This window comes from Drosophila virilis, chromosome 5 (assembly GCF_030788295.1).
Source record: "Drosophila virilis strain 15010-1051.87 chromosome 5, Dvir_AGI_RSII-ME, whole genome shotgun sequence".
Lineage (NCBI taxonomy): Eukaryota > Metazoa > Arthropoda > Insecta > Diptera > Drosophilidae > Drosophila > Drosophila virilis.
The window spans coordinates 7,251,260-7,373,155 of NC_091547.1; the positions used below are offsets into that span (position 1 = coordinate 7,251,260).

Below are 121,896 nucleotides of genomic sequence, written 5' to 3' on the forward strand. Positions count from 1 at the left end.
AATATGTCAATTGCTTGCTTTGGATAAATTTGGCAATATTCGTTCAAAAGATAAGCAATTAAAATTCTCAATTTAATTCCACAATTAAGATGTAATTAAATGATTTGAAATAACAACAAAAAAAACGTTGTTCGTAGTATCCCAAATAAAGCATTAAGTGCAAAGAAATTTGTTCACTTAAGGTAAATAAATTATAATAAAGTTCATTCTGCCCAGACTTTCAAGCACTTAAAATATATTTTTGGTTATATTAATAATATATGTGAAAATATGCACTTACCCAAAAATTCACATTATTGACATCTATTAGATGTAGAATGTTCGATTTGTATAAATACTGATAGCTAAAAGAAGAAAGTACAAACAAATTAGAATAGGGGATAAAAGAGGTGTAATACAAGATTGACAGATGGTAAATAAAAAAGATCAGGGCAGAGGGAAAAAGGGACATATAGTGCAAGATAAAATAGAAGAGTCAGAAGACCAGAGAAGATTTGATTAGATTCTTTGATACGATCAAATCATGAGAACATGTGGTCCCTACATAAACTCATGAGAATCGCATAGTAAGGTATACAGAAAAATATTTTCTTTTCAATTTGTGCCTCGCTCTCACAGTCTTCAAGACCGACGTGTTCATCCCGACAGACAGGTCTGTAGCGAATACTGGCTAGTTCGACTCTGCTCGTAATGATAATCAAGGTTTTCTACTATTTCTGTATAAGACTTTAAAACCATATTGAGAACTCTGATTGAACACGCCAAGTGTCTTAAGATTGTTGAGGCGTCAGGAAATTGGAATAAACTTGCCCAGAAAGTTGATTGGCAGCCTAAGGAAGCGATGGGGCTGGCAAATGTACTACAATTGTTTGTCACAGTGATGAAAATCAAATTAAATATGCACTGATTAGATTGTAAAGATAAGAAGCAGAGAGCATAAATGGCATAGCCAAAGAACTGGGCCGGCGGAAGGGGATAAGGGCGCGACAGAGACACGCGACGGAGCTAACGTCAAATCTAAATGAGGTTATAATTAAAAAAGTTTTCTTATTTGCTGCCGCTGAGCCAGCAGCAGTGGAAGCAGCATCCAGCTGCAAATGAAGAAACAAGTAATTCGCCTAATAACGAGCTTATGTAATTAGCTCATAAACAAAAACAAGAACAACAACAACCACAGCAAGAAGCCAACAGCACGGCAATTGCAGCCAAATAACAACAACGGCAACCAGAAAATTTGTACAAGTCGAAATGTAATGAAAAAGTTACGGATACGAAAAAGTTCATAAAATTCGAAGGTAAAAGCACCAAGGCTAACGTCGCTGTCAGTGCAAGCTGCCTGGCGACTGCTCTTCCAAAACTTGTCTATAATATAAACAGGACTTAAAATACATATATAACTATAAATATATTTATAAAAGAGAGCGTAAGGAATAGGTAGTAAACTCTTACTCTGTGATTAGACGAAAGACAGGCAATTTCACTAGCATATTTGAAAAATTCATGGAAATCGGCTGCATGAATCTTTTTTTGTTGTCCATTCGATCAAAATAGCTTTTAAGAGCCTTCTGAAAATTTACTTAAGAGCACAGGGAAATGTTGATCAAGGGCTGTGCAAGTTTAATGTTTGCCTTCAAGCACGTAAGCTTCATTATTATCAATTTGGTGGAACGCGTTGCAAGCGGTCGATTTAAGCTGGGAGAGTGACGCACCAAATTTAAAGAAAGAGAACTTCGACCGAGCAAAGCCGGATAATAGCCGCTAATATTGTGTGCACATATGTCTCGATAGTTGCTGTAACTTTAAATTCAAAATTAACCATAGAGCTGCAATTGTTGTTAATTAGCCACCAAGAAGCTGGAACAGGGGCAGCGTGGTGCCATATATGTATTTTTGCAGCACGTTCCTTTTAATGTTGCACGTTTGCAATTTTAATTAGAAAATTGCGCAAATACTCGTAATTGACCGTTAGAGTCACATTAGCAGCCACAAACATTGCTGTCAGCGATCGACCATATCAAATGGACAGAAGTCCTTGCCCAACACGATGTGCCAGCGCCCGTGACGGGACCATGACGCGTGGTCGAGGCCGTGGTTTAGTGCGTCGGCCCAACGCTGCACCGGAGACAGTGCGCGGCCAGCAACACTTCCGGTGACATTTCAATTACCTCCACCACCTCAAATGGAGCACTGAACAATGGCACTGCCGCTGCTGGCAGCTGCTGCACCACCATTTGCCAGGACCCGCTCGGACTCGAACTCGAACTCGAGCTCAGACTCGGACTCACATGTGCCGGCGACCAGAGCCATGGGTAGTAACAATTTTTTGATTAATGTGTCTGCTGCAAATTACAAAGGGCAGACAATAACCAAATGCACACGCACTGAAGGGGTCCGTGTCCAGTTTTAAATGGCTGCCCGCTGTGCGCGTCCAAATGAAATAAACATGGCTACTAATGTAATGTATATCCACAACTCTTATTAACGGCTGTAAACTCGACTCACACCCAATATTATTTATATTGGCACTGAATTTGCAATTTACTTTATTAATTTCGGTGCCAGACCGCAAAAACACTCGTCTCGGGGCTGAGTGCTGAGTGCTCGGCAGTCGGCGGTGTGTCGTTCGTTTGGATGTTGCATTGCAAGTGGCAAAGCCGCAGTCAAAATCATTTTCTAATTAAATTCAAGCCAAAGTTTTTGGCAAGCGAGTGAAAACAAAAATTTTCTTGGCTTGCCGAAACTTTAAAATTCAATTAAAAATTATGCAATCCCAGCCGCGACAGCAGACAGACAGAGCCAACGAGTCTTAAATAGTGAGTGACAGAGACTGAGATAGAGAGTGATATTTGCTCCCCTCCAGCCAGAGGGAGGATGTGTGGGTGTCTGGGTGGTGTGTAGCACATGAAAATGAAATACAAGCGGTGCGAAGTAGACACCCAGATGATGACGAACAAAATGAAAACGAGGCTCTGTCGCCAGTCTTTCTACTGCCACTGCTGCAGCAGTAATTTTGTGTAAAATTTTTACTTAAAATTACTGCTAAAGAAAATTTGCACATAATTTGATTAAAAAGTTACACGCATTTGCAGCAGCGTAAGCGGCTGCAACAACTTTGTAGCACTTTCTGTGAAAAATTCTGCAGAAAAAAATTAAAAAATAAAAATATGAAATATTGCGGCACAACTTGCCACGCCCACACTTTGAGCTGGTTTGGCTGGTTCCAGGGATTTTCGCCTGGCGAATCTCAGTTGGCTGCAGTTTGTAGTAGTTCTGGTGTCTTCAACTTCAACTGCGGTTTTGCATTTTGCTTGAAAATGCGGTGGGAAAACTTTCGAGCGGTCGCGAGTTGCTTTTTGTTTGTCGAGAATTGCTTGGGTTCGCCAAGGTGTCCCGAACTTCTAAGAGATCACAAATTGTTTATATACTCGAGTGGGATAGAAAACGTTAAGACAATTATAATAATTCATGGTAGGTGCTTGCTAAACGTACACTTAGCTCGTTGCATGTGAGCTCATATACCCTTTATAGTGGGGAATTGGGTATGCGAGCTTGTGTATTTTTTGCAAATTAGTTTGCCTGACCAGAGATATTCAAAAAAGAATGTGAGATTCAGATTCCGACTCCTCCCACTTATTTACCAAAACCGAGCTGAGTCGAGGGTATCTTCTAGTCGGGCACAGTTGACTTAAGTACTCCTGCCTGTTTTTGTACTCTTTATGCTAAAATTAAAAAGTTGCAAACTTTTGCTGGCTAATCAAATATTTGCAGCAAGAGCAACGATGATGACGAGGGACGCGTTCGTGCGGAGCGTACAGAACGAAGGACTTAAATCCTTTTAGACACGTGTGTGCAGAGTACCGTTAATATGACAGAAACACCAAGCTCAAACGTGCGTATGTGTGTGGATGTGTCTCAGTATGAGTGACATGCAAATCTTATTTGTCAGTTGAAAAACACACACACACAAATATAGAGGAAACAACAACAAAATTGTAAAATACTCGGCTACTCGTAACGCTGCCAGGGTCTGGAGTGCGTTTTTTAATTGAAAATTATTATAAAAAGTTGTAAATCCCACGCATTTGGCCCCTGCCTGCACGGGGTGGGGGGAGCGGTGGGGCGGCGCACTTGACGTGGCTTGGCTTATTAAAGTAAGCTTTTTGGGGCCGAAAGGTGGCCACATACAACGGATTCATGTTGTTTAATTAAATTAAACCGCCTGGCGCCGTGTCTGCCCTTTGTTGTGGAATAAAGGCGTTATTAATATTATTACCATTATTATCATTATCATTATGATTATTACCATGCGGGGTTGCCGCCAACAAAAAGGGTCAACAAAGTTGCAGCATTTCAGGTGCTTTGCATAATGCGACATGTGAAGTTTTAAGTGTCAATGGGCGTCGATGCTTTTGTCTTCATTACGAGACCTCTGATGAGAGCGCTCATAAATGTGAAATGTTACATTTTCAAATGGAAAAATATAAGTCTATATGCCAGGGGATGTGCACAACTGACGCTGTTCACAAGGCACAAACCCTCTTCAGCCGTTCAACCAAACTGGGCAATAGACAGTTCTGCGAAATTTTCCCTTTTCATGGAATGACCCTGAAAATACGTATCTATTCTTGGTATATTACGTTCAGTTCAATTTGTTTCAGGGTTTACCCCAAGGTTTCGCTATTTCTCCATTTGTCTGTCTGTTTATTTGTTTGTTTGTTGGTTTGTTTGTTTGTGTGCTTTGATTTATTTCATTTGAAAATGATGCAGTTTGTTGCCATCAACGACTCGCTGTCTGCGTCAACCACTTGGGGCAACTTAACAGCGTATAATGGGGCAAAAGCAATGCGATTTCCCTGCCTGAACACCCTATACACACACTCGCAGTTGCTGATTTCTGCTTGTTTGTGTGTGTGGCTTGCAGCTATTTTTATATCATTTTTGTCTTTTACATTATGCAGTCCCAGCACCCAGCACCCAATACCCAGTTTCGGTTTAAAGCCATATTCCCTGCACTTGATGTCGCTCTGATATTTACTTCATACAATTTCTGTATATTTACTTATTGTGTACTTAAGGCCACTTCACAATATTTTCAATTTCGCTTAGGTTTTTCCTATTTATTTATTATTTTTACAATGCTTGAAAACTTTACTCTTGGTTTCTTTGGCCAAGACTTTGAGCTGGAGCTCAGATTTTAAGCCATATAGAAAACAACTTACTAATAAGTTGAAAATACCGCACTAAGTACACTTTTTATTCTTCCTTTGACCAAAACTTTTAATTAGCTTGACATTGTGACTAGACGAAAAAAAAAACAGCTTTCAAGGCGTGTAATTTTTAATTAATGTCATGCAAAGTTTTTGTGAGAGTCTTAAAGAAAACGTTTTGTCTTAGAAACTTGACGTGAAAAAGAACTTTGCCACAAAGTTATTGAAAAAGAAATTTTGCTCCCAAAGTTGTCCAGCTGCATATTGAAGTACATCCACAAAAGAACTTTGTATAAAAAACTATTATTTTTTATAAATTTTTAAATAATATTCAGTTTGCCTATTCAATTTATGTTAAATTAATAATAATGCGTTCCCAAATGAGTGCAACAGCAGCAGAGACCGTTCCCAAAGCGTAAACGACAACAATTTGCAATTTTCACACGTTCATAAATTACGCTCATCAAATTGCAAATTTAAATTTAATTAGTTATTTATGCAATTTGATATTTTTCATACGTTTGCACACGGCAAAATGTTATTTGTTTTTATTTGTGCAAATTGCATGTAAATTTCATGACGATTTGCCATGCAGTTGTTGTTGTTCTTGTTACCATTTTGTTAGATGCCTTTTTAAGCTGTGCTTCCGTTTTCTATACCCTGTAAAATTATATAATCAGGTGAAATCAGGTCACAAGGAAAGCTGATGATGAGTTGGAATAAAATTCTATTTTATCCAATAAATGTCTCACTTTTTCAGCTTCCATCAGAAAAAGAACTAATTTTTAAAAAGCAGCTCCAGACTTACTTTCTTGCGAAGGATTTAGAAAAACCTGAAGATTCAGGTAATTATATAAAAAAATGTATTTAGTAAAGAAGTTAGCAAGGGTATCTAGTAGATTTCATCGCTTATCAAGTCAACTCGCTTTTTGTTTTTATATTTTTTTTTTGTACTTTCGTATAAATATTCAAAAGCCATTAAATGCAGTTATGCATATTAAATTTAGCTTTTTGTGTGGCATATAAAAATTGTATATTGTGGTTATCACGTTCTATACCATGTCACTGGGAAATGTTTGTTAATAATTCTTAATGCCTTCATTCACAATCGTAGGCAATAAAAACTAGGACAGATTAAAAATACTTGCGCTAAGTATTAAAAAAACAAATTGCACTTTACGATATTTATTTTTGAAACCAAGTAAAAAACGTGTAAAAAAAAAAGAATGTAAAGTGAAAATTTGTTTGCGAATTTGTAAATAAATCCACAAGCATTCATTCATTCATTCATTCGCTTTTTCGTTTATTCGTTTATGCGTCCGTTCGCTCATTCACTTATTTTTAGATACGCATCGAGTTGATTTATTTAGATTAAACTTTTGCCGCTTTTTCACTCGCAGCGGTCTGTGTGTAGTCGCCGTCAAATGATTTACATAAGAAGGACAGAAAAGAATAAATTGATTTTAAATCATTTTCGCAGACGACTCTATCGGGGGTGGGTTGGTGATGTTGACACTGGGAGGATCGGGCCGGGGCGCGGATGGGTGCGGGGCGGGCGTTCGTATGCAAATAAGCATGAAAATAAGAATAACAAAAGCCAAGTTAACGAGTATTCAAAAACAAGATTAAAATAGGAGTGTTCCAGCAGACACACACACATACACATGAGCTGAGCACCGCATGTTGTGATTTACCGCCGGAGCACCCCTCACACCCGCACAGCACCCTGATGTGACAGTTGCAGTCATCTGCGCTGAATTCAATGGGATTCTGCTAGCCCGCTTTCAGGCATGTGTGTGTATGCGAGAAATACCATGTTACGATGTATCTGCGAGTGTGAATTTGAGCAGGCAAATTCTGAATTTTGATACAAGGGCAATGTTGAAGGCATGGGTGTGGGCGTCGGCTGGCACAGGACCAGGGGCAGGGACATGAGCAGGGCAGGTACAAGGTCTAAGCTTAAGCAGAGTTTGCTCTTTGTGCAAAGATTTGATGTGAATTTGATTTGTATTTAGCGTTGATTGAAGCAACGCTCAGCACATTGGACATGGTCTTAAATTTGGTTAGTTCAACTCGCAGCTATTTGCATATTCACTCAACTTACTTTCACTGCCAGTTGAGAACTTTACTTATAATTCACTAGGATGACTCTCACCCTGCGACAAAATATGGAAATTGCACTTGCCTCGGCCTCTGTCGTTGTTGCTGTTGCTGCTGCTGCTGCTATTGTTGTTGCCTCTGCTGCGGTTTTGTGACATGCCGCATCAATCTATCACCATTTTCTCACTACAAGTACACTGGCACAGCTATTCGATCCCCGTCTCATTCACATGCCCGTCTCTATACACATTCCCAGTCGCAGCCCCTGGCCAGCAGCATGAACGGTGTTTGGTGCTCGATGCTCGATGCTCTCTGGTCGGTGTTCGGCTGTGGCCCCAAATTGAATAGATTGGTAGATGGGCTAGTCGCTTGCCAGTTGGCTGCCAGCATTTTACCCAAAAATTTTGCATATATAAATATTTATGAATTTATTAAAAGCGAACCACACGGGCATGCTAGCGGCTGCCTAGTTGGATGGATGAATGCATAAGTCAGCGAGGCAGGTTAGCAGGCTCGGTCTCAGCACCGGCCGTATAACTGGCATGTGTGCGCTGCTCGATGCCTGCACACATGCCGCTTGCCTCATGCTGCATGCCTCACTCTGCCTTCAGCCTACCGCTTGCCGCCTGCCACATGCACAGACACTGGCTCATGTTTAACGAAATGTTTGGTACATTTTTGGAAAATTTGCACTGCACAGCGACAAGAGGCCAGTGGCAGCAGCAGCAGCAGCACCACCACCACCACCACAACACAAAACGAACGCCCGCTGTCCAATTTCCAAAAAAATGTCAAAAAAAAAAAAAAAAAACTGTGCACAAAATGGCGCGCTCGTCAGCCCGACTGGGACATGGCCTGGGATGGCGCTGGAGCCATTCATTTGCACGAGAACAAGGCAATCGCATATTTGCGGCCGGCAAACGAGATTGTCAAGTTTTTGAGTGCCAGCCCCACAGTTGCCCCGCAGCCAGTCGCCCCCTCGCCAACACGCTTGCTGCGGCCAATGCGCTGCCATTGCATGTCGCTCAAAATATGGCGCACAGGGGTACGCATAATGCATGAAGTTGTCATTATCAGGGCCAATTGAATTGAGAATTTTGTGCCTAATGCTCGGTTTGCTGGGCACAGTGCAACGTAATACCAGGAAAGGAAAAGGCGCAAATGAATTTGGCAAAAATTGAAATTTAGCCGCCTGAGTGAACCGCTCAGCTGTGTCCCATGCCACGCGCCCCTCGCCCCTCGTTTCAGCACACAGTTGGCCTCAAGTGTTGTGTCCGTTGGTGATTGCAAATTTTGTGTGCTCTGTGTTTTGTGTTAACCATTGCCCGTTGACCCTTGCTGCCAGTGTTGCCACTTGATTATACGCTGTTGTCTGCTGTGCGCGTGTATGTGTGCCAATATATGTGCGTGTGCTTGTCAAAGTAATTTAAACTTCATGTCAAATTCAGCAGAGTCATTCAATTTCATCGATGCATAATTTTACAACATTGTGCCTGGCCACTTGAGGCTGCCAGGGCCACGGCCACGGCCACATAATTACCTGAAGCACTGTAATTGCGAAATTTCCTCGACAGCAACCAGCCCAGCCCAGCCCCGTGGCAATAACAGGCTGCAGAGTCGATCCCAAGCCCAAGCCGAAAAGTGAAACCCAAGCCCAGGACACAGGCACAATGACGCTTAGTTTTGGAGATGACGCCCCCCGGCCCCATCCGTTTCCCCAGCTGCTTCATATGAGCTGTTGATGCTGCATGGCATGTGTGGGCGGGGGGCTTTGAGCGGTTGCTTTAAACGCAATTTATGCAAATTTGGGTTGTCTAGCAACGCCGAAGACAGTACAGGCACATGGCAATCAGCGAAATGTGTTGACAGGCGGTGCTCACAACCATCCCCCCACCGTCCAGTCCTGGCACATTTAACACGCTGGCCGCATTAAAACCCACGCGATTAGCATAAACGCATTAAAAATATGCCTGCCTATGCGTGAGGGTCTGCGTGGGTGCGAGGTATATGGGACTTTGCATATAATGCTGTTTGTTTTGACATGCTCGATGACAGTGTCAACCGAAAACTGCCGTGGTCCCAAGCATCGAGGCATCGTAAAGGCAATTTCAGTTTGGGTTCGTCACGAGCACAAGCTAATCTCACAATATTTCAATTGCCAAAACATGTTGCTCTTTTATAGCATTTGCATATGTGCGTTTAGTCTAATAAAACCTAAAGCCCCAACGATGATGGTCATATACATAAGGGCATTAGAACACAAAGACATCGAGCGATAAAGGCAAAACGCGCGTGCGAAATGACTTTTATTAAATTTAGTAAGGTACTGAAATTTAAGAACAAGTCGTAAAGCTGAAACTTATAGCGATTAAATTGGTGCTCAAAATCATTATTCTTCAAGTATCCCATAACTCAGAGAAGAAGCAAATATATTATTATCCTTTTAGTCCCCTTTAAATATATATATTCTCTAAAATACATTTTTGCCGAATAACATGATTATATAAATCTTTTGCATTGTCAATCTTAAAACAAAAATGATCAGTGAAATAAATCCTCGCATTAATTAACCAATTTTGATGAATATCAGAACTTATATTTGCTAAAATCGAAGCATTCGAAATCATTCGATCTGGAACTCCAGCCATCTCTTGTAAGCATAAATAATAGAATATTTAAAGAAGTAAGAGGTCAAAGTCTAGATGAATATTTTAAAAGAATTTTCCACAATATAATAAATCAATCATCAATCTAACTACTGCTAAAACAACACTAGATACATACACTCGACTGTATCTCGAACCCCAATAACTTCGACAGCTCATCCACCAAGGACGGCGCATATTTATTTATTATTATTCGATTTTAGAAATAAATTCTGGGAAACCTAGTCAAGATGAGCATTGTATATTTGATTCGATTGTGCCATTATTTTGTCTAAGCATTATACACTTTCTTATTGCTGCAATGGTTTGATGGAGAAACTTAGAGTCAGATTTATGCCATCGAGCGTAGACCTTTAAGCTGCGCATATATACTTATATGTGCGGGAGCATAGGAATATAATAAATATTAATATTTTTTACAAGTAATAAACATGCGAATGCACATATTTACTCCATAAAGAAGTGGCTGCCATTGAATAAACGAGCACCCACACAAACAAACACACATGCACGGCCGCACACACTCACATTTAATATGCAAATTTTTATATTGATTTATATTTAATCGCTTTTAAGTGCAGCAAAAGCAACAGCAACAACGCTTTTGAACTGCCTGCGTTGTACCCACATAAATATTGCCGCCAGGAGCAGATGATGCCATCAAAATGTGAATTGCTCGCGTTCCGCGTACCCCATTCTTGCTGCTCCGGACTGTAGAGTGTCGAGCGGCGAGCGTGTAGGGGGGAGTGAGCAGCACGGAGTGCCGGGCTGTTAGCCTTCGGCTGAGTGCAATGAGTGAGTTGTCCGTTGTGCAATCATAAATAAAATGCACGCATATAGAATATTTATATGTAAACAAGGCCAGCAACAATAACAACAATGCTGGCCGCAACAAGCCCGAAACAAGAAAAGAAAAGAGCGCGCTTTAAACAAATAATGTGGCCTAGTGTGAGACAAGATCTGCTCAGTGCGCCCAACCAACGCTTTCTGCCAGAGTCTGGCAACAATTTAAGCTCCGCGCATAATGCAATACTCTATGCCACACACACATACACGCACATGCTGTCGCTGGCATCGTCATTTAACATTTTGCCTTCAAGTCTCGTTGTCTGGCGAATCACTCACTCACTTAGTGGCGGCTATGTATGGGTGCGTGTGTGTGCCTTGTGTGTGTATGTGTGTGTGTAATACGCACTATGCCACAAATTACATTGCTGCAGCTGACGACAACGTCATACTCGTACCCTAGATGAGCCCGGAGCCTTCGCGTCGCGCACTGAATTTGTATTGCATACTTTGCGGCGCGCTGGAGTTTTTAACCTGTCGTCGCCGCATTTGCGTTCCCGTTCCCGTTACCCCTCGCCTACAGGTTCGCGCTTGCCATTGCCTGGCAATGTGCATTTCGTGTTCGGCTGATGCCTACGCGTAGTATGAGTGGGGAACGAGTACTCGCACTAGTATCCACTTTTATGTGCCATCACTCATTTGTCTGCGGCTTGCATTGTTTATCTTCTGCAGCTGCATGTTGCTCGTGTGGCAGAGCACAAGTTCATGCCACTAGCTTCGACTTTTCAGCAGTGTCTGCTCTTTTCTGTTGTTGCAGTTTTGTTGTTTTAACGTGCTGTCAAATGTGACAAAATTAAGTTAACTGCCAACATTATCGCGCATGAAGCAAAACTTTGTAGCTGCTTTGCCCAACTTTTTTGCCTTATAAACTGATTTGGATTAATATAACCATTCTCTTTTTCTATTTTTTTTTTTTTTTTTGTTGCAAACAGTACTTATGTAAATTGCAATCAAATTAAATTCTTTGGAATTATGTAAATTGGCTTTCAAATCGTTTTGATTTATCGCAATTTGAACATGTCTAATTTATTGTAATCAAATGCAATAATTTCTCTATTTGTTGCATATATTCATGTTTTGCATCTGTTCCCTTCCCTGTTCCCGCTGAGCTTGAGCTAAATGGAAAAATATTTTATTAATACAGCAAAATTTGCCCCACAATCGAAATGTGACAACATAAGCGTTCCAAATATCGACTTTCAGCGCATTGCATAATTTACGCTCTATATGCATTTGGCCTGGCCTTCTGCAGAGCCAAATCAACAGTTGCAAATGCCATGCGGACACGCACGCACACATACAAAAATCAACAAGTCAGCACCGCTAATGCGGGCCACGACATCGGTGGTTGTACTCTTTGCCATCGCGCTTATGCGCCACTGCATCGATAATAACAATTGAATATGTGCATATTGTGCAAAATGCGTATTAAACGACTGGGACATACACATCAACACATCAGAAACATTGTCATGAGGGTAAGTTACGGATTTTCTAATCTCATTTAATCGCAGAATTTCATGAATTTATTTGGTATAACCACATCGACTGTGGGTTTGGCCACAAACTTTTTTGGGAATAAGTCGATATTGTTTGCTAAATTTTAAACGATTATTGAAATTATCAAGTATCCAAAAATATTCTATAGTCACAGTTGAGTAGTTAGTTTAATGCCTGGTAGATAAAAAAAACCCGTTTTAATTCTGATATTTTTATAATTGGATAGTTTATGAATATTAAAAAATCCAAATCTATATATCACATTACTTGAAGTCCTCACGATAGTTCAAATAATATTAATGCCCATAATCCCAGAGAAAACAAATTCATACATTCTATTTCCCTTTAAGTACCGGAGCTCTAGTTATTCAACTCAATTTTTCTGACGATTGATATTAAAATTTGTTATACTATTAAAAAACTTTTCAGGTATGTGGCCAACTTGGCGTATGCGCAAGTTTTCAACAGTGCAATTAATATTTAATTATCACACTACTTTCTATATTGAAAGCATTTTCAAGCAGTGCTTTCAGCTCGGGAAATCGAACTGAATTGAATATTGGAGCACCGACTGGCCATTGGATGCAAACGCTTGCTGACCCTTTGTGGCATTAGCCTTTGTGCTCACTTAAGCGAGTCAAAGGGGGCACTTTGATCTGCTCAACACATGCGGCTGACATTAAGTTGCCACAGCAACAGATATTGGACTTACCCGCACTCCACTCCTGTCTCCCGCTCACTCTCGATTCTCCGAACTGTGTGTGTGCGTATGGGTGTGTGTGGTCACTAAGCCATAGCCTGCCGAGTGCCTCGCCACTTAAAGCATGCACATTACCGCTTTGACAGTCGCAGTTGATGCACTGATTGGTTGCTTACTCACACACACACGCACTCAGAAACACGCATACACAGCCACACAAATTTTAGCTGTTCCTTTGAGCTCGTTTGCTGTTCGTATTTCCAATAATTAAACAATCAGTTAGTCATTCGGGCTGGAGGCCCTTGTGTCACTCGATTCAAAATCCTCAACAGTTTTAAACGCTGCAGCATTTCTAAAAACGATTAAATAGAAAATTAAGTTAGCGATTGAAGAACGTTTAGTTCCCTTTGGAATATTTAAGTGTTCAATGACTAGGTTGGTCAAACCTAGACATTATTTTATAATGTTATTAATCTTTTCCATTTCGACCTTAATAATAATTTATTGTAGCTTTCAATTATTTCACATTTTTAAAAATAAAAAAAATACATTTTCTTAAGCTTCGCTTAGCTTTTCCCGGATTTACTTATAACAGACACATGAATGTCATTAGAATATCTAGAAAATGCAGAAAATACAGAAGTAACATTTTTGCTGATACACCAGGCAAATTATAGCCCAGGGCACGTTGTAGTTGTGGCTAAGTTTGGATTCAATTAAATTTTGAAGCATATCGCCAGCTGTTAAGCTTGTTGATTCCTACACAAAGAGAACTAAGTACTATGATGTTCGTGTTGCACTTCCCTAACTTTTTCATTTTGAACCCAGCACACGGCTGCGGCTGTGGCTGCTGCCAATTTCAAAGCAATCGCCGGCAGCAGCTCCGTTTCTATACCCCTCATCCATTGGAAATGGCTAGAAAGGGTATAATGGTTGTGGGACAATGTAACAGGCAGCAGAAGGCAAATTTTACCCCAAAAAGGATATAGATCAGAAAGCCGAACTGAGTCGATCTAGCTATGCCTGCCTGTGTGATCGAGTCGATCTTGAAAGCTAGAGTTTCGTAATATTTATAGCGTTAGCTTGGAGCTGGTTTCAGGGTATCTGCTGGTCGGGCAAGAGCACTTTTACTTTTTTGCCAAATGCTTTTGGGTTACTTTTTTGTGCTACAGTGCCCGAAGTGAGCGCAAGGAGAGAGAGAAGCGAACCATTTCTGTGATGACTACGGATCGTTCGTTTGCCGTACAAATCAATTTATGGCTGACCAACGTTTAAACAATTTTTGTGCCGCTTTGTGCAATTGACGTGCCGATAATTACGCCTGGCCAGCATGTACGAGTGCGTTTGGTAACAACAACAAAAAATGGCAAATAGAAAGAATAATCGCCCCTCAGCCCTCAGTACTCAGCTAAAAGTGCCAGTCCAAAAAGCGGACACACAAATTGAGCATAGTCCTAGTATAAGTTAGTTGGCAGAAGAAAATCCATGCCGCAAAGTCAATTTTCTTGTTTATTTAAATTTCAAAGCGACAACACAAACTACAAAGCAAATGTCGCTGCTTGCCTCAGATTTGTGAGGGGCACATAAACTGGATTAAATTTCGTTTAAAATGTAAATGGAAAACGCTGGAAAAAAATGAAGAGAAGGTGATAGAGAGCCGGAGCTGAATTATATACAAAATGTCGCCTTATGCGCAACATCAAAAACTAAACAAACACCTCATCAAAAACATCAAAGGCAGCACACTTTTGGCCTAAACAGCCTGTGAAAAAGGGAACGAACAAAAAAAAGGCAAGAAATTGGCAAGAAAAAGCATTTTCTTGTGCAGCACGCAGAAAATAAAATCAAGCATTTCACACCTTATCAATTTTGTTAGATTATCAAACCGAAGAATGGCGCCAGCCAGCCTCGTGCTTGAAGGGGATGCCAAAAAGATCTTAAATTGCATCATCATCAACTTGCGGCGCGGTGTCCTGTGTGGCCCGATACTCGAGCTGATGCCATTGATGACGTCGTGCTACTTGCCGTCGTCGTCGTCGTTGTCGTTGTCGTCTTCGTGGTCGTCGTGATTGTTGTCATCATCATCGTTGCCACACTGTCATTAAGGAAGTCAAAAACTTAGACCCCAAAATGCGGAGCTGGCAAGCAAGGCAAGGGGCTGGGTGGGGGCTGTTTCTTGCTTTGTGTGACAGAAGCGTTGACATTTATTTTGATTTCAGGTCGAGTGCAACGTGGCAGGGCGCCCGAGCAGGGACTGCCATCCGAGCTGGGACCCGGTCGTAAGTGCGTGCCCCAGCCACCGGCACCCCAACCCACGGAGATCCCTGTCTGCCTTTAACCTGTAGTCGTGCTCATGCTAATGTGCATTCAGCTTAGCTGCGTAAAAACCTGACAATGAGGGTTGCTGCCCTTTTTGTGACTTAGCCCAGTTCCGTTTTTGTTGTTGTTGCTGTTGCTGTTGCTCTAGCATAAAAGCCACTAAATTGAATTTTATGTGACAGTGCCAAGTTTGATGTGTGCGTTTATTAATGGCTGCTGGAGCCCGGTCCACAGGCGTAGGGGTAATGATAGTAGCTGCGAACTCAAACTCAAACTCAAATAATTGATAGCTTTTGCACAGTCCCCAGCGCATTTAGTGGGGGTAATTGCAAGCCTTACACTTAAATGCTATGAAATATGGTTAACAAAAGTATTTCGCGAATGCCTTTTGTCAGCGCAAGTTACGTTTTCCAAATGCCAGCCATTTGCCAGGCCATGTCTGGCGAAGGGGCAGCGCATTCTCTGCATAACTTGTAGCAGCAACTAGACGAGCATATGTAAAAAATGCCATAACACACACAGACACACACAGACACACACACACAGACAGCTGTGGTCGCCATACAAGAATATAAAAATAAAAAAACGCTCCCAGCCAAGCTGCTAAATTGTGTGACCCTAAAAGTGTCCGGCAACACATAATGCCAAGTTTCAGTATGCTCCAGTATTCGCTATTGGGGAAATGGCATAAGACCATAGACTGCCTGCACTCGGTTTATGTGCCCACACATGCTTGCACACACACACACACGCGCGAACACAAATCTGACCATGTCCTTTTTATGCAGCCTCCGCGACCGAGCCAGCTCCAGCTGCTGAGAGTCGCCCGAATGGCCGCAAGGAATTTCACACAATTGCTAGAAAAATTGCAGAAAATTGAAAATGTGCGAGAGCGTATAAATTTTTACTGCGTCACTTGTAATGCTAAATTGTTGTTATTTATAGCTAGTTGCGTGTGACTCATGCCAACATTTGCCCACACTCCAGCCCTTAACTCCCTCGCTAGACTTCAGCACTTTCTGTGTTTTAGATTTCCATTTTTATGCCCTTGCAGAGGGTATTCGAAAACTATAACGACATGTGACACGCATAGGAGACATCTCTCAACTCATAATGTATATACATTCCTGATCAGTCGCAACGATATGCAAACAAGTCTCTCAGTTTAAATGCTATCGTTATGAAACATTGCGACTGTCCGCCTCGCTATTGAAGATTGTGAATATTACGGAGTAGACTAGATCGAGTAACTATATTATATAGCTTGTTTTTCAAGAAATCTTGATCAAACTTAATATTTGGGATCCTATCAACATCAACCCACAATATCATATAGCTATATAGAAAAGTTCGTTGGAAAATAATAATTGGGAATTGGAATGGAAAACGCTTCTGTATCGTTAAGATACCTTCACCAAGCAATCTCGATGCTTTCTCATTCAATTCTTTTGCCGTAACCAATATGTCTAGCAGGGCATTTAATATTTGGTATGCCGAATGTAGCTGTTCTTTCTGGTTTTTGTATCCGTTTTAAATTTTGTTTACTTAAAGCTCTTTTGATTGAAGGTTTGCATTTCAGGAAGTCTTGACTTTATTGGCGCATATAAACACTTTATTGCTCTCGGCGAGGAAGGGGCAATAAAGTGATTATATTAGCCAATTAGTCAGTCAGGGGGAAAGAAGAACGCTTAAATTTTCAGAAATCCTTTCCTTAGCACATGCAGGCCCGTGCAAGCGAATCTGTGCAAGATGCCACGTCCGCTGGACGAGGTCAGGGATAAAACCATCAAATATACACCGAGCGAAAGTGCATATTTATTGTCCTCCATCCACTTGACCGTGTCATTCCAATTGACGGCTAACTTGGGCTGACGCATCAGCGGGCTCTCAAACTTGGCAAAATTCTGGCCAAAGAACATTAGATACGAGATCTGCATGCAGCTGGCCTCGCTGATGGTCACAAGTCCATTATCATCATCCACAGAGACATGCGCGGGCACCACGACATATTCCACAACGGCCACGCATCTAAGCAGGGCGCCACAGCGTGAGCCGCCCCAGCCAGGACTTTCTGGACTGAGCTGGAGCGCATCGTCCACATTCCTGGCCAGTACCAAGGGCTTGTCCATGGGTAGGCAGCCTACGGTCAGCATGGCATATAGCTTCTCCAGCTTGGCGCCATAAAATCCTATCCGGACCGGACACTGTTCGCGCAGACTGGTGTATTCCTTAGTGTGTGCACATTTCAGACTCGGTGTGACCTCAAAGATCTGTGTTGGCGCCATGCGTGGCGTCCCAATCTGCAGATGCGTATACAGATCTTCGAACTCACATGGTCGCAGTGTGCTCAATGCCACCCGCTCGCCGTGCCGCACCAGAACAGCGTGCAGAAGATTCATCACTTTCACGTGATAGCGTCTGTAGTTTCCTTTCATTAGCTGGGCGAGAATGCTTTCCAGTCGATCAATGTCGGCAACGGTATCGAAGATCGCATTAATGTCCGGACGCTGATTGCTGTCGAGAAACTCCTTGGGGAAGGGCCGCAGTAGCGACTCGTACATATAACTGTTGGCAGCCGCCACAAAGAGCGAGAAGCGCACGTCGCAGGCTAGCAGATCGGATTGCAGGCGTTCCTGCACCTGATAGAACTGTTGCAAATTTTTCGTGGGTTCAGCGGGACACGGCACACAGAACTCCGAATCATTTGTGTACTTTGGGATGCTTGGCAGGCTGGGTAAGCCGGGTAAGCCGGCGCCATCAGAATTGTCCAGATAAGTAACTAGCTTCATGGCCAAGGGTTGCGGAATATTGATGCGCGAAGGAAACGAACCGATCTGTTTTAAAAACTACAGGGTACAATGCACTTGCTTTTAGTTAAAGCGTAAATTTATTTGACTCCGATAGTTTTCCAAAATCTGCTACAATGACATTTGGGAATGAAAAGCTCCGCTTTTCCCCCAGGTGCCTGCTGCTCGTTGCCAGCTGAGATTGACGATTGTTCTTGGTTATTTTTATTTGGTTGCCGTATTTTTTTTTGTTTTTGTTTTTGGTGCAGATTGAATTTAGACACTTCTGTGACATGTTGTGATTGTCGGCATGGCGTACGCACTGCACAGCGCGCTTTGCCTGCCGTTGGAGGGTGTGTCTGTAATTGATTAATGGAGCCGATGCACGACGCGTAGCTTATGTCAGCTTGCATGTTTACAGCGACGCCAGCGACGGGCCAAAGGGCAATCAATTGGACCGCATTGAGTTATGGTTGGGCATGAAAGCCACCACCATCAGCAGCAACCGTCAGTGCGCCCGTCCATAGCTGGTCAGCAATAGACCAAGGCCTGGCCAGGGGTTGGCCGAGCTTCTTGATCAGCAACAATTTCATTTGCTGCATACACACACATGGATACACACAAGTAAGAGAGTGTGCGTATGTATTCTAAATTTCAGCGACCGGCGTTTTATCTACTTTAAAAAAGTGCTGGCAGCAGGATGCGTAATTTATTGATATACTCTGCTTAAATTATGAGTCTCCTGGGGGGCGCGCGAGCGCACATTTTTTTGGTGCCTAGCTGCAGGTGTCGGTATAGAAATCAGTTAACCGAGAAAGTTTTGCAACTTTGTTGCCGCTTTTGCTGCCACTCTGCCAGCAGCTGCCCTGTGAAATCAGAAGTTTGAGTTTATTCAAATAAACGCCGACATTAAGAGAGTTGCAACTGTTGCGCTGGAGCTGGCCCCAGCTCCGACTCCGGCCCTGGCCATGGAGAGCTGGCTCCGGTACAGCCAAGCGAAGCGGCATAAATCAGAGAGGCTGCTTCAGTTTCCAACTTTTTTCGTGGATAAACTTTTGACGCACCAAAAGCCACCACCTTTGCGTCATTTAACCCTCTTTTTTTGGTGCCTGAAAGCGTTATTAATATGCGCCCTTTTCCTTTTGCACACTCTCTAGATACCACTGCCAATTCCCAGGGGCAGAGCCACTAAATAATTGCCTGGCATATGCTCGAAATCGAAATTCTTTTCGTTTCGCATTCTTAAAAGTCTTAAAAGTCAAAAAAGAAACATTTGCGTATTTAGCAGGTGTCTTTCTTTTCTTATAAGTATTCGACAGTCTATGCAAAGCTATGCTTGGAAATATTAAATTTAACTTTTAATTAGCCGATTCGAAACTAATACATTAACACGGCCTCATCCTTAAAAGCTGGACAAAAAGAAATACGCTTTTAGGGATTCAACTATTCGGGTTATATAGATGCCATTATTGTGCAGCTCAAAGATCAGATTGCGTATTGGAACAGAATTCTGAAAGAAATTAAATAATATAATAAGTCAATTGACTTAACCCATTAAATCATTTCACTTTTGATGTCACGAATATTTACAAATTGAACAAGACTTGGATGAGGTACATAAAAATCAAATGTTTGGAGTGAAACTTGCAAAGAACGAATCGGGTTTTTTTTCTTCATGCATAATCAGTTGTAAATGGAAGAGGAATATAGAAAATTAAGTGTTAAATTTGAATGGAAAAACTATCAAATAATGAAAGCGTAATGTTCTGCGATATATTAATATTGAGTATAAGAATTAATTAAAATGTATACCCTGTAAAATGAAAATGATTTGTTGCAAAAGACGACACATGCAGCTCTATAAAGTATATGAGTTCTCAAACAATCGAGTTGCCCGTCCGCCCGAATCTCTTCCGTCTAAATTAATCGATCCATTGAATTTATCATATATATGAGGTCGGAAAAACCTTCTTCTGCCTCTGCATACCCTTGCAAATTTATATTCTACGCCCCTTGCCAGCTGGGTACAAAATAAATGTTGACTATACAATGAATGTATTATTCCACAATTAGTTATCCGCGTGGCATTCTCACTTGTTAATTGCCATAAAATTAGATTGAAATATATGCTCGAGGCTCGTTGTCAATCAGCACAACGAATCAAGGATATTTTATTGCGATTTGCGACTGCTTTTACCTAAGCCAGAACATGCTCAGGTTTTCTATTTTCAATTATAGGCATTCCATTTGCGCCAAATCAATTGGCATATTTTCACACATAAACATAAATTGGCTTCGATGCCGGGCGCAGCGCATTAGGGAAAACAAACGCGTTCTGCTTTTTGCCATCTCGCCATTTCATAAATAAAGTATGTGCCGCACGTAGGCCAGCTCAATTGCCAATTAGAAGAAGGAAAAAATGCCCGGGCACTTGGCAAGTCTGCTTTAAAATTGGGTCTTCGGGAGAAGTTCAGCGGCAAACTGGCGGAAGTTGATTTGTATACGAGTACATATGCTCGGGCCAGCAGTAAGAGATGGGCCAAACGAAACACGAAACACGAATCACTCGGAACGTAATAAAGCATTAGGCCCAATAAAATGCTACTATAAAATTTTTCTCACGTCTGCTTCGAAAATTATTAGGCATCCGCGGTCTGCCTAGTTCCAAGTGCTGTTTCCTTTGCCAACTCTCACACACCCGCACACACAATTCAATAATTGTTTAAAGAAAATTTCAAATGTGCCTAGATCGAGACTTTTGAAATTCAAGTACGTGCCGGAGGTGAGCGCCATGGGGAATGGCAGCTGCTGTGACTCACCTGCAAATTGCTTAAGATTTTAGAGAACTTTGGCGTGCCAATGCTGTCGATGAGCCTGGAAAACTGTTGATCCGTTTCAATTTTATCGAAAAACGTAGCCAATATTTGATCCTGTGGCAGCACATCCAGCACGCTGTCGACCAGGCCATGCAGTCCATTCAGCTCCTTCAAGCTGGGCTCCCCATTGACGCCACCCAATGCTTCCACGGCTGCAAGCAAAATTTCAAATTCAATCTAATAACAGGCAAAATATTTAATTAAATGCACATGTCCAGCGCATAACTGGGACATCCTAGTACTCTATTCCAATATCTCCCAACCACCCCCCAACCATCGCCAACCCTTTCGTTTGGCCTTGTCTGCATAGCTTGCTGCTATTTGCAAATAATTCAGTCCAGGTGCTGTCGCTGCTCCAGCAGAGGCGAGCATGTGTGAACATTGATAAGGTTGCAGCAGACAGTTGTGTTGGACCATGACATTGAGCATAATGCCATGGTCGCATAGGCACAGACGGACAACGGACAAGGGACACTTGGATGACTTGAGAGTTATGCAGCAAGTTGTTTGTTTGTGCCATGTCATGGCCAGGGCCAGGTCTGCGGCCGGGTCACTCATACGCACCGCTGACCGTTGTGCTGTCCGTCGGCTCCAAGGCCAGTGTCGTGGTTGCTTTAGTAGCCTGCACCACGGTCTGCGTCAGCTTAAGCACATCCAGCCCGCTGGCGTTCAGATAGCGCGTAAATGCCAGCACTTCGGGCAGCTGCAGTATTTGCTGTTTCATCTCCGCAAAGAATTCGCTGCTGAGAAAGGCATACGCACGCTGGACCTCTTTATCGTGGCGATAGTAATTGTCGGCAATGGCCTGCACCTGCCTAGCGGGTATCAGCGCCACAAATGCGCTCATATCAATGGGCGGCACGACTTCGGCAACAGTTGGTGGCGCCTCATCTAGTTCTTCGGAGGAAGAGGCGTCCTCCGTGTGTTTTGCTGCCGGCATTTGTGTCGCAGTTTTGCGAGCTAGAAATATCAAATCGTCCGACACATTGACCTCCCTGCTGCTGCTCGATGCGCTGTCCTCCTCACTGGAGCTGCTCGTGCTTAGCGTGACCAGCGCCATTTTGGTGTCTGAGACTCCAACGTCGCCATCCTTGAGCAGCTCCTCAATTGTGGCCTGCGACTGTGGTGCGCCGCTCACCACGGCACAGATCGCGATCGCCACAAGCAGGCTCCCTTGGAGGCTCAGAGATGCGTCGCGTTGTCGTCTCATTTTGCTACTGGTTAAGTGAACTAAGAGCAGAGCTGCCTCCACAGCTGCCGATTGCGAGTGCGTTGTAGACTTCTGTAGACTTTATTTATTGTGGGCGATTATTTAATTGAGCCATTCAGTGGGTTTTATTTACATGTTTATGTGCAATTTCTGTGCCGTTGCTTGTGTGTGACGCGAGCGATGTGCAATACAATTGACAGCTACCAGTTCCACCCGGAATCATCTACGGGCAAGCAGGCATATTTCATAATTTAATAGAAGCATTGATTTATATGCTGCGTATAAATTATGTTTATCTAGCTTATCAATGTCTGAAAAGACAATTCGATACGGACAATAAAATCTAGCCTCAGGCAACTAATTGAAATTAAAGCAGCGATACATTTCCTGTCCAGTTTGAGCATGGATATGGATATGGATAAATATACATATATATGCTGACTATATCATTAAATACACTTCCGCATATGCAAATCAAAAGCAATTTACAAGAAAAACAAACCAAAGCGGTTGTGTGTGTGTGTGTGTATGTGTGAATCAGTCTGTGTGCCATTCACACTTTGACAGCTGTTGCTCTATCACTCAGTTAGTCACTGGCTGTCATTCATTCTGGCTTCAATTCGCTCGCACGTCAAACTGTGCATAAAATATCTGCTATAGAGTATAAAGCACACACACACACACACACACATACATCGAAAGGGAGAGTGTGCGAGTTGGCGTGAGAGATAGGGAGACATTCAGGCTTGATATATTCATTCGTTCATTCAGCAAGTTAAGTAGGAATAAAATTGTCAATTTTCATGTCATTATTTCAACTTGTCGTTCACGGCGGGCGGCGCGTTCACTTTCGCATGTGACAAGCTGCGACTATGAAATGCACACACTCATACACACTCACTCACACACACACACACTCTCGCACAGTTATGATTTATTCACTTGGTTTGATTTATTACAAGCCTCTGCCTCTAACGATTTTAGCCCCCAACCCAACAACAGTCTCAGTGTGTGTGTGTGGGTGGGTGTGTGTAATGTGAATGTAAATTGTGCGCATACAAACCAATAATTGTATCATCGTCAGCGGGTGACAGCTTCACCCCCTCCCCTCACTCCTCCGGCAAACTGGCTTCAGCTGTAGCAATTTTTTACGTAAATAATTTGACTTGGCTTAACTTTATGCAAAGTGCCGTGTGGCAAATTTCCTAACATATGACACTTTATAAATTTTGAACGGCCGTCCAGAAACTCTTGGCAAGTGTCGTAACTTTGCCACGAAACACGCCAAAAGTTGTCCCAGGTTGCCAATGCCCATCGCCCCTGGTAGCCCCGTCGCCCCGTCTCCTGAACGCCCCGGCCTGCCGCAACTGTCGCGGACCCAACTTATAAATTAATTTTGCCACACAAAATACTTTGGCAAGCGCTTGGCATGCCTCAGCTGCTCCGCTCGGCCTAAGGAATTGCATGGCGCAAGTGTTGCGGTTATGGCCAACTTACTCATAATTAACTGCAGTCCGGCGCGTTGCCAGCAGCAGGGGTTGCGCCCTGATTGGTGTGGGGTGGGGAGGGACGATTTGGCTTTTTTATGCGGCGCGCACCTGTGACAGCCGCTGCCGAGCTGCATGCTTCTTTTAAGGGGGCCCAAACTTAATTTCATGGCGCCTGGCGCTGGCAAAGATGTGTGTCGGTGTGTGTGTGTGTTTGACTGTGTGTGTTCGTGGTTGGTTGTTTTAAAACGTTCGGCGCTTTTGTTTATGTTGCGGCCCAAGAACTCGCTTTTTACCGCAAGTGTCAACATTTATTTCCAACTTAACACTTTGGCGTAACATTGCGCTTAATCCGACGCGCCAGAACTTGACTAATTTTGTGCAAAGTTCAGCATTAACATTACCGCAAATTAGCAAAAGTTTTCGCAAAAAAAAAACACACACACAAAAATAAAATAAAGGAAGTAAGAGTGCTCTAGTCCGCTCTGCCCGACTAGCAGATACCCTGAACACAGCACAATGCTGCCCAGCAATATTTTATATGCACGAGCGTAGGGACTGCTCTTGAACATTCCTCTTCCCCACAATATGCATAGAAAATGCTTCCCTAATTAATTAAGGCTTTAATTAATTGTCTGATCTTTCTGAAAAATGGAGAGCTTAATAGCATAGCCCAACGCTATGATATCAAATATGCGGCATATGGCAAATATGCATAAAAATAAAGTGTTTACTTACGGATTTTACGGATTTAGCTATCGGTCGATGTCTAATGAACTTGATCGGCGCGATCCTGCTTCGCTCTGCCTTCGCATAAAACTATTATACCCTTTAACACATTTTGTTTGGGGTATAATAAAATGCAGCTTCAAGCGCAAAACAAAATCAACGTCGAGCCGCCATTTGACTTGCTGCTGCTACTGCTGTCTGTTGTCTGTTGCCTACTCTGGCGGCTGGATGTTGTCTGTGCTATCTGCCTGGTTCAGTGAGTGCCATAAATTAACTTGTCCTGGCAACGGCAAACTGCTTGCGCGAGCATTTTCCTAGTTGTCGACTGCGACTTGCCAGATTTTTGTTTAATCTGTTACTGTTTGTTGCTTTTGTTATTGTTCCTGTTACTGTTGTTATTATTGTTGTCGTTGCCGCTGCCCGAGTTGAGTTTTGGGTAGAATTTAATTATGTGCCTGTAGAGTCGAAGCGTGCCAAATGAGTTTGTTTGCCAAGTTACTCTGGGCTACATCGGTAAGATACAAAAGTATCTGCAAAATACAAATGTATCTCCATCAGTTATCTGTGAGATACTGGAGATTTTGGAGTAAATTAAAAAAGATTACGAGAGTATCTATGTATAAATTATTTTTAAGAAACAAATGCATCTGGGCAATAAAAACTTTCTATTATATACAAAAGTATCAATAAAATACATAATATCGTTGCGGTCGCAAGGTATCTGTATCCGTCACTGCAAAACTATATAAACAAAATACAAGAGTTTCGGAGTAACTGATAGTCAGACAATTTCAATAGAAAACTTAGGTACCTATGAATCAGAAGAATCTGCGGGATACAAAAGAAGGCAAACGATATTTATATTCAACATTCTTGTTACTTAGGAATCAATTGTTTTGAAAATGTTTTCAAAGAATATTTAAAGCTATCATCTTGTGAAATACGTAAAATGAAAGCCCACTGAATATTGATTAGAAAATTATTTAGTTTTTCGCTATTTTCTCAATATAGGCATCTATCAATGTTGTTTATGATTCAGCCAAGCACCTAGCAAACGTCACACTGACGTTGACATTTCGTTTGTCAGCCAGCCGCAGCTGTCCACAGCACGTCAGCCGTCAGCGATAAGTTGAGCCTTGATTTGTATAAAAAGTGTAACAAATATATCTTCAGTATACTTGTGAATATCTGAGCAGCTTTATTAGATGGCCTCTATCACAAGGTTGTTCGGCATATTGTGCGGGCAAAATAATTTTGATAATTTTAATGAATTTAGTAACAATTGGCGCATGTTGTTTTTGGTGTTCATTGGTCGACTATCTGGTTATCGTTTGCCTGCCTGACCGCACAGCTGCACAGGGAGGCAGGTGTGGGCGCACCTGCCACCCACACGCAGCTGCCTGTGCGAACCCAGTGACATTTGGGACTGCCGGTGCCCATCCCCCTTGCTGCACGGGCACAGCGTTCAATCAATTGTTTTTACTGCTGGCAGCGGGAGCGTGGGTGCGTGGTGGTCGGTGCTTTGAAGCGCAAAGTTTGCAACGCTTTTGACACGTTTCGCAAATATTTGAGCACGTCTAAAAGCGCGTAACGTTCGCGGGGTGCTCATATTTTGATTTTGCAGCCCAGCCTCCCAACTGGCCAGACTCCTGCTCTGTTAGAGTCCACAACAGTGGAGTCATTCCTCACGGCCCCCAGTCGCCGCCTGAGAGCCAGTGAGTTGCGTGCCAGCGCGTACTTTGCCCTTGTCCATGGCTTTAATTAATTTTCGCTTCCGTTAACAATTTTTATGTGCGGATTTGAAAGGCGGACAGAGCTGCTTTGTACAGAGAGTTCGCATGTGCTGATTTCGTGTTTATGCTCTCTTTAATTTGCCACTAATGCCCACACACAAGTATTTTTGGATTTGTGTATTTGTGCCATTTGTGGCCTAGAAATATTTGCCGGATACATGCGATTAGATTGGCCCAGATTGCAATCCAAAAGGAGCGTGCAACAAGTTAATTATGCCATTCTAGCCGCTGCTGTTCTGCTTAATATTAATTGTGATTTTATTTTGATTATTGCCTAAATTATTTGGCATTCCAATTTCGACAATTGGGCCTTGGGATGCTCAAAGAAATATAAGCGTGCCCTGCATGCGGGCCACGAAAAAATAAAATAAAAATATAAGTAAAATAAATAACAAACTGGCAGCAAAGATGTACGATATAAGCTGAAAGTCTTTTGAAGTTCCAAAGTAAAAGCAACGACAACGTCAACGATATAAAGTTGGCGCTTTTTGGCTTAGACGCACGTAGCTGCCGATTTCAAAGTTTTTCCTGTGAGTTCACGCGCGCGCGTGTGTGTGTGTGTGGCAGCAACACGCCAAGCTGAAGCCGCGACTGCCAGCCCGGAAAGCCAAAAGGAATCGACATCAACAACAGGAGTCGAGCGAGCTCTGCACAAGCCCCCATCCTCAATGGCCTGTGCTGCTGCAGCGGTTTTATTTAGCTTATAAATTTTTTATTTAAGACTTTTTACTTTGAACGAGTTGCACGAGGCTCGCGGCCAAAATAAAAAAAACTACGACACTCATGTGACATTTATTTGAGTTTCTCTTCATTGAATGCTGCCAGTAAATCATGCCACCCACCAACCCCACCCACAAAAATTTCTGACAGCATTTCGTCAATTTGCATCGTAAATTATCAAAACCTTTAAAGCCACCAAAAATAGCTGCGAGGTATTTCATTGGACGCCCAGCGGGCTGCAAATCTATTTGAAATTTTCCCAAAAAATAAAAAATAGATAGAAAACTGCAGCACTGGGCTTTGGCTTTGGCCCACTTGAGCTCTCTGCAGCGGACATATCATTTAATAAACGGCTGCAATGTGCTTTTGGCCGCTTTTGCGGCACATCAGAAATACCACTTTTTATGTGACTAACCCATTGACGTCGCTTTACATATCGGCTTTCAATATTTGCCACTAGCAAACGGCAAACTGCGACATAAAAAAATGAACAAATAAATCGGGGCTGTGACATTTTTTGGTTTACAATTGCATAACAAGCCTTCAATATTTCACTAACTGGCTTATTTTTTATGCAATGCCATGTGTCAATATTTATAAAAAGCATCCATATATGCTGTCTAACCATTCGATAGGTATAAATGCATTATTTAGCCCGTCAACTTATCTATTTATATAAAACTGTCAGTCTTGATGGAGTGAACTGATGATCAAGGGTAAAAAGTTTTTGGAAATCGATTGCTTAAATTGGTTATACTATTTTAAAATCGACGTAAAATATATGTTATTTTTATATCCGAAAATTTTTAATAAATATATTTCAATTTTCAGTTTTTCATTCTTAAAGTTGAGATTTTTAATATGAGGCTAGAGGGCCCAGTCTACAAAGGAAATTGACATAAATAATAAGTTAATTTTTTGTTCAGGACAAACTTGTTTGATGATCGATTTATGTGAGGGACACGAATTGAGTTCTTTTAGAACTGATCTCCTAAATCAAAAATGATTGAGGTTCTGTTCAATTTGTACCATATGGCGTATGCGTAATAATGTTGGCGATTGTGCAACACGTTCAGCATATAAATTGCTTAGTTTTAGCATGCTTCAAATTTGCTTTGAAACCGTTTTGTTATCGAAGAGGTGCGAATTACGTTTGTTTTTATGCTCTTGACAACTGTCCAAATAGTCAGCCAGCAAATGGCCAAACTGGACAGACACACCTACACACACACACACACACACACACAAGCATGCATAAGGTATGACACCAAAGGAAATCAATTTCCATATGCAAAAGTTTTTAGTGCACGTGCCGGGCATGGCCGAAATCGAATTTCATCCATAAAATATTCAAATTGCGCTATAGTATAAACGTCGCATAAACATTTTTTGTGCTACGTTGCAGCTGAAAGACACACACACCACACACACAAACCCACACACACCCACTCTCCCAAACCCCATACACCTTTCGATCAATTCAGGGGACTTGTTTCGGGGGCAGCTTGTTGGCTGGCCTTTACCTTTTACTCTGCTTACACCTAGCGCATAAATTTTTATGTTAAAACGCCAAAGCCGTAGGCGCTACGAGTGAGTTCGATCACTTAATATGTCCCGTGGCAGAAATTCAATTTGCAGCACATCCGCAGTCGATGGCAGAAAAAACTGCAAATGGTGTTGCCTTTAATGTCCAAAAAGTGCAAATGTGCCGCCGCCACTGCCGGGCAAAACAAAGCGCACAAAAAAGTGCCGTAAAGCCCTCTTGGCCCTTTCGGAAATAAAACGTGCACACTCACACCCGCACACTCACAAACACACACAGAGACGAACATTTTGGCCACTTTGGTCACTTTGTTGCTGTGTCGCATTTATTGAGCCCCCTTTCGTTCCGTGTTTGGGTTCCAGTTTTGACTGCTTCGATGTCCGAGAACATTTGATTGAAAATTGATTTCATTATGAGAGAATTTGATGCATTCCCGCTCACACCTGCCGGCATTTAATTGGATTTTTGAATTGTTTTTCGAGAACGTGTGTGTGTGTGTGTGTGTGTGTATTATTCACTCCCATTCATCTTCAATTTATGCGTTGCTTTGACTACGGGCGCACTTCGTACATTCACTCGCTGCAAATTAGTTGCGGCATTTTCTTTTCTGTTTGATGCAAATTTATTTGGAATTGTCGGACAACAGTTGGCCAGTTCGGCTGCCCAGAACTCTGTGGAATTTTAAAAAGTAACGCTAACCAAGCGACTCCCTTCTCCTCCAAGTCTTTCCCACTGGAATTAAGCCGCTTATGGCCAGCCGTTTGCTGCTCCAGGCTCTTGTTTTTAAATGCGCTGCGTTCCGTTTCCGTTGCCGTTGCCGTTGCCAGGAGTCGAATCTTTAGTCGAAATATTACGATGTTGCCATTTCACTTAAGGCCGCTTCCCAAGTGCACTTGTGCTCACCACAAATGGCTGTTGTCCGCCCCCTCGCCACCCCCGCCTCCCCTGGCAGAATATTTAGCATAAAAGGTGTGCGAGTTGGGCGCCAGCGTGTCTTGGACTCAAGTTTGGCGCAGTTGATGTTTTGCATCAAATTTCGAGAACATGATGCCACCCGAACTCGTAGATGCGCCCAGGCCAGAAAGGGCACCGACAAGGAATCCACAACGACATTTTGAGGTGTCACTTTGGGTTTGAGGTCGCCACAAAGTGCGCTAGATACATTTACATAATGCCCAGGACCTCCAAAATGCAAATGAGTACAAATTAAATGTGGCCAGAGTGCATTAAGCTACAAGCTACATATTTACACACAGACATTCATATATATATGATTCTAAGATTTAACTCTTGCCCCGGTCTGAATTTTCCCAACATATATTCTTGCATATAAAATATAAATATGTAAGTACGCACTAAGCCAAAGATTCTCATAGAACTTTAATAAATACATATCACCAAATGAACAAAAAAAATCATTTCTTTTAGGGTAGGGTTAGGAGAAGGAAACACGTATACAATAAAATGGAGCGAGTGTAAGAGATCAGAGCTACAGTTTGTTAGACTGCCAACAGCATTGATGACCTTACTTCAATTCATGAGAAGCGCTTAGTAGGGAAAAAATAAATAGTACATACAAACATTTCAAAATACAATATAATACAATAAAAACCCTTCTAACGGACACTCGAAGTAGGTGGACAACCCTGTTGAGCGTATATATTTTTTTTTCAATCAATATAAATCAGCCCACTGGAAGGACGCTCTTCTGGACCGGACAAATATTACCCTGCGTTCGCTTTCAGCTCAATAAAATTTTCACTGTTCAGATACATTCATGAGAATCGAATGGAAGGGCACTGTATAGAAGTACATCATATAAGACAACATGCATGCAAAACTAAATATATACATTTTTGCATAAACACACATACATAACTTAAGATATATAAATCATACTTACTTATATGTATATTTATAGGTATACAGCTATGTTAGTATATATCGTAGCCAGCTTTTCCAACCTGCACATACACTTATATTAATTTCGAATAAAAATGCGTGCCAAAAAGCAACAGCCGGTACATAAGTGCATCGATGAGGATGCGAAGCTCCTCACGTTGGAGGGCATGCCCCGAGAGTTGGACACCTTCTGGCGCACCGATTCGCAGCTGCCACGTTCCCAGTTGAGCGGACACAGGATGTACCGTTTGAGCTCGTTAAACAAGTCATCGGCGTTTTCGCATCGGGAGCGACAACTGCTCAGCATACACGGTTTTATGCCAGCCGCCGTGTTCACTGTAAAGCAGCAACTTGAGGCTTGCACGCAACATTTTGCCACGTTGACCTCGAACTTTCAGAAGTATATATTTTTGACGGAATTGGAGGGATTCAATCGCAAGCTGTTTTTTAATCTATTGATAAGCGATCCAGAAACCTTTATGTCGGTGTTCAAGAGCTCGGAGTTTTACTTTTCGGTTAAGAATTTTAGCATCCTCTACACAAGTACCCGGGGCATGTATTTAACCATCAAGGATCGTGGCCACATCTACGATGTGCTGCGCAATTGGCCGCGACGCCACGATGTGCGCTATTTGGTTGTGACCAATGGCGATTCCGTCTTGAGTATGGGCGACTATGGGGTTAATGCAGCTCCCGTCGTATTTTTCAAATTGTACCAAAACGTTGCTTACGGCGGCGTTAATCCCGATAGCTGCCTGCCCGTAATGTTGGACGTTGGTACTAACAACGAGGAACTGCTGCGGGATCCAATGTATTTGGGCTTACCCCAGCGTCGCGTCACGGGAGCTGAGTACGAGGCCTTTTTCGAGGAGTTCACTGTGGCCGTCTTGCGGCTCTTTGGACCACGTGCAATCATCCAAACGAAGAACTTTGGCGCGTTAGACTCGATCAAACAGCTAGAGCGCTATCGCAAGCGGCAATGCTTCATGGATGTCAGTCTTCAGGCCTTGGGCGCCTGCGGGTTGGCCGGCCTGCTGGCCGCCAACAAAATTACTGAAGGCACTTTTAAGGCAAACAAGTTGCTCTTCTATGGCAACGGAACCTTTAACATTGGCATGGCGCGCATGTGTCTGGCCTATTTAAAGCGTTTGCGCTTGGATGAGAGTGCAGCGAGGGAGCGCATCTGGTTCTGTGACGCTCATGGTCTGATAGTCCACGGTCGCTGCGATCACAAGGTGCCCACGGAACTATTGGAATTCAAGCACAGGCACGAGCCAGTCGGCAGTCTACTCGACGCAATTAATTTGCTCAAGCCTAATGTGCTGGTGGGCTGCAGTTCAGAGCCCAATGTCTTTACCAAAGATATCATCAGGGCAATGGAGCAGAGCGCAGAGCAACCCATCATATACGCCATGTCCACCCCACTGGAGCTAGCGGAATGCTGTGCCGATGACGCCTTTGTGTACACCAAGGGCCACTGCATATTTATCTCGGCCGCACAGCTGCCGTCCTTAAAGTATGCCAATAAAGTGTATCAGCCCGGCTACTGCAATGTCCAGTATATGCTCCCCGGGCTCACGTTGGGCGTCATGCTGTCGGGCATGACGAGCGTGCCGGATGAGACATTCCTGGTGGCCGCCGATCGGCTGGCCAACTTGGTGTGGCCCAACGACATGGCCAAGCGCGATGTTTTTCCGCCCATGCGCAAACTGAAATGCATAAACTTGCAAATAACCGAAGCAGTGTTCGCCTATGCCTATCGCCGCAACTTGGCTACCCTCTGGCCGGAGCCAACCAATCCCAAGCACTACATAGAGAGCATGTTGTACGATCCCGAGTACGTTGAGGTCTGTCAGCCGATATACTGCATTACGGATCAACAAATTGGCACCACCGAATCTATTCAGTATTACAAACAGAAGATATAGCGCACAACTTTCATATTAATCGATTTAATTATAATTCAGAATAATGATTAAAAAAAAAAGCCACACAAATTGCATATCTGGGAATGCTTCTAATAGCGGTGCATGTCGCATCTTGCTGCAGTCCCCCATTCCAGTTAATTGCACAAGTCAAAGCAAGCCCATAATTTCAATGCGGCTGCCACATTTGGCATCGCCTCCTTTGGCAGCCCTCAGCTGAGCTGCCTACAATTGTAGTCTAGTCACAGCCAGTGGCCAATTAGCTGCATGCAATTTTCGCATGTCAACCCCCTCACTCTCTCACTCTCTCTGTATGTGTGTGTGTGTGTGTGTGTTATTGACCTGCGGCTGGTTCGCGAGTTTAAAACTATTAAAAACAATCCCAATTGCAGTTGTATTGTATAATAAATTGAAACAACCACCGTAAAATGGCGCAAAACAAAGCCGCAACAAAAAGGCAGTCAAATTAAATTGCATGCGAATGAGTATGCGACTGTTGTGTGTGCATGTGTTTGCCTGCCATTGACAGGTACTCCACTGGGGAGCGTGTTTTACTGAGCTCCCTCTTTCGCTCTGTAGTGTGGATTTCATTTCATTTATCAATATGCCAAATGAAATACATGCGACCCGGCTACTGCAAGCTCACCGTATTCGATTCTATTTGCGGTTAACAACGGCAAATGACCCGAGGTCAGGCGATCGCATTTGCCCAGCTACACTTAATTGGAAAAAATATAGCTCTGAAATATTTCATAACAGTTAAATGTCTCTATTTGCAGCTCAAGTTGTCCATTGATTAATTGTTAAATATGTCGCCACGTTTTAAGTCACATCAATGTTTGTTATTGGTCTGGAGCTCAGGAGTAACAGCTATGTGCTGTTACCTGCAAATTTCTATTAATTTAAAGCAGCCGCGAGTATACTTATTATAGTTAAGACCCCTCCTATTTATTTAGTACAAAAACAAATAAGTACTTACACAGAAATGTACTTAGCGACCCAGCCACAGCCCCGGCTCCCAAACACAGGCCACACCAGCCGTAAATGTTAAATATTTCTTAGACTTAAGTCCCGGAAACAATTCACAACTGATGCTCCCGGTTAAGGAAAAGTTTTTAAAGTATCTGCGCGACCCGAAGGTAAAACGCAACTGGGGCTAGTTGCTATGAATGGCCCTTTTCTATACCTATTAACTTTTCTGAGCGAAACTTGGGAAAATGTTTCAAGCGAGCGACACCATTTTAGTAAAAAGTAAAATAAATACTTTCAAAAGTAAAAAAGCTTTCAGTTTCAAATAATTTTAGAACGTAAATAGTAAAATAAGCTACTATACAATAAATATAAAATAAGCTACAATACAATAAAAATGAAAACTTGGTAGTTCTCAAGTTTTACATTTAAATATAATTAAAGCTACTTAATTTAAAATATTACTGCAAAAGCAACAAGATAAATATTAAAATTGGTCGTTTATCAATTTTAAACCATATTTATTAAAATTGGCAGAAAAAAATTGTTCATAAACAAACCCGTTTTCGCCAAGTAAAAATTAAGTAAAATGTTTTCTATTAAAGAATCTTATCACATTTATTTACTGCATTTTACTTTAATGTTTACAGCTAAGTTCTTTGTTTAATTGTAAGTTCTCATAATTATTTATGTTATTTCTTCCTTTTTTTTTTTGTTATGAAATTTTAGATAGCTCATGATACGTTCTTCAGGGCAGCTTTGTTGTTTTATTTTATCTTTACTTTTTTTATTTTGCTGTAATAATTCTTTATATATTTAATATAGTTTACCATAGACAGAAAACTGTATACATACATAAGTATATATGCAAATGTACTTCAAGCGCGAATTATTTTCTTTGTATGAATACTTTGTAAAACGGGTGTTGTCTAGAGTACGCTTCGATTATTATTTTATTTTTACAAGGACCTTTTGTTTACTATTTTAACTATATAAGATATATTTATATATATATATATATATATATATATATATATATATATATATATATATATATATATATATATATATATATATATATATATTTGAATATATATATATATATATATATATATATACATATGTATTGTGTTTATATTTAATTTGTAATATAGGTTTTTGTTTTTCATTATTTGAATTCATTTTGTTTACTTCAAATACCGACATTGCAATTAGCTTCATTTACGGGTCATCATATTTTTATTTGCTCAACATCATGTGATTGTCATACAAAACATTTCACATAATCTTTAAATTATTTACAATAAATCAAAAATTAAATCGTCTACAAAAAGCAAAACAAACTTGTGTATCTCAAGTTAGAAGCTCAGAGCATTATTAGCTGAAAAATACATATTTTTTTTGTAGTTTCATTTACAATGGATTAGATTCGAGTAGTAAGCTAAAACGTGTGTGTTTGTGGGTAACTTCTAGATGGAAACATTAAAATTTTGTTGCTTTTGCTGAGAAAACTTTTAGAAAAATATTTTGTTAATTTACGCATATATGTATATACTTATATTGGCAGTTGTAAGTACCTATGGGATTTATGTTAATGCACTTCCTCAATTTGCATGTTTTAATGTTCAGAAAAGCGTTTAGTTTTCCATGTATTTCAAAATGCAGTTCCATACTTAATGGCAGTTATATTGTTGTTGTTTGTGTTAATATTATTAGTTAATTATTTTCTGTTTTATCGCTAGCTCATTAAATATTGATTTATTCAACGGCCATCTATTAGATATACGTATGTATTACTCTACATACAATAGATTTGAATGCATTTTACTTAATTCCGAATTGGGGTACTACGCATACATGTTAATATAATGCAACGACTGCGATTTGAGAATTTAGTTGAACATTACTAAAATGTATTTGCCACACCAACTTACTTATATCTATGGTTAAATATACGTATATATATAAATGTATGTATTTATGGATGTGTGTGTATGTGTATGTATATGAGCATATTGGTCTCAATCTGCAGTAACTATATGTATGTATATATATATTGCTTATAGTAAACATGAGGCTAACGCGCAATCTATACAACGACGGCCAAAATACCGTCAGCGTGTTATTTTTTATTTGCCCAAAAACTCATTTTTTTTTTAACCAAAGTCTATTAAGAATTTAAATTAAATGCCAGCTTACACGAATTTTTCCTTTAATATGCCAATACTAAATACTTGAGTTTTGTGTTAAGTAAACTAAATGCTTATTAACTGTTAAAGGGGTTTGATTATAACTAAAGCGACGTTATGTACAAACTCTTGCCTTAACCTAGAGACCATATCAGAGCCAAGAGTTGGGCTGTTTCTGAATATTTTATGAAATTTTGGTTCCGTAAAATACAATGCACACCCAGAGGTTGTATTCAATTATTTTTTAAATACAATATCTACGACCTATTTATACATAGCTATTCATAAACCTTATACTAGAATTATTAAACAAATATTGCTAGTTAATATACAAATTCGTTTAAGATCTTCCCATGGCCAAGCGACGCTATCTCTTATATTTTGTTTTGCATTTGTTTTTGTACACTCAAATAAATGTTGAACCTAAATTATAAAAAATCGCTATCAACAATTTTGTTAATTTTAGTAAATGTTCGTGTTTTACCAAAAATATTCTCCTATAAGGAACATTTTGTTTAAACAGGAAACATCTCTAAAATTAAGAGACATTTCTATTGATAGCGATTTTCTAAAATGTAGACTTAATATTTTGTTGAGTGTACATGTCAAAGGGTATGCACACAATCCTAGAACCTAAACTCAAATGCATATTAAAATTTATACACAAAACTGAGGCAAAAAACCGTTGAGCTCAAATAGAATGATGTCCTTGTAGCCTATGTCTGTTTGTAGCCTATGTGAGTGTGTTTGTGTCTGTGTTTCATGTAGGTGGTTTGTATTTGCGCTTTTTAAATTACTCGTAATTTATCTTAGCATAATTTAGTGATTTCTTTTTGAAGCAATCGCAATAGAAATAGAATTCGAAATAGAAATAGAGACTCTGTTCTATGTAAAACCGTATTTTCCATTTTTCATTATGGCAGGATCCTTTTGTTAGTAACTTTTAACGTTTACTCACTTTGCTTAGCGCTTTCTGCTGCATTCTGGCTAGTTGTGTGTACCTTAATATTCAAATCAATCAAACATTTTGTTGTTGCTGTTGTTTTCGTTTTTGTTGTTTTTGTTGCTTTTGTTGTAGTAGTGATGGTGGTTTGTTGTTGTTTTTGTTGCACTATTGAGTTTTGCTTTGAAATTGTTATTTGATATTTGTTGTTAATTCGAATGGCAAACGTAGAGCACTAAACAATTGCTGTACATGTAAATGAAGCAAAAGAAAAAATAATAAAACACATATTGAAAACATATTGAAATATTGTCTTTCAAAAGCTTAAAATTTTCAGTCTTTGTAGTTGGTTGCTCGGCTCTTGTCACTGCTTTCTGGGTGCTGATTACTCTCCTCCCTGCTGCTGCGCCTTGACGTTTTTGCTGGCTGTAATCAGATTGAATTGGCAAACAAAACAAAACATTTTTATCCATTTAAATATTGGCCAGAATTAGACGTGGCGTGGTGGTTTTTTTTTTCTTTTTTTTTTTTTGTTCTTTCTACAACTTACTTTAACTAGTTTGACTAGAGACTTTAGTAACTAGTGCACAGGGCTAGCAGAAACACGAAAATGTACAAATGATGGCCGAAATTTGGGCGTACACCCGCCGACAAGAACTCATAGCTGAACAAGTACTCTGAGAGTGGGCAGCATATTTGGTGGGAAGGCACAGAAGAGGAGGGCAAAGGCCATGAGTTAATTTTGTTTTTGTTGTATGGGATTTTTTGTGTAGTGGGTAGGAACTAGGCTAAAAGTTGACTTGGCTCTCAAGTCGGCTACTCACTTCTGGGTCAGACCAGGGCGTCGTTGCTGAACACATCGTTGACATGTTTGCCGTTGCCGCTGATGCTGCTGCCGCTGCTGCTGCCTGTTGCCGTTTTATCCTTGAGGCCACATTGCTGCAAAACACAAGCGAAAAACTTAATTAGATAAAATTCACAAAACCAAGATGAGTGTTTTAGTCGGCAGTGCTCGACTAGGAGATACCCTGAACAAGTCTTCCAGTTGATGTTCCAAATATAGCATATAAAATTGTGTATATACCAAAGTGCACGGATCTAGTTATTATTGTTATTTTCGAGTGGTAGGATAGGAGAAAATTTCAAAGAGATAATATTTAAATTTGATCTACGTGCGGTATGGAAAGATACATATTTCACGTTTAAAGTATTTTGTTTGTTTCCACTCAGACGCAAATGCGGACACGGCAAGAATATTTATAACTATGCATTATGAGAGCCTGTCTGCCTGTTACATACATTTCGACAAAACATTATACCCTTCCTAACTGCATATATTTAATGGGTATTCTGGGCACAAAAATACATATATAATTTCGTTAATTGCATGGCAAGGAAATTAGGCACAGAATCAACGATTTGAATGAAAAATTAATTAAAAACAATTAACGGCAGCTGCGAATAACAGCTGTGCCGTCTGCTGCCGGTTGTTAAATCTATATTTAATTGGCAGATTTCGCTTACCTCCTGTTTGGCCTGCCATTGCTTCATGGCTGATTTGTATTTCTCGAACTCGTTGCACCAATGCGAATAGATCTTCTGGTAGTCCTGCTTCTGCGAAGGCGGCGAGCATCTAATGTAAGTAGAAGAGCACAGCACAATAAGTTATCGGCGTGTCCCGTGCACGGAAATTAAAGTGTGCACCCAACACAAACAACAACAGCACAAGTCGAAAGTTTCAGCTTTCTAATTGCGCAACGGATATTTTGACGCCCGAAGCGGTAAATTTAAATGCCAGCCGGGTGGGTTGCTTATTGCTGGGCAGGTGGAGTCGTTGGAAAATGGAGTGTGGGGTGTGGGATTGGGACAAAGAGTCTCACCTGTGCGCATCCACGGTGACGCCATAGCTGCAGAGCAGGGTGCCATCCAAATAGCTATCATATCGGCCGCCATCGCCCTCGTTTACAGCCAGCAGCACCAGGCCGCCTTCGTTGGTCTCAATGTATTTGGTGGGTGTGTAGCGCACTTCGTAGCTGCATTGAGAGGCCAAAAAGAAAGCAAGTTAAGTCGATTTTCTATTTGCCATATATTCTATTTTCTATTTTCTATTTCCCAGTTTCAGTTTGTTTTGCCAGCAAAGCTCAGCCCAGCGCAGCGCAGTGCGAGTGCGTGAAAAAGTGTCTCATTGGCAACGCACAATAAAAATCAATATAAAGTGTGTGAAACTTTGGCAGCGCCAGCTGAAACTTTTTCCATTACAGACAGTCAGACAGACAGACAGACAGACTACTTATTGCCCCCACAGTGCACAATGGCCGCCGTGGTGCGTACTCAAAAAAGCGTAAATGCCAAAAAGCAGACTTCAACAGCACATTTTAAAGTGTCAATTTACCGCAGCCATCGCTAACTGAGATGAAGCGAAGTTTCGGTTACACTTCCGATTTCATTATTTGCTTTCAATTTTCATTGGCTGGCTTTAAGACAGCCAACGACGGGCACCAGACTGCCTGTCTGAACGTTTAATCTAAGGTTACGTGTATTTAAGACGTAATGTGCAACTTTTAGAAGTAGACAAAAACAGTTTTAAAGTGAAACTTTGCAGGAATAAGATCGGAACGAACCCAGACTACTATCATATGTCCCCTATGGAAGCAATCGGACATAAATAAAGATTTCTTATGGCAGCATTTCTAAGGGTATTTAAGCTTCGAAGCTTGCGCTTCAAATATTAACTTACCGTCCCTTCTCTGTAGAGTGGTGGTACCAGCGTGTCTGCTTCTTGCGCAGCACGTCGGGCATCTTGACGAAACAGGACAGATGCAGCGTCTGGCCGTAGGAGGAAGTAACACGCTTGCGCAGCACGCTCGTATCGCATATGCCGGACGTCTCATTGGCCACGTCCTGCAGCAGGCCCAGCTGATATGGCCGGCAGGCGTTGACCTCCTTGTCCCAGCCGCAATAGGGATCCGCCACACAGCGGAAGCAGCTGTCGTAGCGACGTGCACACATGGCCAGATCAATTTGCTTCACTTGATGGTCAGTGGCCAGATAAAGGGAAGCCGTCTTCTGGCTGAGTGTCAGCTCCCGTATAGGTTCGTTGCGCGGGGACGCCTCGAAGATGTCCACCAGATTCGAGTGTCGCTGTCCGTAGTGCATGAACTGCACTATCTTGTAGATCTGGCCAGTGCTGGTCGCCACAAAGTACACGAGAAACTCTTGGTTCAGTTTGTCTATGCGTATTCTGCCATAAAAAGAGGGAGACAGAAGGATGGAGAGTTAGAGCAAGAGTTGATAAATCGCACAAGTCTCCTGCTCCGACAGTTTTTGTGCAGCAAATCTCAAATGCACGCGACTTGGCCAAGTTGTTTTTTCTTCCATTTCTCTTTTTTTCTGCTCCCAGCAAAACAAAACGTTTAACTAAAAGCATATCCTGCGGCGCAATGTTCATAAGTTCCGGCCAAGTTATTTTACAAGTCGTTATGTTACACAACAACAGTCGGAGCAGAGCCGGAGACGGAGTCGGAGCAGCAAAAACAGTTTTGCTGTCAGTGAGCGAGTGCTCCCAAATGTCAGCGTTGGGCTGCCTGTTGTCCTGGCTGTGGTTGCACTGTATATAAACTTGGCAAATGTCAACAAGCGCAGCACACACACATGCAGGCGAATAGGTGGCTGGTTGCCAAGAGGCAACCGATGGTGAAGCTGGAGCTGGAGCTGCTGCAGCTCGCTAATGAATACATTTACACATTTTACTTACTTGTCGACAACGAGGCGGGTGAGTATAACGTCTCGTTTGTAAAATACAGGATTGCCAAATTCATGATCGACCGCCTTGTCCATTAGCGGATGTTTGCGTATGAAATTCAACACCGAGTCCGGCAGTGTTGCGGTGTCGTTGTGGCATGTGCCCGGACGTGGCTCCGGCACTTTTGAGTTCAGCACTGGCAACCAGGCGCTGTTCGATGACGCCTGCTCCTTGAACTTGCCTACGCAGCGGAGCGAATGGGACAGAGAGAGAAAGAAAGAAAGAGAGATGGAGTCAGTGTTATATTTTATATGGTGCATAAAAGTGCAGCGCAGAAAAGTATGCTATGTTAAATTTATGTGTGTCAGCGCTGTGGTACATGATAAATTACAGAGCTCTGGGCGCTGATTTGTGGCCCAGCCAGACCGAGACTGGACAAAAGTAAAACAGTTCGAGCTACTAATTACACATACACACACACAGACATATATATACTGAGCCAGCACTTGAAGTGTTTGCTGCATAATCATTTGTTTTTCATAATTAATTGCGTTGGCAATAGCTCTGGAACATTTTTTCACACATCGCTATATATATATATGTATATATATAAATATATATATGTTTTTGTATGTGCGTGTGTGTGCAACATGCCCGCAAACTTTTCATAATGAATTTTAAGTGTATGCCAGATTTTTTACTGCCATTTGCCTGCTAGCGTTCTGTCTGCCTCGATGTGCGTCTGTCTGTCTGGCTGTCCCTTGGTCTCGCTGAGAGAGTTGGCACAACTCCATACACACAATTTTATGGTGTTAATGAACTTTTCAGCAAAGTGCTGACGCGCACTCGAACACACACACACACACGCACTTATACACATATAGCGTGCAATTTGCGTATGCGTTTGGCACTACTTGAATTTGGCAGCTGTCACCAAAATAAATTTATGATAAATATATTTATTATAAATTCAATGATTGCTCAATAATTTGAACTATTCAAAATGCAAATTGCCCGCAAATGAGAATATTTTTATGTGGAGCCATTTTAATTAATTAATTTCGCTACTTTTTAAATGAATAACGAAGTCAAGTTGTCTGACTTAAACTGTCACAAATTCACAAAATTCTTTGAATTTGTATTATTTTAATTAGAAATGAAGAGTAGTAGGAGAGAGTTATTAATAAATTACAAATATTTCGCATGTCAAGGCGTTAAAAATTTTGAGCTATCCGCATTTGCACTTGGTTAACTTTCAAACTTTCCACAGACATTTCGTACCACACGACTGATTAATCTTGCTCTATCGTTCGCAAATTGAATTCAACTGAAAACGCAACGGAAATGAATTTCGAGACTTGCTAGAAAATGAGCAGTTGTTGCTGTTGTTGTAGTTCCTTAATGCTGACATATACTAAATTTTCTACACTTGCAGTCCTGCCTTTTGCATGCTCACTGAGAATGGGTAAGTGCATACGACTTTATATATATGCATGCCACATAAGTAGCATGGGTAACTGGGGAGAGTGCCACTGGGATGCAAATATGACATGCATTTCAAGCTGCACGCCAGATTTTGTGCAACCGCCAAATGATTTTTTGTGTGCATGAAACGTTGTTGCATTACAAATTGCATGCGTTTGGTTGCGTGTGGCAGCAGTACGTAAGTTCATGGGGCGTTGTTAGCACCTGTCACGCATATCTTGTTACCGTTAACCAAGCAGCACGCCAGCAGGCAGCAAGTAGAAAACAGCAGGCTGTGCTGCCAGCCGTTTTGTAGCAAATGTTAAAGCATTTAAAGCCGCCAGCAGAACGACCCCTAGTGGCAGCAGGCACATCAATTCAGCTCGCACCATTTAACGCTCAAATGCCAAAGCTGCTGTGCACGACACACACACAAATACCCAGCCGAATGCACACGCAAGCTCCTACACACATGCAGCACCTGTGAGCGTAATTTCTTCCGGCAGCTGCAGCCCTACGTAATGGGAAATGCTGGAAGAAGTCAAACGTAGCCACATGCACGTTCGTAAAAATGGCGCCGCAGAGAATTATTGCCAATGCAATAAATCTCACGCTTACACTTGGCAGACACAGGCACAAGCAACCCCCCTCATACACACCTACACACCTACACAGTCACACATATACACACACACACACACACACCCAGTCACCCACTAACCTTCAAAGGCCGCATTGATATCCCTTATATCGTAGCTGCAGACCGCCGAGCCAATTAATCCGTTTGTATTCGTTGTGAATGTGGCATAGAATTTGCTATCATCGTTGGGCATTTTATAGACGGACTGTATTTCGTTGAAGTAGAAAGGGAACTCGCTCGAGATGCTGCAGTTCATGCGCGCCTTCAGATATGTCGCCCAGTTCTGGCTGATCATGTATTTGCCGCCGCGATCGTTCTTGCAAACGCGAGCCACACGGGAATAGACAGCCTTGCCGCAGTTGATGTACTCCACGGCGTGTTCCCGAAAGAAAAAGTACACAAAATCGCCGATCTCAAAGGAGCCAACAAAGTTCGGTTCTTAAAATAAAGCAAAAAGAAGAAATTAGTTTGAAATATTTAGCCGAAATCGAAAATATGTGAAATATTTCTGCAAACTCTATAACCGATGTAGTATTTATATTTGAAACAATTATATTTTTCATCAGCAAAGTCAGTTGCAGAAACAATTTAATAAAATATAAGATGTTTTACAAAACTTACTGTCCAGTAATTTGGAGTCATATTTGACGGTGCGCTTAAAATTGGCCTCTTTACGTCCATTGGTGAAATTATAGAGATCCGAGCGGAATATAACCGAATCAGCTTTGGTGAATTCAGCATTGGTTCCGGCGTACTGTATACAAAGTAAAGGGAAATGGATTATACAGAAAGTCTGTGCTGGATCGCAAGCAATGCCGGCAAATTAGCGCCAAATATTCGGGAAATTTGATTTTCCAAAGGCAAAGGCAAAATATAGCACACACACATTCACACTGGCACAGAGGCGCACACGCACACACACACACAGAGGCACGCACACAATTACGCGTAAAGTGTAAGCACGTGCCTCCGACCCGATTCTCCGCACAGTCTTTGCAAGTGTTGGGCTGTGCGTGTGTGCATATATGCGTGTGTGTGTGTATGTGCCTCACTCTAATTTAATTTCAGCTGCTTTATTGCGACTCTTTTAAATTTGTTGCCATTTGGCTTCCCATAGCCGCACAGAACTTTGAGCTACCCCCACCTGCTGCTGCTTCCTACTTGCAACTTGTTTCTTTCGTCCTTTGCCTTTACTTTACTTTTGTAATTTTATTACAATTGACATTTTTCCCTTTTTTTTGCGTTCTTTTTCCTCCGGCTTTCTTTTGCTTTTATTTTTCTTTCCGTCGGCATTGCGACTTGGGAACGAGACTTGGACTTACCAGCGCAGGCAAACCAAAGGGATTTCCGTTTTCCACATAGACGGCGGTTGAGTTGTCAGCGGGATCGTAGGGACACTTGCCGATGCCCAACCCTATGCCGGGCACGTACTGGGATCTGGGTAAATGTGTTAAGTTGGCCTGCGAGTGTGAGAGGATAGAGAAAAGCGCATTAGTTGACTTTAATTTTGGAATTTGCTGCTCTTGCTCGCCAAATTAACTTCCAGCTTGACTGACAACCACAATTAGGCGTTGACGAAGCCAGCCCCAGGCCCAGCGACTAATCGTAGCCCCGTGTAACCCTGGGACCTGCCCAATGAATCTTTTATGTAAAATATATATTTGATTCTCTTACTTACGTTTATAACATAATCCTTGGGGTTGTGCGCATTCGTGCCGCAGACGTAGAGCCGATGGCCGTTGAAGTTCATGGGCTGGATGACGCGTATGTGGTTGCGGCATTCCACCTTCTTGATGTGTGCCCAAAATGTGGTTATTGTTTTTTATGCGTAATAGAAACAATTGTTTAAGCAACAAAATAATTGTGTTTGTGTGTGCGTGTTTAATGGATACAATAATGGGACAGACAGAAATGTGAAGGCAATGTATGAGTACCGAATCGAAATGAAGGCCAAAATATTTGCATGCAATTTTGATTAATTTTCTTTGCATGGAAATGGATATGTATGTATGTATACACATTTATCTGTGTTATTTATATCTGTAACAAACCTCTCGCTTGCCCTTGGAGACGCAGTTGAGTATATCGGAGCCAGTGGGTTCCAGTATTAGAACGTCGCGCTGCAATACAAAATAATTTCAAATTAAATTCATAAGCAACACAAATATGCATACATATATATATTTTTTTTCTAAATATTTAAAGCGCTTTCGCTGTCAACTCGCAGTGTTTTTTATGCTTCTGCCAATGAGATACGCTTAACAAATATTCCAAAAGTTTATTGAAAGCGTGATAAAATTTCATGCTTATCAAGAAGGCGACAGCCAAAATAACAACCACAACAAAAGAACGCGCAACAATTGAAGATTTTCTGTATTCGCATGTATGTATGTGGGTGTGTGTGTCTAAGTGAGTGTGTGGGTGTGCGTGGGCATATGCTCCAAACACGTACAATCATGGCGCCCATCTCGTGCGCCAGTATTTGTGTACCTCAAATGGTATATATACATAAATGTGTATGTATGTACACATTTGTGTACCCTAACAGAAAGTGTTTCAATTTTGCCAAGAAATATGGGACGTATTAATGGAGGAGTTTTTCTGTTAAGTATTTTGTTCCCATTCTGCCTATTCGATATGACCATATCCTTCTGACTGTTTCTATTAAATCTAGTCTGCAAGTGTAATGGGAGTGTAGATATATTAGATATATCAGAAAGATGATTGTTCGAAAATTAACTACATGCATGGAGAACTTAATTGTTTTTTTATTCCAACCCTATATCAACCCCATATCAAATCGCTCTACTATGCCAGTTTTCTGAAAGTGTATTTGATATTGGGCGTGGCGATAAATTCCTTTTTTTTCTTATTGTGCATGTGCCTGGCGAGGCGGGACTGCTCTTTATTTTTTAGCCATTGTTGTTGGTATTTCGCTCACGTTGAGCATTTGTTTATTTAATTCGATTTTCGCTTGCACTTGAATTTTAAACGCCAACGCGAATTATTGCTGAAAATAACTTGAAAAAAAAGTTTTGCCGAATGGGAATAGAAAAAGCAACATAACATTCCCGCACGTACCGTCTAAATAACTTTTTTTGTTCAGTTAGGGCAATCGGTACTGTGAATACTTCGTGAATTCAATGCGTCTCATATAGAAATCTACGAATTGACACACTTTGCGCTGCGGTCATGTGGACACAATATCCTGCCCTGTTGACAGTTTACAGTTTGCTCGCCTGGCTGACTGGCTGCACTTTAAGCCACCACTCTACTCTGGGCAACGGGCTAAGTGCAGTGTGATTCAACTTGAAACGCAATTTGTGCAGCCCGGAGCCGAGCAGCACGAATCGGGTCTAGGAGGAGTTTAGGAATCAGCACAAATAATTGCTGCTGAAAGCATTTGCCGCCGCCTGGACAAAGTGGCGCAAGGATGACTCAAAAGATGTGGCAAACGGCTGAAAATGGTTCGTCCAGTTTTCCCAGTTCCATTGCAAATGCGAAATGCAAGTGGGGGAAAAACGAATTCGAATGCGAATGCGAATGCAATGAACTTGAAACGGAAACGGATATTGATAGTTGAAGACGAAATCATTAAAGTGCAATTGTGCGCCTGCCCCTGGACAAGTGAGGGTGGCTGTCTAGATCTTTTGCAACGGATGTGAAGGCGAACAGGCAAAGAAAAAAACTAACTTTTTCGAGTTCGATTTGGCAGCCAGTTCCGAAAATCGTAAATCGCAAATACTTCATGGTTTTAAATCACTTTGCTTACAGTACTTATACTAAATCTTGCAAACAAATATCGATTGACTTGAATTGATTGATCTAAGTCAATTTATTGCAACGTATTTGGTTTGCTAAACAAAAGTATTCTTAATATAAATAATAAAAATAATAAACAATTTATAAATGCAAATTTTCTTTGAAAATGTTTGCATGTAAAAATAGTTGGCTTAAATATGTGGCATTTATTATAAATATTTATTTCTTTTCAGGAATAACTGATTTGTATACCCCGTACCTATAGCAAATTATACGAGAGGTATATTAAAGTAGGTCAATCATTAATTTAAATTTTAAATGCAGGCTATAAGTGCTCCAAAATGGACACATATATCCATACGATAGCTAGAATATCTAAATTTATTGTGAGGGCTTTCATATGCTAGAAATAGAAATGAGTACACATGTGAGGTACGCAATATAGAATCGTAGCTGGGTACAGAATATCTGCTAGTCTGGTATCTTGATTGATATTTCACTATTTTTATTCAATAGTAAGAAGCATCAGTTTACAAATGAATAAGTACACCAAATTCAGAGAAAACACTTTAAAAAAAGTAGAAGCCTCACAGTCAAGCATATCCAAAAACAAACATATGCTGCAGGTTTGTGTATACTTATAGAGAGCATGTCATAAAGTGTGCGAACACAAACAGAAACCAACATACAAACTCAACAAACATCTTTACAGTCTGTCTGGCCAGGTGAAAAGCCTGTAAGTGAACTTAACCTGTTAGTACGTGTGTGTGTGTGTGTGTGTGTGTGTGTGGTAGTATGTCAACAACGGTATGTCTGGCAAGCAACACTCAAGTGGCTAAGAGTGTCTGCATGTGCAGGTGTAAGTGTTTTGTGCATTTACATGCGCACTTATAATACCCGAGTCGATATAGCCAGGACTGTCAGTCTCTTTGCACAGCTTCGTTATTCTGTTGCAGATAGGAAATATGTCGGAACTGACAGAACAAACCACTATATCATATAGCTTCCATAGAAACGATCGGTCAAGAAGTCAACTTTTGTGTGGTAGCATGTAATCATAATAGCCATATACAAGTGTATTAAGATTTCGGCATGCCGAATTATTAGTTTCTTTTTTTAATAATTTTTAATTTTTAAGCTGCAGTCAATTCTGACTTGACTTGAATGTTCACTTTTCTTACCTCGCATATCGATTGGCTGATGTTGCGCAGATTTAAGCGAAATATGCGATCCCTGCAAGAGACAACAAAAAATATAGATTAGGGCTGGTTGTATTTTCCTTTTGTTTTATGGAATACTTGTGTAGATATGTGCCTACTCGAGTGACACTTGAGCTAATCCCGCGCTCGTGCTGTGACATACGATAAGTTAATGCTGTGCTGCAAAACGCAATCAGCACAAGGGCGTGACATTATGCCATCACACACACAAACACACACACACAGATTCACGATTCGTGGAGACACACAGATTCAACAGCGGTTGCCGCTGAGCAGGAACCGTCAGCTTGTCAGTTGGTGGCATCACAGGAAAAGCAGCTAGATTCGAGAACGACTTTGCCTGCCGTCAAGCAATTGAAATTGTCTTTTTGCTGGTTGTATCTCTGTCAGCCGTGTGGGTGTGTGTGTGCGAGTGGGTGTGAGTTTGTGTTTGGTATTTTGAAAAATCGTTGCATTGCACTTGGCTGAAGTGTAGCATATTTTTTGGATTTGACGCACCTGCTCGTCACCGGTGCCCTGTTACGTTTATTGCACTGAATGGGTCCGTGATTGATTGATTGATGGATTGATACATCGATGTCGCAATATTGCGGCTATAGACCAGGCCGAGATGGGGGCAAGCGCCCAGAAATACCGGACCAACTTTAAGCGACAAGAACATTTGCAATGGCAGCACCCACTTTCCGGCTACTCGAAAGTTTTTTTGAGGCTCAACTGAAAAAAGGGGAAACGCGTCGACGCCGAAACTCGACGCTAAAGTGTGTTTTATGTAGTTGCCGGCAGAGTTTTAGGCACCGGTGGGGCCACCGAGGCCAGTGAGGCAACCCGAACAACTCGAAACCATTAATCTTCATTTCCAGACTGGGGCCACAGCCGCAGGAGCAGTCACTGATGATGCCCCAGCGAAGCTGCCGGAGACTGCGGGGCTGCGTTGGAAAAATGGCGCTCGAGTCAAGTGGTAATTTTGGTTACTTTGTTTGGCTGCTTTTAGGGGGCGCAGTCGGAGACCACAACTGTTAAAATGCGGCCATGTTCAAGTTGCGGCAGACAAATGAGCAGACGACGCCGACGACGACGGGCATTGTCAAACTGAGCTGGAGAACTAACGAACTGCCCTCTGCCCTGTGCTCTACACTCTGACCTAGACCGACCCGACCCTTACCCTTACTCTTCGAACCGCACGTCAAGCATTAATTCATAATTATGTATGCCGACAGTGCTGGCAACAACTCTCGACCCTCGGACGTAGGGACGTCCAAAATGAAATATGCAGCTCAAAATGCGTTAAAGCTTTTGAGTAGCTCTGCTTTTAGCCCCAGCCGGAAGTTCACACAGTCACAGCGGAAGTTTGTAATTATCGCTCACAGATGCGTTAGGTCAAATGCTCGCTGAACCGAAACGAAACGAAACGAAACGACACGAACCGAACCGAACCGAACTGAACTTGGTCTGCATAGTTGGCCGCATATTTATGCAGTTATAAATCTAGCACTTATCCTTAAAAATCCTTGTCTATATCTGTACTGGGTACTTACATGGCGCCAACATAGAGCGCGTTGTTGCGCTCATCCATATAAAAGGTTTTGTAGTGCAGCGGGCCACAGCTGAAGTCCTTGACATGCTCTGCAAGAGTCCGAAAGAGATATGTGTGATATGAGTATATAATATATAATGCGCATACGCCTCGTGTTTCACTTATAATAAAATAAATGCAAAAGCCAACAAAAGCTCAGCATGTTTAAAGGTCACTGCTAGGGGTCGCGCTTGTCAGCCAGAATCTGGACCTGGACCTGGGACCCTCTGCAGATTTCAACTCCAGTTAATTAAAGTTTATGCATCTATCAATGAAACTGTCAGCAGCAGCGTGTGTCAGGCGTACAAAAAACTAATTAAACTATTATAATTTAGCTGAGAAAGTTAATTTATGGGGCGGCTGCAGGCGCAGTAGCGAGACAAAAGAAGTCGTCTATAAAACAAGAACAATACGCACACACACGCGCACACACATGCACAGCTGTTGTAAACAAACAGGCAAAGCATGTCCTTGCAGATTTGACAGCCACTGCGGCCCAAGTGTCACGTACTCAGAAATATCACGTGCGCCGCATCCTCGAAATATGTATGTAGGTAACACCACTGTCAATGCCATTAACGAAAGATTGAGGCATTTAGCTAAAAAATTTTACGACATTAAGTTGTCAACTAATTTGGCGCAATTAGTAGGCAACAGACAATGGTTGAGCGGGAGGAACGGGCGCCGCAAAGTAGGCAACTTTTTTTTTATTTCCGTTCTGTGCTCTGGCAAATCCTTTGATGGCAGCGCTAAGAGTCAATTTGTGTTTGCTTTTCCCCATTTCATGCTCTTTTTCGATGTCAACATACAAAATAAAACACCAACTAATGAGCAGCCCGACTGACAATGGGTCTTTTCTGGTCCAGATCCCTAAACTTGTGCCGCCATAAAAAGAAAACAAGCAACAGCAATAACAACAGCTACAGCAACAATAATGGCAAAACACGCTCATTAAAATGAGCAAAGCCTTAGACATTGACTTGCCACTGATTTGCATAATAATAGATACATAATGAATAATAAGTAAGTATCTATGTAAATAGTAATTTTCCAGTCTCCGCTGGCTTGCTGACAAGATGACCCTTATGCAAATTAGTCATTGTTGACCAGGCCAGAGCTTGAACTTTAAGAGCATTCTTTTAATGATTTCTAATTTGTTCTTTTTATATTTCATGTCCATTCCGTTCTGTCAGTTTACTGAATTAACTTTATTAACCATTTTGAAATGATTTTATTATTACTTATATTTGTTCCCTATTCAAATCAAAAATAAACAAATGAAGTAAGGATATCAGGAGAAAGAGATCTTAAATGAGAAAGATAGGGCCATAATAAGGCAGCTGGAGTAAGTGTTCAGGCCGCACCTTATCAAATGAACAAGATTGAAAAAAAAAATGAATTTAAAATTACAATTATTGCTCCTACAGCAATGACAGTTGTTGTTGCCTCTTCAGCCGGGTGCTGGGTCGAGCTACAGCGAGAGGTCCAGCCAGGCAATTATGAAAAATTTGTTTAATTTACACATTTTCTAGATCACAAAGTTCACATGGCTTTCCTTTATAATTTCAATATTTAACTACAGTTTTTTCTTATTTGGTTGAATGCATATATTTTCAGCGGTATTGACTTAACATTGGGCTAAATTAACGTACGCGATGGCTTATAGTCAACTGTTGGTTGGGATTAAACGTAATTTTGGGTAAGCCCTTAGCGCATCTCTCACATCTTATTTACAGCTCTCATCACAGAGTTTTATTGTGCGCCAAAGCGCAGAAGTGCAAAATAAATGAGTGCCCACGCCTGCCAAGGCGTTACAGGCATGCGAATGTCATAAAAGCAGAGTATCGCAAGGTCACAGATCCGCATTACAACAAGGTGAGCAACATGGGATTGTATATTGAGAAGTAGTTCTTAAAACGGGCTACCAATAACTAGGGCATGGGATATACGCATGATGAACGCCAAAAACTGAATGTAATTGGACTCTTTCCAAGCGCTTATCGCAGCGAAGCCGAGCAGATAAGCGCTGTTAATGCCAATTTTCATGCGCAGCAGTCGGATCTTGCCCGTTACCTTTATCTGAGAACGTTGCGTTCTCGCCAGGAGCGCCTTTATTATCGCTTTGTCATCGAGAAAATCGAGGAGGTAATGCCCATTATATACACGCCCACGGTAGGCGCGGTATGCCAGGCATTCAGCCTGATCTACCACAGTACCATGGGCCTGTATGTGAGCAAGTACGATAAGGGCTACATGACGGATGTGCTCAGTAACTGGCCGAACACGGATATACGTGCTGTGTGCGTTACAGATGGTGAGCGAATACTCGGTCTCGGTGATCTGGGCGCCGGTGGCATGGCCATATCTGTGGGCAAGCTGGATTTGTACACGGCGCTGGCAAAAGTACCACCCCAATACCTTATTCCAGTTGTCCTTGATGTTGGCACCAACAACCAGCAGCTGCTCTCCGATCCCCTGTATATTGGCGTGCGCGAAAAGCGTTGTAAAGGCAAGGAGTACGAAGATCTTGTGCAAGAATTCATGGATGCAGTTGTCAAGGTTTGGGGCTACCAGACGCTCATCCATTTCGAGGACTTCTCTACGCCGAATGCCTTTAAGTTTATCAATATGTACCAGGACAAATATTGTAATATCAATGATGATATACAGGGCACAGCGTCCTGCGGCCTGGCTGGCTTTCTTGCCGTCGAACACATCACAAAGAAACCACTAAAAGATCACACTGTCTTATTTGTGGGCGCTGGCAGCGCAGCGCTGGGCATTAGCAAGTTGCTGGTTAAGGAGTTGATCAGCCGGAAGTTAAGCGAAGAAGAAGCTGTCAAGAACATTTACATAACCGATGTAGAAGGTCTCATAACCAAAGATAGACAGAAATTTGATATACCAGATTTGAAGCTATTTGCCAAAGACAGGCCTCCCGTTAAGGATCTTGAGCAATTGGTTAAGGAAATTAAGCCGTCGATTTTATTAGGCGCCACAGGTCAGGGCGGCATCTTTACCGAAAACATACTGCGTATTATGGGAAGCGAGAACGAACATCCAGCTATTTTTGCTTGTTCGAATCCGACAAACAAAGCAGAATGCACCGCCGAGCAGGCATACAATTTTACAGAGGTAAACAGACACATACTACTACTCTAACAAATACTATATGTGTGCCATAACTACTTTTCACTTCAGGGTCGCGCATTGTTTGCCTCCGGCTCACCCTTTCCGCCGGTTGTTATCAATGGCAAACGGCTGATACCAACGCAGGCCAATAACGCGTTTGCCTTTCCTGGCATTGCCCTGGGTGTAATGTGTACCCATCCTCGTACAATATCGGATGACGTTTTTCTTGTAGCGGCCCACGAAATCGCCAAATACTGTAGGGAATTTTACCCAAACGACGCTGCGCTTTATCCACCCATTAAGGAAGCTGCAAATGTGGCCTTTAGCGTAGGCGTTGCTGTGGCAAAATTCTTGATAGACGAGCGTAAGGCAAATGTGTATCCGATACCTACGAATGTTTGTGAGTTTGTGCAGAGCTATCAGTACTACACGGAACGCCATGCAACTCTACCTTTGACCTGGGAGTACCCAAATATGTCTGCTCCCTTGCCTAAAGGCGACGATAAAGATTGCAAAAATTAAGTGGGAGAATATATGTTCACATTTACATTTATAAAATTGTAGTTCCATAGTTCAGACTTTCTGTTATTATTAAATTCAGAGTAGCAGGTCTAGGTGAATATTATGAATATCGTTAAGTATTTATTTAATATGGATCCCGGATAAGCTTGGACAACAATTGGACAAACAATTGGAGCAGCCCATTGATCACTTAGCGACAGACGTAGCCAATTAACTAGTCATACAAGCACCTGATTAACTATTTGATATGGTCATAGAAATTCTCCCTTGTAGAGCTCTCCAATGTGCATCCTTCGACCCAGTCATTGTTAAAATTTATTTTAACCCACTGAGGCTGTCCTCAACCTGAACGTTTGTCATGTTTAAGCAAGGTGTCTGTAATTAACCATCATGTGGTCACGGCCAAAGGCGAAAAATGGCCCAAGCCTTTGTTATAGCATAATATGTGTGCTGCTGTACTTTAAATAGTCGAACGCGTCAGAATGCGCCACATGGTGGCGACAACAATAGCAACAAACGCGACCCAAATAGCGTTGGGAAAATGCTGGGAATTTTAACGTCATTATTGTCTGTCAGTGCGACATTGACATATGTATGCACGCCCGTAACACAGATACACACCTACACAGAACCACATGCCCATATGCATGTGTGTGTTCGCTACTGCTTTGCATATAAAATAAGACGAAATGTGTGCTCACCAAAAATGTCAATCAATTTTTTTAAACGTCCTGCGTACATATATTTGTTTTGCAACCTCCTCTGGCATACCCTCTACCCACTCTGTTGCTCTCTCTGTCTCTCTGTCTCAGTCAGGACATGCATGCATTAAAAAGCAATTGGTGTTAAAGGAGCAGTCACGTTGTCTGCCTGTCTATCAGCCTGGCATGTGGTTGCAGCTCCCCTTGCCTGACTGCCAGCTCGGGAGACCCTACTCCAGCACCAACTGGTGTGAAAAGGACACACACACACACACACACACACACACACACAAACACATTCACATACAATACCCGTTAAAATATACAAAGAAGACGCCAGCTCGATATGGAGGAAAAAAAAAAGAAGGAAAATGTAAAATCATTTTCTTCAACTGACAGCTGTCAAAATATTTGCTCTCTGTCAACGTGCGCTGTTGTTGCTGGTGTTGTTGTTGTTCTTGTTGTTGGCCAAGCTGCGTCTTCGATTTTCCATTCAACTGTGTGAATGTGGGTGCGTGTGTGTTTATGTATTTGTGTGAAATGTCCCTGCAAATTTCATTTTAATATTCATTACTTCACACTATAATGCTGAAGGTTATCATTGACCGGACCCGGCTGCTCTGTTTCGGGTCTCCTTTTTTCGCCGCACTCATTTTCCATTTTCCATTTGACCTTTTTTCTTCCTTTAAAGTGTGAGGGGCGGTGACTGCACTTAAGCTTTAACAAAATATAGACATTGGTGAAATAAAATAAAAAATGCAAATCTTATGTTCTCAGATCCTTCAAGCCGTTACGCCCACGTCGCAGCCATTGGTTCCGCTCGGATCCAGTTGCCATGGCTTATAGAATTTAATTGCCTATAAAAAGTGTGCGGCTTGTTGCTGAACCGGCGAGACCCAGCTGAGTCGTAAATATTGAGTGCCCAAAGCCCAAGGCAATGTGCCCGAGAAGCTGTTTCCATTGATTTGTGGAGCGCGCAAAAATAAACGCTTGAATCTAAATGCCGCTATCAGAGGTTAAGCACTGTTGGCCAGCGACACGCTCGTAGATTATATAGTGCGTCAGCATATAAATTTCATGGCATCTAAATGCAATAGGTCGTGTGCACTCCCGGCCTGTTCGGGTTTCAATAAACAAAACAAGCTACAGTCGGATGCCGAATTTTCGAACCATTTCGAATCAAACGCAAGTCAAGTGCATTAAAAGCAGCCAAGCAGGCGGCCAAATCCTTTTCACACACATCTACAGATATTGCAGCCGTGTCCTCCTACTGTTCATGAGCCTGTGCATCAAAGTGATTGCTTTTCTATATAGAAAACATACACAGACTGTGCACTGACTTATCGAGGCGGCATAAATTTGAAGTCTTTTCGCAAACTGGGTCACCAGTTTATTATGCAAATGCATTTCCAGTAATGTGTGCGAGTATACAAAAACAAATGAATGTTCAATTATATGTAGGCTGAGTGCGTGAGGGAGCCTGCTCACGGTCAAGCAATGCAATTGATTAAGCTTTCATTGCGTATACGCAGTGCTGTGCACTCAAGTCGTAGCTCTAAGCTGCCCTCTAATAGCACATATTTCTGCCCAAAAAGCGTTCATCACTGTTAGCCAGTGCATCAATTGGGTCAACTGGGTTGAAGCGTATCAAGGGTCAAAGCGAACTTGACTGTGTACAGTCGATAAGTAGCCTCAATAAACACAAAAGCCTACTCGGCAACTGATGCTTATGCTGATGCTGATGCTGCTGCTGTTCAGACAGAGGCCGTGCCCTGGCTGTGACTGCTACTTCATCTTTTTTAAAGATTTTCATTTATCTGCCCCGACAAACGCTGGCCACAAAGATAACGCACACAGCGCCAGCAACCGCCCGAGTGGAACGGCAGCGGGGGCAACAACAACAAAAAATAAAAAAACGTAAAGAAAAAAAATAATGCCGCACTTAAATCCATTTAAGCGAATTTTTCAAGCATTAAATTTGCGTTTACGTTACGTATACTTAACTTCCAACGGCAACGGTCCCACAACAAACACGTGCAACAGACACAACGCAAGCATCAAGCAGCATGCGGCTTGGGGCAGCCAACTGGCGGCAGGTAAAAAATGCCACGGAGCTAAGAAAAATTCTCGTATATTTTTCTTTTTCTTGGAAAAGGCCACTGAAAATGTATTTGCATCATTTGTTTCAGCAGTTTTCAGAGGCGCGCTCTGCTCTGCTCTGCTCGGCTCGGCATATTGGCTAAATGCATTTTGGGCCAGCATCAAATCGCTTTTTGTGTTAGCCAAGGCATGTGTAGGCTCTGTTATTTGTATGAGTATTTGGCCTTACATTTCACTTACTCAATGGCCAACGAGCAGTAGCAGCAGCAGCAGCAAAGCAGACGCATTCATGCGTTAGCTGCTCGCCTTCAAGTTCTGGGCAACAATTCTGGCTTACATTGTTGTATTTGGTGGCCATGTAAATGACTGGCTCTGTCTATTGCTTGGGCGCCCGACCATACCTCAGCACGCTTTTATTGTTGTTGTTTTTTTTTTTTTTTTTTTTTTTTTTTTCAGTGAAAAATATTCTTATCTGTGCTTTGCATGCCGCACACTCTCCGGTTTTTCCAGACGAACTGAGTCAGCACTTAATTTTTATTTGATTTTACTTCAGTTTCTGCCAGCTTCGTTGCGCCTGCCACTCTCTTGAGAGGGGCAAGGAGCAAGTGCGTCATTTTTTATGGCGTTAATTTTACAATGATTGGGCTCCAAGCACTCAGAACTTGCAGCACAAAATGGCGGCCAAATTCAAAAACAACTCAGCTGCGGCGCAAGCCAAATGGCTTAGAAATGGCAGCTGCGGCAAGAGCCACTGACAAAGTCAACGTTATTAAGACAAATGCCATTGTGGCAAGCAGCATGCCAAGCAGCCAAAGGACAACAAGAACCAATTACTCTATGCGAATAGCCAAGAAAATCAGTTCATATAAAGACAGCACTCGCAGTGGCAACAGCAGGTGTTGACATACTTCAGGTTGACTTGGCTAGCAGCTGACATCTCTTTGGGACCCGCAGACTGAGTCCTACCTCGCTCGGGTGCGTGCTCGTGTTTTCATTAGTGTCCCAGTTAGTTTATGTTTCTGATTTTATTTTGTCTGCTGTGGCACTGCGATTCACCAGCTAAGACACTATCTAAAAATTAAAGCAATGTTTTTTGCAGAACTCATCTTAACGCAGGAATTTTATTACAAATATTATGAGCGTATAAACTCTACCGCCACAATATTGTATATATATTCCTCTTTGAAATTTATTGGTTGCTTGTCAATCTACTTATTGCTTAACTTCACAATTTAAGGATTTTTAGTTAATTTAATTGTTGAACTAGGCTAATTTTTTCTCAGTGTAAGCCTGGGGCAAAACTTGAACTCAATCAGTTGAATTTGAGCTTTAATTGCGCACGTCTGTGTGTGTGCTATGTAACATATATGTTACTATGTGTGTGTGCGATTGTGTGTGTGTTAAATTGAAGGTGCATTAGCTGGCCTTCGGCTTTAAGTTGTGCTTTTGGTGGCCATGCATCAGGCTTATCTGGTCCGGCAGCAGAAACTGTCGCACAAATCTCAGACCATTTACCAAAGTCAGTTGGGTCTGTTCACAATCGCTGTTCCAAACCAGAGCCATGTGCAAAAGTGTGTGTCTGTGTGTGTCTGTGTGTGTGTGTGTGTGTGAGTGTAGAAATGTGTGTTCGATATTTAACAGCTTCCAGTTGAGCGAAGCTCGGGCCATATGCAAAGATGCAAAGTGTGCGCCAACTGCCTGTTGGCTTAAATTTAGCTTTGCCGTTGGCAAGTTTGCTCAGCGCTTTGTTCGAGCACATCAACTTGCCGCAACATATACATAAGTATATATACACAAATATATATATATATATATATATGCACATTTAAATGCATGTGTGTGTGGGTGTGTGTAAGAACAACAAACGTTCGGTACAAATAGCTGGCTGGCACTGTAAAAATCCAGTCAGGTAAACAACGATGGCGGCGGCGGCGACGGGTGCCAACAGTGACGTGTAGAAGTAAGCACCTGGCATTTGTGTTGAGCACGTTCGTACCTTATGCGGGATTTAGTTTTAGACTTCATTTTACTGCGCTGTGCTTTTGGTTTCATTTTGCTGCTGCTTCTTTATGCCATTTTATGATGGCCGCAAAACCGTACCGTAAAAAGCAGCGCCAAGCGACACAGAGACACACACACACATAAAGTGTGAGAGATAGACCGGGAGATAGACAGAGATATGTATGGTAAAACAAGAAGGAACAGCTATCTACGTCAAGCCGAAAATTGAATACCCTTGCCTAGAAGTCCTTTTATACCAGCACTTTTTTGATTGAGCCTAACAGATTGTTCCTGTAGACGCCATTTGATGGAATTTCAATTTTACACAGCTTAGTACATATATTACGGGCATAGTTAAGCTATAGCAAAAATTTCTTAAATAATTTGAATGTGTTTTGATCAATTGTATTTATATATGATATAGTAGCCTAATAATGATAAGATTTGAAATGCTGATCATGAAGATATAAACTGTAGGTAAAATCGGAGAAGTCTATGCGTTACACAAGACATGACGAAAATAAAATACTTGTAGCAAGGGTATAATAAAGCCATAGACAAGCAGTCAGCCTGCCAGTACTTGAACTAAATACACACACACATACAAGCGTACATTAAGATATAGTTCATACCATAATGCACAACAGCCAGTGGCAGTAGCAGAGACAGCACTGGGGAGACAGGGAGCAAGGCAACTAGACAATGCTGTAATCTAAAAACACAAACGTGCAATTGTGTTGCTGTAAATGTGGCCAAGAGTAAGACCGTGTGTGTGTGTGTGTGTGTGTGTGTGTGTGTGTGTGTGTGTGGGTGTGTGGGTGTGTATGTGCACTCGACACGAAACGGCGTGGGAATATATTACAAGTTGGCTGCCGCCATTACCAGAAGTATGTCAGTGGCCTGCGGCTGGAGTCAATGGCAGCGACAACTTAAAGCAAACTAAATATTTAAACAGGCGCCAAAGCAATATGCAACATAAATAGAAGCCAACAGAAAGGCCGGCAGTCGGGTCGTGGCTCTGATGATCCTTGTCTGTCACTTGGCTCATTTGGCTTGCAGCACAGATCGCACAGATGTGCAGCTGGGAAATAAACCGAGGCAGGCAATTAGGAACGACCCTGGACAGACGGACGGACAGAGCCAGACAAGGCTCAAGTGCATTATAGCCATAAAAGCAGTTGGGGTCAACTTCACTCAAATCAAGCACAGGCAAGACGAACGTGTCCAACTTTAAGTCCAATTGCAGTTGGCCAAACAAAAAGCAAACTACATAATTCAGCAGAAAATTTTATGTCTTCATCTTGGAGAGTCGGCAGCTCAAGGCGAGCGTGTGTGTTAGTGTAAGGTTCAGTGTGTAAGTGTGTGTATGTGTGCAACTGCAAGAGGAAACATTAGCAAGTCTAGACACCTACGTCATGCGTCATGGCAGCCCAAAAACGTGAGCAGGAAAAGCGCTGATGTAAAAAAGAAAGCCAAAAATTGAGACGTCAGGCAGACAAGGACGTGGCCCGACAGCCAGACAGCCGGCAAGAGGCCATGGCCAGGAAAAGTCTCAGCGGCATGTCTCAAAGCCAAAGGCAGTAGCAACAGCAGCAGCAGCAGCAGCAGTAGAATCGGGATGCAGAGAGCGGGGGCACAGGCGAATGGCAAATGGCAAATGCATTGCGCCCATTTCCGAGTAGAAGAAGGGGTCGAAGTCGAAGCTGCCAGAGAACCTTTGGCTTGATTAATATGCTGAAAAATACGCGTCCCGACTTCCTGGATTCTGGCGCTGCGCTTTTTGCGCCCGAATTCCTTGTGCAGGCGCAAAGTCGATGGTTCTGCCAGCTTCTGGGCGGCTGCTCTTTGACACATGTAAGTAAAATGTCGACACACGCTCACACAAGCACGCATATAGGTTGCCATTTCTATGTAGCTGTGGCATGTCGCATAGCTTTAGCTGCAGTCCTCCACTTAAGTTTTCTACAGAATTTTACGCAAAATTCAGCATTGGCTGTGCGCTGTAAAGCAATTTATAATTAGATTGCATAATTGGAATTCAATATCAGACCACGTTGGGGTCACCATGCATATGTGCCAAGCGAAATTAAAATAAAGCCCTGGCCATATGATCAGACACAGTTGGGCGGCGGGGTCAACATGTTGGGCGCACCGTGAGGTGCTATCGAAAATTCATGAAAATGCAAGCATGATAAAAATTTTCCAATTACCGATTTTACATATTTCAAAACACGAGCATAAATATTTATAGCGAAAATTTATGAAAACTAAACGTGTGCAAAGATACGCCGCATTCTCTTATACAGGAAAAACCAAAGAGTGTCTCGGTCTATGCAGTTTATACGGGCATGCGGGTACATACATGTACATGTACTATGTAGCTACATATTTTATATTTGCATACATGCACTGAGAAAAACTCTACCTTTTAAAAAGGCTCTGTCGTCCATAATTCCAATTTTTCTATACATTTTCCTTATATAAATGATGCTTCTAGTACATCTGCAAGCCTGGCGATGTACTTCTTCGCTACTTCTTAAATCAATATTTGATGCTTTAATTATTTTATACAAATTCTCATGATGGATTTGGTTTACAAGGACCAGGATTTCAATATTTGACACTGTGTCCAGTTATTAAGTTGTTGTTGAAAACTCATTTAGTTCAGAAAAGTTGTTTTTTTTTTTACTAGTGTAAATTTTTTTCAGTGCAGGCTGTTAGGTATGTACTATTTGCTGTGGGGGCTGGATTTTGCACTTCTTTTCAGCAGCGCCCAAAACAAATACAAAGTAACATGCGATGGCTGCGAACACCGGCAACGAGAGCCACGCTGCAAGGGGACCTGACTCTTGCATATTTTTAGGTGATTTGAATTTTTAAGAGTGTAGTAAATTTTTTTTATATCCCTGGGGTTATGTGTCACTGCACCGCTCTGTGTCATTCTCCGTCCCTCTTCCTCACTGCTATCATCAGAGCTGAGGCTCTGATTGCGCTGGCTGCGTGCTTAGCCGTAAACTATGCTTGCTTAGCTGGCAAATGGCGTTGCAACGGTTTACATTGCCACACTTTCACTCTGAAGCACCTCCGGCAAACCGCAGCCTCACATTCTGCCGTTCGCTTAGAGCCTTTAGGGTGCTTTCTGGGTTTTGGCCCAGCTGCCCACTGAATGAACAACTTGTGACATTGACATAAAGCAGCTCCATTGGGCGCTAGCCCCATTTCATATAGCATACTTTCGAGCTGGCCGCGTTTCGTTGCAACTACGATGCCTGTAAGGAGCGAGCTCTGTGCAGACGTGTGTTGTCTATTTCACGCCTACACAAAATGTTCTTTTAATTGTTGCAGCCACCCGCGCACTTTGCGCTGATTTCCCTAAGCTCACACATGCCTCAGGCATGTACACACACACAAAAGCATAGCTATACACTGGCGCAATTGCCGGCAATTTGTTTTGCGGCACTAAACAACCTGCCCCCGCGCCTTGGCTGCGTTACAAGCGCTAATTAATCTTCGCCACCAGCCCTTGCCCAGGTGATATGAAGTGCACGCCCTGGGCAACTAACGCGCCCAGACACAGCCCACCTGCTCGGCTGCCAGGCTGCCTCGCTGCGTAGCCTGCCCCTTATTGTGGCAGCTTATTTCCGTCATTAATTAAATTACGCAAAAATGTTCAAAAGCACATAAATCAGGCGGCGTCATTCGGGACTTCAAGCTGCCGCTAAAAAACAAAAAAAACTGTTGGCCCGCCCAAGCTGTTTGCTTTTTTAGTGCCCTTGCGGGACGACTATAAATATTTATGCGCCACACCGCTTGCCACGTTGAACGCCTCAAGAACTTCAATTCAAGTTGCGCCTCCAGATTACCACCTGAACCCCCTACCCCTCCCGCAACTGCTCAGATAAACTCATTTAAATGTTAATGCAGCGGAAAAAGTTGGCTTTGGCAACGCTTAAGTTTAGCTCGCATTGCATGCATTTTATTTGCCATTTTGTTGCCCATCAAGTCAATGAACAGAACAGCTGGCCAGAGGTTGGGTTGGCCAGGCGTTAACACCACCACCACCACCACGACCACGACCACCATGGAGGTGGTTGCTATGTACCTATCAGTATACCTATATCTATATCTATAGCGCAACTTTTGCTCGTCTTGGACCAACATGTTACATAGTTTAATAACTGCAACAATGTGTTTAACCCCTGAGCGGGTGCGGTTCGACACGGTGAGGTGCGGTGCTGTGTGGTGCGGTGCGGTGTGGTGCGGCCTGCATGTTAATTAAGTGGAAAAATGTTTGCGCCGTGTTTCCTTTTTTTCTTATTGGGGTGGCGACTTGTACTAGGGGTGGTTGCTAGACGACCCACTGTTGCTATACATTTCATGTCTGTGCCATAATGAAATATCATAAATAATTGAATCATGCACAATTCAAAGTTTTATGAAATCATAATTATATATACAGATGTCGACATACGTAATCAGAAAATGTCATGCTCAAAACAAAAATATATATCAACTGGAAATTGTTAAGTTGTAGCTTTGCTAATAATTTACGAGAACTTAAAATATTTATGGCCAGCAAACAATTTGCTCTTAAAATTGTTTTTAAAATACTTTTGTTTTCGGAATTTAATTTGGGATTGCTGTTGAAAATCGTTGGAAGTTGGAAATGGATTTTTACAGTCTTAGGGCTAAGGCTATCACATTTGACCTGCTAGTATTCGCTGATATTCGCCACAGCTATTTTGCGTATCAATCAACTAATCCGAAAGACTCTTTCTTAAAGACTCTCTCTGATATTGTACTGGACGGGTATGATGCTGCCGACTGCACGACAAGAGTCATCTTCGATTTATTTATTAATAGAAAAATAAATTCAGAGACTAAAAACAAAGCAGGCGATTTCGTACGTATATTACACTCAAAATAAGGGAAAAGTTGCAAAAATAAATGCTATGCATAAAATTATTATAGACTTTTCTTCAGATATTAAATGTAATTGTGCTTAAGGTAAGATTAAGTTCTTTTCTCATGAAAATGGACAAATGGACATCAATTTATAAGAATACCTGAGTATTACCAGCAGGTCTGCGACATAAGTTAATTCATATAATCTCAATCTTTTCATTTAGTGTATTCTTTTCTTCGAATATGTTAAAGTTCGAACTTTTATTTAGTACTTTTACAGGCTGCTGGTGCTACCGTGCTTGCTTTTCTTTTTCTGTGTAATTAACTAGCTAGTCGTGTTTCGTTCTCTTAAATAAGCCGCAGCTTATTTATTTTCCAGGCCATTGGCCTTGCCCCGCCCTGCCAGCAACGAGCACTTGACGTTATTTGTTTATAACACATTTGCGCATCATAATAACCCACATTTCGTAGCACATAGAATGGCATTTCGTGAGTAAGCTGACAGCCATTAACCTGTTAATGTTGCAATTATGCGGCAGAAATTATGTTGCTATTTGTTTTTTTGTTTCGTTTTTGTTGGCAAAATGATGTACAGGAACGAGTCGCCGGCAGTAAGAGCCATAAATAAGACACATTATTAAAGTTGGAAAAACTGAAACTGTGCGTTAAAAGAGTACTGCATAATGATGGCTAGGCAGACACGGGCGAAACGTGCAGCTTGCCTACAAAGTAACTCGACTGAAAGAGGTAAGACATTGTCTCTGTACGTGTGTGTGTGGCAAACACGCTGGCAACATAAATACAAGCGAGCATAAAGTCTCGCAGCGACGGCAATTTTAATTACCCACATTGTAGCAGAGTTTCTTGAATGTAAATACGAGTTGCAAGTTCAAGTAAAAGGATAACAGAAACTCAACACTAGCTAGGTAGGTCTGTGTGTATATATATGTGCTATACAATTATAATGTAGCTCGTTTTATTAAACAGTCCTCAGCTAATTAACGCAAACTGACAGATTGAAGAGCCTTAGAGTACCTGGCAGTTGTCGCATGTGCTGACTTCTTTATATGCATTTCATTTTGGAAATAAAGAGACTGTCCCCCAATTGCATTGCCAGGTTATTTAGGCTGGGCATTGCATGTTGTTTGATTTATTTCATACAAATCATAAAAAACGTAGACAACAAAAAAAAAAAAGAAGTCTAATCATAATAAAAGACTTAAGGTGTGCCAGTCAAATGATTTTCTTTGGTCGCCTTACTTATAATAATATTGGGGCTTTTTATATGTGTGCCACAGTTCTGCTCCTGGTCTCATGCTCCCATAAATCATGTGGCTTGTTTGCTCGGTAAGCGTAAAACTTGTCTGTGCAAGGGGGAGCCTTTTCTCGTTCTGCACTGTGTTTCCTCATTAGATTTGGCCATTTTTGTCGTTTTGGCGCCTTTCATAATACCAGCAAAACATAGCACATAATAATATGCTTATTTCAAGATACACCTTTTGTGTCAACTCCAGAGAGCTTTCCCTGTCTCTCTTTAACTTGCCATCTCTCTGTATGTCTGTATGTGGTGTCAGCAAATTTGTGGCTGGGCAAAACCAACAGCAACAACAATAATGCCGCTGGCGTTGTCGTGCCAAGCGGCGTTGATTGGCAGCAGGTCGCGTGCGCTGGGTGGTTGGGTGGCTTGTTTTGGGTGGTGCTAGCCTGTTATTTTCTTAATTTTCAACACGTTTGCTTCTTTTTGACTTGATTATCCTTTTGGTGCCTGTGCGCCTCGCAAAACGGAAAGTGAAGTAGCACAAGACGCGCCACCAAACGAATTGCCACACAAAGGCGTATCTATTTCGTGACAAAAGGCAACTTTACTCGCTGTGTATTTCCATGTGTGCCTGTGTATGCGTGTCTGTGACTGGGCTGCGGCTTTGTTGCCTACTTTTCGAGTTGCCTACATGTATTTACACCTGAAAGTATGCTAACGTCTTGCAACACGCACGCAATGCTTTGCCGCCTCAGGGCCATATTGCCCCCCCCCCAGCTCCCACTCAGGTTGCCCTTCTGCCGTATGCGCATAACTTTGCACCTCGATCAAATATCTGCCGACAACTAGCCACTAGGGATGAGCAATATTTATATACCCGATACGAGTCGCAGTTATGTCTACAGGTACGAGCTCTTTCAGTGCTAACAAAGCTAGAGCAATAAAGGTAAGCGATATGAAATATTTTTTTAGGCAAAAAATAGGTCTATAAAGACGAAGAATATTATTTCTTTCTAACTGCTTGTTAAACCTACTTGATGTAAAAATATTAAATAGCAACCCCTTCCCAGCACATTCTAGAGGCTTGTCAGGATTAGACTATCTTAGCTGCGGGCTAAGACAGCTGATACTACAGAAATACGAGCTAATAAGCCAGGAATTATCAAGGTAATCTTAAATAACAGAGGACTGAACAGTGAAAATCGCATTAAGCAGAATGTACTTGTCTCTAGAAATTAATAGATATTATAATTATAATAATATAAGCTCTGTCAACTGTACAACATTCAACAGATATCCATTTAATTTTAATGTGGCTTTTTAAAATTCTTAGCAAATTGATTAATTTGAATGATACCACAATTATTAGTATAGAGAGTAGCAGTCACAGTGAACCAAAAATCACAATGTCTTCCATCTCTAATGACCCAGCCTGACACATACTTTCGTGTATTTCGGCAAAGGCAACTTGAGACGCAGCCATGTGCGTGCTGTCGTCTTATGACAGAAGTTATTCGACCAGCCACTGTCGCCCAGTGGCACGCCTATGCAGCAAGGCTTTAAGATTTACTACATTAATGTGGTTATCTTTAACTTGCTTGGGAGGAGCAGCAGCAACAGCAGCAGCAGCAAAAGCAGTCGCAGTTTCCTTGGCAGCAGCTCACGCTCAGCCAATTTAGTTTCAACGACGCGTGGCCTAAATTGTTTTAAATTACAAGGCGGCCATTAAAGTGAGGCCGTTAATCCTGCGGGCAGGCGCACAAGCAACTATGCAGCATACGACAAAAAAAAAACACACACACACACACACATACATGCGGGGATACACAGTCATATGCACATAGGTACATATGTACACGCCGTCAGGTATTTCCGGCAGCTCATTTCCGTTTCACCTCAATTGGGTAAACGTAAACCTAAAAACAAAAAACAGCACAAAAAAAAAACTAACAACATAAGGAAAAAGCAAAGCTGCAAAACCAAGCAAAAATAAATATGGAAAGACGGGAAAAAATAACACAAAGGGTGCCCCAGCCAGAAGAAGCCCACATGCAATGCCATAACTAGACGCAGCAGGTTTTCCCGTGGCTGCCTTTAAGAAGGGTGCATAAATTAAGGCTAAGCCAAAGCGTCGCGACGCGACGAGACGAGACGAGTTGCAGTTGACCGTAGACAGGCACAGATACAGATACAAGCTACAGCTTTGTGGTAATGTTGAGGGCAGCCGGGCAGACACAGTCAACCAATGTCGCCGACGGCGCCGTCTTGCGGCAAAATTTAAAGAGAAGTGCCCTTTGGCAACAACTACCGGGTAAAGACGACAGACGGCACACTTGTGCAACACCTCAGCATTTATTTATGGTAGAGCATTTAAATTTCAAAGCACATTGTATACTTGCAGGCGTCAGCGTTTGGGGAGAAAGAGACCCGTGCGTACACCCCTCAAATTAGCGCGCTTCCCTTTGGGTTTTATGTGTTTACCTTTTATGATTGCTAGCCGGCTGTTGTTTGCGGCTAGCTATACTATACTTTAGACTTTATTTTGGCAACACCCCCTCGAGGACGTTCAGTTCGCGGCATAAGTGTGGCAAATTGCGCACTCACACACGCACACACAGACACACAGATATACACATATATAGAGCAAAAGGAAATTTGGACGAAATTGCGCGGTAATTGCAGCCGCTAAATTTCACTTTTGTTTCGCAGCCGCACTGCGAGCTGCGCGCCAAGTGTATATGTGTGTACGTGTGTGTGTGTATGCGTGGCAATGGCAATTGCCGTAGCTACAGCTACAGCCAGGGCGCAGCCCAGCAGAAATTGAGCAGTAACAAAAAGAGAATTATGCGGCAATAGAGCGTGTCGGCGGGCGACCGGCACTGCCAGTGCCATGCCCCTAGTGCCGCATGGCCGGCAGTTTTCATTTTTAAATTGGCGGTTTTATGTGCAATTGTGTTCGTGTGTGTGTGTGTGTGTTAGTCATGCCAAAGTACACACACATACACGTGCGCTTTGCCTTGCCCCATGCTCATTTTCGGGCTGTGCGCATTAGCAAATTTTTATTGCATACTTTCGAGCGCAATTGCAATTTAATGCTCCCAACCACATGTTCCACATGCGGCTTTTATGCTCCACGCATAATTTGAGCATCGCCCAAGCCGCATGCAAAACGCTTGCCGAGATTTATATTTTCATATTAGACCACATTTGACATACGAAATGTTCGCATATTTGACACACACACACATATCTTAGAATTTGTATATTTTAAACGACTGGCACATTAGACACGTGTCTGCGTGTTGTTGTTTTACTTGACATTTGGTGTGCCTGATATGCCATGTTGTTGGCATTTTATTGCAGTTCTTATTGTCTTCATTTATGAAGCGTTTCGTGTTTGAGTCACTCAATATGCCCTGTAGCTATTTAAATGTCTAGGGAGGGCATGATAAAGCTGTGCAATTGCATGCATCAAAAAGAAAGTTTATAAGTGTGACAAAATTGGGCATATATATATATAGGGTCAAGACTTAAAGCGAAGTCGTTATTAACTATGAGACTATGTGCACTACAAAAACTTAGATGTGCAATTCGAACTTGTTCTGTGATGATATTCACATTATTTGTCTCTGTCTCTGAATAAATAAAAAAATTGTCTCACAATTTAGTCCTTCTTTTAGGAGATGTCAAAGCTAATTGCAGGGTATTCCAGATTTAAGCAGTCTCTTGCTTGGCAGCTGGCGTGCTGAAACGCCCTTGAGATGTGCTTGTTTATCATAAACCCTGGCGTTACGTTGTCATATAAATTAAACCATAAATGAAGTGCATAATTCCGGCATTGATTTCGTTTGTTTGCGTGTCAATTTTTATTTTCTTTTTTATTTATTTTTTGCATATTCGTGCCGGCAGAGCCACAACGCTGCGTACACGTAATATAGTTAGCACGGCGCCTGATACCAAACTGTTGAAGCTGAAGCCAAATGAATTCTTAGGCAACCATCTTGCCACACATGCAACAGAGATATGAACAAGTTCGTGGTCATAACTCTGTTGGCTGTTGGCTGTTGTCTGCCTTTTTGCATTTATGCCACTTTATTTATTGTGTGTGCGCGCAGTGATGTGGGCGCGGAAGAGATCCTTTGTTTCACGTTTATTATTTATAATAAATGACTGCACATACCAAGCAGTCGGCACACAGCCGTTGCCCGCCCCACCGCACCGCCCACCTATCATTCATTATTTAATAATATTATTGAGCGTGCCGGCCTTTGTCTGTGAGCTGCTATTGTTGTGATCCTAGCATAGGGGCGGGGGTTGGAGTTTGGGTTTAGATGTAGGGGACGGCATATATGTATAAGCGTGCAGGCGCTATCTTTTGGAAACGGGTCAATCGATTTTGTTCACCGCTTTCTAGCCAGATCCTTTGTGGGCGGTTCGTTGTGTGAACAATTTTCAAAGCCACACACGCACACTACTACACACACACACACACCAACAGACACCAACAGACACACGCTCAATAATCGAGTTCTTGAATAGGCAAGCAATAATTAGAAATTGGTTGTTTGTTTGTTTATACACAAGCATATTGTACATATATTTTGCTAGAGTTTTGTGTGATTGCTTTGTTAAGGGCCGCCATTGTGTGACGCTTAAATGATGTGTTAATTTTGTGGCCCACATAGAGTATGTAAGCAGTTGGTCATATTGCATATTACTGAGGGCGCTTGAGCATTTAGCAGTTCATTCCTATGCACGACCACACACACAATCATACACCCACACACATGCCCTTTGATGGCAAACAGCTTCCCATATTGCTTGACTGCACTTAATGCAATTATTCTATGGTCAAATTCCACGGCTGACAATAAACCAATTTAACTTTTGCAATATGCTTGGAATTACCAACTGAAGTTCAAGTCCAACCCCCACGACAAGCAGCTGCTATGCGCCCTTTTGGCAGATGCCGTTGGTCAAAATAGTTTGGCGTCCAATGCAGCGCAGTCACAATAGACAAATTTGGTGGATATGAGGCGAGGGTTGGTTGCTTTTATGATAGCTGTAAGTATTTATTTATGCGACTGAACTTTTTGACCAGCAACCCCAACAACAATAACTGGCACAAGAACTGGTCGTGGCGTTCGGCAGCATTTTCAGTGACTTTTCAACCACCCGGATTAGTGGAGTGGAGTGCTCTTGGGGGTCAATTCGTAGCGTGTTTTATGCTATTACTGGCAAAGTAGTTGCTGCCATAACTTGAATAAGTACTCGCATGTTTGGCAAACAGCTCGAATTGCCTTTAGCCATGATATGTGCGACCAGTTGTAAATGTAATGGTCAAATATTAACAGATAATTGAATTAAGTGTAAATAACTGGCACCGAGGTGTGCGTGTGCGTGTATGTGTGTGTGCCTGAAAGCCATGGCTAATAGCCAATCTAAACTATTATTTACTATTGTGTTTGCTTAAATCGTTTATCGGGCATCTTTAAAGCTTTAAGTTCAACCTCAATAAACTGTTCAATATGGCGAGCGTTTAATTAAAAACACACACACACAACATGATTGTTGTAAAACAATGCTGTGTCGTTGTTCTTGTTGTTGTTGTTGTTGCTGTCGCTCCTGGCAGTCGTGTGTCAGCATTGGCAGCACAACACGCTGATAGCTGTTTTCTGGCCCTAGCCGCAACGGCCATGTCCAGTTAATTAAATCAAGCGACATGTGTTTAAAATAAATTAAATAAATTGCACATTACATTACATTTATTTTTATTTAATAGTTGTGCGCCGTGCTTAAGTGCAAAATATAAATAAATAAAGAATTCCAATAAGTTGAAATGTTTCAAAATGTGCGCCCGCAATATGGCTGACAAGCCACAATTTACCATCCACCATAAAAATGCGAAAAATATTATCTGTGTAGTGTCACAGATTAAATACACAGAAATATATGCCTGAACATAGTGTTTGCTTAAGACTCTGCATTCAATGAACTCTACTCTTATTAGGCTTAATTTTTGTAGCCTTCGCTTGAAGGAAGAGAGTAATCTTTGACAGGAAAGAGCATAGCAGCAGATGGATTGACGGGCATGACTACACAGGCAAGGCTGTTAATAAAGATTGGACCTTGAGCCAGATAAGCTTAAATGTATAATAGAAAGATCGCCACAACCAGCATTAAAGGATCAAGAATACATAAACTTAATTCTGAAAGTTGGCCTTCAAAGTGTTACACATTTCCTCTACAGGGACATACAAGTTTCATTCCGATGTCTGCTTCTATATAATATATATAGATCCCAGCAGACGCATCTTAGTCAAGTTTAATCAAATTAAGTTAACTATTTATTAAACAGTCTGGCTGTTCATTACATTGTAGGGTCAAATAACAAAACCAACAACTGAAAAACACTGAAAAAATAAAAAACACAAAAACTTCTATAATAAAACTTAGTGGCAAAGACATTTTTGGTTTAATTAATTTGTAGTCATTAGCTGGAACCGCCTTTAAATGAGAAGCGGCAAGCCCAAAGACTCCTGCTGTGTGTCGTTGTCGTTGTGTTGGTAGGTGTCAATACATGCGCGCACACACACACACACACACATACACACACCAAAAGGGAGAAAGAGTATGTATTACCAGTCGCTGTGGTGCACCAAAATGTATGCCACATGTGATGCTAAGCAGTGTGTGTGTGCGTGTGTGTGTGGGTGTGTGTGTACCAAGATATATTACACTTTGCGGCCAACGCGCCGTGTGTGTGTGCGTGTGTACGAGAGCGTGTGTGTGTGTATCTGACAAGTATTTGTACTTGCGGTTTTCGACTGTTAGGCCAAACGTTACACATAAGTTGAATTATGGCATTTGCCACTTGCCGACGCCGAGTGCAAAAGCAACCGAGCTGCAGCTGCAGCTGCCTAATGAAGTTGTTTTGCGTAACGCAGACAACGCATTACCCTACGAAATTGGGTCAACAGTGTGTGCCGTAAATTATGGCTTATGCGAATTTCGGCCGCTAATAAGGCTGCCAAAAAGCCAGCTGAAATGCGAGCAAGGCGAGCAAACCCGCTTAGGCTTGGGAAGTCTTGGGTAAGGATTAACTATGTTTTTATTTTTGGCACAAATCCCATAAAATGAGCAACAGTTCAACCCACATGCTCTTCTACTTCTTCTTCTTATTTTGCGTCAGTTTGCTCAATGTATTGATTTTATGTGCGTCGGTGTGAAAATTTGTCAGCTTTTGTTAAATTCACGTTGCCTACTTTAAGGGGCGGCCAGTAAATAGCGTATACGCCGCATCGCACAATCAACGTGTGTGTTGTGTGCTGTTTAAGAATGTGTGTGCGTGTGTGTGTGGGAATGTGTGCACATCAACAAATACCTGACTCAAGATTATTTGTCGTTGTCGCTGTTTTGTTGTTGTTATTGTTGTTGTTGCTGTTTATTTTGATTTGGGCAAATGTGGGTATGTGGCTATGCGCGCGTGTATGTAAGAGTGTGTGCGTGTGTATACATGTAAGCATTTTGCTTTGCCTTCAAATTGTTTGCCGCACATCAACTTTATTATGCCTTAATAATTGATGCTGCGATATACGACGAAGCCAAAAGCTCTATCAATTCAATTGCGTAAATTTGCTGATGGATTTATGGGAGACGGAGCAAAACTTTATTTATTTTTTCTTTGACTTTGGCGCTGGTCTGCCAGATGCTTGGCATTGCGATTACAGCTAAAAATTGTTGCTTAATTGCTGGGCTACAGCATGGACGCGCCTCCGCTCGCTCGTTCCACCTTTTTGTGTCTGTCTGGCTAATTTACCCGGCCGGTCGATGGCTACCCACATACTTACCTGGCGCCAAACTTTGCCAGGAAAAGTTTGTCGAGCTGCTTTGTAAAATGGGCAGCGCTAAATGCCCCAAATTCTTTAAGTTTACAAGCAAAACATTTGTGCGCAGTTTTCAGTTTTCTTCATTTTCTTTTTTTGGTTTTTTGCTTTTTATATTTTTTATTTCTTTCGGGCTTGCGTGCGTGCACGAAATGAGGGCCGAACGTTGTTGGCCAAAGTGTAGCAAGTTTTTGTGTATTTTTACACCCTTTTTTGGCCGAGTATTTTCTCCTTTTTTTTTGTAGCTGTTATTTCTATTTACGCAACGGCCGCAAGTTCGGCCTGGCATTTGGTTTTCCAGCTCGCCAGCGGGTAGAGGGTTGGAGGGATTCTCGCTAATATTCGCCATTAAACTTTTGCTTGTTTTTCTTTAATTAACAACACAAACATCTGATATGCTACTTTCTACTTTGCTTTTGCTTTTCGCCTTTGTTTTTGTCATTTTTTTGGCTTTTTTCATTCCCTCTTTCTTTTTTTTTTTTTTTTTGTTTTTTTTTGTTGCTTACTTTAGCCGTTGCATACCTTTATTAAGTTTCGTTTTATTTTTACTTTTTGTGGGTGTCCCAGAAAACTTTGGTGCTTAAAATTTGTACTCGCTGCTTGCTCTATGTTGGGGCTGGGCAAAGGGTTAGCACCTTATTTCTCCATTCCTCTATTTGCATAGGAAGCACATCATCCCAGCCATGCAGCGCGCCCACAAAACCATCTTAGAACAATTGCGCTTTGTCTTTGATTTGATTGCATTAATTGTTTAAGTGGCTGCGGTTTTCTCGGTTTCCATTGGCTCTTTGTACTCGGCTTTCGAAAGGCAAACTCCTAATATTTCTCCTTAATATCCTACAGGTTTTGTCACTCAACCAATTAATTAATTACAAATCCCATACCTTTAGACATATGAGTCAGAAGTCCAAAAGGGCTTTATATTAATTTTAAATTTTTATATAAGGCATATTTAAATCATCATCATATGTGCGGATTGGAAATCATCTAAATAGATGCATGGCAAATGCTTTGACTTTTTCAAAATCTTTAATCGTAAAAAATACAAAAAAAAAAACATATTGGAAAAGCATATTTTTAATGAATATTCTTTATAAATTAAAATTGAAGATGTTATTTTCTGGACAAAGTTAAAATGCAAAGAAATTAAATTGTGAGAAACGAAAATTTCAAAATATGAAACTGAAAAATTCAATAAAAATACATTAAATTTTACTTGCTGAAAAGATTTTTCTTTTAAATTGACATATTAAATGCTCAATTACAAGACTGGAGTAAAATACATTTCAATAAAAATTAATAAAATGAAAAAGTTAGCTAATTATATCATACCTAGCGAGAGTACATTTTTATTCAACAACAATAAACTAACTTGGAACCGTAATAAAACCACATTGTATTGAACTGCATTAAGCTTGCGGAGCATTTGCAAACAATGAACGGCGGGTAATTGTACAAACATGAATGCAGTTATGGTTTATAATTTGAATTAAATATTTCTCATTGTCCAGTTGTTGTTGTACATGGTTCGTTATTGCGCTGGTGCTGTGCGGCAGCGACAAGCCCCAAAGCGCTGGCAACACAGCTGCAAGCGAAAATAATAGCAACTGGCGGCGATTTGGTCAGCAGGAAAGTCGTGTGCCACAAAACATGGCGCAACTGTCATAAATCCACATGTGTGTTAACATAAAAATTAAAACTTTGGCGCACAACTTTTTATTTACTGCTCTGCAAATGAACTAAGCGACAAAGCGGGAGCAGCAGCAGCAGCCGTCGCAATAGCAGTTGCTGTCTTTCAACAGGCAGCAAACTTTTGTGGCGCACTGTAAGCGGATGAGCGGGTGACGCTGAATAAAGCTCTGCGCTCGCGTGTGTGTGTGTGTGTGTGTGTGTGTGTGTGTTTGTATGTATGGGTGGGCGATAAATGGATGTGGATGCGAGTAAATTAAAGCGGATTACTTAATGTGAGCTGCATTTTTGATGCACTTCTGTGGTAATTTTCATGTTTGATTTAGCCAAATGACTTTTAATTATTCAACAGGCAAAATGTGGGCCACACACATATGTATGGATGCATGTATGCTGGCCAAGAGCCGCTTACCCACATATCGGGCAACAAATCTGGCCAGGCATAAGCCCACTTTAAGTCTATAAAAACACCACTTGAAAACTAATTAAACACTAATAGCAAACAACAAAAAGCTGCGCAAAGGCAGCTTCAAGTGGCGGAAATGCCAGCAAGTCGGACTGGCCAGTCGCCCAGTCGCAGCCTGCAATTAAACAAAACAAAACGAAAATAAAAAAAACAACGCAACAAAAAATAAATGAAATAAAACAGAAAAGAATAAAAGAAAAGCTGTGGAAAACGCAAAACTTTTTAATTTCACCCAAACTGAGGGCTGAGGCAACACAGGCTGCTGTGTTGGCGCGAATGAGTCTATAAGTTGGAGTCGATTCCGCAGCAACGTCTTTGCCAAGCAAATAAAACAATGGTCAGATACAAAAGCAATACGAGTCCTGCGAAAGGATAACAGACGCCGGAAGTGAAACGAAATGGCAAATCAATGAAAGGGCGGCAACAAAAGCAAATCCGCTTAAAGTGAAAATTATTCCTTAGCCGAAAAAAAGGAAGAGAGTAGAATCTCGTGCATGTGTACAAAAATGGCTAAGCGGCCATCAGGACGGCCATTCGCGGCTGCCTAAGCCCTAAGCTGTTGACTTATTTACCACGCTTCGATTTGCTTTGGCCGCCTATTGTTGTGTTAAGATTTGTATGCATGGCTTAGCTGCTCAACAATCTTTTTGTGGCAGTCGCCCCATTTAGTTTAGCCAGATTGCGTGAAATAGATAAGACGCATGTGAGCTGGCTTCATATGACCAATAAGTTTGTGGGCCCGATAAATTAAGATGCATATTTGACAGCAGCTGCTGCACTTACTTAAAACTAAAAACCAGTAATATGAAATATGAGGTGAAGGATTTATGAAGAATGGGGCGGGACTTACCTTTGTGATGCCGCAGGTGATGGCCAACAGCTGCTGCGCCCGTGCAACAAGGTGGCTCGTAATATAAATTCCAAGTGTTCTCATAATCCGCCCGAGCATAATCCACATAAATTATTTGCGCGCCGAGCACAAGCAGCCAAGCCGCGCTGAGCAGGCTCCGCCGCAACTTGGCCATCGAGCACAACATGCCTGGTCCTGTGGCGCGCTCTGGGGCTATGTAACTAAAAACAGGTGGCACTCACAGACACACAGACACACAGAGATACGCACACGCGTGCGATCAAACGACGAAAAAGGATTCAATCGCAATGCCAACTAAATTGATGCAAAATCGACGAACACGTTTTGAGCACGGCGTTTACCATTGAGCCAGAAAAAAGTTCTGATCTGATCGGAAGTGCTCGACTGTTTTCACATGTTCGCCGCGATATACGCGAAAACTTAAGGATTCACAATGTGTGTGTGTGCGTGTGTGTGAAGGACGAACGCACGGCACGAGCTGCAAATACGAACTGAGTGGCCAAAGCACGAGTAACTGTGTTAAATAAACACACAGCACGACGAACGATTCGACACGAACTGACAGCTCGGCTCGACGGCTCGGCAATTCCTGACACCTGTGCTGCAATGAGACAGAGAGAGAGAGAGAGAATTAGTTTGTGAGTGAGTGAGAGAGATAGAGAGAGAGAGAGATGGCTAGAGCGCATGCGCCTGGAGAGCGAATAATATCCCTGTATATTTCCCAGTTTTGTTTATGTTTACGAGTCTTTAGCCAAGTGTATTGAACTCATTTAGTGCATGCAGCGTGCAACGTGCAACGTGCAACGCTATGCGTCCGACGACAACAATAACAACAAATGCAATCCACACAATTTTCAAGGGTAACTGCAGACACATTCAAACTGAAGAGCAGCGGCTGCCTCTGTTGCTGACACCCCCGCAGCGGCGAAGTTAAATGCAGTCTCGATTTAAGCAGAGAGCCGGCGAGACGAGACTGTTGCCAGTTGAGCCAGCCAGGAGCAGACAGGACACTAGAGACAGCAGACAGGAACCGTTGGCAGCCAGGCTGGCCCAACAGCCAGACTCGGCCCCAAACCAGACCCAAACTCAGAAACAGACCCAGACCCAGACCCAGACACACTTGCACTTAAAGCATTTTCGTGCATTATTATTTATGCATATGCTTGTAATTGCAGTAGAAATACTTCGTGTGTGTGTGTATGCCCAGACTCTGGCTAAATGTTTTCCTTCAATTTTTTTGCATTGCCTTCTTTACATTGTGGCTTCGCGTGTTGCCTTGTGGAAATTTCAGCACAATTTCAATGCTGCATTTGTATAGGCTGCAAAAAGTTCTCTTAAGGCCAGACATAAGTCACTCAGACAGTCACGCAGACGGCCCGAGCTGCAGGGCAGACACTCAAAGACAATTAGACGATAGCCAGCAGTAGCTGTGTATAAGTGTGTGTACACTTGCATGAAAACTTAAACTTTATTATTTTCTTGAATGCGAAAATATTCGATAGAAAAATCAAGCTGCGGCAAGGTTCTTAAGAAGCTAAAAGCTATTCTAATAGAGTAGTGCCTCGATTATTAAAACCGATTCCCATACAATATGAAGTTCTCAGCATTTGTTTTAATTGTGTTCGTTTATTGATTGTTTCCAAAACCCCGCTTTATTTGCAGTGTAATAACTTTCAGACAGCCCAACAAGTTTCCGCATACTTTTGCTACTCATGGCGCGCTTGGACTTGACTCTAGATCAGACGAAGGCCAGCAGCAGTAGGAGTATCAGCAAACTGTCTGCTCAGCTGACCGCAAGTTAACAAAGTTTTGGCATTTGGCGTTTGCTGCATTTCGGCTCAAATTTTGTGCATTGGAATTTCTCTGTAAGTATATGTGTGTGTGTTTTTGGATGCCAAGACAATTTGTGGCCGCTTTGTGCGACAGCGAAAAGCATAAGGCTTTAATTTGTTCCATCAAGGGAACTCAGACGATTGCCCAGACAGCAGAGCCAGCGCATTCACAGCACGGCATCCTGCATGGATTCGCTTGGAACCCGCACCTGTCCTGTGCACTGGAGCGCACAAAAACAAGCTCAACAATTGCCTTATAAATGCCCACAAACTTGAACTAACACGGGGGAGAAAAAAACTTTGATTAATGTGCGCTTAAAGAGCCGGCAAATACGTAGAGGAAGAAGGCTTATTCCAAAAAACAAGGACACAACTTTTCATAACTTTAACAACACACAACCAAACAAAATACGGGACATTGGCGCTGTGACGGTACAGACTGGCTGCAGACCGCGTGCAGCCGGCGGCTTCTTAGCCAAAGCGCAGCAAAAAACTTATGCAATCAAGGCAAGGCGCAAGGCGCAATGCGGAGGCGGCTACGTAAGCCACAGGAGCAAGAACAGGAACAGAAACAGAAACGGGGCCAGGAGCAAGGCACTGGCACTGCAATTTCAAGGCGCCGCACAACAATGTCAGCAACGGCAGCGACAACAGCGACGACAGGAGGCAGCGGCCGAAGGAATCACAGCGAAAAAGCGTTAAAAAATGAATTGCAAAACAAACAGCAAACAAACGAGCAACATTTGCCGAGGGCACACCCACATATACAACACAACGTACACAGCTAGAGCCACAAAGTAGCCAGCGACCCGCAGCGACCTGGAACGTCCACAAGCAGCGGCTGCTCTTGCTCCAGCTGGGCGATACCCGACGTTGCCCAATGGCAACGTCAAAGTCAGCAGACCGGTTGAAGCTCACCCGCATTCGCATCCTTGGGCCCCGTGCCCGCGCTGGTTAATAGAAAATGTAATTCGATGCATTTAATGTTGGCAACGCCAAATGCTGCAGGTTACCCTTCGGGACCAGCCAAAGGGAGCAAAACCGCCCACTGCCAAATGCGACGACGATACCAGGTTCAGGTTTAGCTTCGCCTTTTTTTATGAGTTTGCATTTGGCTGCTATTCATCCAGCGCCAGTGTCGAAGTCGTGCTCGATGTTGTTGTGTTTGAGTTGCTTACCTAATCCTTGCAAACAAGTTAAAAACGTTGTAAAACAAACAACAAACAGAACAAAATGAGTGGGAACCGGCGCCGCCAACGGCTGACATGGCTTTCAGATGCGCTCCCACAATAAGCAAAGGGGTAATCAGGAAATGGAATAAAGTGCTGCATACTTTTCGAGAACGGATGCGAATGAGAAGCTGAGCAGCTGACGAATGGGCAATATAATATCTATACAATACGCGTAGGGAACCTTAAGATATATTTTGGAAGGAAGTTTTATGTAGACGTCTTTAGGTAAACGTTTTGAGGATAATCACAATTAGGTTTCGGCAAATGTTGTGAAATATTGGATCTCAAGGAAAATAAAAATAAAAAGGACATTCCGAAAAATTTCCTTAATTTGCTTTTATTTGCATTTAAGCTTACCGAAAGCTTCGTTAAATGAAAAAAAATATTGTAACTTAAATCAAAGAAATATAGCACCTAAAATCATTCTTTGATTTGCTTCATTTCCGTTTTGGCCCCTTTTAAATATTTCCATATTAATCGAGGCAAAATCCGAGTTCTATTTCTTTGACAGCATGCTCGATCCAGAGACACGCACATCTCTAATTCAGTTATGGGATCTTTTTTTTTATTTGTTCAAAACAGTTTCGCTGCCTCTGGTACGAAATTGTCAGTCGTAAAGCCAGGCGCATTGGGAAAATGGAAACGATTTTGACTGATATCGAGTGCCATGAGAAATACAAACAATCATCAAGCAGGCAGTCTGCTGTGCCCGCTGTCCTGCGCCCTCCAACCGCTGGGCATGCAATGTTACCTCTGCTGCGCCCACCCTCGTGGACATGGCAATGGTAACCTCAGCAACCTGCGCCGCGTGCCACAGCAATGACAGCCGTCGCGGCAGCGCTAATAGAAATTAAACGAAAGTGCTGCACGATGCTGATGGGTGCACAGATGGAGGGATCGAAGGTGGTTGCCAGCCAACTGCAAACCGAACCAGCCAAATTCGAGCCACCCTGCACCGTGTGAAGGTCGAGCTGAAATGAAGTGCAGCAGCAGCAGCAGCAGCAGGGAACTGGACTGAGCAGCGGCGGCACATTCGCTTTCATTACGCTAGCTGGTTTTTGGGACTATTTACATTTGCTTTTATTAATCATAAAACAAGTACGAGTGATTCAATCGGGAGTGCCCGACCAAGAGATACCTAGAATGATTCCAGATTCCTTCTAAATGCCAAGAAAAAATATTTTCGAGCTATGAATAAAAATAACATTTCTTAAAACCTATGTATATATCGAAGAGTACACATCGATCTGTATATTCTATCGAAGAATATATCTTTCGAATTTCCCATCTCCAGCTTCTGAAGTACCAGACAGACAGACGGGCATGAATAAACCGACTCACTCCGGCATTCTGATTAAATATGCATTGGCTTTTTGGGCTCGAGAATGCTTTTCTCTGCCTGTTACATATAATTGTCCAAAAACATTATACCCTGGCAAGCATTTTTAATGGTTTTAGGGTATAAAAATGCTGAAATAGTCGAAATTGCCGAAACGGCAGAGCTCGCTGGGTGCTGGCTGCTTGGTTATGCCAGCCAGGATCGTGCACGAAAGCGCAATTTGATTTTAATGGCGGCAAAATGTTGAATGTTTGTCGTACAGCGAGAGGGAGATGGTGAGAGAGACTGGGTGACAGACAGACAGACGGACTAGTAATGCAAACACGCAGACAAACTGGTTGTCGTTTTTTGTCCTGCTGCTGTTTCTGTTGCCTTTCCATGCAATCAGGCGCCATTTGTTGACGTTTGTCTGTATTGGTGTTTGTTAATCTGCCTGCTGCATGCGTGAGTGTGTGAGCGGGTGTTGGCAAGTGCAAGCCTCACACACACACACACACACACACACACACACACACACCCACACACACCCTCACACATACACACACTTAGCTAAGCCGCCTGCACCATTTTGCACGCCCGTGTCATTTGATTGTTTTTTGCTGTCTGTGTGTGCGTGTACCGTGTCCTGCCTATTGCCTTAGCCTTAGCTGCTGCGTACATTTTATCAGTTTGTTTGTTTGTTTACTTGCTTGTATTCGATGCATGTGCGTGCCTGGAGGCGAACAGCCACTCGTCACTGTCATTAACGTCATTGTTCTGGCCGCGAAGCGTCCAAGTCGTGGGCAATGTCAGTGTCAATGACAATGGCCAACCACCAGTGCGTTCCACTATATATATTTTAAATATTTAAATGACATTTTTCCTAAAACGACGCACCCTTTAATTAAAGTGACAGTGACTGTGGGACAGCCCCTGAAAGTATGCCGCCGCCACTGTCAATTATTTATTGGCTGCCATTTAATTAACTAATAATTCAAGAGTCGTCTTCTAAACAAACTCAAACACGCACAAATGTCATTTTCAACAATACAAATTATACTTAAATACATGTATGTACAGCTGTCTATGTATACAAAACACTATATCCGGACTGATTGATTGAATAATGATCAACGAAAAGCCCAAAGCTTTAATGTAGCTACCTTAAGTGGGGTTTTGCAAAATTACAATTTGTTCTTCATCCGATCGAATTCAAACTAACTTGTATATAAAATATAATGCGAATAATTTCAAACGTGGCCCAGGCAAAGCCGGGTTATATCCGTTAGTATAAATGAATATAATGTAAGGCAACGGTCATAAAATTTATTACCGCTGTGCGATTATTGATAAGCAAAAATAACATGGCAGCAACAGGAAGTGAAGGCTAGGACAACAGAGGACATTTTGAGTGCAAAAGCTGGCGAGGCACTGATATACGAAAACCCGGTATGTAAATCCACGTTAACAGACGTTCCACTGTACGATTGCGATTGCCCAAGGGCAGCAGCTACAATGCTGTTTGCTGATGTTTGCATAAAGTCAACGACAAGCCACCCTCTCCAGAGCCCGCGACACAACGCCTGCTCGGGCGTGCGCCACTGATAAGGGTCGCCCAAGTCCTCCTGGTCAGTCAGTGCAATGCTGCATGGGATTTACTCTAGTTTATTTGTTAATGGTTTATTTATTAATTCCTGCGGATTATCACGTCAGACAAGGCATCACAACAACAGCAACAGCAACAGCCACGGCAACAAGGAACGAGATACAGCACGCCGAACAGGCACCGGGCTAGTGGGCAGAGGGCAGAGGGTAAAGGGGACAAAGGCGTACGGAAACGAGCAGCGACCGCACACGGAAACGCATATGGCAGGCATTAGGGGTGGGTGCATTGTTGGGTTGCGATAACGGTTATCGTCTAGCTGAAATTTGTTGCTAATAGCCAATGCAACATGGTCTAATCTTTAAGCCTTCGCACGGCCAGAGCAACAGACCCCGTGGCTAAAGTTTGTGCAAATTGAAATTTTGTGTTCGCATTGAAATCATGCATTAATAATACTAAAACACTAAATAGTTCAGGCCACCCACACACACTCATGAACACACACATGCAAAGTGCCAGAAACATGCGTACACAATTTCCTAAATCCTCTGCAAGTCATGGCACGTGGGTAAAACCGCCCGGAAATTTGAAATTTTGTGCAAGTTGAAGAACTCCTTTCTGCTTTTCAAGCTGCTCAAGCAAAAGCGTGTTGGCTGCCTGTGCCTGGATCTGCGCCAGCCGCAGCCGAAGCCTGGGTATGTGCCTGCTGTTGCCGCTTCTGCTGCTCCTGCTGCTGTTCCTGCTCCTGCTTGGAGTGCGTTTGACAGCACGCATGTCGTTGTCAATGTCTACAACGAGTGGTGTTCAGGCGTGTGTGAACTTCCGCACATGCACACAAAACCCCCCACGAAAGCATAGCAGCAGCAGCAGCCGTAGGAGCAGCAGCAGCAGAAGCAGCAGCAGCAACAGCAGCGGCAGCGGCAGTCACAGCAGAAATCTTTCAAATATAAGCAATTAGTAAATAAATTTCAACTAAAATTGCCATGGGGCGCTAGAGGCTTGCCAAGACTCATGGCATTCATGGACATCAACCCGACACTTTTGCTGCCGTAAAACCTTTTAAAGTATTCAATAACAGTGAAACTCAAACCAAGGCCAGCTCGTTGCTGCCCCCGCGGTTTTCGACCATCGCGCTGATGGACATGCCTGAAAATTGAATTTCTCACGCTCCAACGTATATAAATATATACACATACATATATATAGATCAAGGGCGCTGGAAATTTGTAATTTTCAGTCAAATTTAAACGAAATTGTCGGGGAACTTCATTTGCACGCAGGCATGACGAATACTCGTCTAGAAACTGCCGTAGAAAAATGTCAAATATGTTGCCAATGCTCTCTTCAGGTTTCGGGTTGAATTCGTGTCAAGTTTCTTATTTAACTCGCACCTTGAGTCCCCATTAAGGGAATCAAATTTCATTCAATTGTGTTAAAAGTTCTTCATTGGTTAAATTATTCATTTCATTTATTTATACTTCCAAGCAGATATTTTGAGAAAGCTCAAAAAGGGACTCTATAAAAATAGATTTGTTTGAAAAGAAATTTTTATGATTTTAAGTAAAACATTTTATATTGTGATTGACGAAAGTAGATAAATGTACATTAAAAATAACTTTCAAATACTTTGGTATGAAAACAAACTCAAAATTATATTTTACTGATTTCCTTTATGACTATTTTCTTGTTTTATTATAGTATTTTATTTTTATTGTCTCTTGTCCTAGTCTGTGCTATCTCGAAACTCTCGCTTGGGTAGCTATAAGCGATACCAATTGATTTTATTGCCATTACGAAGTGTCGCAGTAATATCTTCGTAGCGATAACACTTCATATGGAGCGATAACACTTCTCTCGATCAGCTTTCAGCTTCGCTGTGAGATCTCATTATTTACACATAGCTTAATAATATAAATTCAATAATCGCATAGAATTTTAATTAACAACTACTTTTAACAAACACCTGGCAACGCCGGGCGACATCAAAGGCAAACACTGAATGGAAATAGCTCAGGTTAACTCAGTATATTGCTAAATAAAGCCACTTAGCCTTGTGTTCTGTCATTTTGAATACCCCCATTTCGCCTACACACGTTTACCCAGGACTGAGTGCCAGAGAAAATTGAATGTCAAATTTTATATATATTTTCATATGTGGCATGAATTTGACATTGAAATTTGCATATGCCATCAATGCTTACATTTTTGTGTTTGTTTTCATGCCCTTTGTGAGGGTGTGTTTGTGTGTGTGTGTGTATTTGTGCATGTGCAAAATTTCTACACGTACAAACACTGAGGTTTGGCGGGGTAACTGGCAACTGAAACGGGACGGTAGCCCGTGTCTGGGGCTTTGCCTTTGAAGTGTGCCAGCATGGCGCTTAGCTGCTGATAATCCTTTTTAAATAAATTTGTTGGCACAAATCGTTATGCCGCCCGAGGGCTGTGGCACGCACCTTTTTGCAACCCCCTGCTGTACGCTTAAGAGGTGCGTTTGCTGCGCTGAAAAGCTGCCTGTGGCTCGTTGCGTTTAATTTTTTTTTGCTGTGCGTTTACTAAGCATGTTAATACACAGGAAATTAAACACTTATGCGGAAGTCATTGAAAACAACTCCCACACACACACACACATACAGACGGAGTACACATGGAGAACAATTTCAAAGTGTCTGCGCATTCAATTATGCTCAGAGACAACAACGAAATAACTTAAAAGGTCTGAGAATCATAGCAGGGTATTCGACTACATGTCATGCTCTGTCTGATGTAAATAAGTAAATTTGTATTATAAAATTTTTCTAAGCCTAATGCAAGTACCTGCTTATTAGGATTCGTTCATCGGTAGATATCGGCATATTTTGAATTGAACCAATCTGCGTTTATTAACATCAGATTTAATTTATTTGTTTGCAGGTATCTAATTATTTTGCTCTAAGCATATAGTAAATTATATTAAATTAATTTTTTAGCCAAAACGTCACACTACCAACATATTGAGCTAGTTCCATCGGAAAGGTGTTGTTAGATGGCGGACTTAATTAAATACAAAGCCACAAATCCTTGATAGAGAATTCCTCTACTATATGGCACATAACATCTTTCTCATAAGTCCTGTGGACACATTTACCTTTAATTAAGACACCTTAGGGTAGTTGCTACAGGGTATGAACAGCAGTAATAAGTATACAATGGCCACACTCATGTTAGTAAAGTCGATTATTATGTGGATGTAAAGTTGTTGAGCATGAGGATGATGATGATTATGTTGAAGTTGACGCGACCCACCGACACACACTCACATACACACACACACGCAGGCAGAAAAAGCGCTTTAATTGTATGTGAGTGTGTGCCCCGCATTAGCACAGTTAAATGAGTGCAGCATCCAGCCAGGCAGTCACCCAGCCAGACGTAATCCCGAATAAAAACGCACTAACCGAAACAAAAACCCACAGTCCGTGGAGAAATTCATTTAGTTTGCACTAACACGCTGTCAACAAAGGGCAAGGGATTGAACGCGCTGCAAGAGGGGGCCAGGGGGCCAGAGTGTAGTGTTTGTGTGTGGGAATACAGGGTTACGGCGAGGACTGCCTTTTTAGAGGTGGGTGCTTTCACAACGAACTTAAGCGATTTTGCATTTCATTACGTTTTTGCTTGGCGCAGACGGGAATTCTACTATGAGGGTGCGTGTGTGGGTGTGCAAGTATTTTGGTGGCGGACCTACAAGGACGCAGGAGACGTCAGCGACGACTTTGGGGCTCCCGTCGCGTTCGGCTTGAAGATAAACAAAATACATAATCATATACATACAAAGGCGTACACAATAATGGCCAGAAAGGGGTTAAAACGTTTCCTGCCTAACTGCCAGACGGATGAATTTCTGGCTCCTTTACCGTTGTTGTTGTTGTTGTTGTTGAAGCTGCTGCTGTTGTTGCGGCTCGAGGTACTTAAATACTTTGAAAGCGCATTGTAGCGCAAAATGAGGAGCAATCGGCACAGATTGACCCCTCGGATTGCGTGTTGTGTTATAAGATAATTGCTTTAAGAAATCGAAAAGCAACAGCAGCAACAAAAAACACAAGGAACAAGCAAACATTTTCTATGGGGGCGTTTGATGATTGACACGGTGCCAAACAAACTTAATGAAAAGCATAAATATTTAAGTCCCCGTGAAAGCGGGGCCTGGCTAATAAAGCAGCTTTTGGCTAGGGTTAAACCAAATAACAAACCAAAAAGTTATTCACAAGGTCTGAAGTTTGATTCACGCCCATCTTCATGAAGTGGCAGCGCACTTTGCTTATTTAAGAGAAGTATTTTTCATTGGCAGCCAATAAGAAGCTTAATTTTTCACACTTTTCAAGTTACTTATAAATAGGTCTTACTAAACTAAACACCATTTTTCCTATTTTTTATCAGTTTTCAATATCTTAATGCAATTCTTATCCATTTTTAAGAATAACAACACAAGTGCCATGTAATAGATAATAGCTTATGAGTAATGTAAATTTATCCTCATGGCAAATATTACCGTGAATATTATAAAATAAATCAGTAACTTAATAATAGATTACACAATCACTAGCCCAACATTCGCTACTTAATTGCCAACAGAGAATGCAATGTTTAAATTCGGAAAATTTAGTTTTAAGTGGATCTGCCTATTTTCAAAAAGACTGGCATGTCAGCTGAAAATAATGCCAAAAATACAGAAATGCTCGTAACTTTTAGCCCTCTAGCTCGCATGGGAACAAGCCTCTTAAATTGTGCAGGCCTCATTAAGCCCTAAATGGCGATATTACAGCGATTTACATTAGCTGCGCTTTAAAATCAGAAAGCCCAGACAAGGACATGGCAGAGTGGAAGCGGGTGCGAGGGGATGATGGAGGGGCAGACATCGACATCGATTAAATTGCACAACAGAATGAAGCAATAAACTTTTAGAGGGCCAAGCGGCAGCCAATAGTCGAGCGCACACACACGCACACACGCACACACGCACACACGCAGAGGGACGGAGGGTTAACGAGGAAAATCAGTAATGCCAGTCAACATTTATAAGTGTGTATGTCTGTGTGTGTGTGCGTAAAAGCGGGTTAAACGTGTGCGCTTCAAATGACCAAGCGACGTTTAGCAGCCGATAAAGTCATTCAATGTGGCAGCCACAGCACGTGAATGCCGTCGGAGTTCTGAATCTCTCTCTTTCTCTCTCTCTATGGAGCTGACCTCAGTGGCTGGAACATAGGGTCTCTACAGTAATGTGTGTGTGCGTGTTCGTATGTGTGTGTTGCTCATTTTACGCTTTTGTGATAAAGTAATCAGTTGATGTTATTTGACAAAGGCGAAGATAAATCGATAGATTGGCTGGCAGCTACGTAGCTGCTGTCTTGTCACTGACCAGCCGCAAATATTAGTGTCCAAGAGCGCACTGAAATGCCCGAAACCGCAAAACGTTTATTGATTTTATATGCTTGCTATATTAAAGCATCTATCATACGCACTGTGCGCGCCTATATTTCGAATGGACATCAATTTCGATGCGTCTACAAATTGCAATTCAATTTTATTTATGCACGTTTGCGGCAAAATATTTACAAATTCCGATTGTAAGGCGCATATTTTATTTACCTGAACACAAAATGAAAATAAATCAGACACACAAACACACGCACAACAAATTTGATGTCAAAACAAAAATCAAATAGTTGTGCACACAAAACGTACAAAAACAAACAAACATTTGACTAGGCAGACGGAAAATTATTGGCATTACGAGTGGCCACGCGAGCTGCCACGCAAATTGTCTAGACAGTAGACCGTGGACATGGCCAATAAAGCAAATGCGAAAATAACCGTACATAAAAATTAACAATGGCGACGACACGGCAGCAAAAGAGTCCGAAAAAAGAAAAACAGGACCTTAGCCCAGCGACAGACGTTGACGGACAATACTGAAATAGAAACAACCAGAGAGAACAACATGCCGCAGATTAAATGCCCTTATAGAAACATGAATTGGCAGTGCATCTATGCATTCGCTTTATTTTCAGCCGATTGTTCCTGTATAAGCTATATAATACGAAGCTTTAAGATATAGTTTTGCGGTGCTCATAGGAGTCGTCGCTGATATGACAATGAACTCGAAAATGCCAAGATTAGTGAAGATATTATATGGACAAAAAAAAAAAGACTTCCATACAATAACTCATTTTCAAATCTGTTCTTTTTCCTATGTCAGCTATATGATATAGAGCTTAGATCGGATCAACTCTGACATGTGTTGCCTGCAATTAAAAGCTGGATCTACGCACGATTTCACGACGATAGATTTAAAACAGACTGGCGGACATGGTTATATCTACTCAACTATGAATACTGGCCATGAATGATATGCTTTCTAGATTCGGAAATACCTTTTATGCTTTACACACATTGTGACAAAATAAAAAATACCTTTTGCGAGTGTATAAAAAGTAAAAATAGCTACTGTCTGAACTAGACCACTCACAAACGGAATGAACTGACATTTGCATTGGGTGGGCGGAGCGCGCCTACATTGTATGAATGAAAATCGGAAAATTCTAAGCAAATAACACTGCCAAAGAGACAAACAGAACAAATGTGTCCGCAAAATGAAAGCAAAAAAAAAGTTTGAGCCATGAAAATGGACTCGGTTTCAGGTTATTTGAGCGCTTGACCACATTGGATCCGCATGTGCGACTGTCTCTATGTGTGTGCGGCGGGTCGTGCGTTTGAGTGAGTTTGAGTTTGAGTGTGTGCGTGTGTGTGTCTGTGCAGTGAAATAAAAACGCAACAAAGCGCAATCATCATTATCGTTAAAAGAGGCGCTTACAAAACTAGACAAATTGCCACTTTAGAGGCCAGAGGCAAAAGCCAGAGGCTCCGAGGCAGCAGATTCAGCGGAAGTTGGCGGCAGCACGGCATTTGAACAACGGGCGAGGCGTCTGTAATGACCTCTGGGCAAATGCGGCAACAAAGAAACAGAAGCCGTTCGCACACACGCATACATGCGCTTAAAACCAAAATGGCGCACATTAGAGACCGCAGAACGCACAAGAGTATGCTAGAAAAGTGTGCGATGCCAGCAAACCAAAAACTGTGCAACTTGCCAAATGCCAACAAAAACAACAACAAAACCAACCAGCAACAAGCTACATAAAATGCTCATAATCAACTGGACTCCGTGCCACAAAAGGCGAGTTTTGGCCTTAAGCAACAAAAAAAAAGAAAATAATAAAATAACAAAGCGAGATTTTAGCATAGAAAGTCAGCAAGTTGCTAGGCTTCTGCACGCTGTTGGGACAGTTGGCTCATAAAAAAGGCATAGGCCAGCACTTTTAGGCTTAATTATAGACACGCACAACAACAACAACAACAACAACAAATACAACACACACGGCCCAAATGAGCGATTATGTGTCGAGCTTTGCCAAGGAATTCGTTTTTTTTCCTCTTCCATTTGTCCGGTCGCTGGTCAATTCACAGTCATCTAAACACTTGCGCAGAGCATTCATTAATAGCGACGATGTTACCGGCCTTTTATACACTTGGCGAGGGTATTTTAATTTTGTCATGAATTGTGTAAGGCACAGAAAGGGACAGCTTCGTACTTATAAACCATAGATATTCCTGATCTGTATCATTATCTCGGCATTGGCTGTATCGAAACTTTATATCAAATAGTTGCCATGCAATTGATCGCTCGAAAATTCACTTCTTGTTAATACATTTTCAACATGGGACTTTTATCATATCGAAAGAATTTGTCGAAAATTGGCTTGTATGGAAAATGGTTCTCTCAAGATTTCTCTTATACATCTAAAAGACCGGATTCCATACTATAGTGGAATATTTGAACGGCAACAAAGTGTTTGCATAAAAGCAAATATATCTGCGAGGGTATATGATCTTCGGCGTGCCGTACTTTTTATTGTTTTTTTTTTTTTTTTTGGCTTTCATTTTTTTCTTTTGTTCATGCAATGGCGACAGCAATTATTGTTACAATTAAAAAACCATTAGGCGTAATTTGGCTTTTCTTTTTTGGTGTTGGAGGCAAAAACGGGACACGGCATTTCCGGCAAACGCAATGAAAACATTAACTTGACCAGAAATAGGAATCGATAAGCTCCGACTGCAGGCTTATTATAGTTTAACTATTTTGGTGCAATAGAACATTTAATATTTGACTTTTGATTAATTGCGGTCATAGCACAAAATTTTTGTTTACAACAGAAAAGTTCGTACTTATATTAAACTTTTGGGCAATTTAAGATTCAGTGGAGATACACACTACCTAATTTTAGCGTTTTGCGGCAGAAGCGAATTAAATTTAGCCGTAATAAAAAACAAAAACATTTCGACCAATATTTCACATTATAAAATATGAATGCTCTTCACCAACATTATGTTTTTAATAGTTATCGTTGCCATTGTAGCTATAAATACCAGTATCCGAGCTGATTAGCTCCAAAATATGTACATATGTATCAGCACAGTAATTAATTGCTTGGCAAGTAACTAAATAATAAAGGAAAAAATTAAAAGAACTATAAAATGTTTTCATAGGACGTAGAAACGATTTGACAGATCGTTCCGACAACACATTAAATACTTTATGCAATCAGAGGAACTATGCGTCTAGACACATTATTAAAATAGTCTCTAACAGTGCATAAAAATGCATGGTGAACATTAATAAACATACTTTTGTTGAAGTTGCAACAATTGAAATTGTTGTTTCACCTAAATCAAATATGCAGTAATAAGAAAGTAATTGCTTCATTCATTTAATGATCAGCAAATGTCTTTGTTGCCCCACTGACTGCCCAATAATTGAATGTGAAGTTATTATTATAAGTGGATATGTCTTGGGCAATTTACCCACTCAAGTAGTTGACGGGAGAAAGAGCACATGGACTTTTGCCTCGTACATTATTACTTCATGTCACAAAATGTTAAATACTAAAATTGGTCTTTGCTTGGGTCCGCTTACATGTGCTCCATATCGCAGTCAGCCGGGTTGGTATAAAATTTCATATAGCTAACTTTGGAAACTTAGTTGTTATAAGTTATTTTGTTGTCTTTTCAAAGTATTTGGACAATAACTTGATCAGTTACAATCTTCACTCTGTCTTAAGCATATCTACCAAGCTGTTCTAAAACTTATGGGCCATTAATGATCAGAAATAAACACTTTGTATAGGGTCATCTTTTTCGAGAGTATTTAATCATCGACCTGCCGAATAAAATATTTCTTTTATTTTTATTTTTTATTTTTTTTTTTGAGGCTAAAAACCAGTTGCTTATTTATGCAAATAACTTTGTCCTATTATCGCACAATTACTACAATTTGACAAGAATTTAGAACAACTTTTTTGTTCGCTTTTTTCTTTATCGTACAGAATATTGGAATCGGCATTGTTTTTGTTGGCTGTAACCTGACATGCGATGGCCAAAAAGCGAAGCCGTTGATTGGCAGCTGTCGCACATGCAAAATGCGCGCCAAATTGCCCGCACCTGGAGCTCGCTGCTAAGCTCCAGGCTGGCCTGATTGCCGCTTCTGCTCCTGCTCCAACTGCCGGCTGGGTGTCAAAGGCGCTTAAATGCTTTGAGCATGCCGCGATAGTTGGTTGTTTTGGCTATTTTCTTGCTATTTTTTTTTTGTTTTCGTTGTAATTTTACTCTGGCTCAGTTTTTGCCCGTTCAATGTTTTTTGGGTCTTTTGAGCTGTGCCGCTGTCGCAGTTACTGCCGCATATTTTCTTTTCATAATGACCAAAAACAGACGATGCGAAGTTTTGCGCAGCCTGAAATGCTTTTGAAGTTCTTTGTCGCAGCCGCGAAAAGGTGCGGGTCGAGCAGGGCTTCAGGGGGATAGAGGCAGAGCAAGGGCAATGGAAAATGACCTCGCGATGCGATGCGCTGCCCGGTTTTGTTTTTTGTCTGGCTTGCATTTTGGCCGTTTTCTGCGTTGCTTTCTGGTTATTGTTGGGCCACGTTCCGGCACAAGCCAGGTGCTGCCGCTGGTTGTGCTTGCAGACTCTGCATTTTTTTTTGCTTTAGCTTTATTTTTTGTTGCATTTCAGCTGGGCTTAGCCCGCTGCTAAGTGGCAATAACAATTATGTTTTATGCAAATAGAATTTATGTTATGCATTTTTTGTTGCGCTTTTTCATTGCCATGAGCTTAAGTTTTCACAAGCTTGCGCTTGCCCTACGCTGAGCTACTTTTATGTTCGCATAGCAATTGGAATTTATTTGCAATTAGCCTGAGAATTCGCACAAATGATGGCCAATAACAAGAGAGCGAGAGATCTGTTATGTTGCAAGCGAGTCAAGAGTCAAGCGCTGCCAAGAGCTGGTCCAACTGGTCAGCCAAATGCAAACGACTTTGAGTTCATGAAATGGCGAACAAGACATAAAAAAAAAATAAAACGAGCTGTGCTGGCAAATGCAAACATGTACAAGACGCAGTATCGAGTACAGACCCATGAATACTTAAGAGCTGAGGAGCTGACGCTGCCAGTTTGCCAGTTGATGCATATATAAAAATTTCAAAAAAAAAAAAAAAGCCCAAACAAGGGACACTTGATGTTGCACACAACGAGTCAAACTAAATTTCAGGTTGTGGCACACACACTCAAAAACTTAACTTCGATATATATATATATGTGTATATATATTTATGTGCATATGTGAGTTTTAGCTGATGCTGTTTGTATTTGTATATATTCACCTTGTGTGCGTGCCGCTGGCATGCAATTCACAATTTTTGCAGTTCACAATCGACAACTGTCAAAACAATTAATTTTCTTTTTAATTCTAGTTACTGCACATACACAAACACACACAGTCACAATTTATTTGCATTAAGCACATGTCGTATTTTATACTGATGTATTTCTTATTTTTTATATTCTACTTGTATTTGGCTAATACGAGTTAATTCTGGTTTTCATCCACACGCCACATGCAACATGCAACCGTTCGAAACGCGTTTGCAGTACAAACTGAAACTGTTTCTGGTTTCTGCTGCTGCCGTTGCCGTTGTCGACGTTCAAGTTGCCATTGCCGAACGTTTCGCATTCGTAAGTCACTTCGTCGGGCTTTCGTTCTCCCGCATTCGGCTGCATGTCGAAGACAACAAACCAGTATTTTTTTTTTTCACTCTCGCAGCTGGCAACGCTGGCCGTGTTTGGGCCATGTTACTGGGTACACTTGCCGGCTTTTTGGTTAACATTTGTTTACGTTGCAGCGCGCAGGCGTTTGGCACCGCCAGCTGTTAACTTCAATTGGCCACTGTTAAGGCACTGGCAGAATATGTTCCTGCATCAAATACGGACTGCGAGCTGTTTACTGCTGGCATTGCATGTTGGCCAATCCAAAGGCTTATGTTTACACTGAAAACGTAATGCCTCCCCTCAACATGTAGCTAAAGAACTCCTTTTGCCCTCCGCTGCTGGAGCCACATTCATTCCTCTACTCAATTAGCACAGTTGCTCAGTTGCTTTCACACGCGCACTCTCAATTTCACAACGAAAAAGCACATAAATCTAGTGCACAGCACATAAATCCTTAGCCAAAACCTCACACTGTCAGGCTAACCCTGCCCATGTCCATATGGCAATGAGCACTACGAACTAATCGAGCAACGGGCAAAAATAAATTGGAAAACAAAAGACTATACTGATGACCGCAGGGCTAAGTGACAAGCTCTCAGCATCAGATCTATGGGCAATAAATTTTTAATACGGACTGCAAGATGGACTGAAACAGATCTTTGTTTAAGGTCAGCAAGAGCTGAAGTATAGGTATGATGATTCTTTTTATAAGCCAAGAAATGTGATCCAAGAAATGTCATACAAGTTTTTAGGGTTATCAGATAACACTTAATTCAAATAAAACCACGGAGTATTCTTTATCTGTCATTATACAACCAATTTTGACTTATCTTTTTAATAAATACACCGTCTATTCAAAACATTTATAAAAACTACGAGTATATTTTTGCGAGCAGCCTGTTTTGAGTTGTTTAATATGACTCTTAAGGATTATCGCGTTGTCAATTGCATCCAATTGCAGCATTCCCACTCAATGTTTAATTAATAAATTTATGCAAATATTTCTTAACATTAAATATTTGTTGAAATTGTTCAATTAGAACATAAAATGAAACTCTGTGATTTAAAATATTTTTATGATAATTATTGTGACGAATTACTGAACGGAAATATAAATTGCGCAGCGCGTTTTGTGGCACGCAAATCAATTTCTATAAATCAAAGCAACCCGTTCCTCTGAGCAACACACACAAATCGAGCAAATGGAAAACGTGCGGCATTTAAATATTTACGAGTATTTTCATGCAGTTTGAATGGGGAAACGCTGGCTGATTAATTTGTGGCCAAGTCGAGTGATTGGCCATAAAAAGGAAATCATTAGGCATTAAGACATGTGCATAATTTATGCGCAAATTAATAATGGCACGTAGCCAATCATTTGAATGCCATTTAATTAATTTCGCCACAAACTCCCACACACACACACGACTTTCAGGCAGCTTCAATTACGTATTGCGCGTGTCTCAACAGACTGTTGTGCGTTCATATTGTTTTGCCAGCCATCAAAACTGAAACTATGCACATTGCCGGGGCAAGTTAGGTTAAGGAGACGACATAAGCCACTGGAGCGGTAGCCATGACGAAAATACTTCCAAGCGGTTACGTACATTCATCAATGAAATCAAATAAATATATCGTTTGAGCTCAGGTAAGAGTTGGATAAGGGCCAGGTGGCTGGCACAGCAGCTTGAGCCACTGTGCCCCGCTGCGATGCACGCATATAAATAACCAATGATGCGGCATTTATCTGGATACGACTTACAACGGCCCCACAATCAGTCTCAGCTTACGAGCCAGCAGCAAAGCAGGCAGCAGTAGCTAAACGGGCCATTGAAACTGAAGACGTCCATTGTTGGCCTGGCTCTTCTCCTTACTGGGGGCTAAAAGGGATAAACGTTTAGCATGGCCTGCACGATTTTTATACCCTGAACAGAGTGAAAATGGAAAGGGTATCTTGTTGCAGAGCAATTGTACATAACAGACTACATATAAGTTTAAATATTATATATGCTGGAGTCTGTTGATCACTTAATATGAACTCTTAGATCTAGAGACTTCAAATTGGAGTGTAGCTTCTCCTATTCAAACTATGAAACAATTCGACAGCTAAGGTTTACCTGTGCTAGAGGCAGCAAATGTATGATAGCATAGCCTTGATCTTTATGCGCACATAAGTACAGGGCATCTTCTAGTCGGCCAATATCAACTGGAGTACCCGTTACTTGTTATGTAAGGCATGTTTTTGTTGTTGCTGCTACTCGCTTTACCGCCCACAATCTCTCGCTCACTCTCTGCTTTGGTCCTGCTCGTGTGACTGTTTCGCGTCATTTGCTCTGATCCCAGTGGTAATTTTGTGGGCCGTGCCCATTGGCCCGCCCACATTTCAACTGTAACGCAACACGCTGGACAGCAGTCGAATTTCATTTGATTTGACGCAACATCGTTTCTGCCTTTGTGACTTGCTGGCAGTGTCTAAAGTTGTCAAAAAAAAGAAAAACCTAACTAAACTAACAATAAGTGCCAAAAGGCTGTGCAACAGCAGCAGCAGCAGGAGCAGCAGCTCGACAAGCTCAACAGCTATGCAGCTGCCACACCTGGCAGCAGACCAACTCTGGTTGCTGTTGGCCCTGGCCCACTTGAGCGTTGCACAATGGCGCTTGGCAGCTTGGCAGTGTGTTAGCTTGTCAAAACAGAATATCGCTTACCAAGTCGTTTGGCAATTTTTCTCAATTTTCACATAGAAACCGAAAAATGCTCTAGCATCGGGCATAGAGCAACGGGCATCGAAAGGCTGCGAAATTGCATCTGCAAGTGCTTTCGTCTTGGCAGACTCGCAGCACGCTGACTTGATGTTTGGGCATCCAATTTGAAGTGCTCGTCTCCTTGGGGAAGCGGGCGTCCAAAAGCGAAGAGATTTTCACACACACACAGACACACACACACACACACAATCGCAAACATACACGCAAAGACCGAGTCGGCTCTTGTGCTGGTCCGCTTTGGTTCTGTTGGGGTTTGGTCTGGTCTGTTGCTGCACGATTGCTCTTTGGCGATTTGGGAGCTGGGTACGGTGGCTAGTCACACGGACGTGCACAGAAACAAAGCACAAATTGTTGTATGTAATTGTGCGTTACTCATACACATCAACACGCGCAACACACGCACACACACATGCTGGCTGGCTCACCTGCTGCTGCGTGCGGCGAATTCCATTGCATACTTGCCGGCGCGCGCTCGTTGGCTGTGCAAATAAAAAGTGATATACGCGCGACACTGAATGAATATTAATCGCCTTTTTTGCCCCGGCATCTGGCCATTCTGCTGCCGCTGCCACAGCCTCAGCCGCAGTCACTACCTTAATAATACCTTCAGCTTGACGCCAGCTTTGGCCCAGCTGCTTGGCTGATTTGGCAGCTTAAATGATTTCCGCCAACGTTTCAATGTGTGTATGTGTATGTGTATGTGTGTGTGTATGCTTAGCTAGAAATACGAGTAAGTATGTGTGATTTGTTGAATTTGACAAAATTTATTAGTTTCAGCACCAGCCTATTGTTCATCGTGTGGGTAGCAAAGCTTCGTTTGTTTTCACAGTCCTTTCAAATACTTGCCCAACATTTTATTGAATTTTATTTCATTCGTCTGCCATTTTGTGTAAATTGCTTTCAGTCTCTGACCCCAACGAGCAGCTTTTTAACGGCTGTTAAATTCAACACTTTTTTTTATATAAATTTACAGCTCCGAGTTAATTCCACGCACAAAGAAAACGGCGGCGCTCATAAAATGGGCTGAGGTGTCCTTTTTGTGCAACACTCATGCGAAACAAAACATGTTTTACTTATTATGGCCCACTTCTCCAGAGGCCTCTGCTTGTCAAGAGGGTTAACAGCCGGACCCCATCGCTGACCACCCACCTCGCCCCGCGTTTCACAAGTAGTTCGCACCTTTGTGTGGCTTCGACGCTCTGCAAACAAATTTTTGGGCAATTCAATTTGGGTTTTTCATTTCACACTGGTTTTTTAATGAATTTTTTGTATTGGAAACTCTTACAGGACGTGGCAGTCGCATTAAATTTCAGCAGAATCGCCGGAGCTGGAGGCAGAGGTGTCAACTGCTACCAGAGTTGTTGACACCTTCGTTTGGCCAGTGTAGTGTGTAGCACTTGGGCAGAATTGTCGTTGTGGCAGACAGTTTTTGCCGTGTTGCCATCAAATTTATAATTAATTTTCAATTCAGCTGAACACGTTTGAATGAATGGATTTTGTGTTTTGAGTAGCAACTGTGGGTTGGGCGTCCAGGTGGCAATGTTGTGTCAAAGCCAAACTTCGCAGACAACAAAAGCTCAGAGGGCAGACAGCCGAGCACACAGTAGCGCCGCCATGGAGGGGGCTTCGCAGCTGCCAGACTGCTATTTAGCGAACGGAAGTTTTGCCCGCAGCTGGATTTGGGCAAGTTTTGTGTGAGTTTTTGCTCAGCTAATTGCAACCCCTCCACAAGTTTGCGAAAGCTACGCCTGTGTGCCGCAGTGTATGTGTGTGTGTGTGTGTGTGTGTGTGAAAACGCAAATAAAAATTCACAACAAAACTAATCTGCAAGTGAACCCGATGAACAGCACACACGCACACTTTCACGCGCACACACAGCCAGACACACAAAAGCAATTTGTTTGCGGCACACACTATTGTTGCATTATTATTGTTTGCTAGCTGCGTCTGGCTTAGTTGCTGCCCCCCCTCAACACCCCTATCTGCACGACCCTGCCCACACGCAGGTCCTTGGTGAAGCTGCGTTGTTGCGACAGTTGCAGCAACACGCAGCACATGTTTGCCGCCTTGTCGGGCCGCGTTGCCACTTTATCCTAACTCGTTTTGGCCATTTTTTTTCAGGTTGTGTTTATGTGTGTGTGTGGCCTGTCCTTGCGGTGTATTTAACCTGTCTGCTCGTTGGATTACGACAACTCAGCCACGGTTAGACAAACACACAGACAGTGGGAGACAAACAAACAACAACGCATGTATCTATTCATATGCCACTTTGGTGCATGCATGCCTGCCTGCGTGTGTATGGGTGAGTCTGTGGGTGTGTAGGTGTGTGTGGCTATACACTGGTAATGCAATACGCATGCAACGTGCCACATACACCGCAACCCCGCAGACGCGTGCCTGCCACAGCCGCAGCTGATACTGCGATTGGTGCTGGGCTCCACTTCTTTAGCAGACATTTTAACGCTTATTTTAGTTTTGGCTACGCTTCCGGTTACACACTCACTCACACACACAAACACACACACTCATGCTGGCAACCGCAATGTTCACACTAATTTGCACAAGCGTCGACGTCGACGTCGCATTGCGTGTTCTTTTCCAGCTCAATTGCATTTCACACTTAGCAGTTGGCAGCGATTCCCTTCGGCTTTGACTGCCAGGCGTCAACTTTGTGGCCTCCCCTTATAACTTACCCCCCCACCCCCCTTCCAGAGCCTACCATTAGTGAACGAGGTTTGGCATTTGATATTGAATGCAGCTTTATATTTTAAATAACTTCAATAATCTGATTATACATAAATTTATGAGCATTTGTCTTGCTGTTTCGTTTCATTTCTTGAAAATCCTGCAAGACGGCGTTTATAAAATAGCACCAGAAACCTAAACAAATATTGTACATATAATAATTTATTGCGTGCTAAAAGTGCTCCACTCGAGTATGCCCGACTGGCAGATACCATGTACCCAACTCCAAATAGATTTAAACGTAATTTCCACATTTAAAATTATAATTTTTTAAATAAATGCTGCATTTATTTTCCTATTTCTATAAAAACTTCAGATGATTCAGACAGACGTATAGCGAAAATTAAATTATCTGCATTTGGGTTACATTCAAAATTTGATAAAGTCTTCTAAGATCGACGCTCTTTAATATACGGAAAATAATAACCAGTAACAGATCTATATGACATTGTCGACTATACTGTCAAATGGGGAATTGCTTCTAATTCTTTTTAATGGAGACAAGGTAAAAAAGAAAACATTTGTAGTCAAGCCCACCTGATATGATGTAAAGCAACGAAATGATCAGTAGGGAACGTTTCGTATCGCACAGAATGTGGAACCAATAGTATAGACTTTTATAGACCAAAGCATATACAAAAACAGCAGCGATAAGCAGCCAAGGCGTAAAGTACCAGCGATTACACTGCGAAAAAAAAGGCGCAATTTTTAAGAAAACATATTTCATGGAAATAAAAATTGATATCCAACTCACTTTAATGGAACCCACAAATAGCAGCAAGCTGGCAAAAACCTGCAGCAGACATATATGATTCACAAACAGCTGATCTGTAATTTCCTAATCTTGTTAATTTGTTATCAGTCTAGGCAAGGGCTTAGCACATTTACCCTGCTTGTGTTGCAGACCCTCCACGAATACAATGACAACCATTGAAACGATCAGGGAGAGCACCGCAATTCCCAGGCGTGCGTTTCTGCTCGAGCACCTGAGACACATTTCACAGAGCGCGCTTTGAGTAACCGAACCGATTTCAAGCAACACACTAGAAGAACTGAACGATATTGTGACTTAAATCGTTGCTGAAGGTACTGACGCATAAATTATTATTATTATGTGTTCCTTATCGCAATTAAATGCAAATGAGTTTTTCAATTGCAAATAAAAAATATTTGCGATACATATTTTTACAAAAAAAAAAAAAACATGAATACCATATAACTATTCATAATGATCTCATGTGGTTTCTTGGTAAGATAATCTGTCTTTCTTACCCAGTCATTCCGTCTGATACATTATACTAATTTGATACGGTTAAGCATACATGCTAGAAGTTAAGTAAAGCTCGCAAAAATAGTTATTCAAGCATTTTTCGAGCCGTTCCTCTGCACCAAGTGGCTCTGATCTAAATGAAGAATATATCTCCAATTAGTTTATGGTATAAATCTTTGCTTCAGGTGAAACTTAATATTATGTATATCAATGCAACATATTAGCAGAGCCGGGAAAATCCCAGCACAGTGAGCCCGAGCCAAATTGTGTTTGATAATTATAAATATGAAAAGTACAACCAACTTTCAAGTATATATAAATTGTGCTAATGTAAATTTCATTAGAGTGCAGGGTACCTTGGAGAAAACTTCTAAAATGCCGCTAATGCCTTGACTATAACAATGCATGTGAAAGTTTTAATTTCTCTTTTTTTGCCAAGAATGTAAAGTGATTGAAGTGTGCCTGAACGCAGAATATGTGAAAAGTTTTGCCAAAATGTCGGTATACGACATAGTACTCGGGATAGGAGCTACATACGCTCCCACACACACACTTGAACACGCATAAGTGGAAGGCAAACGCGTTTCGCGTAAATTAGCCAAGTGTAGACTTCATTAAGTAGCGCCAGTAAATTAAGTGCTAATGTTGAAAGTTTTGACCGCCAAAGTGCGCATTGCAATGTAGTTGTTGTTGTTGTTCGCGCCATGCTTCCGGCGGAAACAGTCAACAGCAGCAACCGCAACAACAGCAGCAGCAGCAACGACTCTAAATTGATGATGTAGCCCAGCGAAAATTGCACTCACTTTCTCCAGTAGCTCGGGGCGTGGTACTTTCTTTTGGGTAGCTGCCTGCTGCTGGTTCGAGGTTCGTGTGCCACGCAGTCTGCAAATTTTTAATGCTTTAATCTTGATGCTAATAAATCTTGAAGTTGCTGGCACTTTCGCATTACTTTCGGGCCGGGCCAAAGGGTTGCTCTCAACGGAGATGGGGCCAAATACAATTAGACAGCTGCACGCTTAACAGTCTTAGTTTAAGCCAATTTGAATGCACTTTACCAGGCAACGGCCAGCTACCTTCAAATCTACCAGCCAGCCCCAGCTCCTGGCAGCTCTTGTTTCTCTAGCTGTTGCTGGCCCCGCCCCGATTGCTCGTAATTACAACTGACGCTCAAAATGTGTGAGCTATGTGGAAATTGCCGCTGACAGTTTGGCAGCGTCGGTTTTACTAATCGAATTGCGAGTAGTTTTGTGCGTGCGCCTCTGCCATTGATTAGCCATGTTTTAGTAATTTATTTACTCTATTAGTGTTTATTTTTTACACACTGAACCTATGTGAGATGGGCAAAAACAATGTAATAGTTGTAGGCAACTATGTAACAGGTAGAATAAAGCATTTCTGACTAGAGAACTCTTGTTTTTATAAAATAATACAATATTTGCCAACAACGCAACATTTGCCAATCGCGCAACGTTTAAGAAATAACATTAAGTTTTTCTCAATCTAATGTTAATGCAAAGCAACAGCCGCAGCAGAAGTGGTAGAAACTGTTATCGTTCAAGCACACTAGGACAAAATACTTCAGAGTAGCTGATAAAAGCTGTTGAAAATTTTTTTATTTATTTAAGAGTAATATTAATAATAATGCCCAATGCGGCATTTGCATTTCTTTAGTTAGATAAAAGCGCCATGTTTCTAACAAGGGCAAAAACTAAATGAGATACAAAATTGTGGTATAAAATATATAAAGAAATTCTGTAGGATTCGATGTGATCGTATATTTAATTATATTTTAATTCAGTTTGCGTTAATTTTAATTAATGCCACAGAAGTTATTTAAATTATGCTACCGACCAACACTTCTAAGATGCCCAACTATATATCAAGGAGAAAATAGTCTGAGTTCCTAAACTTGACCTGTTGACCCACTGTGCGTTTTGGTCGCGCTGTCAGCAGCAGTTGGCAGCTGACATTGTGGCTGGGCGGGTTGCTTTTTTTCCCCCTTTGCGGTTTTGTGGCCAGAAATGGAGCTCAGCGTTGTGACACACAACTGTCAAAGTGGCTCGTGACAAATTTGTTATTAGCACAAGGCAAAGAAGGCTTCAGGCTGACAGCTCCGTGGCTGGCATGTTCTGGCTTACTTGTTTTATTAACTCAGAATTTATAGCCAGCCATTAGGCGTTGAGAATTAATCAAATTTTTTATTTGCCGTTTGCTCACAAAAATTTAACAACATAAATTTGTATTTAAAAATGAGTTAGCTACGCAGCTTGTGCTGCGTTGTCGTTGTTATTGTTGTTGTTGCTGTTGTTGGTTTTGTTGCTGTTGCGCAGCTTTGAGTCAATTTCACGCCGTCTCACCTGCCAAATGAATGCCATTTTTCTTGCCGGCATCTTATTATGTAAGAATTTGTCATTTTCGAGCATGACTCGACTAGATGAAATGCAATTTAGCCTAGCAAGAGGCATTTTAATGTTCTTATTTAATGTTCGCTTTAAAAAATAAACCAACAACAACAACAAATGAACAACAAAAATGCGCCCATTGAGCCGTGCTGCCTGGGCTCATCAAGTGAAACTTTGTCCAGAGGCAGGCAGCATATGTTCTTGGCCAACTGAATAGCCAGAGTCCGGAGCCGGGTGCTTACTTGACTGGCTGTGAGCTGTTTTATGCCCAGCACAAAAAGTGCAAAAATATGTTGCACATAAATTTGTATTAAGTTTGCCGCTGTCACTTTTTCGTTCGCCTAAGCAATGTGGGCAGACAGCATAACGACATAATCATAAATTTAAATATGCAACCCCCACCATTTGTACTTCTGTAAGTATGTTGGGTTACTCTGCGCCCTTCACCATTCCACACACTTTACATTTCTTGCCAAAATAAAAAAAAGGAAGAGAATCCAAAAGCCGAGAGAAAAAAAAACCCCCAACCTTTGCAGTGACAGTTTCACTTTGCCTGGCATAAGGAATTTCAGCTGCTGCCGCCACACACACATGTTGCCTCCTGCTTTATGCGTGCTAAATGAACTTGTCTCGCATGGATGGAGAAGCAGAATTCGGTTTGGAGCCGGGCTGGGTGCCTAAGTGCCACAGGGCGGGCACACGATGGCTAACCCCTAGCTAAGTACACGAAAAAGAAAACTGTTGACCATGTATTATCTTTTTAGAATGCTAATTTACAGTGCTTTCCTTGGTAAACTTCTGCCAAAGTTCGATAAGTCTAAGGATAATCAAGACACAGTATTCACCATCTACATATGATTTAATTATAATATGAAGTAAAACTCCATAAAATAATAAATATGGATCGATAACAATGAGGAATCAATGTGTTTAAGTATTAATATGTACATATTTAAAGAGCTAGAGAATTTATTGCTCTTGTTTGTGGTATATATAGAACCGTTTGTTCTGACTGACTGACTGACTGACATGTAAAATATTTTACCCTCAAATATCCTATATAGACATAGGTCCAAATTTCCCACCCCCAAAACTCGATTTAGATAAGGTTTTGCTTTTTGTTTATGGTTTGACCTCTAGATCAATTTGGCATCAAAATCTGGCAACATTATTCGAGGCCAAAATTCATGTTAAGATAGTCCCTAAAATATCATATATTGGCATTGTTCGACATTTCCACCCCCATAACTTGGTCAAATCTGATCTGATTTTCTATAAAAAGGCGTCCACCACCTGTGACGACTAAATAGACAGACTTTTATAGTCACGCAAACCAGTTAATTGTATCAAATTGAAGCCTGATTTTATTGTCTTTTCTGTTAGAATATTAAATAATTTAAATGCAATAAAAAGCTTGTGTCCAATTTCAATATTTTATGCGAATTAAATGTAATTGCTGAAGCATAACATTGCGTACGCACCTTTTTGGGACAGTCCCAAAGTTTTGGGCGAAATATCGATAGTAAATCGAGATAAATGTGTTCTTACCTGCAGCTGAGCTCAAGCATTCAACCTTTTCTGTTCGATACTATATATATGCGTGTTTATGTATCAGCCACCCCCCTTTTTGGGCAAAGATTTCCCAATACATAATCCCAAAGCAATGACAAAAACACCGTAAAATGCTTTGCAAATAAGCCTACGCAGGGTACAACAACAAACAAACTATAGGCCAAATGCCTTGTAATAGATTTAAGGGCAGAAAAGCAGCCCAAAAAGTAGCATTAGTTTATTAGAATGTGTATGTGTGAGTCTGTGTGAGTCTGTGTGTGTGTATGTGTTTCTGTGTATGTGTGTGTTTGAGTGGGTGTGCAGAGCTTTAATAGTCGGGTAACAAAATAAACACAGTGCTTACACAATAACCAAGAATATCTGTGCTGCCATTGTGTTTAGAAAAATATTTAAATGGGAAATCTGTGTGGGCAGACGGACGGAAGGTTTCCAGGCTCTGTTTCTGTTACGCTTGTAAAACATACAAGGTGCTTCCGCAAAGGATGCGCAAATATAATGTCTGTAAACAATTTTTATTGCTTTCTGCACGAGAGAACCAATTCGAACTGTAGAACTCAAACAACAAGACGCTAGCAGATTTGCTTAAAAGTAAAAGTTGTTGATAGAAATCACAAAACACAATAACATAAATTGCAAAATGTGACAAAGGGTTGCCAGCCAGGGCACGCACTCCCCCCTAGAGAGTGCCAGACATTGGGTCAGCCTGCCAAGATATAAATAACGAGGAAAAAAAAAACAGAAGAAAAGAATGCCTGTCTACATTATGTCAAAGTCTTAATACCCTAATAGACGGGAAGTGATTTCAAGCAATAGACTTTTTGCCGATCGATTGTTTCTATATGAACTATGTGATATATTAGACCGAATTGAGTTGGCTAGGCATATATATAAGAGAAATAAAAAGGAACACTTTTCGAAGAAAGTTTTCTACATAAAACAACTTTTTTGAATAATTGATAAAACTCCAAATCATATAGCGATCACATCCGACCAAGATTGACATATATGCCGCCTGCATCAAGACGGACTTATGCAAAGTTCCATGACTAAGAGACACGTTGGCCAAGCAGTTAAGCTGAGTGCTTTAAAATTCATGACAAAATTAAAATACCTTCTGCAAGTGTATGAAAAAAGTGAAGAGATACAGGGGAAGTCAACGACAACAACAACAACAACAACAACTCGATCCGAAGTTGAAGTGTGGTCATGTGTGTGGCAGCATCCGAAGTTGTCTCGATGACATCAGCAAACAACAGCCGCAGAAATTGAAAAACTAATCCAAGGCATATGACGCATTCGGCAACACCAACTAAAAGCTTAACTTTCGCAAGTGATTCGCATTAAAAGTTTAAACTTGCCAAATTGCCGGCATATACTCACGCACACGCACACGTACACACACGCACGCACACACGCAGGCTTTAACCTAAGCCAGGCACACCTAGTAAATCCCAGGAACCAGGCCAGGAACCAGCTCTCTGGCAACTCAGCTCAGCCCAGTCTGCCAGTTGGCGAAAGGAAATTGCTTGCTTTTCATAACTAAAACTTGGGAAATTATGAAATTCATACAGGAAGACAATTTTCTTCCACATCTAATTCGGTCGCCCGCCCTTGCCGGCTGCTGTTGCTGCCGCCTCTCCCAGTCTCTGGCTGCTGCCTCTGCTGCAGCATTGCAGCATGAAATTTGTTTGTGGTCTCGGCCATAAGTTTGCCCGTCGACAGGCAACTTGCGGCGGCTGCCGTTTGTTGGATGCTTGCTCTAGCCGCTGACTTCTGGCTGCTGCTGCTGCTGCTGCCGCCTTTATCCAAGAGATTTGCAGTTTTTAAGCCCCACCATTTGGAAGGCTGCCCTACCTGCCCTGCTCCGACGAACACTTCTAAGCAATTTCGGTTGCTTTTTTGCGGCACTTTTGACGGAAATCCTATTCGTCTGGCCCTCACACACACACAACTCTCCAAGCAATTCGTTAGCTTTGTTTAACTTGCAATTTTCTGGAAACTGATAGGTAGCTACCACTAGCCGCAACTTGGCCAAAACTGACTGGCATCTTGACTTTCATTAGGACAGTGCATATTTTGTAAGTCAGCCACAGTTACAGTCTTTCAGCTTTCGGCTTTCAGCTTCTGTTTCTGTTTCAGTTTCAGCTTCAATTTGTATATTGCAAATGGCTTGTGAATGGCTGGCAACAGGTTTAATTCATTTTTTATGGCTGCATAAAGCAAGCCATTTATAAATATCTAAAAGCGCAAACAACAAGAAAAAAGAAAAGAAAATATACATATATATATCTTTGTGTATATATATATATAAATATGTATATAACAGAACGATGCCAAGGCTGCGGAGCCCAAAACCAATGAGCAGCAGGAAATCTAAAAATTACATAAGGGATCAGGGGATTTTTCGATAGAACAGCCTCACCAGCGAGATTGTCGCAAGCCAACAACACCACCAACAACAACAACAACAACAATAGCAACAACTGAGACAACGGCAACGTTCCTTTTGCCAGCTCCATTTGTTATTATGCTCAGCAGCGTGCAAGGATGCCATCCTGGCCACGTTTGTTTAGTTTACGTCCGATTCCCCATGCAATAACTTAAAAAACACGAAGACAGTACGACAGGCCGACAGCTACGGGCGGCCCAGTACCAATAAATGCCAGCCAAAGCACCTTGGCTCGAGTCGGCACGGAATGCTCATGCTGCTACTATTCCATCGCCTCTTCTGCCTGCAGGCCCACAACAATAGGCAAACAGCCGCTGGGCACGAAAGTGCCACCATGACAAGCACAATTCTAATATGGCCAACACCCCATCGGAGCCGAAGCAACAGGGCTGGCACCCAGCTCGATTTTGTGCGCCCATGATCAAATCATATTTTCCCAGCTTATTGACAGCGTAATCAGAGGCAATGCTTGACAATACGCTGGGCAACAACAACAATGGTCAGAAGCAATAATAAAATACAAATACAATTTATAGTTATACGAGTATTTTTTACGGGCCACCTTCAAAGGCAGCGCCACAACAAAACTGGTAATTCATTACTTTATCGATGCCATAAGTTGGCAACGCAGCTGGGACCAGGTCGCTAGTTCGACTCGTGCCCCATGCTATACTCAAGCATCTATAGATATACGTACTTTTATGTTCACGCACACACACACGCACACACATTCGTTTATTGGTAAGTGTAAGCAGTTTTGTGTACACAAAAGCTGACAATTTATAGCCCCAGTCGTGTGTCGTCTGGGCAAGTTTTAAATCCTTTGCGATAGAGCTGGGAACCCAACACCAAAATTGGTAGCATGATGCTGGGTCTGGCCGGGTTCCTAAGTTCTTGCCATTTACCAGACTTCAGTTTAATTATGCTCAAAGACACGGCAATAGAACAAGTGCAGCACAGCACAGTCCATGTAATTAAGGTAGCGGGTATTTTCGAAAGCACAGCACAGCATAAAGAAACATTTCAGTAAATAACAAACTTCAACTAAATATTTATGGAAAACGAATAACCTTTGATTAATTGTTTAATGCATACACTGAGAGAACATTCACCTATGCTTTAATAGAAGAATTTATATTACGAATATTTTGAAATTGAAGTCTCTTTAATTTGCTTTAATTCTTCTATATATTTGCGAAGGAGACACCAAATTTGCTGGCATCACGCTTAGAAACACTATTTTACGCATCTAGGCGCTGGGAACAGGGTATCTCCAAACTGCACGTCCTAGTTTAAAATTTAATATTTTTATTAACATCTTATTCAATAAACACTTCTGTTTCTACGCACAGTTTTTCGTCAAGTGTACGTGAGTTGATTATATTTTTCTTGGTTTCATTGCTAAAATATTGTATATTAAACATAAACAATGCATAGTTGATTGTAAACACTTCATGCGCGTTCAGCAAATGTTGTTGCTCGGGGCACACGAGTGCCTAGGATAATATTGACCCGCCGCAAGAAACACAAACACCTTTTCAGAGAGAGACAAAAACCGACAAATAAAAGTGAGAACAACAATAACAATAATACTTGTAACAATAATCACACTATGTTATAGTTAAAGCAAGCACAAATTATTGTTATTATTATTATGCTCGTACGCGTGGTCAGTGCAGAGGAAAAAATAAAAACTTTTCTCATTTCGCACGCATGACAGACGACCTCTTAGCGTGGAATTATATTGGACTGAGCGCCCAAAATGTATGCTATATAAACTGAGAATTGTTGGCACTGCAAACAGGCTGGCAAAAATAAATAAATAGGCTAAAATTGAAAATGCATAAATTGCTTGTTAACAAAAATACGTGTGCAAATGAATATATAAAATATGCAAGCATACATATTGAAAAAAGTATGATTACTATATGTTATATATATATATATAACATATAAATATATGTGTGCATATATACAAAAGCAATTTGGCCACAAACAAAAATAAGAACAAAAAGAATTTGGTACACATTAAAACAAGGCCACAGCTGGGACTGTAGTCGGGCCAGCTGTGAGCCTACGAAAAGCGGAATTTTAAAATGTCGCCCACAGCAAATTGAAAATTAAACGAAAAACTTTAAAATAACTATATTAAAGGGGCAGGGGACAGGCGGCACGGGGGCGTGGCTTGGGAATGGGAATGGAGCGTCAAAGAAAAAGTTGTTTAAAATGTTTTTGCCTTCTTGCTGACCCCAATTGTAGGCCCGGGCCCAGGCTGCTTTGTTGCGCAAGTGTTGCCAACTTAATAAAATGACGCTCAAGCATGGAAAGTTGACCAGGACCAGAATGGAGGAGCCTGAGGAGCCATCGCCATCGCCATCGCCAGCAACATCAACAGCACCAACACCAACACAAACACAAACAAGCCACAGCAAGTGCATGTTAAAAGTTGTGCCAAAAAATACATTTCCTTTTTTTTGGCAGGCCAATTTTTTACCACCACTGTCACCAAGTTCCTTACACACAGATATACACATGCATATATATAAATAAGTATATAAGTAAGTGTATATATATATATAAGGATGTACATATACATATTTGACCGTTCTGCTCATATTTTACAGTTGCTGCGGCTATTGTTGCCGATGTTGCACGTCGTGTACGTGTGTGTGTGTGTGTGTGTGTGTGTGTGTGTGTGGCTGGCTTGTAGTGCCACAAGTCTCTGCGGAGTGCCTAAATTGAATATCATCAAGGCTCAAATTAATGTCTTCAGCACAAACTTTGCCACTTGAAGCATATTTTTGCCGGCCTTCGCCTTCAGTTTGCGCAGCTTTTCTTTATACTTGCCATACTCTTGGACGGGGTATTATGATTTTGTCACAAAATATGAAGGAAATATCTGGGATACTTTCATAAATGTATAAAAACACATATATCATAAATATCTTATAGGCCAGGTCGGATTCTCTCGGCTTGATATCTGGTTGGGAGGAGCTATATAGGTAGGGACATATCTTAAGATCGGATTACTTTTTCATTGAGCTCTGTTGGAAAAGTCGAAAAATTATATTTGTTTTCAACTTAGTTTCATTAAATTCGGCATATATGGATGTCAGAAATATCCATGTGATATGTCTGCAAGGGTATGTAATATTCGGTGTCGCAATTGCTTCTTTTTTTTCTACTGTCTGCACTTTGCAGCGTTTTTTTTTTTTTTGTTGTTCGGCAACTACAAAGTTTTTGGCAGTGTGCAGCAGGGTTTGTTGTTGTTGTTGTTGGTGCTTTGCAAAGTTTTCTGACCCGCAAATTGAAATGCTCGTAGATTTAGCTGGTAACGCCGGCATTTTAGCTAATTGCACGCACGGCCGCCAACTCGGCCCGTGATTTGATTTTGTGCCCCATGTCAGGCAATGTGGGTACGCGTTGTACCGTAAACCACGCTGCGTTATGCATCCCCCGAGTCCAGAGCCCACACGGTAACCCAAATCGAAGCTAATAGCATTCCCAAAAAAAAAACACCCCGTCGTGCGTGTTATTAATTCCAGCCAATCTATTAAAAATGTAAAATGCATGAGCTGCAAAGACAATTGCAGTCGAGAAACTACTTATATGTCTATAAGTATATCTTATATATAGGGCTGCTAATGCACAAGGGAATCGTCTGGCCAGCTGTCTGGATGTCTGACTAAGCGACTGTCTAGCGGCACGTATCCACCTAAACACAGGACTCTATCTGTCGTCTGCTTTTGATGTTGCGCCGTGCGTGCCTCGTGGGCAAGTCAAATCGTGAGACGACTCGCCCCTCTCCGTTCCCGTTCCTGTCTCCCCTTGGTGCTGCATTATTTACGCGACGGTTCTTGTTTATTGATGTTTGTCTGTGAGCCAACTGCAGGTTGCCTTTGCCATGTTACCTGGCGCTTTGTGGCTTTCACTAACGCGGCCCAGACCCATTCCCCTGTTTGAGGTCCCGTCAACCCCCGTTGCCGGAACAGCGACTGCTTACATATTCATGAGGGTTGCGGCAGCAAAAGTAGCCAAAAAAGAAATGTCTTAGTGCGGGCATTGCCAAAAAAAAAAAAAAAATTGCGGTTCAAGTTCGCTGAGTTCGTCGTAACTTGGGCAGCTTTGGAGCCTTACCCTTGTTTATCTGACGATGCACTCACTCTGGGGAATTGGGCTTAGACCTAGAGTGTTAGTCCGGTTGTTACAGCCGCCGCTGCAATTTGCCGTTTAAACATGCGGATTTAATTGAGTTTAATTGTATATGAAAAGAAAGATTTGTATTTTGATTTTGTGCTCCACTGCAGCTGCTGGCAACCGTTCCACATAACCCAACCATTTCACTATCCTCTACGTGGGATTCAATATTTGTTTCTGAATTATCGTTTACAGTGAATTCTATCTACTAAAGTTCAATTTACATGGAATTCCGGGTTTATTTCTGAATAATCATTTACAGTAAATTCTTTTTCTCAAAGTTTAATGTCAACCTAAAGATCAGTTAAATAGTAAAATACACATCACATAAAAGCAGAAGAAATAGAGGGAAATAAAATGAAAGAAAGGGAGAGAGAACTTCCACGCACGACTAAGAGCACCGACACAAATTATTTTCCCGACACACCTTGACATAAAAGCATTAAAGACGATAGACATTGCTTGAATTCATGAGAATCGCATAGAAGGGAGACTTACCAAATACGTTTCTGATTTAATTTTTTTAGTGGCAACCTAACTTCTGCATTTGATATAAAACAATGTACACATACAGCTTCCTTTTGCTTTTGCTGCCTTAGTTTTCAATTTGGCATCCAGGGGGTGAATTTTCCAAAAACATGTCTTGGCGTGCACTTACATCAAATAAAATTGCTACAGTAAAAACTTTAGTTTTCTATCTCTGTGAATTGATCACAAATCAGTCTCTCAGTCCGCCAGCCAATCAGTCGGGACGAACAATTTGATATTATCATAAAGATGTATTTAGATCAATGTGATTATATATGACGAAAACAAAGACTAAACTTTAATGATAATTGTGCCGCAGAGTTAAAAATTACAAAAATAAATTTGTAATTCGTACTCGTTCAAGTTAACGCTTGTCCACTGTATCTACAGCTCCCTTACAGAGTATATGTACATGTATATGCAAAGTAGAAAACAAAGGTCGAGAGCTTATTAAAATTTATATATTTAAATAGCATTTACCGCCAGGCGCTCGCACCATTGTAGTCTATCACTGCGTGGCCTCGGGCGGCACAGATGAAAGTTTGAAGTGTCTCACACACTCGCAAACACATGCACAGCTAGACACAATCTATGTGCGCTGCTCTGAATTGACAAAAGGGGTAGTTGGCACGCACTAACACACACTCTCACACACACACACGCAGGCATGTAGACTAGAAAAACAATTTCACGGTTATTCCTGGCAAATATGAAAAGTAAAATGTAATAGCCCCAGTCAGCGCCCCCGCTACTAAAACATAGCCAACACCCCCCAAGCAGAGCAGCAGCAACAGCACCGCATATCAAGCGGAAACGGAAGTCAGACACTTACATATGCGCGCGTAACTTTACGCCCATCGTCTTTCTAGCTGTTGTTGTTGTTATTGCTGCTGATTTGCTTTTCACATTTTTCGTTTTTCGTTTTTTTTTTTTTTGTTTGTTGTGGGTTTGTTGTGGGTCTTTCAGCCCTGCGGCATATTTCAACAGTTGCCAGCCGTAGTTGCTGTCTCTGTTGTTGTTGTTGTTGTCATAATATTGGCATGCATATATCATACTGACGGTCCATAAAAATTTCTACACCAAATGCCGCTAAGGGTTGATTTTCGTTGTCAGCACTGTTGCACTTGTCATAAATCGGGTTGAACTGTGAGTTGAAAACGGGTGTCACTTGCTATTTCGTTTTTAGAATGTAATAAGCCTCAATGGACTATCGCTTATTTTGATCCTAAGTGGTTGATAATAAATTGTTAGTGAGCATTTTTTTTTTTTTTTTTTTTGTTGAATGTCACTCGAACTGGGGGTTGTTATGTTTCCCGATCCAACCCCTTTTGCGTATCAATACAACTCCTCAAGTGGAAGAATAATAAAATACTTTAGACAAATCAAATGTCGCCGAATCGAAAAAAAAGGAATTCGGTTATTTTTCGCGTCTGATTATATATTAAGCACGTCCACAACCTGGACTTATACGCACACACTCCCAGCTCACCTGCAACTCCCTCTGGCAACATTTTTATTAATATTTAATGTGAGTTTCGCAACTTTTGTCAGCCCCCCCTCCCTCAGTTCGACCAACCCTCATAAAACGCAACTTTTCGCACAACTGACAACTCAATTCGGCAGCTTTGCCCCCTCGCTAGCCCTCCGCCAGCCCACAACACGTGCCAAATATTTTTGTCGCTCTATCCTGACCCCATACACTGCATGCAAAATGACGCAAGCCGCGCCTCCCGGAGTCCATTAGACGTAGTTCTTAGCCTGCATAGCTCTATAATGAAAAATTTCAGCCCCCCAACCACCGTTGACGCCCAGCCAGCCCCCACAATACCGCTTGACAGACAGGGGTTGGCCGTGATTTGCAATGTGCGGTGGGTGGGGCCGGGAAGGAGGGTGTGTAGACCCAACTAACTCTCAACGCTCAACGTTACATAAATCATAAATATTTTAAAGTTTCAAATTACCAGTGGCAAAAACAATCAATGCAACCATTCCCCCAAAGCACAAAAGGTGCTGTCACAGATGTCAGCATTTGCAGTGCCTCAGGGCAGGGGAGGGGCTGCGCAGGGGCAGGCAGAGGAACAGGGGCAGAGCACAGCACAATCAGCAGTAATCTAATGAGAACCAATGCGGCATGTGCTAATTTTTTGGTGGGCGGATCGCTTGACGAACCATGTTCATACTGAGTAGCAAATCGACTCAATATTTCAAATATGAAATGAAAATTAGAAAAAAAAAAAAATATCGTTTCACCGATTTTCCACAGTTATGTGTGGAATTATGCGATTTCAATTCAAGCACAAATTTCTTTGGCAAGTCATAGGTTTCATTTATTGTACGACTGGCTTACGACTATTAGTTCAAAGTTCGCCCAGAATTGAGTAAACAATTTCCATTCATTTTGCAATTCTTATCCGTGTTGTGATAAGTTTGTCAGACGCATAAAATTGGCAAAAACAACATAAAGAAAAACACAAGAATTTAACATTCAAAATGAATGAGATGGAAGCTCATATAAGAAACTCTCTAAATTAAAAGCAAAGAAAAAATTCCACTTATATTCCACACTTATGGTACATATGGAATTTCTAAGCATCTTCGACTATGATGTCAAATTCTAGTAAGATTTTGATTTTATCAAAGTTGTGATCATTTTTGGTGAGTTGTTTAAAGAAACTGCGATGCCAAATTGTATGCAATAAATAAAAGACTTGTAGCCCGACTTTTAATGCCCAGTAGGTAGTTAACCGTGCAGCAGGAGAGCTGTGAGTTGCACGTGGGAGTGCGAGCTTACTTATTCACTGCCAAGGCAGTTATGAATATTACAGAATGCCAAAATGTCTTGTAAGTTCGCTGAAGTATGTAATATGCGAGCACTTTTCATTTGCAAGTAACAGTAACTGTTGCCATTGCCGTTGTCGTTGCCGTTACCGTTAGTGACAGCGCAAAATGGCGGCTGCCAACCTGTCCTGTTTGTCCGTTAGCTGCCTTCCGGTTACGGTTAACGTTGCAATTCATATAAAAATAATTATTTGCAAGCGCACATTCATTATGTGGAATGGCAACCCTGGCAACAAAATGCCTGCCACCTGCCGCCCGTTGCCTTCGCTTCCAGCAAACGATATTAAAAATGCAATTTGGCCAAAAATGCGTTCTCCTTGGCCAGATCCGTTGGCACTGTTGGCTGTTAGCCCAGGCATCAGGCAACTCTTGCCTGCCTCAATCACCACGCACTTGGCAATACGCAATACGCATTTGCAAATTGCATTTCCAACTGGCTGCCCGTGTCCTTTCAGTCAGCTCAGGTTGCATTGCGTTGCTGGACATGAACATCGCCGGTCGCGCATCAAATTAAACGCCCGCGCGCAATAAACATTAATAAAAATCACACAAAAATTGCCATTTGCAAGGTGCAGCCGGCAAACGAAAATGGAAATTGCTCATAAACAAGTCCATCAAATAAAGTGCACACAGCTGAAACTCCAAAAGATAATAAAACCAAGAAAAACAAAAACACTTCAATTCACAAATGCAGAATTTTAAATACTCTATCGAAGACAAACAGATATATTCTGCAACGAAAGCAACTCGGATTATCCAGTCTGCTGGAAGTTCGTTCCTTGATATTTTCGCCTCTTTCTTAAATTGATTTTGATTCTCATCATGAGGATCATTTAGTTTTAAGATTGTAATATGTATGAATTCAGTAATTACTTGATTAAAGAATCTATTTTACTCAATCGAAAAGCATTTAGAATCCTTCTGAAATTAAATAAGCATTATACTTAATTCAATAACTTTTGGCCTCTATTTTGTCTGTAAGCCAAACGACTCTCTTTGGAGTATAAAACGGAGCCATTGGTGACTTTTGGTGTTAAACCACAGCACAATATTAACAATGACGCATACGCAGCAAATATACACACACACACGCACACACACACACACACACACACACACACACACACACACACGCAACAGCGACCACCGCAGACTATCAAATTTTAATACGCCAGCAGCTTGTGCCTTTATTTCATAAATGTTTAATGAAATTAAGCGGCAAGCTTTTTGGGTGAGCTGGCCCAACTGCGTCTGTCCCGTCTGTGGGTCCGTCAGTCTACGTGTCTGGCTGCCCGAAAAAGAGTATTTCGAAATAAATCATAAAGAATAAAATACATAAGTAAGCCAGACAGTTGGGCAGCCAGTCAGGCAGCCAACAGGCATTACATTGTTTGCATACCTTTTTAAACGATTTTAAAAGTTGCTTTATTTTTAAAAAAGAAAAACTTTTTTTATTTTATTTTACTTGCTTGTACTTTTAACCACAACTAAATGTGCGGCTGCTAAATTATGAAATAAGCGGTTTTTATATGCTTTTGATTTTAATGAGTGCAGATACACACACACACAGTCACATACATACACACACACACACACACACACACACACTCACACAAATGCATGCATACATCAACTAAAAAGGTTAACTAAAACGAGCACACAAAATACGAATTATACTTCCGGCAAGCGTGAGTCAAGCCAGGCAGGCACAGGGTGCCTGCTCGGCAACCAGGCAACACCCCAAAAAGTATGCAGCAAAAAAACTACGTTAGAGTCGAAATCGTATAGAGCCGGGGTTAAAGTCGGACTGGCATTGCGCATATACTATGTGTGTGTATGCGAAATCAAAAGTTGTTTATGACTCAATTTGTAGTTTTTGAACATGAATTATTGCAGCTGCGCGCCAAAACGAAAAAACGGACTCAAAAAAAAAATATATATAAAAAAAAAAGAAAAACGAAATGAAAGAGCAAATGAATGTATGTGCTGGTGTGTGTGTTTCGAACTACACGAAAATTGTGCAAAAATTTACTCAAAACTAATTTCGCAAAGAGGAAATTAAATATGGCAAAGTTTGACATATGACAGATTTGTTGCTATTGCTGTTGTCGTTTTCGTTGTTGCATGTGCTTTGGCATTGTCTTGATTTTATTTATTTACGAGTGCATAAATGTGTGTGCGTGTAGCTGTCTCTGTATGTATCTATGTGCAACAGCAAGTAATTGAAACATTTCGAGCTGCTGCACATGCTCCTAACTGGAAGCTGACGATGCAAATTTTCAATCTGCAGCAAAAGACAAACATCATTCCACAATAGAAAACGTATTTTGAGAGCGTATTTGACATTTCATTTCAATTAATTTGCTTTCAGTTTCTTCCATGCAAACTTTTGCCTGCCACTTAATTTAGTCAATAAGATGCAAATGATCCCGACGCCGCTCTAATTAGAAACGCAGCGCCAGTCCAAAGGCAACTTCAGCTCCAGCCAGTTCGTTAGTTTGTCTTGTTTTCAATATTAAAAGCTGCGGTGCTTTAAGACTATGCATAATCCAATAGGGAATTTCCGTTGACAGCGACAACGTCAACTTAAGACTGATGAACTACAGCATTTCCACATTTCTGTTTTAGCTACGTGCATGGGCGTAGTGCACAGTCTGAGACTTTCAATATGCGTTATTGTCTTGAAATATTTTGTTCGTGTACACTTTGTATGGTATCTCAAATAAAAACTTGATATATCAATAGTATACATATAAGCACATAAGAACTCTTGCGGTCAGTATTTACCAAGTTCATTTTCGATAAGAGTTTGGTCCTTTTTTCAGTTTTGAAACAGAAAACCAATTGAATACGTATAAAAACTACCATAACCAAGTCTATATATGAATTCAGCTAGACGTCATGGGGTCATGAGATTCACATAGAAAGGCGCTTTAATATTTCACAAACACATTTCTGTAAGCAAAGCCATTTTACTATTTTAGTTTTGTATTTCATAGTATATAATTCTAATTCGTTTGAGGATGTTGGAGCCCCCCTTTCTGTCTACCACTCTGACTTTTTGTGTGTGAGAGAGAGATCCACTGCCATATGCAGTCGTGCCAAGCATGAAATGATGTGCACATTCTTCAACATCAAGTGCGCCGAATATGTGCGTTTATCATACGACTGCGGTTACCTTTAAGCTACCGCGGCTGCTGCTGCCCACATCTCTATTTTGATGTTGGTTCATGGTTACGGTTTCGATTTCATACGGCGCTCACTGTCGACACATTCGCTGACAAATGGCCAGAAGTGTATAATTGGATAAGAAGCGTTTAAATGCTTGTATCGTGCAGCGCCAATTGATTGAAGGCTTATAATTTACTTTTTGTTGGCGCTCAGTTGGAAAATTCAATTAAATTAAGCGCCAATGTGCAATTATTTAAGCGCCAAAATTTGAACTATGTTATATTTATGCAGATGGAGGCCAGCTCCAGTGCTATTGCCAGGGCCGGGACTCTACCCAAAATGTTTCATGGCTGACTACTTATCGCTTAATCACATCAGAGCATCGACCAGTGTGTTGGGCCATAAAACATTTAGCAACATGAAATCGTTACTGTTACTGTTACTTTTGCCAGACATCAAAGCCAATCAAAACGGCATTTCAATAATATCAGAGCACTACAATCGCATCAGCGAATGCCTAGGTAGGTGGGGGCAGTAAAGAGACATGCACACACATACACAGTCAACAAAATGTTGTAATGTGGCATGCGTGTGTTTTGGTGGGGTGCTGGGGTTGGCGTATAAACGATTTGTTCGCAAATATCATGAGCAGGAGCTCACACCCACAGTTGACAGACAAGCTGAACCACACCACCCATACGCGCACACACACAGACAATGGTTGTGGGGTGGCAATTGTGTCAAACGAGACTTTCGCTTTTCAACAAATGTGTCCTTGCCCAAACGCTAGAAGATAGCACATGTGTGCGAGTGGGTGGGTTGGGTTGGAGAGTGTGTCTATATTAGCCATAACATAAAGATATGTGACAGGCACAAAGATTGGCAGCAGCACGTGGCGTTTCGAAGAAAGGAAGAAATTATCGAATTTTTAGTAACCTCTTTTTTTATGGTTTATTTTGCTTGTACCATTACTGTTTAATTTAGACTATTTCAAGGCAAATATAATATTCTGTCAAATGCTTTGGCTGCCAAATTTAATCACAATCCTTTTCCACGGCGGTTTCCTTTTCCTCTTTATTTTTATAACATTGGCAAGCTTCTGTATCGGACTCTTCGGGCTCTACTGGCAGCGGGCATTTAATGTCATCGGCAAGTGGAAATAACTTATTCATGATCGGAACTGGGTCGCATAAAAATGAGCAGTCGTCTTCACCATCCGCACAATCGGACATATCACTTTTTTCTGCGTCTGCGTCTGCATCTGCGGTTCCATCGCATGGGCACAGGGCTCGCAATTCTTCCGCTTCTGAGGGACTCAAATCCAGCATGCAGTTAACGTCGCCCTCTTCAATCTGTATCGGCTGCGGTTCGGGACACTCCATAGCGGCGGCCTCCTTTTGTCTTCCACAAGCGCCACAGCACACGGAACAGACCTCGGAAGCGGGATCAACTAAAGGAGCTTGATAGGGATTTGGAGATTGACGCATCTGATTTGCAGCTTGGTTAGTTTGCAAACAAGGCACAGCAGCTGGATCAGATTTACGAGGTTGAGGAGACTGCATTTTAGGAGACTTAGCTTGAGGAGGACCCTGATTACATACGCCACACGGTGCATTTGCAGCAGGAGATTTGGCAGCTTGGGGATATTGAGAATATTGAGGATATTGTTGAGCTTGTTGGCCTTGACCATATCGAGGAGCTTGAGGATATTGAGGAGCTTGTTGAGCTTGAGCATATTGAGGAGCTTGACAACCTTGTTGGTATTGTTGTCCACCGGGTGAATATGCAACTGGAGGTTGCTGAGCTTGTTGAGCTGGATAAGAATTTTGGTAATAGCCACCATAGGCACTAGACCGATTTTGATTCATCTGGCCTCCATTAGTTTGATAAGCATTTGATAAACGTCCACCGGGTGAAGCTGCGGCGGGAGCTTGTTGATAAGCCGGGCATGGTTGCCCACCGGGTGCAGCTGGAGCGGGAGCTTGCTGATAACTCGGGCACGGTTGCCCACCGGGTGAAGCCGCAACGGGAGCTTGTTGATAGGCCGCGCATATATGTCCACCGGGTGCAGCTGCAACGGGAGCTGGCTGAAAAGCCGGGCATGGTTGTCCACCGGGTGGGGGTGGAACAGCAGCCTGTTGACCTGGAGCTGAATAAATATATTGGTAGCAATCTGGACAAGTTGGATATGCAGCAGCAGCAGATAATCGTTTTGCACCCTGTTTTGGGGATTGAATAGCATTTGGGGTACATTGTGCACCGGGTGAGGGAGCGGAAGGTAGTGGAGCTTGTTGATATTTCGGGCATTGTTTTTGTGAAGCCGATTGAGGAGGCTGAGGCGGCTGACACGGTAGAGCCGCAATGGGCGCTTGAGTTTGAGCCTGACAATCGTTTGGAGTGGAGGGAAAGTTGGGGCAGCCGGGCGCACACGGATTTTCACTCGTTGCAAAGCTTGCAACATCCTGCGCATTATAGACATCTTGAGGGCAGTCACAGTCTTGAGACACAGCTCCCTCTTCCGCGGCCTTCTGTTCCAAATATGCCTCGCTTGTTATGGGACAACCTTCTAAAGCTGACTTTAGGTTTTCTTCGTCGTCGCAACGGCAGTTACAATCTGGTTCATTTGCAGCAGCCTCTTCAGCCCCACAATTTGGATCAGCATCAGAAGCTGTCAGCTCTTCGCCATACCTGGCCAACAGTTCGATCAGGACACCATTTGTCCATCCAAAGCCCGTTTGGGGCTGGTGCTCGCCATTACAGGCGGCAGCGCCAAGTTCCTCGCAATTATACTGCAGAGGAGGATTAATTGACACAGAATCGCAGGAGCACGTTAAAAAAATAAGCTCACCTTTTCGTGCATAAAACCAGTTTTACTAAACGCCTCATAGTTAGTTCTTACCCACCGCTCTCGCCAACGCTTTGACATCTCGTCAGCCTCGGGAGTGCCCAGATTATTCAGTCCCTCGATCAGCATGAGCATCATTGGTGGCCATACATTCGGATAGTCCCATTGCTGGCCAGTATTACTCAGTGTGTGCGGCACACCACCCGGAAATGAATCTAGCTTATTCTCCTCGATGTAGTCCATAACAGATTTCGAGATCTTTTCATTATCAGCAATGGGATAGGCATGCAACCAGAGCGGCGATAGATTTGTGACGACAAAATAGTCGCGGGGTGTTTTATTCTTAAGATCGTAATCCAGCCAGACGCCACGCTTCTCATTCCATAGCACAGCGGTTATGGCCTTGATCAGACCACAGGCAATATTACGATATTGTTGCGCCTTGGCGGTATTTCCGGCCATGTTATTGAACTCGGCCAGTGTCTTACAGCTACGGAAGAGTATACAATTCAGATCGACGGGCACTATCCAGGATGTTTTGATGTTGGCCAGTGTGCCCACATTTGTGCCACAGGGCGAGACAAACCAGCGCGAACTAAAGTCCATGCCCGATTCGCAGGCAGCCTTCAGGTTTGCATAATGCTCCTCCTTTTCGTCATCTGAACAGAAGCCAGCCGCGCTGGCTACATCTTCGCGGTACGATTCGGGTCGTGGTCCCGATGATTTATCGCGATATTGATACATGGTGCGACCCTCGACCTGCACCGAATGATTCTTTAAAAAGTTATCCATCTCCATTTCGAGCAACGGTAGTATGCGAAGAACATATTGATCATCTTTGGTAAACTCTAAAAATGCCTTAACCATGAGCACAAGCAGAGGTGGCTGTGACCGACCCCAGTAGTAGACGCGGCCGCCATTGGGCACCGCCTTATACTGCTGCACCATATACAGCAGATTATCAATCATGCCGCGTGCCGTCTGATGCATGCCGGTGTAGAGCAGACCGCGAACAATCCAATATGTGTCCCAGTAGTAGAACTCTAGAAATCGTCCGCCGGGCACAATGAACGGATTTGGTACATATACCAGTGAGTACATTTGGGGGCTTGTTCTGACACAATCCTTCATGTTGCGGCCCAGCTGCTTCCAAATACGATTTAAGTCCGAACCAAACTTTTTTAATTGTGGATCCTTGATTTGGGCTAGGAACGCGGGCTCCATTCGCCAATCTGGCGGACACCAATATTCCATTTCCGTGCCAGGCTGATCAAAATGATTATCCACGAAATTGGTAAGATGTTTCACCGATGTCTCGTTCTTCTTGCATGAGCTAAACAATTGGAAATCGGCGAGTATACGCTCTGGAGAATAACGACAGCTCATGTCCACAAAATACTTGCAATCCTTGTACAAGCCAGTCATTTGCACGGCTCGCAACAACGGCCCGCAGCAGTAGATGGCACTATATGCACATAATTTTACACACACTGTATCGCAGGACATTGTTAGGTAACTTACCCATTGGCACCGGCGAGGTGCACTTGCCCACATTCAGCGCATTTGGGAGCATTTGGCATTTTGATTATAAAAAAATTTGTGTGTGTGGAGCCTGTGAAGCCAAATGACAAACTGGTTAAAAATTAAGGCCTAGCAACGAGAATGAGACAAGTAAATTAAAGTCAACTAATGTTTTTGATATATTTTGAAAAGACATGTTAGCTCGGACAAAAACAAACAATCAGTCCGACTCAACAAATAAATCAAAAGCAAACGCATAACAACCATTATATTGACCATTAAAACAAATTTGTCGACATTTGCCATTAAGAGACAACAATGCGCTCTTTCTCCCGTCCATAAATCAGCGTAAATAGACAGGAAGCGCCTTAAAATCTGCTACACACACATACACACGCACACACACAAGTGTAGCCCGCCAGAGCCATACATTTATTTGAAATTACCATAAATGTTTTTGGTCCACCCCAGCTCCCCCTTAAAGGCGTTTGCCTAAAAGCTATTGGCCTCTTGTCCATTTGTAATTTCCAGACAATTTATCAAACAAGCGAGCTGAAGGCAAAAAGCAAGAAAACACAGAAAAGACAGAAAAGACGGCAAAGTCAGAATTGAAATGGCGCAGAAAATGCGCTTCAAGTGGCCATGGACCAGGGAAAAACTCGATTTCTGAACTGATGGCATAGAATGAATCGACCGAATGGACAATTGAAATCAGCCGCGCACCACTTCATAAATTTCCCAATGCAACTTTGCCCACCTTCTGAAAACTTTCGCTCGGCAAAGCAAAGAGCAAGAACATTAAAATTAGGCATATTTGGCATTCGAGTTGTCTGCAAAGTTTCTTAAGTAAAATGAAAAAAATTTAAATTGTATTTTCCCGTTTATTTTGACTTTAACTTTTGGGACTGTGTTGCGTGTGATAAGGCTCAATGGATCTGTGAGCCTGCCATTTGCCTGATGCCAATAAAACGCAGTGTATAATTAATGCAACGGCTTGAAAAGTGAACAATGCAAGCAGCTCTTTTACATACACTGAAAGAAATAAAGCAAGGTTTAGAGACCAATTGGGGCAGCCTAATCGATATTATAATTTTCAACAGCATATCATGCCATCACGTGCACGTGCTTAAAAAGATTGCGAATTGGAAGCGCGCTTTAAAATTTTACAATTATCTAAATATTTCTTACAAGAAGCTTGATTTCTTGTGAATTGCAGAAACAGAAATCCCATGCCCAAAGCGTACCTTCATAAAATCCAATAATCTAAATAACAAACAGATGTGTACAAATATTAAAAGAATGATTTCATTCTTGGCCCCATTTGGGTATAACTAAAATATACCTTTAGAAAACAAACAAAATGTTTCATCGTAGCAAACATATTTTTTAGAATTTATTGATATTTAACTCGAAATGTCAAGGAATTTATTTATTATCAAACCCAGATTAAAAGTGAAGTAATTAAATCAATTTCAGATAAAATTGTGTCGCGATTTGTTGTTGTCCTTTTTTTCGCAGTGCATGCATTCAGAGGACGCGATGTTGACACTTCGCGCGAGGCGATAGCCACGGGCAAGGCATTGATCAACTTAACGAGCCGAGCAGCGACATCCGCAGCCGCAGCCGAGGCAACAGCAGCAGCAGCTAATTGAGTATTCTACTTTTAAGTGGCGCCTCTGCCAGTTGCAAGCGACTCGCCGACCCGTCCCGCCCCGCCCCAAACCGACCATACCGTGCTGTTAACACACTTCAGCTGCGTTTGCTTGTGGCAGTTTGCAGCTTGTGCGGACAGTCCGAACTGCCGGAACTGTGCGGCCTGTGGTCAGCGCGTATAAATCAATAAGTTGCCATAAATTAATTAAAATAAAAAGCAGCGCATCTCAAGGTGCTGCCAGGGCAAGTCCTGTGTGTATTACAAGTGCGTCTCCATTTTGGCTTTGAGCCGCGCTCAGCCGAAGCAATCAATCAAAATTGCAGCTGCCTTAGGGCGCCCGCTGGGTCGCTCGGTGAATCTGAAACTGAATCACGTAACGCCATTCCATGGCGCATGATAAATTGTCAACACGCTGACGTTTGTCTGCAGCGATTTAAAAACTACTTAAAATGTAAATGTTGTTTCGCAGTTGTTGTACCCTGC

At 41.9% G+C, this 121,896-nt stretch overlaps 7 protein-coding genes and 1 long non-coding RNA gene across 10 annotated transcripts; 2 read left to right on the forward strand and 6 right to left on the reverse strand.

Moving 5' to 3' along the window:
* Positions 1 to 16,844: 16,844 nt before the first annotated feature.
* On the reverse strand, positions 16,845 to 18,283 carry Parp16 (Poly(ADP-ribose) polymerase 16). Its single transcript, XM_002050811.4, has one exon. It carries the CDS (start codon positions 18,125 to 18,127, stop codon positions 17,027 to 17,029), a length of 1,101 nt encoding a protein of 366 aa, XP_002050847.1. The 5' UTR covers positions 18,128 to 18,283; the 3' UTR covers positions 16,845 to 17,026.
* A 1,119-nt stretch (positions 18,284 to 19,402) lies between these two features.
* LOC6627106 (uncharacterized) lies at positions 19,403 to 24,516 on the reverse strand. Its single transcript, XM_002050810.4, has 5 exons — positions 24,436 to 24,516; positions 22,344 to 22,433; positions 21,565 to 22,282; positions 20,944 to 21,152; positions 19,403 to 19,634 (listed from the first exon to the last, which is right to left on the reverse strand). The coding sequence occupies exons 2-5, from the start codon at positions 22,431 to 22,433 to the stop codon at positions 19,527 to 19,529; spliced, it is 1,125 nt and encodes a 374-aa protein (XP_002050846.2). The 5' UTR covers positions 24,436 to 24,516; the 3' UTR covers positions 19,403 to 19,526.
* Positions 24,517 to 30,415: 5,899 nt separating this feature from the next.
* Positions 30,416 to 32,381, forward strand: LOC6627105 (NADP-dependent malic enzyme). The gene has a single exon (XM_002050809.4). It carries the CDS (start codon positions 30,480 to 30,482, stop codon positions 32,310 to 32,312), a length of 1,833 nt encoding a protein of 610 aa, XP_002050845.1. The 5' UTR covers positions 30,416 to 30,479; the 3' UTR covers positions 32,313 to 32,381.
* Positions 32,382 to 34,380: 1,999 nt separating this feature from the next.
* Positions 34,381 to 91,361, reverse strand: Sema2b (Semaphorin 2b). 3 transcript variants are annotated; one of them, XR_004304018.2, is made up of 16 exons: positions 91,075 to 91,361; positions 74,322 to 74,943; positions 48,774 to 48,861; positions 47,200 to 47,251; positions 44,308 to 44,376; positions 43,935 to 44,045; positions 43,579 to 43,716; positions 42,878 to 43,010; positions 42,338 to 42,694; positions 40,165 to 40,393; positions 39,148 to 39,651; positions 38,291 to 38,443; positions 37,935 to 38,043; positions 37,235 to 37,349; positions 36,961 to 37,087; positions 34,381 to 36,836 (listed from the first exon to the last, which is right to left on the reverse strand). XR_004304018.2 is itself a non-coding variant. In XM_070210444.1 (15 exons), the coding sequence occupies exons 2-14, from the start codon at positions 74,506 to 74,508 to the stop codon at positions 37,242 to 37,244; spliced, it is 2,235 nt and encodes a 744-aa protein (XP_070066545.1). In that variant the 5' UTR covers positions 74,509 to 74,943; positions 91,075 to 91,361; the 3' UTR covers positions 34,382 to 36,836; positions 37,235 to 37,241. The 3 variants fall into 3 exon arrangements, 2 of the variants coding, with proteins under 2 accessions (XP_070066545.1, XP_032292417.1); XM_070210444.1 differs by lacking the exon at positions 36,961 to 37,087 and having other exon boundaries at positions 34,382 to 36,836; positions 43,935 to 44,042; XM_032436526.2 differs by lacking the exon at positions 36,961 to 37,087 and having other exon boundaries at positions 34,382 to 36,836; positions 91,075 to 91,360.
* On the forward strand, positions 50,342 to 52,572 carry LOC6627104 (NADP-dependent malic enzyme). Its single transcript, XM_002050808.4, has 4 exons — positions 50,342 to 50,510; positions 50,560 to 50,686; positions 50,747 to 51,946; positions 52,013 to 52,572. The coding sequence occupies exons 1-4, from the start codon at positions 50,467 to 50,469 to the stop codon at positions 52,463 to 52,465; spliced, it is 1,824 nt and encodes a 607-aa protein (XP_002050844.2). The 5' UTR covers positions 50,342 to 50,466; the 3' UTR covers positions 52,466 to 52,572.
* A 2,030-nt stretch (positions 91,362 to 93,391) lies between the features above and the next one.
* On the reverse strand, positions 93,392 to 95,152 carry LOC26531614 (uncharacterized). Its single transcript, XR_001450312.3, has 3 exons — positions 94,647 to 95,152; positions 94,165 to 94,533; positions 93,392 to 93,931 (listed from the first exon to the last, which is right to left on the reverse strand). It is a non-coding gene; the product is annotated as an uncharacterized lncRNA (long non-coding RNA).
* Positions 95,153 to 96,946: 1,794 nt separating this feature from the next.
* On the reverse strand, positions 96,947 to 98,021 carry LOC26530683 (uncharacterized). Its single transcript, XM_015174748.3, has 4 exons — positions 97,855 to 98,021; positions 97,721 to 97,794; positions 97,504 to 97,651; positions 96,947 to 97,101 (listed from the first exon to the last, which is right to left on the reverse strand). The coding sequence occupies exons 1-4, from the start codon at positions 97,961 to 97,963 to the stop codon at positions 96,989 to 96,991; spliced, it is 444 nt and encodes a 147-aa protein (XP_015030234.1). The 5' UTR covers positions 97,964 to 98,021; the 3' UTR covers positions 96,947 to 96,988.
* Positions 98,022 to 116,318: 18,297 nt separating this feature from the next.
* LOC6626840 (uncharacterized) lies at positions 116,319 to 119,917 on the reverse strand. The gene is made up of 3 exons (XM_002050806.4): positions 119,760 to 119,917; positions 118,242 to 119,703; positions 116,319 to 118,182 (listed from the first exon to the last, which is right to left on the reverse strand). The coding sequence occupies exons 1-3, from the start codon at positions 119,816 to 119,818 to the stop codon at positions 116,428 to 116,430; spliced, it is 3,276 nt and encodes a 1,091-aa protein (XP_002050842.1). The 5' UTR covers positions 119,819 to 119,917; the 3' UTR covers positions 116,319 to 116,427.
* Between the last annotated feature and the right edge of the window lie 1,979 nt (positions 119,918 to 121,896).

Bases quoted from the DNA above. Each gene is read 5' to 3' on its own strand.
- LOC26530683 (XM_015174748.3), bottom strand. From the start codon at position 97,963: ATGTGTCTCAGGTGCTCGAGCAGAAACGCACGCCTGGGAATTGCGGTG. The intron at 97,795-97,854 runs GTAAATGTGCTA...AGGAAATTACAG, and splicing joins GGGTCTGCAACACAAGCAGG to ATCAGCTGTTTGTGAATCAT. The intron at 97,652-97,720 runs GTGAGTTGGATA...TTTTTTTCGCAG, and splicing joins TATTTGTGGGTTCCATTAAA to TGTAATCGCTGGTACTTTAC.
- Parp16 (XM_002050811.4), bottom strand. From the start codon at position 18,127: ATGAAGCTAGTTACTTATCTGGACAATTCTGATGGCGCCGGCTTACCC.
- LOC6627106 (XM_002050810.4), bottom strand. From the start codon at position 22,433: ATGATTCCGGGTGGAACTGGTAGCTGTCAATTGTATTGCACATCGCTC. The intron at 21,153-21,564 runs GTGCGTATGAGT...TTTTGCTTGCAG, and splicing joins GGACAGCACAACGGTCAGCG to CCGTGGAAGCATTGGGTGGC. The intron at 19,635-20,943 runs GTGAGTCACAGC...AATTTCTTTCAG, and splicing joins AAATCTTAAGCAATTTGCAG to AATTCTGTTCCAATACGCAA.
- LOC6627105 (XM_002050809.4), top strand. From the start codon at position 30,480: ATGCGTGCCAAAAAGCAACAGCCGGTACATAAGTGCATCGATGAGGAT.
- Sema2b (XM_032436526.2), bottom strand. From the start codon at position 74,508: ATGTTGTGCTCGATGGCCAAGTTGCGGCGGAGCCTGCTCAGCGCGGCT. The intron at 43,011-43,578 runs GTAAGTCCAAGT...CTTTGTATACAG, and splicing joins CCTTTGGTTTGCCTGCGCTG to TACGCCGGAACCAATGCTGA. The intron at 38,044-38,290 runs GTGAGACTCTTT...TACTTACATTAG, and splicing joins GTCACCGTGGATGCGCACAG to ATGCTCGCCGCCTTCGCAGA.
- LOC6626840 (XM_002050806.4), bottom strand. From the start codon at position 119,818: ATGCCAAATGCTCCCAAATGCGCTGAATGTGGGCAAGTGCACCTCGCC. The intron at 119,704-119,759 runs GTAAGTTACCTA...ATGTGCATATAG, and splicing joins CACCTCGCCGGTGCCAATGG to TGCCATCTACTGCTGCGGGC. The intron at 118,183-118,241 runs GTGAGCTTATTT...CCTCCTCTGCAG, and splicing joins CTGGTTTTATGCACGAAAAG to TATAATTGCGAGGAACTTGG.
- LOC6627104 (XM_002050808.4), top strand. From the start codon at position 50,467: ATGGCTTATAGTCAACTGTTGGTTGGGATTAAACGTAATTTTGG. The intron at 50,687-50,746 runs GTGAGCAACATG...ACCAATAACTAG, and splicing joins CAGATCCGCATTACAACAAG to GGCATGGGATATACGCATGA. The intron at 51,947-52,012 runs GTAAACAGACAC...TTTTCACTTCAG, and splicing joins AGGCATACAATTTTACAGAG to GGTCGCGCATTGTTTGCCTC.